The 131,170-nt window shown below is 42.8% G+C and overlaps 2 protein-coding genes across 4 annotated transcripts; one reads left to right on the top strand and one right to left on the bottom strand.

Annotated features, from left to right (window-relative positions):
- The first annotated feature begins 9,872 nt into the window (after window positions 1–9,872).
- Window positions 9,873–17,222, top strand: LOC128064523 (cytochrome c oxidase assembly protein COX11, mitochondrial). The gene is made up of 4 exons (XM_052657269.1): window positions 9,873–10,245; window positions 13,178–13,333; window positions 15,619–15,744; window positions 16,131–17,222. Exons 1-4 carry the CDS (start codon window positions 9,895–9,897, stop codon window positions 16,344–16,346), a joined length of 849 nt encoding a protein of 282 aa, XP_052513229.1. The 5' UTR covers window positions 9,873–9,894; the 3' UTR covers window positions 16,347–17,222.
- On the bottom strand, window positions 16,973–78,955 carry TOM1L1 (target of myb1 like 1 membrane trafficking protein). Of its 3 annotated transcripts, XM_052657267.1 has the most exons (17): window positions 78,839–78,955; window positions 76,353–76,437; window positions 72,541–72,619; window positions 65,994–66,218; window positions 64,125–64,274; window positions 63,236–63,361; window positions 62,153–62,245; window positions 60,916–61,032; window positions 37,860–37,993; window positions 33,543–33,603; window positions 33,061–33,178; window positions 31,504–31,600; window positions 24,341–24,392; window positions 22,602–22,707; window positions 21,897–21,978; window positions 18,233–18,297; window positions 16,973–17,652 (listed from the first exon to the last, which is right to left on the bottom strand). In XM_052657267.1, the coding sequence occupies exons 1-16, from the start codon at window positions 78,894–78,896 to the stop codon at window positions 18,234–18,236; spliced, it is 1,647 nt and encodes a 548-aa protein (XP_052513227.1). In that variant the 5' UTR covers window positions 78,897–78,955; the 3' UTR covers window positions 16,973–17,652; window position 18,233. The 3 variants fall into 3 exon arrangements, 2 of the variants coding, with proteins under 2 accessions (XP_052513227.1, XP_052513228.1); XM_052657268.1 differs by lacking the exon at window positions 65,994–66,218; XR_008201001.1 differs by lacking the exons at window positions 16,973–17,652; window positions 24,341–24,392 and having other exon boundaries at window positions 18,246–18,297.
- Window positions 78,956–131,170: the final 52,215 nt, after the last annotated feature.

Raw genomic sequence — 131,170 nt, 5'->3', positions numbered from 1 at the left:
CATTCCTCTAAAGAATAGGAACAAGACAAGGGTATCCACTCTCACCACTATTATTTAACATAGTTTTGGAAGTCCTAGCTAGGGCAATAAGAGAAGAAAAAAGGAATCCAGATCGCAACCTAGTGTCTATTAAACAGGTGAATAAGTCAGAGAGAGAAATATAAATATCACATACTGACACATATATATGGAATCTAAAGAGATGGCCAAAGAGATGGCCAAAGATGGAGAAGCTCTACAATTTCAGCAAAAACGTGACCGGGAGATGACTGTGCCTCAGATCATGAACTCCTTATTGTCAAATTCAGACTTATATTGAAGAAAGTGGAGAAAACCACTAGACCATTCAGTTATGACCTAAATCAAATCCCTTATGATTATGCAATGGAAGTGACAAATAGATTTAAGGGACTAGATCTGATAGACAGAGTGCCTGATGAACTATGGATGGAGGTTCCTGACATTGTACAGGAGGCAGGGATAAAGACAATCCCCAAGAAAAAGAAATGCAAAAGAGCAAAATGGCTGTCTGAGGAGGCTTTACAAATAGCTGTGAAAGGAAGAGAAGCAAAAAGCAAAGGAGAAAAGGAAAGATATACCCATTTGAATGCAGAGTTCCAAAGAATAGCAAGGAGAGATAAGAAAGCACTCCTCAGTGATCAGTGCAAAGAAATAGAGGAAAACAACAGAATGGGAAAGACTAGAGACGTCTTCAAGATGATTAGATGCCAAGTGAACATTTCATGCAAAGATGGGCACAATAAAGGACAGAAATGGTATGGACCTAACAGAAGCAGAAGATATTAAGAAGAGGTAGCAAGAATGCACAGAAGAATTGTACAAAAAAGATCTTTACCACCAAAGTAATCACGATGATGATGTGATCACTCGTGTAGAGCCAGACATCCTGGAATGTGAAGTCAAGTGGGCCTTAGGAAGCATCAGTACAAACAAAGCTAGTGGAGGTAATGAAATTCCAGTTGAGCTATTCCAAAACCTAAAAGATGATGCTGTGAAAGTGCTGCACTCAATATGCCAACAAATTTGGAAAACTGAACAGTGACCACAGGACTGGAAAAGGTCAGTTTTCATTTCAATCCCAAAGAAAAGCAATGCCAAAGAATGCTCACACTGCTGCACGACTGCACTAATCTCACAGGATAGTGAAAGTGAAAGTGAAGGTGAAGTCACTCAGTCCTGTCCCACTCTTTGCGACCTATGGACTGTAGCCCACCAGGCTCCTTTGTCCATGGGATTATCCAGGCAAGAATACTGGAGTGGGTTGCCATTTCCTTCTCCAGAGGATCTTCCCGACTCAGGGATCGAACGAAGGTCTCCCACGATGCAAGCAGACGCTTTAACCACTGAGCCACCAGGGAAGCCCCACGATAGAGAAGTAATGCTCAAAATTCTCCAAGCCAGGCTTCAACAATATGTGAATGGTGAACTTCCAGATGTTCAAGTTGGTTTTAGAAAAGGCAGAAGAACCAGAGAAGGGGACAACAGAGGATGAGATGGTTGGATGGCATCACCAACTGGAGGGACATGAGTGTGAGTAACCTCCGTGAGTTGGTGATGGACAAGGAGGCCTGGCGTGCTGTGGTCTACTGGGTTGCAACATGACTGAGTCGGACATGACTGAGAGAATGAACTGAACAAAAGAGATGGCACTGATGAATTTATTTTCAGGGCAGACAAGGAGAAACAGACATAGAGAACAGACCTATGGACATGGGGGGAAGAGAGGAGGGAGAAGGGGAAATGTATGGAGAGAGTAACATAGAAATTTACAATACCATATGTAAAATGGACAGCCAATGGGAATTTGGTGTATGACTCAGGAAACGCAAACTGGGGCTCTGTGACAGGCTGAAGGTTGGGATGGGGAAGAAGATGGGAGGGAGGGAACATGGGTGTACCTTTGGCTGATTCTTGTTGATGTATGACAGAAAAACAAAAAATTCTGTAAAGCAATTATCCTTCAATTAAAAAATAAAAAAAATGTGTGATTCATGACAATAGCATCATAATATAATAAAAATTAAACAATTATAACTTAAAAAAAAGATTGCCTGGAAAAATCAACAACCTCAGATATCCAGATGACACCACCCAAATGGCAAAAAGTGAAGAGGAACTAAAGAGCCTCTTGATGAATGTGAAAGAGAAGAGTGAAAAAGATGACTTAAAACTCAACATTCAAAAAATGAAGAACATGGCATCCAGTCTCATCACTCCATGGCAAATAGGTGGGGAAAAAAATGGAAATAGTGACAGACCTTACTTTCTTGGGCTCCAAAATCACTGTGGATGGTGACTGAAATTAGCTTGCTCCTTGGAAGGAAAGCTATGACAAACCTAGACAGCATGTTAAAAGCAGAGACATTATTTTGCTAACAAAAGTTCATCTAGTCAAAGCTACAATTTTTCAAGCAGTCATGTATGGATGTGAGAGTTGGATCAGGAAGAACTGATGCTTTTGTACTATGGAGTTGGAGAAGGTTCTTAAGAGTCCCTTGGACAGCATGGAGAGCAAAGCAATCAATCCTAAAGGAAATCAACCCTGAATATTCATTGGCAGGACTGATGCTGAAGCTCCAATCTTTGGCCACCTGATGTGAAGAGCCAACTCATTGGAAAAGACCCTGATGCAGGGAAAGATTGAGGGCAAGAAGAGAAAGCAGAGACAGAGAATGAGATAGTTGGATGGCATCACCAACTCAATTGACATGACACTCCGTGAGATGGTGAAGGGCAGAGAAGCCCGGCATGCTGCAGTTCATGCTGCGGTCACAAAGAGTTAGACACGACTTAGCCACTGCTTCCCTTGTGGCTCAGACGGTAAAGTGTCTGCCAACAATATGGGAGACCCAGGTTCGATCCCTCGGTCAGGAAGTTCCCCTGGAGAGGGAGATGGCTACCCACTCCAGAATTCTTGCCTGGAAAATCCCATGGATGGAGGAGCCCGGTAGGCTGCAGTCCATGGGGTCACAAAGAGTCAGACAAAACTGAGCCACTTCACTTCACTTCACTTAGCCACTGCACAATAACAAGGTTCTTTAAGAACAATGGTAGAGAGCAGGAACGACTCCCTTCCCTGGGGTAGACTAACTGATCTTTTTAAAATGGCAGAAAAGTTTCTGGAAATCAAGATACAAATGATTGATCAAAGGGTTATTTTACGATCTCCTTTATTTTCTACCCAAAGGCAATATTCGCCTAGGTGCTGCATTCTTTTCTTAGATTTTCAAGAATCCAAGCACCCACTTGAATGCAGAGTTCCAAAGATTAGTAAGGAGAGATAAGAAAGCCTTCCTCAGTGATCAATGCAGATACAGAGAAAAACAACAGAATGGGAAAGACTAGAGTTCTCTTCAAGAAAATTAGAGATACCAAGGGAACTTTTCATGTAAAGATGGGCACAATAAAGGACAGAAATAGTATGGACCTAACAGAAGCAGAAGATATTAAGAAGAGTCCCCAAGAATACACAGAACTATATACAAAAGAACTTCACATCTCAGATAATCACTATGCTGCGATCACTCACCTAGAGCCAGACATCCTGGAATGTGAAGTCAAGTGGGCCTTGGGAAGCATCACTAGAGCAAAACTAATGGAGATGATGGCATTCCAGTTGAGTTATTTCAAATCCTAAAAGATGATGCTGTGAAAGTGCTGCACTCAATATGCCAACAAATTTGGAAAACCCAGCAGTGGCCACAGGACTGGAAAAGGTCAGTTTTCATTCCAGTCCCAAAGAAAGGCAATGCCAAAGAATGTTCAAACTATCACACAATTGTACTCATCTCACATGCTAGTAAGGTAATGCTCAAAATTCTCCAAGCCAGGCTTCAACAGTACATGAACCGTGAACTTCCAGATGTTCAAGATGGATTCAGAAAAGGCAGAGGAACCAGAGATCAAATTGCAAACATCTGCTGGATCATCAAAAAAGCAAGAAAGTTCCAGAAAAACATCTACTTCAGTTTTACTGACTATGCCAAAGCCTTTGACTGCGTGGATCACAATAAACTATGGAAAATTCTTCAAGAGATGGGAATACCAGACCACCTGACCTGCCTCCCGAGAAATCTGTATGGAGGTCAAGAAGCAATAGTTAGAACTGGACGTGGAACAACAGACTGGTTCCAAATCGGGGAAGGAGTATGTCAAGGCCATATCAGAGAAGGCAGTGGCACCCCACTCCAGTACTCTTGCCCGGAAAATCCCATGGATGGAGGAGCCTGGTAGGCTGCAGTCCATGGGGTCGCTAAGTCAGACACAACTGAGCGACTTCACTTTCACTTTTCACTATCATGCATTGGAGAAGGAAATGGCAACCCACTCCAGTGTTCTTGCCTGGAGAATCCCAGGGACGGGGGAGCCTGGTGGGCTGCCGTCTATGAGGTCGCACAGAGTCAGACACGACTGAAGCGACTTAGCAGCAGCAGCAAGGCTGTATATTGTCACCCTGCTTATTTAACTCACATGCAGAGTACACCATGAGAATCACTGGGCTGGATGAAACACAAGCTGGAATCAAGATTGTTGGGAGAAATACCAATAACCTCAGATATGCAGATGACACCACCCTTATGTGGAAAGAGAAGAACTAAAGAGCCTCTTGATGAAAGTGAAAGAGAAGAGCGAAAAAGTTGGCTTAAAGCTCAACATTCAGAAAACGAAGATCATGGCATCTGGTCCCATCACTTCATGGCAAGTAGATGGGGAAACACAGAAACAGTGACAGACTTTATTTTGGGGGGCTCCAAAATCACTGCAGATGGTGACTGCAGCCATAAAATTAAAAGACACTTGCTTCTTGGTAGAAAAGTTATGAGCAACCTAGACCACTTATTTAAAAGCAGAGACATTACTTTGCTAACAAAGGTCCACCTAGTTAAACCTATGGTTTTCCCAGTAGTCATGTATGGATGTGAGAGTTGGACTATAAAGAAAGCTGAGCACTGCAGAATTGATGCTTTTGAACTGTGGTGTTGGAGAAGACTCTTCAGAGTCCCTTGGACTGCAAGGAGATCCAACCAGTCCATCCTAAAGGAAATCAGTCCTGAATATTCATTGGAAGGACTGATGCTGAAGTTGAAACTCCAATATTTTGGCCACCTGATGCTAAGAGCTGAAGACTCTGATGCTGGGAAAGACTGAAGGCGGCAGAAGAAGGGGATGACAGAGGATGAGATGGTTGGATGGCATCACTGATTCAATGGACATGAGTGTGAGTAAACTCCGAGAGCTGGTGATGGACAGGGAGGCCTGGCATGCTGCAGTCCATGGGATCGCAAAGAGTCGGACATGACTGAGCAACTGAACTAAACTGAAGCCCATCAGCAGTGAAACTCATTTGTCTTGGAGTTGCAAGGATAGCAACATGCAAGCCACAGCCCAAACCAGTGGGAAACAGCAGATAATTGGTTCAAAGAAGCAGTCCTAGGCTTCTTGAAAGGAGATCATTAGACTAACAGCTTACTGCTCACACAGGTTTCCTGAGACTGACTGCCCTCTGTTTGGTAAGCAATGCTATCCTATGTTCCCCTTTGTGCTAAATGCTTATTACAGTATGCCTAACAAGCCAAGGCCTCTGCTTTAATGGCATATACATGTTTCATTGGGAGATAATAAAAACGGGAAAAACATGAGCTAGTTTCAGATACCGAAAGGTAACAGATCATATGTGACTAGACAGAGGAGAGTTAATTTAAATTCCAGCTAAGATCCACATAATAGATGAGCCAGGAGCAAAAGAGGGACCCAGTATTTCAGGTGGAGAACAGGTATCAGGCAGTAAAAAGTTTGGAGTGTTTACAGAGCAAAGAGTGTGGCGGTATCATGGTGGATGGGGAGAGAAAAATGAAGTCAGAGAAGCAGGTAGGGTCTTAGAATCTTAGGGGTCATTGTAAGGAATATGAATTTTTGCTTGATCTTATTTCATACAATCTGACTATTCTGAGAAGATCTGCATTTGCTTTTGTCTTATCTCTTATCTTTAACTTTTGCTCACTCTAGGTAGGCTGACTGAACTCTAGCCTGAATTATGTCAAAATGTTGGTCAGGTCATCTGAGATACAATCAATCTGGGGGAAGGGGACAGCACAAAATGAAAATGTAAAGCTCCTTGTAAAAAAAAAAATTATTAACAACTTCAAGATAGTGCCAGCAGAGCATTAAACTAAGTACATGGTCCAACTAAGTAAGCGGCCTGTTTAAGAGCAAGGCCCTGTGTGACTGACTGCATAGTTCACAAACCCATGAGGCTGGTACTGATCTTGAAGACCATTACTTGAAAAAAAAAATGCCACTGCTGGGCATACACACAGAGGAAACCAGAATTGAAAGAGACATGTGTACCCCAATGTTCATTCCAGCACTGTTTATAACAGCAAGGACATGGAAGCAACCTAGATGTCCATCAGCAGATGAATGGATAAGAAAGCTGTGGTACATATACACAATGGAGTATTACTCAGCCATTAAAAAGAATACATTTGAATCAGTTCTAATGAGGTGGATGAAAATGGAGCCTATTATACAGAGTGAAGTAAGCCAGAAAGAAAAACACCAATACAGTATACTAACGCATATATATGGAATTTAAAAGATGGTAATGGTAACCCTGTATGTGAGACAGCAAAAGAGACACAGATGTATAGAACAGTCTTTTGGACTCTGTGGGAGAGGGAGAGGGTGGGATGATTGGGGAGAATGGCACTGAAACGTATAATATCATATAAGAAACAAATCGCCTGTCTAGGTTCGATGCATGATACAGGATGCCTAGGGCTGGTGCACTGGGATGACCCAGAGAGATGGTATGGGGATGGAGGTGGAAGGGGGGTTCATGATTGGGAACACATGTACACCCGTGGTGGATTCACGTTGATGAATGGCAAAACCAATACAATATTGTAAAGTAAAAATAATAATAAAATAAAATATGAAAAAAAAAAGCCTTTTACTGATAAATGACTTCTGTTTTCATTTCACCTTAACTGACAATCATATAAACTTATTCAAGACCTTTTAAATGGAGTAGCCTTTCAAACATGTTATTTAAAAGGAAGCTGCCAGGAAATAAGAAACTAGCATATTAAGACTTACTGAGAGAACTTCATGCCACTATTGTGCACTAAGCGGAAAACATAATAAACACAGTAAACATACTAAACACATGGTAAAGATACTAAAAAATGTAATTACAAACTGAATTTTAAAAACAATACATCTTTATAATCTTTGCATCTTCAGAAAGCCTAAAAAACCAATAATCAGATAAGAAAACATTATGACTATCAAACCATTTTTTTTCCATTTTTCCGTCTTTTCCTACCTTCACCTATTTCACTCAACTGTTACCTCTCCTAAATGGTTTGTATGAAAAATAACCTACTATTTTACCTACTATGTAAAATTGGACATGATCATAGGTAAGTAGAAAGGGTTCATAAGATTCAATTATTTATTGCTAAAAAATGATATTACAAATTAAAGGTGCCAAGTCTGAGATGTCAGTCCCGTCCTTGATGTTTTAAGTTTGAAATAAACATCTCTCCCTGCAGGAAAGGGCTACACTAGCCTTGCCTAAGGTGTCCCCATTTCATTCATGGTAGAAGCCATTACTTAGCATTAGTTATCAGAATGATTTATGCAATGTCACAAGCATATTCAGGCTCATTAAGAACTGCAGTCAATACTGTTCTACTGCTACCAAGATTACTGTACCTTAGAAAAGAGTAATTTCATTTGCAACTAATTATAAATAAAAATCCAAAACAAAGACATTATTATTGACAAATTTATGCTGCTACCTCTTGATACATTGAAGGTTGCCTGGAAAAAAAGAATGGTCAAAGGGAATGCTTTGTTGGTTTCAGTGACATTAACAGTTGCATGGGGTTTGAGTCTATGCTGTAAGGAATTTAAAATATGACAGGTTTTCAACCTAAAAGAGATGATAGTCTGGTGTAAGAACTAAGGTAGTTACAGATGAAAAAAAAAAAAAACTGGCAAATGTTCTCATAACACAAGAATAAATTTTCAGAATGAAAGAATCTTGAAATTTTTGTGCAAAGTAGAGGAGTCAGAAGATACTTTTTATTTATTTATTTTTTTGTTTGTAATTTTCTGGCCGTGTGACCACAAGTTAATCAATTACTCTTTCAAGGTGACCATCATCACTCACCTGGACTACTGCAACTGCCTCCTAACTGTTCTACTTTCTTTTTTGCTCCCTTCCCCTTAGTCCACTCTCCATTCCAAAACCAGTATCTTTTTAAAAATGTGAATCAGATTTCACTTGTAAGCTTCATATTATTTTTAGAATAAAATACAAACCCTGGATACTCCAGTTAAAAGTAAATTTTTAAAAATATAAACCTTGGACATGGCCTAAAAGGCACTATTACCTGGCCCATTTCTCCTGCTCACAATGGCCTCCTTTTTGTTTTTCAGTGGTAAGTAGCTCTTTCTTGCCTAATCGCCTTTGCATGACTTAGAATTGTCATTGGTAGGTTGCTCCTTATCAACACCCAGGACTAGGCTCAAATAGACCTTTCTTTAGTGCCCCTCCTCTTGACTTTCAATCACACTGTACTGATTGTTATCTGAAATTCTTGTGTATCTGTTACTTGCCTTTCTCCTGAGTCCCTTCAGTAAAAGGACACATTCTATAACTGATCTTCTTTGACTTTTTCTGTGCTGTAGCCCCAGTAGGTAGAACGATGTCTGGCCCACAATAGTACAATAAATGTTGAATGATTTGAAGTCATTTAACTTCTCAGGATTTCAGTTTTTTCATCCACAAAATGGGGATAATTATAATTACTCTGGACATTAGCAATAAAGACTAACGTTCACTAAATGTTTACACTGTGAAAATCACTTCACATGCATATCTTCATATATACTGTTACGATTTTTATTTTACAAGTAAGGCCGCTAAGTTTTAAAGAGGTCAAACAACTGGCCTAAGGACACAAGGCCACAGTGAGGACCCGGGTGAATCTAGACTTGTGTAACCTCGGAATCTGATCTCATAGTTCCTTGCAAGATGCTTCCTTTCATTACGGCAAAATCGGCTATGCCTTCCGCCCCAGTTTGGTCTGTAGGACAACTGAAAAAAGACTTCTGTAACCTCGGAATCTGATCTCATAGTTCCTTGCAAGATGCTTCCTTTCATTACGGCAAAATCGGCTATGCCTTCCGCCCCAGTTTGGTCTGTAGGACAACTGAAAAAAGCTATTACATCTCCCGTGCGTTTATTTTTCAAGATAAGCAGTCCATTCCCTTCAACCCCTCCTTAAATGATCCTCACAGCCCGGTCACCATCCTCTCAAAAACCAGTCTGACGACGTCTCTCTCGCCCCAGAACTGGTTAATTTTCACTGGACAAGTGGTTAAGGGACACGAGACCAACAGAAGCCGATTCCCAGGAGCTGAGAAAATAAAGGTGTGCGAGGGTCCAAGCGGGCTGTGGCTGACCCAGGAAGGCTTCCCTGTCCCAACCCAGGACACTGATAGCGGACCGGCCACCAAGGGCCCGCGCGGGACACGGCCGCGCCAGGGCGAGACAAAGCCTGCTGGGGGCTGGACATTTCAGGGACACAAGCCATGTGATGAGGGAGTGCAGGCGGAGGAGCGCGAGGCGTTTTCCTGAAAGTAAGTTAAACAAATACTGGAGGACAGCGAAGTGGGAGGAACAGTTATTAACAAAATCGCGAACTTACCCGGCCACCCGGCCTCCGTAGCCCGACCGCAAAAGCGGCTGCGACCCGTAGCCTAGGCAGCGGCGGGCTCAACCCAGAGCTCGCGAGACCGAGGAGGCCTCGCGAGATCCGGCCCCCTGCCCCAGACAGGCGGGCGCGCTTTCCGGGCGTCATGGGAGGGCTCTGGCGTCCGGCTTGGAGACGCGTCGTGTTCTGCGGGTGGCCTTGGAGCCACCTTGGGCGCCCAACCCGGGCTGCCGAGAGGGCAGAGCCGTGTCTCCGGCCGGGGAGGAGCGGGCCGGCGGGTACTGAGCAGGGGCTGAGGCGGCTTGGGACATGGAGGCGCCCGAGCCCGGCGGAGCAGCCGGCTCGGCGGCCGAAGAGCACGAACCCCTACACGCGCTCGCAGGAGGAGGACTGGCGGCGGCGGAACAAGACGGTCCTCACCTACGTGGCCGCGGCGGCGGTGGGCATGCTGGGCGCGTCCTACGCCGCCGTGCCCCTTTACCGGCTCTACTGCCAGGTAGGGCTGGCGCGGCCCGCCCGGCGGCCCTTCTGCAGGGGTGGAGGACCGGGGCGGCTCCCTAGACCGCGAGGCTCCGCGGGGCCCGGCGGAGGACTGTCCGAAATGACCTCCCCGAGGAAAACGGGCCTTGAAGTTCATCAAGAAAGCTAGTGACAGAGCTGCCGGTCCAACTCGAGCTCTTGTGTTCTTGCCCGTACCCCACTGCCGAGTGAAATTCCCTGCTCTCCAGAGCTACCACCCGAAAGGTCTGCAGTCTACACTCCTGTATCCAGCAATGTCCTGCTGCTCACACGCCTGCCTGCTTTTAACATGTAATTTATGTTCATACATTCCCTCTGTGAAACACATGCAGGTTCTGTGCAAAGGTTAAGCCTGGAAACGGGAGTTTGCTTGCTACTTCTGCTTAAACTGGGAGTAGCTTTTTATCTGTACAAACTACTGTGATTCAGGACTTTGTATAGATGATTTAGGACTTCAAGGCTTTTCCCCTTTGTTAATATGTAACTGTAATGTCCTTCCTCCGGGCTCCCTTTTAGATCAGAAACTCTAGTGCAATGGTTTTCAAAGGGCGGACCCTCCCACGAGCAGCAGCATCATTACCTGAGAGGGGAACTTGAGTAGAGATTGTTGGATCCAACTCCAGAACTGTGTAATCAGGAACTCTGGCGGGCAGGGCCCAGCAATGTGTATTTTAGTAAGTTCCCTAGCAGATTGTGATGCAGACTTAATGTTTGAGAACCGCAGGCACAGGGCTACTTCACCTGTTACATATACATGTTCTGCTAAGTTCTTAAGCAGTAGTTTGCTGCTTTGGGCATTAGGTCACCCATGGAGCTTCTTAAACATATCAGGGCTTCCCTACCCCAGAGATTCTGATTAGGAGACCTGGGTAGGGTCCAGGAATTTCTGTTTTAAAACCGTGCCATGAATGAGAGCTACACTTTGGGTTCATTCACTAAGTGAGTAATAGCGGGTTCCCAAACTTTGTTGTACATCAGAGTCACCAATAATATTGAAACTAGAATCTAAAGGACTTGTTAGTCTCTTAATATCAGCATTTATATGGGAAGGGGCAGTGGCTTGATTGCTGGAGGATGAGTGTAGAATGTGAGTTAGTGTTCATCACAAGCTAGCCTGGACCAAGCATGAATCCCCAGACGACCATTGATGAAATCATAAACAGAACTGAATCCAAAACATCTAGTGTAGATCTCCCCAAACCACGGGGCATGGACGGGGGGAGGTGGGTGGGTGATTTTATTTTCCAGGGAATATTTAACAATATCTGAAGACCTTTTAGTTGCCATAACCTGGGAGGTGCAGGGGGAGGGTGCTGCCTAGTGGGTAGAGGTTAAGGGATGCTGCTAAACATCCAGCACTGCAGAGAACAGACCCCTCCCCCACCCCCACCAAAAAAACAAAGAATTATCCTATCCAAAGTGTCCTTAGTGCCAAGATTGAGAAACCCTGCCCCAAACTAAAATGACACATTTCATTCACATGGATGAAAGTGCAGGGCAGGAAAGTAAAAATCTATTGTGGTTTGCAATCCTAAACTTACATCACAGTTGGATGTTCAGTAGTGACACTTCCAAAAGAACATCTTTTAATTTTTGGAATCACCGAACTTTAGAGCCAAAAATAAGGGGTTATGTAAACCACTTCATACACCGAGCTCATTTTATGAGTATAGAAAGTGTAGCCCAAAGAAAGTAAAATTGAGTTTTTGGAGTTACTTAGTGACAGAACTAGACTGGAGCACAGGACATTTTCTTTTCAGGGCCTTTTTCTATTCTTGTTTAATTTTGCAAATCATCACACTAATTTGAAGACTGTAGTCAAAGACTGTCAGAAAGAAAACGTTCAAGTGACTCAGGTTCTTCAGAAACAAGTTACATCTTAAAACGTAGCCTTCTTGCACAGAAGAATTGGCTTGCCCTCTGATTAAACAAGGGTAAATAAAGGCTTGCTCTCTGATGTGTTTTGTAGGGTTATAACGTAGCTTCATAATGCGTGGCAGTTTAGTGAAGCTCATTGACTTAACAAGCTGAGGTAGTAGTACTGTATTTTGCTGGGAGTCTTCCATAGCCTCAAATTTGGTATTTTTTTCCCAGTATAGTAACAGATTAATTATCCGGAGACCAGAATTCTGGCAACCTCAAGCATCACAAGAATGATGACCCTGGAAGTAAGGATTTTTTTTTAAGCATCTCTGATAAGGAAATAAGTAACAGCAATGAAGATAGGCAAGAAGTGTCAGATACAGATTATCCTGATGCCTTATGATTAGTCCATTGAGTGACCAAAGAGATCAGGTTCTCTGATTAACTGATGATACTGTGTAAAAGCTGTACAGCACCAAAAAATACCAAAAACATTTACAGAAACATTTTACCAACATGGCAAAATACTTAACGATGCTTGAGGAAAGCAGACTATAGAAGTGAATTTACAAACTAATCTTACACTAAAAGTTATGATACAGAAAAGGACCAGATAAGAATGTGGAAAATGGAATTAAATAGTTTTATTGGAATGACAGCATTGTGGGTATATTTTATTTCTATTCATAATAGTGGTTATAAAATACTAGCAATAAGGAGAAAGATGTTTAATGAAAAGTTCAGCTAAAAATTCAGAGCTCTGTTATCAGTGCAGAGTCCATTCTCTTTCAGATGATTCATTTTTGATCATTTTTACAACCAGGTGACTACAGAAAAATATGACTTTAACATACATAGACCCTTGACACCCAAAAAGTGGTCAAATCATTAGCACATTCACAGGAAATGGTCAGTGATAGTATGTAAACCTTGCTACTACTGGATTATTATCTTTAAAATTTTGTTTTCACCCAGTGAATAGGTCATCAGCACCTAAAACTATTGCACTTTTGTACAGCATACTATGCCTCGTTATCTTTTCCTAGACTACTGGACTTGGAGGGTCAGCAGTAGCAGGCCATGCATCAGACCAGATTGAAACCATGGTGCCTGTTAAGGACCGGATCATTAAAATCACCTTTAATGCAGATGTGCACGCAAGTCTCCAGTGGAGCTTTAGACCTCAGCAAACAGAAATATATGTAAGTGCTTAAAACAATGTGTAAAAGATTGCGTTTTCCAATTTAAAGATTGATTCTTTCATCACTTACTGTTTCACAGTTTAGGAAACACTCATCTAAACTTAATTTCAGAATACTGACTGATTCCATTACTGTAATTCTTCTATTCCCACAGACTACTTTTTGACAGGGCACTACATTTAATGCAACAAATATTCTTTTAAGTTATATGGCGTCATAATAAAAGTCACTTTGGAGCAATGGAAAATGTCCTATTTTTATTAGAATCGTATTAAGAGTTCACTAAAAAGTTCTCTGGTCACCAGTCTTGAGAGTAGGAACAGCTGTCCTGATGCGTCAGACAGTAAAAAATACGTCTGCAATGCAGGAGACCCGGGCTTGATCCCTGGGGCACGAAGATCCCCTGAATAAGGGAATGGCTATCCACTCCAGTATTCTTTCTTGCCTGGAGAATCCCATGAACAGAGGAGCCTGGCGGGCTAGTCGTTGGGGTTTCAAAGAGTCAGACACAACTGAGTGACTAACACTTAAACTTATTTACCCCAGGTAGAGATGATATCGGAGAAGGCAATGGCACCCCACTCCAGTACTCCGGCCTGGAAAATCCCATGGATGAAGGAGCCTAGAAGGCTGCGGTCTGTGGGGTCGCTGAGGGTCGGACATGACTGAGCGACTTCACTTTCACTTTTCACTTTCATGCATTGGAGAAGGAAATGGCAGCCCACTCCAGTGTTCTTGCCTGGAAAATCCCAGGGACAGGGGAGCCTGGTGGGCTGCTGTCTGTGGGGTCACACAGAGTCGGACACGACTGATGTGACTTAGCAGCAGCAGCAGCAGAGATGATATAGGAAACTGTTGGAAAACATTGGTTATACTGGAAGGTAGTTTACTGGTTTACATCAAAATATCCATATCTCTCGGAGAAGGCAATGGCACCCCACTCCAGTACTGTTGCCTGGAAAATCCCATGGACGGAGGAGCCTGGAAGGCTGCAGTCCATGGGGTTGCTGAGGGTCGGACACGACTGAGCAACTTCACTTTCACTTTTCATTTTCATGCATTGGAGAAGGAAATGGCAGCCCACTCCAGTGTTCTTGCCTGGAGAATCCCAGGGACGGGGGAGCCTGGTGGGCTGCCGTCTATGGGGTCGCAGAGTCAGACACGACTGAAGTGACATAGCAGCAGCAGCGCATCCATATCTCTTAAAATAAATTTAAGGATTTTTGAAGTAATCATGCTAAAAAGTTATATTCTAGCTCAGAAAGACTATGCACCTTAAAAGTTGCTTAACATCTTGCCTAGAGGATTTAGCTGAAATTACCTCATGAACTGAGGAATAAGCCAGAAAAATTTAATTGTAACTCTTACTGGAAAACTCTATGAATGATAGTGCTTTCCCAGGTTAGTAATCCTGACTGAATCTCTTCAGTGTTGGAGGGTGTTAAAGATTGTGGTTCTGAGTATCAATTCCAGTCACACAGTAGTACACAAGGTATTAGTGGCTAATCTGGTACATGTGACAGAGCATCCCTAGGACACTAGTCAGTGTCCAAGTACTTCAAAGCTTGCGATTTATTTTATCCATTATTTTCTCTCAAGAGAAAAGTATTAGTGCTTTTTGGCTAAATAAAATTTCTATCTAGTCAGTTTTACTTTGGTTATACATATAATTTACTCTGGTTGTAAACTAAGTTTAAGGTTGGTAATGTTCTCTAAAAAGTGAAGTGAAAGTCACTCAGTCATGTCCAACTCTTTGCAACCCCGTGGACTGTATGTAGCCCGCTACGCTCCTCTGTCCATGGAATTCTCCAAGCAAGAATACTAGAGTGGGTAGCCATTTCTTTCTCCAGGGTATCTTTCCAACCCAGAGATCGAATCCAGGTCTCCTGCACTGTAGGCAGATTCTTTACCGTCTGAGTCACCAGAGAAGGGAAGCCTTTTTCTAAACAGAATCTTTAGTCAGTTTATATAATATTCAGGGTAAGTGTTAAGAAGTTACATTTGGCTGTTCTTGGACACATTTTAAATAACTTCATCTGCAGATTATCACTTCAAGACTTCAGACATAGAAAAGAACAATCCGTAATGTATGCGTAATAGAGCAGTGGTTCTCCACTGACATGCAAGTAACATTTGAAGGTCAAACGTTCTTGGGTAGCATTCATTATTTATTTTGCTAACTCTTAAAATTAGATTAGGTATTATGGTCTGAAATGACTAATTTAGTATGGAGTGCAGATTTGTAAGATTTAAAGTGTTGATAATGTGTATTTTCCTTAAAACAGGTAGTGCCAGGAGAGACAGCACTGGCGTTTTATAAAGCTAAGAATCCTACTGACAAACCAGTAATCGGAATTTCTACATACAATGTTGTACCATTTGAAGCTGGACAGTACTTCAATAAAATACAGGTATAACTGAATGCAGATGTTACAGAATGTGATCAAAGTACCTGAGATTGTTTGGTAATAAATTTACTGCAGTGTTTTTTTAGAAGATACAAATTTTTGAAAGTTCATTTATTTTAAAATTCAAACTGTTTTTTCATTGCTTATAATAATTATGCAGAGGTTGAGAGCCAAACTATATGGATATCAGTTTTTTTAAGATTAGAAGAATTTGCTGATTCTCGATCTTTAAAAGCAAAAGTCAATCAGAGATGAAAGATGCTGTTATCCTATCATAGAATTTAAAGATTTAATTAACAGTATGCTTATTAAAGCCAATAAATGAAGCACAGTTTCTATTCTAGGTAGCAGAATAGAAATACTAATGAATACTTTTCTATAACTTTTAGTGCTTCTGCTTTGAAGAACAAAGGCTTAATCCACAAGAGGAAGTAGATATGCCAGTATTTTTCTACATTGATCCTGAATTTGCTGAAGATCCAAGAATGGTGAATGTTGATCTCATCACTCTTTCTTATACTTTTTTTGAAGCAAAGGAGGGGCATAAGTTGGCAGTCCCAGGCTATAATTCAAATCACCAACTAAGTCCTGCTTCAAATTTGTGATTTTTAAAAAATCATGCACCTTGTCTTCTCAGAGAAGTATTTAAACTAATATGAAGCCTTCTGTTTTAAATGTTATCTACTGATGGTTCTTTTCCAAATTCATTTATCCTACTTAGAATGTATGACAGTTCGAAACCATGTATGTTGGCAGAAACTTGATTCAGCTCCCCTTTCAGGTTATCAGCACTTCATACTTGTAGCAATAAACTTTTATTATTATTTCTCAAATAACTGGTTATTTTCATTACAAACAGTCAGTATTTTAAAAGCTCAAAAGAGTAATCACTGAGCCCTAACAGCTTACCCAAAGACTACATTTTTATTTCAAATCTGACTGTATTTTCCCCTTAAACTCTAGGGCTATCTTACATTCAGAGTACTAAATAAGTACTTTGAAAGTCTGGTACCATGAAATTTAAATAAAATGCATTAAGTATATCTAGTAGGCTTCCAGCATTTCTTGTGGTAATTCCAAGTCCCCAGATTTTAAATTGTAAGTGGGATTGTGAGGATTTACTAACATTAGAAGTTCTTCTGAAAAAAAAAAAAGAAAAAGTTCTTGAACTGTTTTAATAGTAATTCATTTGTCATTATAACTTGTGACAAAGGAAAATACAAGTTATCCTAAATGTTTTCCAATAGACTTTTCTTCCAAAAAGACAAAAACAACCATTTAGTGTTATAAAGAATTGTATTTAAAGGCAACCAATGTAGAATCCAGTGACCTCTTGAGGGTAAACCTGAAATACAGTTGAACTACAATCATCAAAGGTTTCACAACTTATAATTCTAAATAAGAGTGTTATTTATAAAGAAGTGCAAATTGACTTTTACATTCAACTTTAGGTAAATAAAGGCACTCAAGTATTCTTCCTGAATAACAGAGTTTTTCCATGTCATGCTTTGACTTATTAACAGTTATTTTGTACTGAAACAGTCTTCATCTACTCTTATCCCATCTCTTGTGATGATTCTAAATGTAGGAAGGCCTGTGAAAACATAAGGTGCTACACTTAACATGGTTGGCCTCAGTACCATGAATTTTTGTTCTGCCTAAGTTTTAAGGGAATGTATATTACAACCAAGTTCTTCTGAGATAAAGCTTAAGCTGCTGTCAGGAACCATATATGTTACTCTGGAACTGTGACTCTTCTGTTTAAACCTCATTAATGCAGAGGAAAAATATTCCACTGTGGTTTTGATGTTTTGGAAGGTTTTAACTTGTGGGTCTCAAAGCTGGACAGGGTCCACCGTTTGGAAAATTGGCACCCATAATGCTGCTAGTGAACTGGTCATCCATCTCCACCTGGAATAAAAAGAAGAGTCAATTATCTCCGTTCTTTCCTCTCTTTCCCCAGTCCTTGATAAACAGACACCCACAGTCAAGTAGAGGAAAGGTGGGAATGTACTACTTCCACGAGGGAAGTGTGAAGGGAAGAAATATGGTTAATAGGTTATTGGTGGCTGTGTGCATTTATTAGTAAGTGAATGGAATGATTAGTAAAGCAATAGAATCCAGACCAACCTAGAATAACAGTAAATGGGTTCTACCAGTCCCAGTCAGCAAGTATTAACTGTACATAGAATACAAATCTGATTCTATTGCTAAGAATTTTTTATTGATCAGCTGTTTTTGTTAGCATTAATATTTTTATACCATAAACCAATTTCTGCATTCCCAAGATTTATAATTTTTAGCTAACATGGTCACAAAGAATCTATCTCATTGATCATTACAATTTGAGTGACATAGGAACTTCGGTAACACTTCACTCATCAAATTGTCAGACTGAGATGGCCCTTACAAAGCGTAAATAATCAATGTAGAAAGTGACAGTTACACTAAAATCATGTGGAATGTAAGGTGTGGGAGTTGAAGTCTTTACCTCAACAATCACTGTGACTTTGAGCTCCTTTGTGGTGATGAACATCAATGTCTTCATAAATAGCTCTGAAACAAGTCATCATGGTAAATTGATAAATATGGTTATGGATCAATTTCAGTGTACTATTTTGGCTTTTAACTGCCATCATCTTACACCAAAAATCTGGTGCCATTTTAGGTGTTGAGGCTGTATCAATAAATAAAAACAAAGGTCTCTTCCCTGAAGCTTACATTATAAAAACTACTTTAGATCTTAATGCTACTATTCCCGTGCATCTTACAAATATGTATCTTATATAACCGTCTTATAATTTAATGAGAAATATGGCTCAAATTTAGACAGCTTGCTTTCTGCTTTAAAAAAAAAAAGCAAGAATTGTTCAGCTTTCCCTGGCTTAAACATTAGAAATTAATATTCTAGCTTATTTAACCACTGTCATCTTTGTATATAGTAATTCTTCTGTGATAATCTTTATTTGCCTTAACATATGTCTATAGATAGAAAATATCTATACCTACAAATATGGCATTAATATACACAGTATAGCAACACATGACTAAGAAAAAGAATCTTATAAAAATCAAAGCACTTTTAACACGTAATCGCTAACTTCAAGAAGTGCCAGCATGGTCCAGAAATTTTAATGTTTCTCTGTTTTGTCTTTCATTTTCCACGGAAGTATTTCAACCTCCTTCACGCTACTCAAATCTATGATGCCCCTCCTCTCAGTCGGAAAAACCTCCTATCTTAACAAATGTCTTTACATGGAAACCTGATGTTCCCATCACCAAATCTTCAAGTCTCTTTTCATCTGCACCGTCATCTACTTTTATGATCCTATCTAATGACCCCTGGCTTCTTAAACACTTCACTCAGACTCCCTCCCTGAATCTTCAACCTCTTCTTCTCTACTAAATTTTATCCCTCAGGATTCACAGATGTTCCAGCATTTCCCATTTTATAAAATAATACAGTCTTTTATCCCATGTCTACTTAATTGCCTCAGTAATACTCTAGCTGCCAGACCACTTTCCCCAAATCCTTCGTGTTTAAGTTTCTTTGTAAGCTGCCTGTGCACCGTCTACTTCATCCCTTTTTAATGCACTGAGATTTGCCCCTGTCCCTGTCAACTTCCACTGAATCACTCATGATGATTTGTTACTTAGTCCATTATCTAGTGTTGAGTCCTTGTCTGTCTTCAGCGACGTTCATCACATTTGTGCACTCCCTTCTTTTTGTTTCCAGACTGCGATTTCCACATCTGGTAATAGGTTCCTGTTGTTCTCTTTGCTCCTGACTTTCCCATTTCTCTCCCCCTGGGCCTGCAACAGTGATTCCCAAACTTGTCACTACACTAAAAACTGCAGGTCTTAATTTGAATGTCACTTCTCAGGCTTTTTCTAACCCCCAATTAAGTCAGTTCTTTCTGTTATATATTGTCAAGTCAATATCTTTCATACTATTAACACAAACTGCAAATGCATGTTTGCCTGCTGATTTAATTTCTGCCTCCTTATTAGATTTGCCCTCCATTAGGTTCAACATTATAAATTAGGCACCAATCCTTTCCCCTTGTACATAGTTAATTTTCAGTCATATGTCAAATGAGTGAATTGTGTATGTATATGTATATTCATAAGTACTCTATGTTCTGCTGGAGTAGAAATTCTTAACTTGGGGTTCATGGACAACCAGTGATGTGATAATCCCAGGACTTTCATGTAAGATTTTATGCTTTTCCTTAGGGAGAAGTTCCCTGGATCTCATGGAACGTTTAAAGAGATTGAGACACCCTACCACCCAGAAAGTAAGAACTGTAGTGCCGGTGGTGGTTCTTCAGTCCTTAAGTCATGTCCGACCCTTTGTCACCCCATGGACTGCAGCATGCCAGGCCTCCCTGTCCTCCGTATCTTCCAGTTTGCTCAAGTTCATATCCATTGAGTTGGTGATGCTATGTAACCATCTCATCTTCTCCTGCCTTCTTCTCCTCCTGTCCTCAGTCTTTCCCAGCATCAGGGTCTTTTCCAGTGAGTTGGCTCTTTGTATCAGGTGGCTAAAGTTCTGGAGCTTCAGCTTCAGCATCAGTCCTTCCAATGAATATTCAGGGTTGGTTTCCTTTAGAATTGACTGGCTTGATCTTGCAGTCCAAAGGACTCTCAAAAGTCTTCTCCAGCACCACAATCTGAAAGTGTCATGAGCTTTCAAAGTGGTAGGGAGTTCCAAAACTTCACCTCTCCAGCTTCTTGCTATTTCTTACCTTTAATATCTCCTATACCACCACATCGACTTAACAACTAACTCATAATTAACTAGATTATTATAATCTGCTTCCTATTTGCTTGGAGAAACTGATTAAAAAAACATGCGTTCTTGAGACAACATACCTAGTCTAACCAGTTTCTAATTCCTTAAAGCACTAACATATTCAGTGATACTTTATCAAGCAGAATGAAAGTTTCACAATCCTGTTAGGAAAAAATATTTAATGAACTCCTAAACTTATTGTAATAAGCCTGGGACTGCATAGTGGCTGCCTGTTTAAGATGAGACAGGTTCTGCAGGCCTGCTTTACTCACTTACAAATCATTCCAAAACATCACTACACTGAGGGTGTGAACCAGGGGGTCAGGGTCAAAAACACAAATGCCTACACATGTCAGGCAGATCAGATGAAGGTATGTGGGGGGCCTGGTGAACTGAGACAGCGCAGCCCCAAACTATTGCTAGCATGTAAAAATGCAGGCCTGGCATTGTTGTCATATCAAAAAGCATCCAGAGGTTCAGAAAGTTAGTGAAATATCCCATCTTTTAACTTGGCAAGTAATTTTTATGTGCATATTTAAAATTCACATAGGTCAAACAAAGCACAGTTGCAGGCAAGATACAGCCTGTAGGCTGCTAGTTTCTAAACAGTCATTTCTATGAAAATGCTTTAATCATTTTAAACAAGTTTGGAGGTAACTTTCAGTTAGTCAAAATACATTAAAACTAATGAGCCTGTGTGTGCATGCTCAGTTGTGTCTGACTCTGTGACTCCCCGGACTGTAACTCGCCAAGCACCTCTGTCCATGGAATTCTCCAGGCAAGAATACTGGAGTGCGTTGCTATTTCCTACTCCACTAATGAGGCTACCATCCCATAAATATTTATACGCACTTGACCAATATGAAATCACAAAATAATATTGCTTTAAGGATTCCAAGTTAAAAAGTAAATTTTACATTAATAAGCACACTTGTCATAGGTAGTGAAGATTAAAAACAAGTTCTTATGTAAGTCTTTTTCTGGCATTAGTCAAAGAACAACTAAAATACCCCATCATTGTGGTACTTAAGAGTCATCAATCAGTGAATAGTGCCCGTCTCGAGCTGGAGAGAATCTGACTTTCTTCCAAGGCATCTATAAGGAATACACTAATGCACATGATGGTTCTGCTTATTTCTTAGTGTGCAACCCCAGTGTTTTTATTTTTAAGTCACAAGGTCAAGAATGACAAGACCAACATTAAGAGCAATAACCACCACAAAATCTCATAAATCACTTTTATATAAGGTCATTGATTTCTGCTAAGGCCTGAACAAAGTTAAATGTATAACCAAACCCTGTGAGCTCTGCTACCAAAGGGAACCAAGACAAAAAAATAATCATTTTGTAAATGACTTACTCTGTGGTGACAGCAGGAGCTAAGGGATCAAACTCCATTACTTCACAGTAATTGGGTGGCTGGAGATCGTTCTTTGTCATCGCTATAGGCAACAAAAAGAAACACACATTGTGCTTTTTGAGGAGATGCACACAGTTAATACTCTCTCTGACTTTGACTTCAAACAGAAGATCCTAATGACCACTTGACAACCAGAAACAAGCACACTGGTGTCCCAGCGCTACTGCCCAGTACAAGTCTACAGGCGCCCAGACTCAGACTAAAGGTTCATTCACCTCAGCACTCAGAATACAGGATTAGTGCCACACAAGCACCTCCACAGCCTCCTGTCAGTCACGGGGCTTCCCGTGTGGCTCAGCGGTCAAGAGTCCCCTTGCCAATGCAGGAGATGTGCCTGGGTCAGAAAGACCCCCTGGAGAAGGGCACGGCAACCCACTCCAATATTCTTGGCTGGGAAATCCCCCGGACGGAGGAACCCAACGGGCTGCAGTCCACGGAGCTGCAGAGTCGGGCGTGACTTAGTGACAACGGCAACAGTCAGTCATAATGAAATCTGCCTTAAATTTACCTCATGTAGCTGAAAATGCAAATGCACTCTAATTTCTTCTGTCTGCATATCTGTTTTTAGTCACCAATAAATCTCTAGCAGACCCATCTATTCTCATAAGTTTCTTTATTTGGTGCAGATAATAAGGTCTTAAGTACCTGGATGATTGCTAGGCAGAGGTGGCAGTCTCTGGTTTGATGGTGTTGCTGGAACGGTCTGTAGGCTAACTGGCTGCAGTAATACTGCATTTGAATGTTCCAGAAACTGAAGAGAGCAGAGCACACGTTCAAATAAACATTCTAAGCTTTTATGATTTTGATTCCTAACCTTCCAAGTGGCACTATCCCAAGAATCATATATTCTCAATCAGATAAGAATTACTAATGGTTAACTATTATTTTAGTTTTTAAGGTAATATCCCCTTATAAAACCTACTGCTGTTCTGTCTGGTTTCATGCTCCCTGCACCTTAATTCCCACATAAAATGTAAACTTAAATATATTGCTTAAAAAAAAAACAAAAGCCAGAAATGTATGGCTCAGTCCAGAGTCTCCTGTTCCACACTGAATATAAAACCTTGGCCTCAAAGAGGCAAAACCATTAAGTACAAAAAAGCATATCTGTCAGACCTGGTCAAGAGAATGCCTCACCACTGGGGACATGGAGCAGGGCCCTGTGGGCCCTGTGATTATCTGAGGGAACACGGGTCATATGCTCTGGAGCAGGCAAAGCCAGTGCAGCTGAAGCAGAGTAAGCCAAGGGAGGGAGCCGGACGTACAGCTGGAGAGGCAACAGGAGAGGTCAGAGCGGCTTCTCAGGCTTTGATAAAGTGGAGTCAGAAAACCACAGGTGGCTTTAGAGTAAATGAGTAACATAAACTTTATTTTAAAAAAAGATTTGTTCTGGTTTCTGTCTGGAGAACAGATTGTATGATGGGGTGGGGGTGGAGAGGGAGGTGGAGGCTGGAAGAGCAGCCCTGCGGGAGGCCACTGCAGTACCCATCTGATGTAGCTTGCGCTGGGCTGTAAAAGGGAGGTGGGAAAAGGTGGCGGAATAACATATATTTTGAAGGCAAAGGTAAAACAGTAAAGGTCAAGCACAGTTTCCCAAGGTTTTTGACCTGAACAACAGAAACTGGTCATTTACAGAATGGGGAAGACGGCCGAAGGAGCACATCGGGAGCTGAGGCTGAAAGAAAGCAAGGGGAGATGTGAAGTGACAGGTGGAAATGGGAGTTCTGCACATGGGGAAGGGGTATGGACTGGAAACAACTTGTAAGTGCTCAGAGTCTGAATGGTACCTCTTGATACGAGACCAAAAGACCAGAGAGGAAATAATGTGGGCAGAGAAACCTGAGGCCTGCCTCCCAGGGTCTCCAACACTGAGAGGCCGGTAGAGGAGAAGAGGTCAGCAAAGGGATGCAGAAGAGAGCAGCAGGAGAGCCTGAAGGGAGTGGTGTCTGAAAGCACGTGTGCAGACGGGAGGAGGTGGCTGGCCTCAGCTGCTGCTGATCAGGTAGGATGAGCGCTGAGCACGGCAGGACTAGTCAGTCATCGGGAGGTCTCCAGTCACCTTGAGAAGAGCTCAGCCCGCGAGGCGGCTGAGATGAGAACTTGTCTGACTGAACTCCGTCAGAGGATGGGAGGAGAGAGAGCAAAGATAGCAAACAGAAACACTTTCAAGGGAATTCTGTTCCTTTACTATCTTTCTGATGGAAGTGAGACTACACTTATCTTAAATGATTAAAGAGGCAACAAGGAAAAGCCCTAACAAGGGCTTCATTAACACCTTAGGAAGAAATTTTGAGCAGAACTTGAGAACTAAGGATTGGGAGCTCCATTTTAGCATGATAATCTGCTCCCTGGGGGCACTGCCCGGGAAGGCCTTCATTACTTACACTCTCGTATGTATGACTTGAGGCGAGGTTTTGGCTGGTCCTTTGGGCAAACCTAGGACAGTGTGATAACACAGCATGATTACCCTACAGTGAGAACACACAGTGCGAAAAGATGACCTTTCTGGTCTAAAAGCAATACCCCACATGCACCTTCAGACTGCACAGAAGTATTAATTTTATAGAACAACTGCCAGTGGTGTTGGTGCCCACCAGGTCATAATGCCCAAACGCCAAAGAGAATGAAGACAAAGCACTGGGGCTGGGCAGCGGCAGCCCGAGACCCCGGAGCGCACTCCATCGGTCACAGCAGCGCCTTCAGTCTCCGCTCAGAGCAGCTGCCACCCCATCACTTCTAAAGGATGAAAGGCAAGGCAGAGTAGAGGTTAGGATGGGGCATAGTTTGTAGATGGAGTAAACACATTTGCCCTGTCTCTTTCACCAAATGCAACTATAAAATCTGGACAGAAGGCATGGGGCAAATATCTGAGAACTGCAAGGTAAATATTAATTACAAGCTAATTGGGAAAGAAGACTAGAATTGGAATATCAATGAATTGTTGGTGAACTTACCATGCTCTGCCCCTCTGGGTATTTCCGAACTGGCATGCAGTGCCGCCTAAAGCCCAACTGGACAGGGAGGACACACAGCTCCAGGAGGATGCTCGTTCTCACTCAAGGAGCAGGAAAGGGAAACCCTAGTGCCCAGAGTGTGCAGGGCAAGCCTTGGCCCTTTCTTCCTCTTCGTTCTCGCACTCTAATCCCCAGGCAATCCCCAGGTGGCCTCAGTGACAGCAGAGGCAATGGGGACCGAGAGGGGCTTAAACCTCTGAGAGGCAACTTCCACTCTAAGAGGGGAACTGTGATCATCAGGATGAGGCAAAACCTTGTTTCCTTTATCCTTTCTATCCTGCCGTCTGGTCCCCATGACAAGCATAGTCAAGGAAATGCATGACACAGTAAACCTGCAGCTTTTTGACTGGAGAGACCAAAAAGGGAATCCCAGGAAAGCAAAGAATCAGGGAAATCACAAAGACAGAGGAATTCAGGACAATGACCTCAAAGTTGTTTATGAAATCCTGGGCTTACACCCTGATCTATGCATCCATGGCTGATCCCAATCAATGCCAAGTGAAAGTGAAAGTGAAAGTGAAGTCACTCAGTCGTGTCCCACTCTGCGACCCCATGGACTGTAGCCTACCAGGCTCCTCCATCCATGGGGTCTTCCAGGCAAGAATACTGCAGTGGGTTAAAGATGCTGAGAAATGAACACACAGCCTGCTGTCCAGATCTTACAGTGACAAATGGGTGGCACACGTGTGGGACGCATCTCAGTAACACTCAACGGCTTTGAAAATTTAACTGACATCAGAACGAAAGCACATAGAAGGCAGGCTGAAACTGCAGCATAAACTTCACTAGGCTGTCTGCCTGCTAAAATCAAAGTACCAACATTCAACACAGGATTTAGATAAGACCAAGATGGTGACTGCAGCCATGAAATTAAAAGACGCTTACTCCTTGAAAGGGAAGTTATGACCAACCTAGACAGCATACTGAAAAGCAGAGATATTACTTTGCCGACTAAGGTCCTTCTAGTCAAGGCTATGGTTTTTCCAGTGGTCATGTATGGATGTGAGAGTTGGACTGTGAAGAAAGCTGAGCGCCGAAGAATTGATGCTTTTGAACTGTGGTGTTGGAGAAGACTCATGAGAGTCCCTTGGACTGCAAGGAGATCCAACCAGTCCATTCTGAAGATCAGCCCTGGGTATTCTTTGGAAAGAATGATGCTAAAGCTGAAACTCCAGTACTTTGGCCACTTCATGCAAAGAGTTGACTCATTGGAGAAGACTCTGATGCTGGGAGGGATTGGGGGCAGGAGGAGAAGGGGACGACAGAGGATGAGATGACTGGATGGCATCACCGACTCGATGGACGTGAGTTTGAGTGAACTCTGGGAGTTGGTGATGGACAGGGAGGCCTGGCATGCTGTGATTCATGGGGTCACAAAGAGTCGGACACGACTGAGCAACTGAACTGAACGGAACTGAACTAAGATGATGTTTGAGTGGGCACTAAATCCAAGAATATATGACCCTAAAATAGGAAAATGGGGATCTGGGGAAGGACTTGAGAAACAAGGGGGAGAAGGCAAAGTGAAGATGGAGAAAGAAAGCAAAGTGTGTGGCCACAAGACACAGAAGTAAAGGAGTGCCTACGCTCCCCAGAATGTGGAGGAGGGAAGAATGACTCCTCCACTCAGAGTCCTGGGAGGAGGCGCCTTGCTTCCTTTCAGACCTCTAGTCTCCGGAACTCTAAGAAGGTGAGTTCCATTACCCAGCTTGCGGTAATGTTTTTATGACAACCACAGGAAACAAATAACACTCAGCAAAACAAAGACAGCCACACTTAGACATATCCTAATCAAACTGTTTAAAATTAGAAAAAAGAAAAGTTCTTCAAAGCACAGACAGAAAGAAGTAACACGGAGTCAACACAGGAACAAGAACTGGAATGAATGTTAAGATTTCTCATTAGAAGCCATTTAGGCCAGAAGACACTGGAGCAATGTTTAAAAACTGCTAGAAGAAAAGAACCATCAGCCCAGAATCTTATATCCAATGAGAGTATCCTTCAGGAACAAAAATGAAAATGAAGTACATAAAATATACTAAGAAACTGTCACTGCCATCAGATCGTCTCTAAAATAATGCTAACGGAAATTCTTCACAAGAGAAACTGTGCCAAAGGAAAACGAAAGGAAAGCAACAGGAACGGTAAATATTAGGTGAATATGATGGACTATTCTGCTCTTCCTGAGTCTTTAAAATTTATTTAAGGGCTGCAAGTAAAACTGTACTATGAAAAAATTGTAAAATGATTTTTCATTGTCTTGTGTTTCTTTAACATATATATATAATATATACGATAAACTATCATATAAAGGGGAGAGCTATATGATAATAAAGTTTCTATATCTCACTTCAAGTGGGAAAATACTGGTTTTAAATACACTAAAAAAACTTCAGTTCCTAGAGCAACCAGTCCTCCCCTCCCCATATATAAACTGTACAAAAATATAGTATCATAATAAAATGGATATTAAAAACATCCAAAGAGCCCAAAGTATGAAGGAAAGAGGAAACAGATAAAACAAAACACAACAAAAAAAACAGCAAAGGAAACAAAGAGAAAAGCAAATCACGCAATGGTGATCCTAATCCAGACATATTAAATATAAACGGTCTAAGCATACCAATTAAAGACAGACATTATGAGAGTATATAAAAATGTAGACACTCACTTCAAATAGTTAAAAGGAAAAAGTTAGAAAAAGATATACCATGCAAATATAATCAAAAGAAAGCTAGAATGTCTTTGATTACAATCAAAGTAAACTTCAAGGTAAAGACAATTGCAAGGGATAAAGAGGGACATTACATAATCATAAAAAGAGTCAATTCTCCAAGAAGACAACAATCCTGAATGCAAATGCACTGAAAGAGCTTCAAAATACACGAAGCAAACAATTTTACATAACCTTTGCAGAAATATCACACACCAGATCAGAAATATCACACACCAGATGACTATTCAGACCCTACTGTCAGAAAGACCAACTGTAATGACAGAGAACAGACTGGTGGCTGCTGGGCTGGGGGTGGGGGTGACCATAAAGGCCTAGCATAAGCAAGCTTTTCTGGATAATGAACTCTTCTGTATTCAGACTGTGGGGATGGTCACATGCATCTATATATATGTTAGAAAAAACACAGAGCTCTGCAGCAAACAAAAAAAGGGTCAATTTTACCATATGGAAATAGTAAAAATAAAATTAGATGAAAAGAAAAAAAAAAGAGAGAGAGAGCAGGTACTGAAATCAGATTCACTTGAATTTGAATCCTCTTTCTGCACTAGTTGGACAACCTTTGTTTGGCAAGCTGGTATTTCTCAGCCTTGGTTTCCTCACCAGTACAGGGAGCACTGGGGGCACCGACCTCAGAGCACTGCAAGGAGCACCAGACTAAGGAACCAGGGAGCGTGTCTTACTCTTAGCCTGCTGCCCGATACTAAGTAGGCTGTAAATATGCCTTTATCCTATCATCATCACTGCTTTTCAGGAATCCTTTCCATTATGAGAAGTTCCATCACTCATTTGTTCTGTGATAAATTGTACTGCAAACAAAAGAGGGGCGGAAAAATCTTAAGACTGCCAGATATTTTGACAGCTGATCGTGCCTCTCATATGTAATCTTTGGGCTTCCCCAAGTGGCTCAGACGGTAAAGAATCTGCCTGTAATGCTGGAGAACCAGGTTCGATCCCTGGGTCAGGAAGACCCTCTGAAGAAGGGCATGGCAACCCACTCCAGTATTCTTGCCTAGAGAATTCCACGGACAGGGGAGCCTGGCGGGCTACAGTCCATGGGTTTGCAAAGAGTTGGTCACGACTGAGCAACTTTCACTTTTTTCTACAAGTAATCTTTCACACATGATTCAACTCAGATTGATGCCTTAGGTAACTTTAGTGCTTCAATTTCCAACACTATAAAAAACCGGACTAGTGACAGTTTCACTCAGGTAAGTTTTCAAAAATTAGAAAAAATATGTTCAAAAGACATTGTCTAGAAAACAAAACAGATGACACCCATTATCTTTCATTCCAGTGAATTCTAAGAACTATTATAATTATTTTGATATCTGGATCTTGGGTAGACAACCATAATAGAGTTTCTAATGATCAGCTGATCACTGTTTTATGGTTCCCCAGAGACTCTTTTTAAAACTAAAGATTCCTGCTATTGAATCAGAGTTTCTGGGGTCTAGCCATTCTACTTTTTAATAGTCACTCATGTGATTTTTATGCCCCTTGAAGTATGAGATCCATGAAACCAAGCAGCTATTAGCTAGGATTTGATCTTTGTGTGGTTTTATACATTTTTTTTTTGTAATGGGATTTCATTTATATGGTCAATCTTTCCCAACAAGATTTTCAGGATAAAGGAAAATAGAATCAGCTACTTCAGACCACATGATTTACTAAGCAACTTCACTGGAGTGCTGCCTACAACATTTCAACAATTACTTGCACCACAGAAGTCAATACCAGAAGGCGTCAAATTAAGGTACTGACCCAACCTGGAGGTTCAAACGACAGCACGTGAATTTTTTCTTTCTCTCTTCTACCCTTACACACTTTTCCCCCTCTTTTTCTCCCTAGTTTGATTCTCCTTTCTCTTCTCCTCCCTCTGCACCTCTTCTTTTTAACACAGAAAAGTGACTAAAAAATATCTAAGTCCAATGACATAAAAATACAGCCAAGATATGCTGTTGTATGAAAAACAAAAGAAAGTTTTGAAATAGTACATACAGTATGCTGCCCTTCATTTAATAAAGGAGAAAAATAACTCATATTCCTACTTACATAAAGATCCTTTGGAAGGATAAATAAGAAACTGACAGAGGGGTTCCCTGGGTGGAAGCAGGTATGACCCAAGGGAAGGCAACAGGCAGGATAGGAGTGGGGTAAGATCGAGTATTGTCCCTGTACATCTTTTTATACTGCTTTGATATCTGAAACATGGAGATGTATTGCCTATTACCTGAAATACATATATGTAAAAGGGAAAAAGAGAATATAGGCCCTGACGGAAGGCAAATCTAACTTCTGCTTATTTTTTTTGCTGTTTATCTACTCCATCCTGCCTCTTCTTAACGTTAGGTAACCATGCTTTGTTTAGGCTCTTCTGCATTTTTCTTATATTTCATTATGCAAAGAGAGGCAAATATTAGCACATATTATTTCCCACTTTCTTACACAAATGCAACAGAGTATGTACAAACTGCTTTGCATCTTTTCTCACTTAATAATAAATACACTGGTGACTGTCCCTCACGCTGAGGGCCTACTTTTTTTCCCCAGCAGTGTAATACAGTGTGTAGATGTTTATTTAATTATTCCCCAAACTGAAGGGTATTTGAGTTGTTTCCAATTATTATCTATTGCACAAATGTTGTCAAGAACAACTGACTTTATTTTGCATAAGTGAGCATAAATACCTAGAAGTGAGACTGCAAGTCCAAAGGTACATTTATAATTTTAAATACATTTATAATTTTAACAGAAATTGCCATGTGCCCCTAATAAGAACTGCACAATTTTGTTATAGTATTTGTCTCTCCACAGTCAACAAAGCACGTTAACAAACATGCAGACTAATGCCAATCTGTGAGGTTAAAAAATAGTCTTATTGCATTTTAACTTACACTTCTATAACTGTAAGTAAGGCTGAGCATCACTGAGCAAAAATATGTTTTTAGACCCATTTGTATTTCTTTTTTGGTAAACTATCAGTTCACCAGACCTGCTAGTTCGTTGGTATATGAACTTGGGTAAGTTCTATTCCCTAAATCTCAGGCTTTTTTCCTATAAAATGGGAATAATGATAACAGCACTGATTCAAGAACTATTGCAAAGATTAAATGAAATAAAAACAGCTCAGCAAAGTGTCTCCCACATAGCGAGTGCTCTGCAATCTGTGTGGCCATTTCTGTTCCTCTCACTGTCAATACATTTTTCCTACCTCCTGTTACCACTGAAAAAAAAACAAAGAGAAACAGGATTTACTGAATGCTTTTTATGTACAGAATGCTATCCTGGGAGGTACATAGAGCATTGCACAAGAAGCCTAGTAGAGGAAGCATTTGTAAGAAGCCTAGAGAGGATTCTTGGAAGAAAAATGAAGGCTCATGCTGGTCAAGTTTCTCGTTCAAGGCCACACAGCTACTAAGAAATAGTACTGAAAGTCCAAATCAGTTATGGCAGATCCCTAGCGAAAATGAACGCGTTAGTTGCTCAGTCCTGTCTGACTCTTTCCAACCCCATGGACTGTAGCCCGCCAGGCTCCTCTGTCCATGGACTTCTCCAGGCAAGAGTACTGGAGTGGGTTACCGTGCCCTCCTCCAGGGGGTCCTCCTCACCCAGGGATTGAACCTGGGTCTCCTGCATCTCAGGCGGCTTCTTTACCATCTGAGCAACCAGGAGTAGCACTGAAATTCTGAATCAGTTACGTCAGATTTCTAAGTCTCCACCTTTTCTATTATGTCATGTTTTCTTAATGATGAGGAATGAGATTGAATTAGTTCTGGAGTATTACGGACATACTTACAGGGGTGTTTCTGTATTTTCCAAGGCCAGCAGATCCACCTGTGTATTAATACTGGGTTTGAAGTTGTTTGGTACAACCGGACTCAGAGAGCTGAAATCTAGAACACAAAATGTACTTGTTAAGCTTTAAAACATTTTGTCCATCAATTCTGTTGGATTTTCCACCACCACCATCAAATGAAAGAGACTGAGATAGTTTTGTCACCATAAAATCATGTTATTTCCTCAAATAAAAATTAAAAAAACATTTATGGCAATTGGAAAGAGAGAAATTCCCTGTCATAAAAAGAGGATGCTGTGAAGGTAACAAACATTATTATATTGGGTTTTCTAAAATCCCAGGCTGACTCAGAATGGAAGGGATTTTATGTCTTTTCCTGTGAAGCACAAAAGTAAAAAGTTGTGGTATACACAGAGTTCTACTCTCACCTCTCCAAACTCTTAAGTTTCCATAATCATGAGATATCCCAAAGAGAATAATTATTTTCCCCCTTTGAAAACACTGATAAAAACTTTAAAACTCTTCAATATAATAGATTCCAAACATCCCACTGGTCTAAGAAAGCAGCCAACATTTTAGAAATGAGGGAAGTTTTAAGAAAACCACAAATTGAATAATATTGAATATTTTGATTCTAAAATCCTGCTAACATAAATGGCAAACAAACTCATTTTAACTTGGCAGAAAATTCTGGATTTCAGGATTTTTCATTATGTTTAGTGGTAGTTTAGTCACTAAGTCGTGTCCGACTCTTGTGAACACATGGACTGAAGCCCGCCAGGCTCCTCTGTCTGTGGGATTCTCCAGGCAAGAATACTGGAGTGGGTTGCCATTTCCTTCTCCAGGGGATATTTCCATTACAGGGATGGGACCCAGGTCTCCTGCATTGCAGGCAAATTCTTTACTAACTGAGCTTCGAGGGAAGCCCCCATTTTACTTTGTAATTTACCAAAACTCTTTGGGAAGGATAATAAGAGGTGACAAATAAATTAGACAAATAGGTAACCCTAAGCTTACAGTTTTTTACAAAAACCCATTAATGCAACTCACTTAGTAGGAAAGTCTCAAGAGTTGGGTGGCTAAGAAGTAACAGAACTGGACTGGTGGATTTCAACTTGGACTTCTCTGACTCAAAAACCTGTGATTTATCCTCTACATTTCACCTCATGAGGCCTCATATTTCCTGAATTTCTCTATCTGTATCAAATATTCCCTTACCTGATGCTGTAGTATGACAGAGAAACCCAAAAATAATAGTGAATGGGTTCAGAGTACGTCTAAATGTTGGCCATGGAGTTGAACAAGCTCTGTAAGTAGGCCAGGTGAACTCCAAGCCAGTGGGATGGGTTTCAAGGACCTCCTCCCCTCGACACATCCCATTCCTGTACTGCATATGACCTATCCACTGGCCAAGAAGTAATTACATCTCCTGATACAGTTCTCTGATACTCAGATTGACTTCAGTCCTTCTCAAGTTGCATTTAATCAAGAAACTAAGGAGAACTGTTTCACATCATGCTCTTCTGCTGGTCTGAAAAGACCCACGTGCTTATTTACTTAAGTCTGAAAGCTGAGTGTTCAGGGTGCTGACTTCTCCCAGGGTGGTCCTAGGCATCGGAAGGCTGGGACTCAGGTCAAGGAGATCTGAGGATGGGGCAGAAGGTTCACTGGTAGTCTGAAAACAAAGCAAACAAAACACAATTTAGAAAAAACTGCCTCAGGCAGTTGATCATGGCTTTCTCCCCAGAGACTGTCCTTTGGAAAAAGAAAGATCTTATTTTGGAGGTATCCTGGGAGAGAATTCTCCATCCCATTGGCAACACCAACATGGCTTCCCTGCTTAGTTAGAGAATCTTCTTCCGAGCTCTTATCAATAACTCAATGAGTCATTAAGGCAAATACTCTGCACTACTAAAACATCCCAAATCATTAATGCATATTTCTTCTTTTTTAAGACTTGTTTTAGGTAAGTTTTGCTCCTTACCATACAATTTATAACATTTTCAATTGTTTATTTTATAACATTTCTGTTTACTTACATTGGCATCTTCCCTCTGGCTCTTATTTTGCTCTAAAATCCTTTGTTGGTTTCGAGTAAACCTGTTTGAATTAACAAAATGCAAGTATTTAAAAGAAAACATATGAAAATGCTGTAATATTTAACAAATTATTAATATGCAAATATTCACCAATAATCAACTTCATCCATAATCAATTCCCAATAAAGTACTTTAATAACATTTCCCCAGTTCTATGAGAAAATGGACAAATATTATAAACATTAATAATTCAATCACCAAGTTTTATGGTCTTTATTAACATTATGTATTTCCTTGTACTATTTTTTTTCTGTAAGTTAATCTATTTTAAACTTTGTTGAAATTATATCTACATAATTCAGTATCATAATTCCATTATGTTGACATCATTTTTCTAGTTATTCAGAAATACAGCGTTTAGTTGTTGTATACTTTACCTTATGAATATATCAGAAAGTGAGAGTGAAGTTACTCAATCGTGTCCAACTCTTTGTGACCCCATAGACTGTAGCCTACCTTAGACTGTAGCCTACAGGCTTCTCCATCCATGGGATTTTCCAGGCAAAAGTACCAGAGTGGGTTGCCATTTCCTTCTCCAGGGGATCTTCCCGACCCAGGGATCGAACCTGGGTCTCCTGCCTTGCAGGCAGATGCTTTACCTTCTGAGCCACCAGGGAAGCCCATGAATGTATCACATACTTAAATATTCTCCTTATTTCCAAATATGCTTCCAGTTTTGCCAAAATTATCAAAAGTTACCATTCTACATAAAATTCACATACAGTTAACATATTTTCATTGTTTAATCTTCATTTTTATAAGATGCTTGGCACCCAAAAATATTGACCTTTTACAACTTTGTTTTAATTTTACACAGTTTCTACTTTACTGTGGGTAAAGAAGGAGCAGTGAAACAAATCAATAAGAGAATAGGTTTGAAAGAATAGTGAAGTTGAAGGCAGAAATCCAAAGTACAAGCGTTAGCTTTATTACTGAGTAGTTACAAGACCATACATATGGCCCTCAGTTGTCCAACTACTCACAGAGAATAGTAATGTTTGAGCCATTTCCTCAGAAAGCTATTTTAAACAGCAAGATACAGGAAGATAGGTAATATAGGTGGATGAATGTGGGTATGCTTTGCAAACTAAAAGCTGCCTTAGAAACACACAGTATTACTATTATGACACATCAATCCCATGAACCTAAACACTTTGAAGGCTAAAAGCTTACACTGAATTAGAATATGGCTTAGATTTAAGGATTTTCCCTATTCTAACACACAGGCTTTTATTCCATTTACTAATGGCACTGGCTTCTTACGTGCTACCAAGTTATGTGCAAGGTATGACCAAACCTCACAAATCAAGCCTTGAGTAACGAATTTCTGTTTCCTTATTTGCACAACTATTCCCTGGATGTAACGAGTGGAAACCTTTGGAGATTCTGGAACAGAATGAGTGTATTTTGCCTGTGGGATGGATGTGAATCTTTAAGGAACAGAGCGCAGACGTTGGTAAGCAGAATCATCCCCCCAACCAAGACAGCCACATAGTAAATCAATGGAACAGTGAGTATGTCAGGTTAGGGGGCACATGGCCTGAAGGTTGCTAGTGAGATTGTCCTGGACTGTAAGCCCAGTGTAATCAGGAAGGCCCTTAAATGTGGACAGGGAGACAGAAGAAGGAAGCAGGAGGGATAAAACGTGAGAAGGACCCAGCCAGACAATGCCAGCTTTGAAAACGGAGCAAAGAGCTCAGGAGCCAGGGTAAATGGCATCAACCACATGCTGCAGGGAAACGATGCTCCTCTAAAGCCTGCAAGAAGAAACAAAGCCCTGGTCCAAAAGTCAGTCAGAAAAAGCGGTTCACAGAAGTAACCCACTCTCCTAACATCAAGACCAAATAAACACACACTCCTCCTCAGAGGAAGCTTTTTGTAAGTGGTCTTATGGTTTGCAATAATAGAACTCTTCAAAATGAAAACCAAGAGTCGGCACCCAACTGAAAACCGTGTGGTTTTCCTCAGACATCTTCCTACTTAGAAAGATTTACACCAAAGCAAATGAAGGGTGAGGACCGTGAGAGGCTGCTGAGGGGAAGAGAACTCGGCCGCAGGGCTCACGTCTGCCTCTGGGCGCCCCACCACGTCTGCGCAGAACGGCTGTTCGCTCTCACGGTGAGACACAGGGGAAACTTGTTCCACAGCTGGGCGTCTACTTCTCTGATTTTCTTGGTTCATTACTGATCAGTGGGGGAAAGTCCAGACCATAATTCAGAAGACTCAGTGGGACAAGAAGAGGAGGAGGACAAGAAATTAACAAATTAACGAGCTAGCACCGGCTAGGTGCTTTCATCTACATTATCACATTTAATTCTCAAAAACAAACAAAGTAAACAAGCCCTTTCCAAACAGGTAGTAGTATTCCCTTTAATAAACAGGGGAAAACCCAAGTCTTAAAAAGCCAAGCAATCTGTCCAGAATGGACAGCAGAGTTTGAAGCTGGGCCTGTTGACCTCTTTCCCTTGGTCACACTGGTCTCCTTCTCCATCAGCTGGTGGGAGACAGGGCCACTAACCCCAGAAAGGCTCAGCAAAAACGGTTCCCCTCAGGGCGGCTTGAAATGTCACTTTGAGGAAGACCTCGGGAATTCAGTGAGTAGGGGCCACATAAGGGAAAACTGTCCTACCCAAATGCCAGTACAGTCCCTGTTCCAAACAAAGGTCCAGGAGCAGTTTGGGGATCTTCAGAGGCCCAGGAAGGCCTAGGGATAGGTTTGGGAAGAGCCCAGGAGACTTGCCTGAAGCTGTGTTTGTATTCAGCACTTTACACGAAGACTGAGGAGAAAGCCACCTCAGTCAAAGCAGCAGCTGCCCTGCCTGCCCCTCCCTGGGGACGGGTCCTGGAGCCCCCCTGCCCCAGGCCCGCTGTGCCCTGGCCTGCTCCTGATGCTGCCAGCGCGCCACCCCCCCCCCACCGCCCCCGCCTCAACCTCTACCATCCTCAGCTCAGACGGGACTTCCGCACAGAAGCTTCCCTGCCTTCTGACGTGCGCCAGGTCTGGCTGTTACTCTCAGCAAACAGACCTCTAATCAGTTCATCTATCCCACTTTCCAAGTGTGTGTGTGTGTAAATATATATATATATATTATTGAAGGTGTTTTCCTGACTATAGGCTTGACTATAGATTATAATAGATTATAACACTGTTACTTTGATGAATACATAAATGACTTGGAAACAACTTAAACACCTAACAAGTGAACTATGAGAGAAGAATGGACTATTAAAGAACTATTAAAAATAATGGTTTAGCCAAAGCATTTAAGAACATAGGGTACACAAATACAGTGAAGAAAATCAAGGGAGAAACAAAAGGATATGTTCTTTATATAATCATGACTATAAAACAAGTTTAGAAAAAAACTAAAATGTTAGAAACCTGTATCCACAGGTTCTTTATCTGTGGATTCCACATCCAAGGATTCAACCAACCTCAAACTGAAAATATTTGAAAAAGAAAAAAAAACAAATCCCAGAAAGTTCTAAAAATGAAACTTGAATTTGCCATGCACCAGCAACTACTTACATAGCATTTACATTGTATTTACAACTATTTACATAGCATTTACATTTATTAGGTATTATAGGTAATCCAGAGATGATTTAAAGTGTACAGGAGGATGTACATTAAAGTGTACATGTAACCTATGCATTGGTTACATTTAAAAACTACACCATTTTACATAAAGGACTAGAGAATCTGTAGATTTTGGTGTTGCTGGGGGCATAAGTTCCTGGAATCAATCCCCTACTGATATGGAGGGAAGACTGTATTTAAAATTTTTGCTGTCATTCTTTTCTGAATAGAATTTTTTTTTGAAGTTCATGTTCATATACAGATTACCCTCACTGCTCTGACTTTATCTAGACTATCTTCTCTTCTCGCTACCATTTCCATGTGATTCTCCACCTCAAACTTAGGGCAAACCTCACTTTCACGACAACGGTCAGCTTGTACCACTGGCCTGTCTGAGAGCCAATGACGTGCGCAGTGCAGACATCTGGTGATTCAGATCCAGGCTCTGTTCACAGGTCAGCGTGGCACTGCCCACAAATGCCTCTCGCACTGCCCAGGTCACGCTCATTCCTGCAAGCCGTATCACACACTCCTGGGAGAGCAGGACCAGAATTCCCTGCCTTGGAAGGCAAGCACCTGTGTCCAAACGTGTTCTTGATCTTTCTGAGCGCCCACCGCCAGGCACTCTGAGAATGCTGAGCCCTGGAGGACGGTCAGAGAGGGTGCCCACTGCTCACCTCTCACACCCAAGGATGGCATTATTCAAGTCCTCGTTCACTTGAATCAGCTCAGCAGTGACATCTTCATTCTCCACCACCACAAGCAGGTCCATGATCCTCTCCTGCATCTCCCGACCCGTCTTATACAGTTTCTGTCAAAGAAGCAGAGAGATTTCTTCTTCCATGCTAAAAACCAAACTCATTTGCCCTTCTGAACGACTGCAACCAAGGCTTCCCTGGTGGCTCAGACAGTAAAGAATCTGCCTGCAATACAGGAGACCCAGGTTCAATCCCTGGGTCAGGAAGATCCTCGGGAGAAGGGAATGGCTACCCACTCCAGTATTCTTATCTGGAGGATCCCAGGGACAGAGAAGCTACAGTCCATGAGGTTGCAAGGAGCTGGATATGACTGAGCGATTAGCCCTATCCCTTTCCCTTTCATACTGTTGTGACCACTTCCACATGAGTCACCTATGGGAGATTACCAACGTATTTAACTATGGACAGCTCATCCTTTCTCTGTCAGAAGGACATCAGAACAGTGTTTTCCTCTAAAAATCAAATAGGGATCATAGAGACAATAATGTATTACACAGCGCTCTAACACTGGACTAGAAATTAGAACTGGTGTATAGGAATTCTAGGTTGGTGGCTTGTTAACTATGCTATGGCAGGAAAAATAAGCACTTGCTTTCTAAATCTCAGTTTACTTACTTGATAAGTGAAAAATACACTACTTGCCACACACATCTACCTCAAGGGGTGACATAAAAATCAAATGAGATGTGTATAACGAGGAACTCTGTAACTGTAAAGCACAGCATAAAACATAAAGTGCTGTTGTTATTTGTGGTAATGGAAGAAAGAAGTAGTTAAAATGCATTTACAGTGTATAATTCTCCTGTTATGTTTTACTTAAAGATGTAAAGTTTACAGTTACAACATTACATTCTAAGGTAAACTGAACCTGGATTAAAAAACTAGTCATCAATCCCATCTTTATTTAGATGGCCTGGAATCACTATCATATAAGATTCCACTCCCCAAACCAGCTTTTTCTCAGAAGCACCAGAAGCACCTACAAGCAGACTTACTGATTCAGAACTGCCGAGACTGAGAGTTTGGGAATTCACATTTTTTAATAAGCATCTCAGTGTTTCTCATGTACACAGATATTTGAAAACTGCTATCTTAAAACTGGGGGCTTCCCAGGTGGCTCAGTGGTAAAGAATCTGCCTGTCAATAAAGGAGATGCAGGAGACACGGGTTCGATCCCTGGGTTGGGAAGATCCCCTGGAGAATGAAATGGCACTCCACTCAGTATTCTTGTCTGGAAAATCCCATGGACAGAGGAGTCTGGTAGGCTACAGGCCGTGGGGTCACAAAGAGTCAGATGGGAATGAGTAACTGAGCACACACACATCTTTCAACTTAATTTCTCTTAGGCAAACCCTCAATGAGCCTGAGGAGCATAAGACTGATACTAATATTCCTTAAAATCCACCGTGGCCAGAATTTGTCCACGTAATAGTACACTGCTGTCTGAGCCACCACAGAAGGCCAACAGTACATCAGCATCAGGCAAAAACACAGGGACATTCCCCTTTCGAAATGAAAGCAGCAGAGCTGGCTGAATGGTAGCACTATTTATTACATTATCCAATCTTTCCCCTCCTGAAAGACAGACCTGCTGAAAAGCTTACACTTTACAAAACCATTTAGCATCTCAGTCTATCACAAGATTTCCAACAGGATATCTCTAAATAAATCAAGCCACTACTAGCTGGCATTTAGACTCAGAGGTAAAGGCTATCCCATCTCCACAGAATCTTAACAAAAATGTTAAGACAGGAGAAAAGGGAAAGGGAAAAAAAAACCAGTGAAACAGAGAGATATCAGACTGGGTTTGCATACTCATATTGTACAACTAAAAAAACTGGCCACATTCCCAGTGATGTGGTAACTGGCAGCAGCAGTTGACAAACTTTTTCTTAAAGGTTCAGATACCAAATAGTGCTTGCTTTGTTGACCACATGGTCTGTGTGGCAACTACCCAACTCTGCCCTGGTGCAAGCAACCGCGGACAATATGTAAACACACGGCTGTGGCCATATCCTCGTGGAACAGAGTCAGGTGGCGGCTGAGCGTGACTCACACATGGTCCCGTGGGAAAGAGCAAACAAAAAGATTAGACTCGGCGGACCTAAGGCCTCTCCCGTCTGCATACCTGATACAGGGCGGGGTCTGGTTAACATTTAGCCTCAGTTTACTTTCTCATCTATAAAGCAAGGATAACAACCATCATGCTGGGTTGCTCTAAGGACAGAAAATGGTGTGGCTGAAACCCCGCTGTGGGACTTCCCTGGTGGCACAGTGGATAAGAATCTGCCTGCCAACACAGGGGACATGGGTGTGATTCCTCGTCCACGAAGGTCCCACGTGCCACGGAGCCTCTAAGCCCGTGTGCCACGACTACCAAAGCCCACACACCCAGAGCCTGCGGCCCACAGCAGGAGAAGGCACCTCCATGAGAAGCGCGTGCGCTGGGAGGAAGAGGAACACCCCCCACTGCTGCAGCTAGACACCCAACTCAGCCAGCTGAGCTGCTTCAAAGCAACGAAGACCCAGCTCAGCCAACAATAAATAAACAATTAAAAATTTAAAAAAAAAATACACCACCACTGTCTGCAATACAGAGCAGTCAATGAATGTATCATGAACACCCAAGGAGGTATCACTAGCAGCTTAACTAGCTAACTAATACGTTCCTGTAATACCTGTGCCACTACCCTGGACCTGGTATTAAACAAAGGAAAAAACTAAGAACAGCTTTTGCTGCAACGCCATGAGGAATGAGAACTTTTCCTCTTTCTGCATTAGCACGCAGAACAGTTCGTCTTCTTGCTCACTGGCAGCCTTGCTAGAACAATGTCATGATCAAGGAAATACAATGGCTGTTAGATGCCTGTGACAAAAATGTAGAAATTGATTTGAATGAATTTGCAGCCAACATCAATAGCCCCTCGTCATGGGAAGACCGTCCCTTTGCCCTCTCAAGAGACAGATGGAATGGAGACATGAAAGGAACACCACATTTCTCAGCAGGTTTGCAAAGCAGAATCCGAAAAACTTCTTCAAAAGCCGGCCCGCTCTGATCTTTGCAACTGATTTCTGTCTCGGAAAAAAGTCAAGCCACCTGGAAACGGTGCAGATCAAGCACCATGAACCAAAAGGACGGGTCAGAAGCCTCACCCCCAGCAGGCTCTCCCAGAGCTCTGGATGTGGGGAGCCGGGGGGGGGAGTCCAAACACAGAGGCACAGCTGCTGGCGCAAGAGCCCGTCACGGGGGCCCTGGGACTGCCTCACTTCGGGCCATATCAAAGCAAAGGCTGGCTGCTAAGCCAAAGGGGATGTAACAATCATCTCAAAAGTCCTGGGAGTGAAACAAAAAGGAGCTCCCCTAGAGCTGCCTCTTCTGACGTCCAGATGGCTCCCACTCTTCCACACAGCACTTGGGAGTTTAGGAAGAAGATTCTGTCACACTTTTCAACTCCAAACGCAACTGCCCCACATCTACCAACATAGGGCAACGCCATAAAAAAAAGTGAAGTATCTGAACATATCCTTTGAGAAAGTAATAGCGGGAAGAAAGGCATTTGCTTGCAAGCCTTCTCTGGGAATAGTATGTCCAGCCCTCCTGCCATCACACATCTCCGTTCTCCAGGCCCTCCCACCCAGACAGCGAGAGAACCCAAGACGATGCTGGCCGCCTGGGTCACAAGTCAGTCCAGGTTCACAGTGAGAAGGGAGCGCTACACGGGATAGAATGAAGCCTCAGGAGGACAAGGGCTGTACTCCAGCCCTGTCGCTGCTGCCACTGCCATGGACAGATCATCACCTTCCTAAATATGCAGCCTCTGTAAAGGAAAGGGAGATGGTCCCAAAGGTACTGAAAGGGCCTTCCACTCTTAACACCTTACAAGTCTCTGAATGGGAAAGACAGTAAGTCATTAGAGCAAATGACTTTTTACCAGTTATTCTCACAGGACCAAATTTCAGATTCATATGATTTTAAACTTCTCTAATAAGTTAGAGTAAGACTTATTCGAGTTGTGCTTTTAAAATCTGGGCTCACTTTATTCTACAGAAGACTAAAACATTCTCTTCTTTCACTGTCCTACCAGGTCAAGGCAAAAACCAAACTGGGAGCTCAGCCACTCACAGGTAAGAATAAGGTGATTCAGAGTTAATGCAAGAACAGAACATGCAATGTTGTTTCATTGCTGTGACCAGAACAGATATTTTAACTCATCACAACGCTCATTAGACTGGATGCACCCTCAGAATCTCAGCACACCATTTTGGCAAACTAAAAGAAATCCAGTCTCTGCCCCTTATGAAGTTTGAAGTCCTGCAGCAACAGAATGGCTGGGAAATGTCTTTCACCAAAATAGTGCTATTGCCTAAGACTCTAACAAAGAGAAAGGAGCTCTGAGCATTAGCAGGTCTTCAAGATCTAACTCTTCCGCATAGATTGGAAGAACAGATAGGGGGTTCCAAGTAAGTATATTGTTGGATTTCAGACAGAAGGAAACAGGCAGGGAACGCGTTTCAAATAAATAGAACAGCTGCGAGAATTTACGTGCCAACAGACAAACCAGGAAATGATTCCAAGTAGAGGCTGCTTTTTAACGGTAACAGATTGCATACACGACTGTGATGGCTGGTAAAGCATAAGAGCCAAGACATTTGTGAGCGGAGACTTTTCCTGTGGGCTGCACACCTTTTTGCCTTCCATCCACACACTGCTCTGCTGAGTGCCCCAAGGCACCAGCCCCCCTACCACCTTGCTTCTGATTGGCTCAGTGGACAGGACCCTTGGGGAGGAGACAGGAGAGCGCAGCGGGGAGTGGTCAGGCTCCTTGTCATCGCCGGTCCTTCGGCCACGGACACCACTGCCCTCACGGCTGCCTGCCGGTGCGACTCTTCCCACTGGTTCTGGAAAAAGTTCCCTCTTGCCTATTTACGCCTAGAGACAGCAGCTGACAGCCCAGGGTAACAAGCTAGCTCCTGTGGTTTCTCTGAACCCTGCGGTATCTTGCTAAATAAACAGTACCTTAATTTAATTCTTTTTAAATTACCCAAATGGAGCATGCCATCTGTTTGACCGATAAACCCTAGAAAGCACAAAAACAGAGCAATTTAAATATTATGGTAGCAACACAGGGTTAGACAAAGAGATCAAATCAAGAGAATAGCCTCTGGAAAGACATCCTTGCTCTGAAATATAGAATGTGATAAAGAGGTGTTTGTAATCAGTGGAGAAGGTATAAATTGTTAATAAAAGTCTTTCAGCCAGCCAGCTATAGAACTGAAAAAGATAAATGGAGGTAAAATCTCTAACTCAAACCAAGGATAAAAATTTTAATTTTAAACCACATAAAATTGAGGGGAAACCCATGGATGTATTAAAGATATCTTTGCTGAGTGATTGCATGGCTCAGCACTGCTTGGGAGCAGAACCTGAGTAGTAAACAAGGTGAGCCTGTGGAGCATCCCCTCCAGCAGGCAAAGGCGGCTGCACAAACGTGCAGGAAAAATCAGCAGGCTGGAGGGATGACACGCGGGCACCCCTGGGAAGTGGCTGACTTTACACTGGGGGCCAGGGAAGCCCCCCCCCGACGAGGTAATGTGCTAAGTCAGAAGGATGAGAAACAGCTGGCCGTTAGAAGACGCAGGAAGCATGAGAGTCAAGGGTGAAGCAGCTCCCCAGCAAGAACGAACTCTGCATGTCCAGGAACGGGAGGGTGGCCAGACTGAGGAGGGCACCTGTGCTATGGAAGGAAAGGCAGGAGGAGATGGGGAAAGGTTTTATGGCCACAGGAAGAAGGCTGGGTTTTATTCCCAGTGTAAAGGGAAGCCAGTGGAGGGTTTCCAGCAACATGATCTGGTTTACCTTCTAAAAAGTTACACAGAAATATTCGGTACCATCAGTCATTAGGGAAATGCAAATCAAAAGTAGATGATACCACTTCACATCTAAAGTGGCTAAAAAAAACTGAATACAACAAGTGTTGACCAAAAGTGGAGAAACTGCAACCCTCTGCATTGCTGGTGGGAATGTTCAATGGTGCAGCCACTGGGGAAAACAGTTTACCAGTTCCTCACAAAGTTAAACGAAGAGTTTCCATATGACCCAGTCATGCTACTCCTAGCTATATACTCCAAAGGGCACAGGTATTCAAACAAAGACTTACACACGGATGTCTGCAGCAGCACTAGTCACAATAGCCAAAAGACAGAACAAGTCAACCGCCCATCAACTAACAAATACATAAAATATATTCAAAGTATACACATACAATGGAATGTGGGCTATAAAAGATCCTACGACATGGGTGAACCTTGAAAACATTATAGTAAGTTAAAGGACCATATTCTATAATTCCATTTATATGAAATACTCCAAAAAGTCCATAGGAACAGAAAACAGGGAAGTGGCTGCCTGGGACTGGGCACAGACAAGAATCGGGAAAAACTACGCAATGGGTAGAGGATTTCCTTCCGGGATGGTGGAAATGTTTGGGACCTAAATAGAGGAAACTGGGGGGAAGGGATAGTTAGGGAGTTTGGGAGGGACAGGTACATACTCCTATATTTAAAATGGATAACCAACAAAGACCTCCTCTATCAGCACAGGTAACTCTGCTTAATCTCATGTGGCAGCCTGGATGGGAGGGGAGTCTGGGGGAGAATGGATGCATGTGTATGGATGCCTGAGTTCCTTTGCTATTACAACATTAATTGGCCATCAGTTCAGTTCAGTCGCTCAGTCGTGTCTGATTCTTTGCAACCCCATGAGTCGCAGCACGCCAGGCCTCCCTGTCCATCACCAACTCCCGGAGTTCACTCAGACTCACGTCCATCGAGTCGGTGATGCCATCCAGCCATCTCATCCTCTGTCGTCCCCTTCTACTCCTGCCCTCAATCCCTCCCAGCATCAGAGTCTTCTCCAATGAGTCAACTCTTCGCATGAGGTAGCCAAAGTACTGGAGCTTCAGCTTCAGCATCATTCCCTCCAAAGAACACCCAGGGCTGATCTCCTTTAGAATGGACTGGTTGGATCTCCTTGCAGTCCAAGGGACTCTCAAGAGTCTTCTCCAACACCACAGTTCAAAAGCATCAATTCTTCAGCGCTCAGTTTTCTTCACAGTCCAACTCTCACATCCATACATGACCACAGGAAAAAACCATAGCCTTGACTAGATGGACCTTTGTTGGCAAAGTAATGTCTCTGCTTTTGAATATGCTATCTAGGTTGGTCATAACTTTTCTTCCAAGGAGTAAGCATTTTTTAATTTCACGGCTGCAATCACCATCTGCAGTGATTTTGGAGCCCAGAAAAATAAAGTCTGACACCGTTTCCACTGTTTCCCCATCTATTTCCCATGAAGTGATGGGACCAGATGCTATGATCTTCGTTTTCTGAATGTCGCGCTTTAAGCCATACTCCAGTACAAAATAAAAAGTTAAAGATAATAAATAAGAGGAAATGATTGTGAATGTGAATGCCACTAAATTGGACATTTTTTATTTCTTGGCTATGCCACATGGCTTATAGGATCTTAGTTCCCTGACAGGAATCAAATCTGAGCCTTCAGCAGTGAAAGCATGGAGTCCTACTCACTGGATCTCCAGGGAATTCCCTAAATCGCATATTTAAATTGCAATCTTTAAAATGATTAATTTTATGTTATGTAAATTTTACTTCAATTTAAAGAAAAAAAAAGTCTATACAGTTCTTGGTTTCCTGCACAGCACTGTACTCTGTCCTGAAAATATCCCTGACAACAAAATACCTAAAAATATTGGATACAATATAAAAACATTTTAATGTACATGCCTAAACTTTGAAGAAAGCATGAGAAGTCCTCAAAGGCTAAATCCAAATCGGATCCAAAGATATGGAGGCAATAAAGGCACAAGGGTCTGAAAGGCATGTCTCTAATCACCTCAAGAGGCAGGAGACCAAGCCTGGGGCCTGAACAAGGTGCTGAGATGGATCAAAGACCCCCACATGCAGCTGGAACATCTGAATGGCTACAACCTATGTATGAAATAAATAAATATATAGATAGATAGATAGATCTGGGCCGCCCTCCTCCCCTACATCATTCCTGAAAGAACTCCTTAATCCCTTGGAACTTCCCAGGTGACAGGAGCAACTTTTGTTCTGACAAGCAAACTCTCGATGGGCTTCTGGATGGTGGCTGGTCACCAGAAAGACCAAACATGATTAGAAGGTTGGAACTTTTAGCCCTAACCTCTATCCTCAGGGTATGGAAGGGGCACTGGAGATGAGATGGAGATCATGCCTACTTAATGAAACCTCTATAAAAACCCATCAACTTCAGGATTCAGAGGGCTTCCAGGCTGGTGAACATACACATGTGCTGGGATGGGGGTGCACTCCAACTATGCAGGGATACAAGCTTCATGTTTAGAAATGCCCTAGACCTCACTCTTTGTATCTCTGAACCTGATTTTCCATCTGCATCATTTGTAATATCTGTTATAATAAATCAGTAAATATATGTACGTGTTTCCTAAAGTTCGGTGAGCTATTCACACAAATTATCTAACCTGAGGAGAGTCCTGTGGGAACCCCCGGTTTACAGCCTGATGGTCAGAAGTACAGGAGACTCAGACTTGCAAACGGCATCTGAAGTGTGATGGTCTCGTGGGACCAAGCCCTTAACCTGTGGGATCTGATGCCAACTCTGGGTATTTAGGGGATCCCAGGTGGCACTACTGGTAAAGAAGCCACCTGCCAGTGCAGGAGAGGTAAGAGGTGTGGGTTCAATCCCTGGGTCGGGAAGATCCCCTGGAGAAGGAAATGGCAAGCACTCCTGTATCCCTGCCTGGAGAATCCCCATGGACGGAGGAGCCTGGCAGGCTACAGTCCATAGGCTCCCAAAGAGCAGGACACGACTAAAGCAACTTAGCATGCATGCTGGGTACTTAGTGTCAGAACTGAATTTAGTTTTTTTAATATTTATTTTTATTTATTTGGCTGCTCTGGGCCTTAGCTGCACTGTGGCACGTGGCATCTTTTTTTTCTGTTACAGCATGCACACTCTGAGCTGTAGCATGGGGGATCAAGTCCCCCAAACAGGGACTGAGTCCCTTGCATTGGGAGCACAAAGTCTTAGCCAATGGACCACCAGAAAAGTCCCAACAACTGACTCTGATTTTAGGACACCCAGCTGGCAATGGAGAATCGGTCAGTGTGGGCCGAAAAAACCCCACACATTTGCTGTCAGAAGTGTTAAGTTAAAAAGTTAGAATAAGCAGCTACAGAGAAAAAGCTTCTCTTGGCAGGAACATGGCAAAGAGGAGACGCCCCGGCTTTGGAGGGTGAATTCTAGCAGCCTGGCTGCATTATCATCTCTCAGGCTCTCTCAGAATCCATGAGTCACTTGAAGTCCTTTCTCTCCGGCCTAATTAGTGACACTGGAAGCTCTCCACTCGTGGAGGGAGGTGCTGGTTACTGCAGAGCTCTTCTGAGGAAAGTCCCACTGGAAGGGTGTCTTCCTCCTGGGGTGGTGTGAACCTCAGGCGGCTGACCCCACCTTCAGCATTGGGCTGCGACTGTTCTCCCTCTTCTGGTCCTCTGGTGATCTGTCCAGGTTCTCCTGTAATCCTTGGAATTTAATTTTCAGACTGTCGACTTTAAAAAAAAAAGCACAGTGTGAGAGTTGTGAGTGAAGTTTTAGTTGCGGCAATGGACAGCTCTGAGAAACTGTTTCAGAGACGCAGGGTAAGGACAGTATGTATGTGATTTTGGTAAAGGAGCAAGTGAAAAGAAAGTGTGAGTCGCTCGGTCGTGTCTGACTCTCTGTGACTCCATACACTGTACCCCACCAGGCTCCTCTGTCCATGGGATTCTCCCGGCAAGAATACTGGAGTGGGGTGCCAGTCCCCTCTCAGGGGATCTTCCCGACTCAGCGACTGAACCCTGGTATCCTGCATCACAGGCAGACTCTTTTACCAAATGAGCCACAAGGAAGCAGCTGGTAAAGGGGAAGGACAGACATGCAATGAAGCACGTATTTTTTGTAAGGTTTCTGCTGGTCTCGTGAAGCTTCTGTGAGTCATGAGAAAGAGTCAGTCACCATGAAGGACTTTACTACTTTTCTAGATATGAGCAGATAAAAGAGCTGGGCTCATAAAATTAGCTCCTGAGAATATCTAACTATCTAAAGAACCGTCCTGCCGGTTTCCCGGGGCACAGGGTGCCTCATTTCTGCTTTCCACCCTGAACTCACTCCTTCAGCGGATACTGAAGGTCAGCAGCTATAGCAGCACATGAGTTAATCCTTGCAGAGGTGCATGGCAGGTGCCCATTGCAAGTGCCAATTTGTAGTTGACAATATTTTGTCTGTTGTTTCAAAGAGATTTGGGAAAGAGATGAATTATTTTAACAAGCTAAAGGAAAAAAAAAAAAAGATTGATTAGCTAGTCCGGGAGGAAGAAAAAAATAGTGTCTATTTCCCAACTCTCACAGTGGACTTCAGACCCTATAATACTCCTGGACAGATGTACTCTGTATGCCCTGCGTTGCTCTAGGGCCCTTGATGCCTCTCATCCAGCCCCCACCCCAACTCTGAGGAGCCCCCTCCCACAGGCTCCTGCGGAAGCCTCCCAGGGGCTTAACAGGGGAAGCCAGGCAGGGAGCCAGTGATGTCTGGGGTCCCTGCTTCACTAATCTGTACCGTTTACACAGTTGTGAGAAAACCTCTGAAAAAGTACAAATTAAAAAAATTATTTTGTTTCTCCACAGTTTATCTTTGCCAGTTTCATTTTGAGATTCCTGAACCAAGACAGGTTCCTTTGCTCTATTTCCATAAATTGCATCATATTATTTTAGATCAACCACAGTGAGGTAGGATATTAGGAAACAAGAAATATATACTTGGTCTCCATCCCCAGTTCCTAACACAGAGCTTCTAAAACCCTTGGGATTTCCTGAGTATTAAGTATGAGAGAAACAGCCTTTGTTATTCTTAGTAACTCCCTTTCAACCAAGCAGTAGTTTATGCTAATGAGGTGATTCTTGGCAGACAGGGGCAGCTGCCTGAGAAACCGACCTGGGATCAGACAGCTGAAACTTGCAAAGCAACCCCACAACCTCCAGGACGGGAGGGGATGGGGGCTGCCTTAATCACCAGTGGTCTGTGACTAAATAAATCCCGCCTCTGTAATGGGATCTCTATAAAACCCTGAACAACTGGGTTCAGAGAGCCTCTAGGTGGTGAATGTGTCCAGGTGCTCGGAGAAGAGTGAACCCCAACTCTGCAGGGATAGAGCCCCTCTGTCCAGGACCTTCCAGACCCTTCCCTGCACGTATTCTTGGTCAACGAGAAAAATGCTGCCTGCCCCACCGTAAACAAAGGGTGCTGCAGCTGTCGACTTAGAAAGTGGTCACAACCTGGAAGCTGAGAGTTATGTTTCCTCTGGTGGGAGTTTTGGGGACTTCATCTCCAGTGACGCGGAGAACTGTTCCAGGAGGCGGGGTGAGGGTGGGGGAGGAGTCAGGTTATACAGAAGCTTGCAGCAGGAGCAGACAGTCTCAACATCAAAAGATTACTATGAACTAAGGGAAACCAGGTATCTCAAGTTAAGGAATTTAGCACTTTTCTATAAATGGGAAGAAGCAAGAGTCTGGGCTTACTGAAATGGTTCCTTTCATTTGCAGCTCCCTATCTGGGGCCAGCATACTGTGATTTTATTATTCACATCCTTAATTCCTTGCTCACCACAGGGAGCAAGGGCAGTTAGCATCAGCAGGGCTGTTGGGCGGCAGGCAGTGTTCTTCCGGGGCTCAGAAATTCACATCTGGTGGGCCAGCAACCCAGACAGCTGTGACCTCCTTGTTCATTGATATGGCAGGAAATAGTCCCTTTCACAGAGCCAGTGAGCCATCACGTTACAGCCTCTGTGACGGTGAGCAGGATGCCTGCCATCTAGCAGTGGGCCTCTGGAGCCACCCCCCACCCCAGGGCAGGGCACGCTGGCCCCAGATAACCAGGAATGATTTCAGAGAGCCAGACTCCTACATCCTCCCATACATAGAAAAGCAGTACCTTTCTTAACCTGAGAAACTTGGTTTTCTCTTTTAGCTAATCAGTTACTTTATTGATGGCTATGCTGGGTCTTCGCTCTGCACGTGGCCTTTCTCTAGCTGTTGTGTGCGGGCTTTTTGCCGCAGTGTGTCTCTTACTGAGGAGCACGGCTCTATCATGCAGGCTCAGCCAGCAGCTGCAGCTTGCGGGCTCCATGCGGGCTCAGCAGCCGTGGAGCACAGGTTTAGCTGCTCTGCAGCACGTGGACTCTTTCCGGACCAGGACAGAACCTGTGTCCCCTGCATTGGCCAGTGAATTCTTAACCCCTGGACCACCAGGGAAGCCCTGGTCTTCTTTAACTAACAGTAACCTTTTGATGTTCTTGGAGAAGGAAATGGCAACCCACCCAGTATCCTTGCCTGGAAAATCTCACGGACAGAGGAGCCTGGTGGGCTGGAGTTCATGGGGTCACAAAGAGTTGGGCACGACTGAGCGACTAACACACTTTGATGTTCTGGCTACCTGGTCTTTGCTACAAAAACTCTCACATATGTCTCTTCCCGGCTTCTTCAGAGTAGTACCTTAGAGCACGTGACAAGCTGTGTCTTGGGCCTAGGCCCTCAGTTTTGTCCATCAAATAAAACACAATTCTAAACTTTTAGGTTGAACATTTTTCAGTTGACATCATCTGGGTGTTTGCCTGTAACTCTGTAATGAACCGATAATAGTAAGTAAAGTGTCTCCCTGGATGCTGTGAACATTCTAGCAAATTACTAAACCTGAGGAGGGGATCGCAGGGGCCCCCAATTTGATTTGTAGCCAAAACAGGGCAGAAGAGTGGGTAACGTGAGGACCCACAACTTGTGGTCAGCATCTGAAGTGGGGACAGCTTTGTGGGACTAAGCTCTTCACCTATGGAGTCTGTGCTCCTTCTGGGTAGCTAGTGCCAGAATTACTTTATGTGAGGGAAAAAAATTCAGACCTAGTATCCAAAGTGTTGTGAGTAGAGAAATAATTTCCTTTTACGATATTATTTAGATTTCTAGAAAAAGTTCAAATACTTGTCCAATTTCCTTTTACGATGTTATTTAGATTACTAGAAAAAGTTCAAATACTTGTCCAATTTCCTTTTATGATGTTATTTAGATTACTAGAAAAAGCTCAAATACTTGTCAAAAGAATTTAAGAACAGCACTCCCCACACAAGATCTCTATGTGCTACTATCAAAAAGCATAAGAGAGACAAATAAAGTTGCACATTCAATAGGTTCCATAAACAAACTGACCGAGGGCCAGAACCATTCAATTTGAATTGGCCATGAGTGTGTTCTAAGCTGGTTTACAGCCCAGTCTCTTTACGATTCAAGGCAACACAAAGCCCTAAGCTCTGGCATCAAAACAGCAACCAACAAATCAGCATTATCCTAGCAAAATTCAACCAAACATCTGGACCCAAAGACTTGGACACAAAAAGGCATTTAGTACACCCTAGGATAGCAGCAAATAAAACTGGATTCACACATTTGAATGGGGTATTTCAGCTGACATCTTATGAAAGGCCTGTTAGCCACAGATGGACGAAAGCATGACAGAAAAACCCTATCACTACATTTGAGGGCTCTGAACGGCTGGGGAGACTGTATGCGGCTAGGAATATTGCTGTGTCCCTTCTTAAAAAATATTATCTGCTACATACCCTTCTACTTGATACCAAGTTTTATAAAATTTAGTTTAACATGCTCAATACCATGAGTCACAAAATTTCTATCCGTAAACATCCTCAATTGTGGATTTTAAAAAATGGATTACTATATAGGAACTCTAATGATTAATTTTATTTTTAATCTACTCATCGTATCAGTTTAGTTGCTCAGTCGTGTCTGACTCTTTGCGACCCCATGGACTGCAGCGCGCCAGGCCTCCCTGTCTATCACCAACTTCTGGAGCTCACTCAAATTCATGCCCATCGAGTAGGTGATGCCATCCAGCCATCTCATCCTCTGCCATCCCGTTCTCCACCCGCCTTCAATCTTTCCCAGCATCTGGGTCTTTTCTAATGAGTCAGTTCTTCACATCAGGTGACCAGAGTATTGGAACTTCAGCTTCAGCATCAGTCCTTTCAATGAATATTCAGGACTGACTTCCTTTAGGATGGACTGTTTGGATCTCCCTGCAGCCCGAGGGACTCTCAAGAGTCTTCTCCAACAACACAGTTCAAAAGCATCAGTTCTCCGGCACTCAGCTTTCTTTATAGTCCAGCTCTCACATCCATACATGACTACTGGGAAAACCATAGCTTTGACCAGCCGGACCTTTGTCGGCAAAGTACTGTCTGCTCTTTAATATGCTGTCTAGGTTGGTCATACCTATTCTTCTAAGGAGTAAGCGTCTTTTAATTTCAGGGCTGCAGTCACATCTGCAGTGATTTTGGAGCCCAAGAAAATAAAGTCTGACACTGTTTCCATTGTTTCTCCATCTATTTGCCATGAAGTGATGGGACCAGATGCCATGATCTTAGTTTTCTAAATGTTGAGCTTTAAGCCAACTTTTTCACTCTTCTCTTTCACTTTCAACAAGAGGCTGTGTAGTTCTTCTTTGCTTTCTGCCATAAGGGTGGTATCATCTGCATATCTGAGGTTATTGATATTTCTCTTGGCAATCTTGATTCCAGCTTGTGCTTCATCCAGCCTGGCATTTTGCATGATATATTTTGCACATAAGTTAAATAAGCAGGGTGACAATATACAACCTTGATGTACTACTTTCCCGATTTGGAACTAGTCTGTTGTTCCATGTCCAGTTCTAACTGTTGCTTCTTGACCTGCATACAGATTTCTCAGGAGGCAGGTCAGGTGGTCTGGTATTCCCATCTCTTTCAGAATTTTCCCCAGTTTATTGTGATCCACACAGTCAAAGGCTTTGGCATAGTCAATAAAGCAGAAGTAGATGTTTTTCTCAAACTCTCTTGCTTTTTCAATGATCCAACAAACGTTGGCAATTTGATCCCTGGTTCCTTATGAATCTCCTCATACATAGGATTTACATAGACAGAAACTAAGTCCAATGATAAACGACTTGGCCATGACTAAGAACCCCCAAAATCATTACCAAAATGATGTAATATTATTAAGTAAAATATCTTAAAAATAATACACTTAAAGCCACTGATCCAAAACACTGATTGTTTTTCAATGTATATTATACTCTGTTGTTCTACAGGATATTGAGATACTTGGTAAACGGATAGTCTTTGGTCAACAAGTCTGTAAATCTCAGGTTAAACAAAGACTTTTTGCACAGATGAAAAAAAAAAAATACTCAACAGGGTATTCACCCTGGTAGTCCAGTGGTTAAGAATCCACCTTGCCATCCAGGTGACTTGGGTTCAACCCCAAGTGGTAGAACTAAGATCCCGCATTCCGCAAAGCAACTCAGCTATGTGCCACAATGACTGAAGCCCGCCTGCCCCGAGCCAGGGCAGCACGACCAGGGCCCGTGTGACGCCGGCACGGAGCTGGCGCTCCAGGGCCCGTGTGACGCCGGCACGGAGCTGGCGCTCCAGGGCCCGTGTGACGCCGGCACGGAGCTGGCGCTCCAGGGCCCGTGTGACGCCGGCATGGAGCTGGCACTCCAGAGCCCGTGGGCCACAACTGTGGAGTCCTCATACTGCAGTGAAGATCCTGCGGGCCACAACTAAGACCTGGCCTGGCCAAATAAACAAACATGGTAATTAATTCAAAACCACTCAACAAAACATTAGCCAAATCTAGCAACACAAAAAGAATCATACACCATGATCAAGTCAGATTCACACCAGCATCACAAGGATGGTTCAACAAATGCAAAATCAATGTGATACATCACATCAACATGAGATAAGACAAAAACCACATGATCGGCTCAGTAGATGCAGAAAAAGCATTTGATAAAATTCAACCTCCATTCATGATAAAAACTCTTATCAAAGTGTGTAGAGAAGCATTACAAAAGCCATTTATGACAAATCCATAGCCAACATGATACTAAATGGTGAAAAGTGGGAAGCCTTCCCAATAAATCCTGGAACAAGACAGGATGCTCACTCTCACCACTGCTTCAACACAATATTGGAAGTCAGAGTCAAAGCAATTAGACACACACAAAAAAGAAATAAAATGTGTCCAAATTGGAAGGGAAGAGGTAAAACTGCCAGTATATGTGCAGATGACATGATACTCCATATAGAAAACCCTGAAGACTCAAGAGATAAACTATTAAAACTGATGAATAAATTTAGCAAGGTGAGCTGCTGCTGCTGCTAAGTTGCTTCAGTCATGTCTGACTCTGTGTGACCCCACAGATGGCAGCCCACCAGGCTCCACCGTCCCTGGGATTCTCCAGGCAAGAACACTGGAGTGTGTTGCCATTTCCTTCTTCAGTGCATGAAAGTAAAAAGTGAAAGTGAAGTTGCTCAGTCGTGTCCGACTCAGCAACCCCCACGGACTGCAACCTACCCGGCTCCTCCATCCTTGGGATTTTCCAGGCAAGAGTACTAGAGTGGGTCACCAGTGCCTTCTCTGAGCAAGGTAAGCAGGATACATTATTAATACATGCAAATGTGTTGCATTTCTTTATACTAACAAATGAAATATCAGAAAGTAAAAACCAACAATGAAAAAAATTTTAAGTCTCATTAAAAAAAAAAATATTAGGAAGAAGCCTAACAAACATCATAAAACTGAAGATAAAACTGAAGATGATTCAAGGAAACAGAAACATATCCAATGCTCTTGGATTAGAAGAACTATTACAGTTAAAATGGCCATGATTCTCAATGCAATCCACAGATTTAAAACTATCCCTATCAAATCACCCATGACTTTTTACAAAATTAGAATAATCCTAAAATTTATATGGAACCACAAAAGACACAAAATTGCCAAAGCAATCCTGACGAAAAAGAATAAAGCTGGAGGCATACCCTGGGCAGACTTCTAACAATACTGCAGAGCTCCTAACCAAACCAGTGTGGCACTGGCACAAAAAACAGACTTCTAGATCGATGGAACAGAATAGAGTCCAGCAATCAACCACGGTCACACCTACAGCTATGTAGGTCACACTACGCCTAAGGTCGGGTTCTTTGACAAAGGCGGTAAGAAGAGACAGTCTCTTCGGCCAGTGGTGCTGGAAAAGTTGGACGGCCACATGTAAACCAATGAAGTTAGAATGCACCCTCATACCATAGACAAAAACAAGCTCAAAATGTCTTAGAAACTTAAGCATAAGACAGGACACCACAAAACTCCTAGAAGAGAACATAAGCAAAACGTTCTCTGGTGTAAACTGTAGCAGTGTATTCTTAGGTCAGTCTCCCAAGGCAATAGAAATAAAAGCAAAAATAAACAAACGGTATCTAATCAAACTTACTAGCTTTTGAGCAGACAAGGAAATCACAGTTCAGTCGCTCAGTTGTGTCTGACTCTTTGTGACCCCGTGGGCTGCAGCACGCCAGGCCTCCCTGTCCATCACCAACTCTCAAAGCCTGCACAAACTTATGTTCATCGAGTAGGTAATGCCATCCAACCATCTCATCCTCTGTCGTCCCCTACCACAAACAACACCAAAAGAAAACCTACAGACTGGGAGAAAATATTTGCAAATGATGTGATCCACAAGGGATTAATTTCAAAAACATATAATAATATACTGAGTTCATAAAACTCAGTAACAACAATGACAACAAATGAACATCTCAATCAAAAGACACACATCTGGCCAAGAGGCACACAAAAACGTGTTCAACATCACTAGTTATTAGAGAAACGCAAAGCAAAATGGCAATGAGGTCTCATCTCACACTGGTCAGAACGGCCATCACCAGAAGTCTACAAATAATAAATGCTGAAGAGGGTGTGAAGGGAATGTAAATTTGATGGGAATGTAAACTGGCACAGCCACCATGGAAAACAGTATGGAGGTTCCTTAAGAAACTAGAGTAACCATATGACCCAGCAATCCCTCTCCTGGGCATATAAAGAAACAGTGAGAGCTCTAATTCAAAAAGAAATGCAGACACAATATTCACAGCAGCACTATTTACAACACCCAAGATATGGATGCAACATAAGTGTCCATCAGCAGATGAATGGATAAAGAAGATGCTCCCAAGCTGTGGTTTTAAACCCTCTATGCATCAGAGGGATACCACAAACTCAAACCCATTGATGGTGGGTGTGGGCGGCAGGGGCTTCTTGAGGGGTCTATCTGACTCTCCTGTGCTCTTGGCAGGTAGGCTTGCATAGATATAGCTTGAGAAATGACCTGTTCTTTTTTCTTTACCCACTGGCCACAGCATGGTGACCCCTGGATTAAAATAAACAATCCAGGACACTCGAGGCTGCCCACAATGAGTATACCACAGAACAAAGAAGGAAATGAAAGATGCTCTGTGACTGCAGACCGGGGAAGCCACAGGAAGACGGAATTAGGTGCAGCTAACTAACAACTAAGGCACGACGACCCCTACCCACGCCTCTCTCCCCACAGGAGACCAGACAGAGAAGCAGGACTATCTGTGTCCAAGTGGGAGCAATGCTTGGGACAGAGACAACCAACACTGTTTGCGGTTGCTGGTAGCGTGCAGAAAAAATAGCAAGTATATATTGAGCAGCAAGGAGATCAAACTAGCCAGTCTTAAGGGAAATCAACCTTCAATACTCGTTGGAAGGATTGATGCTCAAGTTGAAAGTCCAGTATTTTGGCCATCTGATGCCAACAGCTGACTCACTAGCAAAGTGCCTGATGCTGGGAAAGATTGAGAGGAGAAGAGGGCATCAGAGGATGAAATGGCTGGATGGCATCACCAAGGCAATGGACATGAACATGGGCAAACTTCAGGAGATGGTGAGGGACAAAGAGGCCTTATGTGCTGCAGTCCATGGGATCGCAAAGACACAACTGGGTGACTGAACAACATATAACTCAGAAAACTACCTACCAATGCATCCCACCCAGAATCACCGCATGCTAATGATGCTCTTATTGTTGTTTAGTCATTAAGCCATGTCCGACTCTTTGTGATCTCACGGACTGTAGCCCACAAGGACCCTCAGTTTATGTGATTTCCCAGCCAAAAATACTGGAGTGAGCTGCCATTTCCTTCCCCAGGGGATCTTCCTCACCCAGGGATCAAACCCGAGTCTCCAACACTGGCAGGCATATTCTTTACCACTGAGCCACCAGGGAAGCACCATGTCGATGCTACATAGTCTGAAAACTGCAGCAAACACAGAAACATGCAGAAACAGCACCAAGCACAAGATGCAGCAATGGTGTCTTCCCCTCAGCATGAGCAAGCTGGGTCACAGAGAATGCAGACCAGCTGTCAGAGGCCTCACACATAAAATGAGCTGAACTGACTTCCCGGGCAGTCCAGTGGCTAAGGACCTGCCTGCCAGTGCAGGAGACATAGGCCTGATCACTGGTCCTGGAAGACCCCACATGCTGCGGGGCAACTAGGCCCATGCGCCACAACCACTGAGCACACACACCTAGAACCCGTGCGCCACATCAAGAGAAGCCGCCGTAGTGAGAAGCCCGTGTGCGGCAGTGAGGATCCGGTACAGCCAAAAACGAATTAATTACTCTTAAAAAATGAGCTGACTGTCACTAATCTATCCAGATATTTGAGGAATAAAATGAAAGAGGTGAGATGAGAAAGAGAACTTGCGCCCAAGGAAAGAGAATCCACAGAGCACATGGAAAAGCATCTTTACAAACAATTATCCTTAAAGATAAGAGGGGAAAGCTCATCCATGAAAGAGCTACTATAGTGAAATAAATTCTTAAAGTTAAAAATTGTTGAAATAACAAATGGTGCTGGGAAAACTGGATAGCCATATGTCAAAAATGAAATTAGATCATTCCTTAACTCCATATACAAAAACAAGCTCAAAATGAATTAAACACCTAAATGTTGGACTGATCACTTTACACCTCTTAGAGGAAAACAGGCTGAATACTCCCTGACATATATCACAGCAACACCTTTTTAAATCCATCTCCTAGAATAATGGAATAAAGGTAAAAATAAACAAATGGGACCTATTTATGCTCAAAATTTTTGCATGGCAAAAGAAACAATAAACAAAACAAAAAGACAACCTACAGATTGGAAGAAAGTATTTGCAAACGATGTGACTGATAAGGGATTAGTCTCCAAAATTTACAAACAGCTTTTGACACTTATAGCATCAAAACAAACAACCCACTCAAAAAAATGGGTAGAAGATCTGAATAGACGTTTCTCTAAAGAGTACGTACAGATGGCCAATAGACATATGAAAAGATATTCAACATCGCTAGTTATTAGAGAAATGCAAATCAAACCTACAATGAGCTATCACCTCACACCAACAGAATGGCTATCATCAAAAAACCAACAAACAAGAAATGCTGGAGAGGGTGTGGTGAGAAATGGAACCCTCCTGCACCAGAAAACAATCTATGACCAACCTAGACAGCATACTAAAAGGCAGAGACATTACTTTGCCGACAAAGGTCTGTATAGTCAAAGCTATAGTTTTTCGCGTAGTCATGTATGGATGTGAGAGTTGGACTATAAAGAAAGCTGAGCGCTGAAGAATTGATGCTTTTGAACTGTGGTGTTGGAGAAGACTCTTGAGAGTCCCTTGGACTGCAAGGAGATCCAACCAGTTCATCCTAAAGGAGATCAGTCCTGTGTGTTCATTGGAAGGACTGATGCTAAAGCCGAAACTCCAATACTTTGGCCATCTGATGCGAAGAGTTGACTCACTGGAAAAGACCCTGATGCTGGGAGGGATTGGGGGCAGGAGGAGAAGGGGACGACAGAGGATGAGATGACCTAGACAATGTTACACTGATTGAAGTCAGTCAGACAGAGAAGGAGAAATATCATATAACATCCGTTATATGTGCAATCAAAAAAGAAATGATACAAAACAGAAAGACACAAACATAGAAAACAAACTCACGGTTGACTTACAAAACAGAACAGACTCACAAACATAGAAAATGAACCCATGGTGGCCAGGGGGAAGGCTTAGATAAGTGCTTTGGGAAGGTCATGTACACACTGCTATATTTAAAATGGAGAACCGAAAAAGATCTACTGTGTAACACAGGGAACTCTGCTCAATGTTATGTGCCAGGCTGGATGGAGGGGCATTTGAGGGAGAATGAATACATACATATGTATGTCTGAGTCCCTTCACTGTTCACCTGAAATTATCATGACATTGTTAATTGGCGATACCCCAATACAAAATGTTTTTGGTGCTAAAAAAATAAAATTTAAAAAACTGTTGAAATAAAACTTTCATTAGCAGGGCTGAACAGACAAACCAATATTTAAGTTTAAAAGAAATAATACGTGAACTGGAGAAGCTTTGCTAGAACTACAGCACAAGAGAAGGAAGAATCAAAATGTATAAAAGAGATGGGATAAGAAAAATATAACTGAAAGTCTCATCATCTAAACAATGTTCCAAACAAAGCGAACAGAAAGAATACTAGAAAAGAAATATCTTAAGTAAGAGCTGAGAATTTCCCAAACTAAAATAAACATAAGTTGACAGTGCAAAAGGCCTATCAAGTGCTAAGGAGGTTACAGTTTAGGGAAATACACATATGCACACACACAGCCCTGTACACAGCACAGTGAAACTTCAGAAGCATTAGAGAGAAGTCACAAAACAACCAGAGAAAACAGACTATAACACAAAGGTGCAAGAATCCATAGTACCATACTTCTCAATAGCACCACTGGGGATAAGAATAATGAAGCAAGCAATATCCTTGAAGTACTTATGGAAAATAATGCTGTATCTAGAATTCTGTATTAACCCCTTTTATCTGTCGAAGAATAGTAACTGTTTTTAGAGAAAACTGCGAGACCTTAACACAGCCGCCAAAAGACATCTTTGGACATGTAAACCCTCAAGGTTTACCACTAGTAATGATGTAAGGAAACCACTTAAATATAAGTGGTAATGTTGAAAAAGGGCATTTTTACCATTTACTGTTTCTCCAGCAAGTGATAATCAAGAAAAATTTCACTTACTAACAACCAAAGGACTTGCAGGAAAAATAGCAACAACGTGAGATTTGGGGAGTGGGGATCGCAGAAAAGCAAAAATATGACAAGTTTCTTAACTTTGGGGGAAGAAAAAGATTTAGAAACTGATTTTTTTTCCTCCGCTTCTAAAATTATGTTAGAAGTGTGTGCTAAAATTTAAAATAGATAATTAGAACAAACCTATCAGAGGGAAGAAATGGTCTGGATGTAGAGACACAGAAAAGGGTCTGGGAGGGCCCCCACCACAGTCAGAATGAACAGCTGGTGGTCCTTCACATGCTCACGCAGGTCCAAATGCACCGTCCACTCACTTGGTCCCAGCCTCAGCCATGCCTCTCTCTCTGAACCTTTCCAGAAACCCTCCCCTTTCTCCGTGCCCCCTACTCCGGAACCTACAGTATGATAAATACATTTCTATTGGAGCAGCAATTCTATAACACTTGATTTTACAAAACACCCTTGCTTACTAGTCCCAAGTCCCTTAAGGACTAGCCTCCTCATTTCTATATCCTTTACCACATTGTAGTTACTCATTATGTTTGTTGAATAGATAAATACAGAGGCAACATTACACATTTAAAACAATTACAGACTAACCGAAATTGTATATGGCAAGACTATCAATGATTACCGTTGTTAAATTATTTATTGCAAGAAGGTAAACACCACATCTAACGTACTACTGCATTTCTGATAAAAGTCATCCATGCATCTTCCTGTTAAGTTTCAGAAATCAAGGAAAGACGTGGGGGGATGGACTAGTCAATGTGAGGGTGTCTTCCATCTCACAGGCTCAAAGTTTAAAGAATAAGAGACACTGTTACCAATTGTCCCTGAAATCATACTACACCTGCAGAAGCTCCATGTCTTCATGGTTCTCAGACCCAGGAATATTCTCCATCAGTATGGCAGACATTACTCTCACATTCATTTTCACCATATCCAATTCACTGTGTAGTTTTCCAATCTGTAGACGGCAACACAATCACCAGTAAGTGAGACATAGAGAACAGCTCTGCTTCCTGCTCGCAGAGAAAACACTTTTGTAAAATTGAGCACTTTCAAATTTATATAAATGTACATACAATTATTTTACAAGTGTATAATCTGTCACCTTCTAAAAGGTCTTGAGAGCTCTTGTATTGCATTTAAAAACATGCTCTAGGAAAGTTGATGAAGGGGAAAAGTCAGGTTAGAACCAAGATGGAGAAAAGAGAAGATGATCATATCAGGAACCTGGACAAAATTGCAAATGTGAGTCTGGATTTCCTGGAAACCAATGGGGGAGGAAAAAAGTGAATGTTTTATAGTTCCATTGTATTAAAGAAAGAAGAATCAAGAGATAAACAGTTTTTTTTTTTTCCCCTTCCTGGATTAAATTCCAAGAGTAATTAATCACATGGACTACTATATAATACCAAATAATAATAATACAAGGTCTTTTTTAAAAAACTTTGGCCACACTGGGGCTTTCTTGTGGTGTAGGGGCTTAGCTGCCCTGTGGCAGGTGTGATCTCAGTTCTCCAAGCAGGGATGGAACCTGCGTCCCCTGCATTGGAAGGCGGATTCTTAACCACTGGACCACCAGGGAAGTCCCTACAAAGTCTTAAATGATAGTTCCTTTATAGCAGGATAGAAATGAGCTTCGTTTAATAACTGCTTGTCTAAACCTTTGATAAACAGATAATAGACAAAGCAGTGAATGCAATTCGATTGGCACAATAAATATCAGTTGTAAGACTACCATTCACCGAGCTGTCTGAAATGGCATATGGGCAGTCTTATCAGGGGCAACAGGATCAGCTGCTTATAAACTCCACATACAGCCAAGCCTCCACAAAGCCACATAAGCCACTAGACAAGCACAACTGTTAAAGCTCAGGCTTTCAGAATCAGGCAGAATTCATGGGATTAATTCCACTTAGAGCTGAACCATCATCCACATACAGTTCAGTCCCCTTCTCTGTAAAATGAGGCTAAAAGACACCTCCACCTTACGGTAACATTGCTAAGAATAAACAAACTATATATAAAGTGCTTAGAACTTAGAAAAAGTCATCAGTAAATACAATCATTGCTATTGTTACCTGTTCTGGGACCAATGTAATAGTGGAGATCTTGGGAACTACAGAAGGAAGAGCCGGTGCAGAAGGAACAGATGGTGGTGGATTCAGTGACATCTATGAAACATGGAAATATTATTATTTGAATTAACTTGGCCACTGCAAGCCCATTTTTCCATTCAGATGACTCACTCACTAGGGAGAGTCAGCCCTCAGGACAAAGCCTTCACAAAGGTCAGACTTTGGTATACATATGAATTGCTTTTTCTACCAAGGCAGGACTCACCAATCCACAGAAGGGAAGAACTACCGATTTTACATTATGGAAAGAACTGCTGTGTTTACATTATGTTTCTACATTACATTACAGGAAGCCAAGAGTTGACTTATAATCAGTCTCTCAAAGTGTTGTAAGTTCAAAACCTGGGAAGTTATTTACAGACTTGAGAATGAAGACATGTGAACATAAAGAGACTCTTCTATGGGCACAGTATTAATAAACAAATTTATTACATGACTACTAACAGAGACCCTTGCCGGTCTAGCACCAATCTTTTCTTTTGAAAACTGCCCCTACTCAGCTCTACCTAAACGATTTCTATATGAAGCCATCACATTCTTCCAAGACCTCACTTAACTTGTGCAGAAATGGAAAACTGACCCATGTTGGTTCAATGAGTCCTTTCTCTGCAATTTTGAGCTTTGAATCTGAGAAAGCTAAGGCTGCAACATGAAAATGTGGGAGCTATGTTGTCTACCATTAGCGCCACCCAGGGAGCCCTGCGCAGAGTCAGACTGAAGTGACTTAGCAGGCACATGCATAGCAGGTCCCGCGTGTTGTCTACAACGTGAAGAAAACTGGTCCGCAAGGAGAGAATAAGCTGACTGTCAAAGGGGAGCAGACAAGTAACAAGGCATTTGAATCTTGGTTCTCTGTTGTTACAAAGATCCAGCTAACACCAGCCTTCTTGTGGCCTGGTTATTCTCTGAAATCACAGATTCATCTTTCGGCTTAAGCTAGGTGGAGCTAGAGTCGCTCCTTTCAATGAAGAAAGACCCAAGCCCTTCACTGTCTTTCTCTACACAGGTCAAAAAAGGGCCTCCTACCTCTTGTCTGGCTGTTTCAGTCTCTGCATCTGATGAAGGAAACTGAACCCCTTTCTTAAGAAGGTCCAGGTACACGTCTTTCACTTCACTGACATCCACACCTCCTGGGAAACCCTGCGACCATGTCTGAATTCAAGAGATGGAAAGTTTCAGAGATAAAAGAGCAGCAAAACAAAGCACAATTCTGAAAGTGACGAAAAAAATCAGAGACCGACAATTATGAAGCTTACTCAGAACGCCATACTTTTGAATGCCATACACAAAATGTACATTTTTTGCAGGTTTTTTTTGGGGGGGGGGGGTGGTGGCGGTTACTTGTTTTTGGCTGTGTCAAACAGCAGGTGGGATCCTAGCTCCCCAAGCAGGGACTGAAGCCGTGCCCTTGGCTGTGAAGGTGCTGGAAGCACGTTATCGTAACCATTGGACCACCAGGAAAGTCCAAAACGTCCATTTTTAGAGATTAGAATAATGTAAAATATTTTTAATTATCAGACTGCCATGCCTCAACAATTTAGTGAAACTCTAGAATAGATACTATTAATAGACTCTAAAACACCATCTGTAGATCTTTTGCCAAATAACTCTGCAGGCAGTGAGTTATCGACCCGAGAAGACAGTTTCCACATCTGCAAAATAAATGTATACATCACTATCTCTTCTATCTGACATAGATAAAACAGAAACTGAGAGACAAATATGGAAAAGACTATAAATTCTTCAGAAAAAGGCCAGTGTCCAATGCCAAGAAATTATTACATGGAAAACAGAATAAAACCACTTTGAAGCTCAATTCCAGGCTTATAAAGGATCACTGAACCAACTGGAAGTTAGGAAATTAAGCTTCTAATCTTAGACATTCACTAGCCCATAAGGTATATAACAGACTTACCTTAATGAAATTCAAAATTCTATTCTGAATGTCTATTGGCAATGTGTATCTGGGATTCAGCAGCTTAACTAGACTATCTTTAACAAACTCCTTCTTCACAATCAGAGACTGGAAACTCGGACCACAGTTCTGCATGCACATGTCAATAAGCTGAAGGGAAAAATCAAACATTTTATCTCTTGGGGCAAAACCACCTCCAAAATATAAGAGAAAAATTGCTAAGTGATGATTTCCACCAGCACTCTAATTAATAAACAAAATCTGGTTATCCACTAAAATACATGGCAAAATGTTCGGTTCTGGGAATGTGAGGAAATTTAAGGCATAATGTAACTGCTTAGCAGACAGAGAGTCTTGCTGGGGAGCCAGGACACAATTATAAGAGAACTGGTAACAATGTGAGGTAGTAATGTCAAGGGCCAGTGGGAGGTGCAAACAAAGCATGTTGGCTCTAGGCAAGGTGACATTTGTCCTAGTGTTTCCAGGAAAGTCCTGGTGAATTCCTATTGCCCCAGCTTTATTAATGACATCATCTCCTTTCACTTCCAAAAACATCCTTGCCTGGATGAAAACTTACATGGTTACTCCAGCTACAGACCTTTACAGGCAGATGTGACCATTTAGGGCCAGGTGTTTAAGAGTTTTGTTTTTTTTCTTTATTTAATAAAAAATTCTTCCGCACATCAACATGAATCTGCCATGGGTGTACGTAAGTTCAAAAAGGTGGTCCTAAGCTAGCCTTTGAAAAATGGTCAAGAAAAGGATAAATGCATATAAAGCAATAGTCTAGACAGGTAAATCATAAAACAGTTTATGCACAGGTGATGGACTGTATGAGCTGTGAGAAGGAAAGCAAGGTTTCTGCTTTGTAGAGGCTTCTTTATGTCGGCAATCTGGAGGCCCTGGGGGACTGAATGGGTAAAGTCTGGAGGGGCATCATCCAGGCTGCGGAAAGCTGGGCGGCAATGTAAAGAGTCTGGACGCTACTGAGAAGGCTTCAGGAAGCCACTGGAGGGCCCTCAGCTTGTCACCATCACACCTCCATTCTCAGCTTGAGCGAAGGCTGGTGCAGCACCCTACCAGAGCAACTGGAGGGCAAAGACCCTGAAATGATGGAGAGATCCAGCAATGACCCCCTAGTAGAGCCTGATGCAGACAGGCGTAAACTAGGACGGTGAGGGTGCAAGGAAGGGGAAGACATGAGAATTATGAAGGAAGGACTTCCAACAACTAGGTCATTTGTTGACAGGGAAAGGCTGAAAGTTAAATGACTGTTACTCTGCATGAGACTGATAGCACTTTGGATGGAAATCTGGAAGTGGATGGGATAGTATGACTGGCCTAAGGTCAAAATGATGGGTTGAAACTTACATATTTTGAGTTTATAAGTGCTGCAGACTGAATGTCTGTGCCCCTCCCAATTCCTATGGTGAACCTCCTAATCCCTAACATGATGGTATTTGGAGGAAATTAGGTCATGAGGCTGGAGTCTTCATGAACGAGATTGTTGTTGTTCAGTCACTGAGTCATGTCCGACTCTTTGTGACCCCGTGGAGGGCAGCACGCCAGGCCTCCCTGTCCTTCACAATCTCCCAGAGTTTGCTCAAACTCATGTCCATTGAGTCGGTGATGCCATCCAACCATTTCGTCCTCTGTCGTCCCTCTCTTCTCCCGCCTTTCTCAGAAGGGAGGGATAAGAGAGATCTCTCCTTGGCTACACAACGATACAACGAGAAGACAGCCATTGACAAGCCAGAGGGCGGGCCCTCCTCAGACAATGAGCCTGCCAGCACCCTGACCTTGGACTTCAGAGCCTCACAGACTGGAGAAATTGAAAAGTCATTGCTGAAGCCACCCAATCAACGGTACCTTGTTAGAGCAGCTCAAGATGACTAAGACAAAAGGACAGGGACAATCAAGTGGAGATTTCTGGCTGAGAGCTGTACGTGCGCAGATCCAGTTCAGGAGAGACTTCAGCCCACAGGGAGTACCTGGGGCTGCCTCGCATGAACAGAGAGCAGGAAGCACACTGGGATTCAACTGGGAGGCTGGAAGGAGGATCCAGAAAGGCAGCCCAAGAGCAACCAACGGAAACTGAGGCATAAAATAAACAGAACATGACGCTCATAAAGTCAAAAGTGGGCAGGATTTTCAGGACGATGGAGTGTCAAACAGCTAGGAATATGGAGTGAGAAAAACTCAGGTAGGTTTGTTGATTAGTGGAGTCATCAGTCATCTTGAAAAAAAGGTTTTCAATACAGCAACATGAACAGAAGACAGGCTAAGAAAGAATGAGCTGTACTGAAGGACTGCATGCAGAGAGCAGATTTCTGAAAGTGATCTAAACACACAATGAAATCTCTAGTGTCCATGCTTCCACCTTCCCAGAGGTCACAAAGACCATAATATGACCAGGATAGGTATAAGCTTTGTAGAAATGGAGTCCTGAAAACTGATTTTACACCACGCTCTGTATTGTGTCACTTTAATGGCAATACAAATAGAAGATACGAAAGCTATAGTTATAAGGGCATCACTGCTAAAAAAGCAACTATAAAATATGGAAGCTGAGCACACGCAGCATGTTAAACATAGGGAGAACCTTTAACCAAAGGAAAATAAAATCAGAATCCAAAACATATTAAGATGAATCTATTTTAATACAAGTTGTTTCGAGAAAGACAAGTTGCGTAACAAATGACTTTTTGCTTGATACGCTATTATGATGAGTTTTTATCAGGTGCCTCTAGTTCAATGGGAATTTATAGAAATACTTCATGTAACCAGTTGAGCAGTCTTAGGCAAAACACTTTGCCTCTAAGTCTCATTTTCGATAATAGTGAAAGAAATGCTAAATATTCCACAAACCACTTTTTACTGTTGGGAGTATCAGGATTTTATGTTAATGGGTAACATTCCCAGGAGGTTACCTATAAAAATCAGAGAGTCAATATGAAATGCTGAGAATGTTAACATCTGGAGATCATAAACCATGCCCTTTGTGTTTTCCCATTGGAATCTACAGTGTCAGGACCAATTACTTCTATGCTATCACCTCTTCCTTCATGTCACAGTACCTGTCACACCCCAGCCCACTTAGCTAAACAATAAAACTTAAGAGTGGTGAATTGGAAAAATCAAATACCTTGTCCCTACACATTTTAGAATTGGGCTTTGGTGTAATTTATGTGCTCATGTAACCTATGAACATGGAGCTACGCAGGTGGCACAGTGGTAAAGAATTCACCCGCCAGTGCAGAGATGCAACAGACGTGGGTTTGATTCCTGGGTTGGGAAGATTACCCTAGAGGAGGAAATGGCAACCCAGTCCAATATTCTTGCCTGGAAAACTCCATGGAGAGAGGAGCCTGGTGGGCTACAGTCCACGGGGCTGCAAAGAGCTGGACACGACTGAGCGAATGAGCATGCATAACCTATGAACCAAGAAACCATAATCTGAGGTGAAGGAGGGAACCCAGGAGGAGGCAACAACTGCGGAGTATGCTGATCTGAGGCTTCACAGTTGTCCCTTTGCATGTGGCTGGGCAAATCACTTATCCTGACTAAGCCTCAGCATCATCAACTGCAGAATGAGCCTACCTTCCTCCAGAGACCTGCTGTAAGGCTTAAGTGAAAAGTGATGTATATGAAGAGCCTGACACATAGCAGGACCTCAATAAATGGTAAGTACTGTGATTGTCTGCTCACACAGATAATTTCCCATCAAGAAAGAAAATACTGACAGGCCAAGATAAGTATTCCTTTCAAAAATGTTAGGAAAAAAAGCTCCGTGGTAGTTTTATTTCTCATGGTAAATTTCTAACTAAGCATAGTAACCCAGGCTTTGGGGTCATCCAGAGCTGAAAACCATACCAAGGTAAGGCCACCAAGGGGATGAGCTTACTTTGTAAGTTTCTAGAGGAATGAAGATGTTTTACACTAATTCTGAAGTCCCCGTAACTCATCACCTAGGGGGTGCTTCAACTAATTAACTGATTCCCAGGAACCTATTCAACCACTTTCCTCTTCGCAATAATAGTATCTGGCTGCGACTTATCATAACTGACTCATTCAAGTAAAGACTAGACTCTGGCTAAGAGTTATCAGTTCAGGTCAACCTAGATATCCATCGACAAAGGAATGGATAAAGAAGTTGTGATACATATACACAATGGAATAATACTCAGCCATAAAAAGGAACACATTTGAGTCTGCTCTAATGAGGTGGATGAACCTAAAACCTATTATACAGATTGAAGTGAGTCAGAAAGAGAAAGATAAATACCATATTCTAACACATATATACAGAATCTAGAAAAAATGGTACTGAAGAATTTATTTACAGGGCAGCAATGGAGAAACAGATATAGAGAATAGACTTATGGACATGGGGAGAGGGTGAGACGTATGGAAAGAGTAATATGGAAACTGACATTACCATATGCAAAACAGATAGCCAACGGGAATTTGCTGTATGGCTCAGGAAACTCAAACAGGGGCTCTGTATCAACCTAGAGGGATGGGATGGGGAGGGAGATGGGAGTGAGTTTCAAAAGGGAGGGGATATATGTATACAAAAAAAAAAGAGTTATCAGTTCAGTTTAGTTCAGTTGCTCAGTCATGTCCGACTCTTTGCGACCCCATGAACCACAGCACGCCAGGCCTCCCTGTCCATCACCAACTCCCAGAGTCCACCCAAACCCATGTCCATTGAGTCAGTGATGTCATCTAACCATCTCATCCTCTGTCGTCCCCTTCTCTTCCTGCCCTCAATCTTTCCCAGCATCAGGGTCTTTTCAAATGAGTCAGTTCTTTGCATCAGGTGGCCAAAATATTGGAGTTTCAGCTTCAGCCATTAGTCCATCCAATGAATATTCAGGACTGACCTCCTTCCAGATTGACTGGTAGGATCGCCTTGCAGTCCAAGGGACTCTCAAGAGTCTCCTCCAACACCACAGTTCAAAAGCATCAATTCTTCGGTGCTCAGCTTTCTTCACAGTCCAACTCTCACATCCATACATGACTACTGGAAAAACCATAGCCTTGACTAGATGGACATTTGCTGGCAAAGTAATGTCTCTGCTTTTTAATATGCTGTCTAGGTTGGTCACAGCTTTCCTTCCAAGAGCAAACATTTTTTCATTTCATGGCTGCAATCACCATCTGCAGTGATTTTGGAGCCCAAGAAAATAAAGTCTGTCACTGTTTCCACTGTTTCCCCATCTATTTGTCATGGAGTGATGGAACTGGATGCCATGATCTTCATTTTCTGAATGTTGAGTTTCAAGCCAGCTTTTTCACTCTCTTCTCTCACTTTCATCAAGAGGCTCTTTAGTTCCTCTTCGTTTTCTGCCATAAGGGTGATATCATCTACATATCTGAGGTTATTGATATTTCTCCCTGCAATCTTGATTCCAGCTTGTGCTTCATCCAGCCCAGTGTTTCTCATGATGTACTCTTCATATAAGTTGAATAAGCAGGGTGACAATATAGAGCCTTGATGTGCTCCTTTCCCAATTTGGAATCAGTCTATTGTTCCATGTCTAGTTCTAACTGTTGCTTCCTGACCTGTATACAGATTTCTCAAGAGGCAGGTAAGGTGGTCTGGTATTCCTATCTCTTGATAGGAAAGAGTTATAAAGCCTGATAACTAAATGGTTTTTAAAATAAGACAAAACAACAGGCTTCTTGATAAAACCGTACCACCAACTGATAGTAGGAAATCAGAGTCTAGTCAGATCCCAGCGAAGACCTAATCAAGGCTAACAAGTCCATGGAGAACCTAAATGACAGATAATACAAAGGACATTTATAATCAACTTTGACAGGCTCTCATCACTTCACCATGATAAAATGGAAATGTAATATATGAGGATCCACTGTTTAAGAGTTTATTGGTAAACAAATAATTGCCTTTGACAGACACTGGATATTTGTTCTGTGACTAATTTCTCTCATAATTAAGTCTGGCTTAAGTTTATATTAAAGTCTGTTCTAAAAAATTAAACACACCGCTCCAGTGCAGTGAGTAGTCTCAGGTGAGGTGCCTGGGCCATTAAATAAAGAACTCAGGGAAAGCTGCATGAAGCTATCAAGAATCAAAGGCCAATTCAAAGAAGTCCAAGAAGCAGGGACCTTAATGAACTCTACCCCTAACAATGAGGAGCTATTCTGGCTCCTAACCTGTGATTCTCACCTTTACTTTGGCACAGGTCTTAGACTCCTTGCTCTCACATGCTGGTATGGAAATCAGGAGGCGAGAATGAAACAGTTACCAGAGGTGGAACAGGGAACAGGCAGCAAGCTGTGAGGAAGGCCTGAGCGATCAGATGACCTGCAGAAGAGAAAGTGTGGGGCCTCATAGACAGATGGGGGTATAAGACACAACACTTGCAAACAGCTCAGCTTCCTCAGGGGAGAGTCCTGATTCGTCCCTGGAGGGAAGGAAGCTGGATGGAGGAAGTGATGGACCAGGGACAGAAAGCCACCACAGAAAGGTCAGGTAAGCTGGCTATAACACAGAGAGACAAAGGCATCATACAGAATCCACGGTGGTCAGAAGGTGAAACACCGCATGCTGAAATTCGGAAAGCGGCGTAAATTTATCTTCCACCCTTAGGTTCCTCAGTCAATTCTCCTAACCTTCGGCAGCCCTGGGACATCCTCCATTTCAGGGCACAGCTGTATACCTTTCTACCCCAAATCACAATCACTCCCTGAGTCCTTACTGGATGCTAGGGGAGGGGGATGGGGGCTGAAGGACAGTCAGTCAGTCAACACCTAATACCCTAAATCTTCCACCACAAAGAAGCTAAAGACACAAACGAAACACTGTGACTGTTCTTTCAAGGGGCATGATTTGTTCAGAGAAGCAAGGTGGCATGGGGCCAGGGCATGGAATTTAGAATCTGAGACCTGCACTGAAATCTTGCCTATGCTACTTAAAAGTTGGGGGTGGGGGGAGGGAACCATCACTTAACCTCACTAATTATCAGTTTCTTCATCTGAGAAGTGGAATCAATAATACAACTTCTTCACAGGGTTGTTGAGAGCATCAGCCAAAGTGCAAGTGAATGTCACTCAGTTGTGCCCAACTCTTTGTGACTCAGTGGACCACAGGCTGCCAGGCTGCTCAGTTCATGGAATTCTCCAGGCCAGAATCCTGGAGCAGGTAGCCTTTCCCCTCTCCAGGGGATCTTCCCAACAAAGGGATTGAACCCAGGTGTGCTGCATTTCAGGTGGATTCTTTACCAGCTGAGCCACCAGGGAAGCCCAAGAAGACTGGAGCGGGCAGCCTATCCATTCTCCAGCAGATCTTTCTGACCTGGAAGTCAAACCGGCATTTCCTGCCTTACAGGCAGATTCTTTACCAGCTGAGCTACCAGGTAAAGTACCAGGCCAAGGTGTATTTCCATCACCAACCCACTGTTCTCCTGTTTCCCCTGGAGCACCTTACTCCTCTCTCCAGTTCCCTCCACTCCGTGACCTCCCTGAGGAGGCAACCATGGTGAAGGAGAGGGGAGAGGTCCAAAAAGGTGGAGGAGACAAACTGTATTCTGACCCTAACTTGTAGGGTTTCTTCAGTAACAGTATCATTAAGACTTCATTTCTTTTCCAAGTAAGCAAGAGGAGCTAAGTTCTTTTCCCCCTGAAGCTAGAAAAGGGGGGCAAAGCTCAGCTCTGCTCCACAGCCCTCTAGATAACCATGCCCAGCCCTCCTAAGGGCAGTCTGATGCTGCTGGCAGAGGAGCCAGGATGAGGTCAGCAAAGGCACTCAGAAGACATCAGAAAGCACACAGCTCACTCTCAGGCAGCAGGCAGGGTCTGCAAAACGTACCGAAGTGAAACTGGCAACTCACCCAGCAACTGTAGGGGTCACACAGCCAAGGTTGGGGGAAAACGGAAACCCGTCAAATAAATGTCCACACCCATATCAAGAAACACGGTGCACAGGACTGTTTCTATCAACAAAGAACTTAATTCAAATTATATCAGGCAGCAGAACTTGGCTGGACCCTAGAGAGCTGCCAGCACCTCAGAATTCCAGAGGTGTGCAAGCAAGGCAGGGAGCTAACAGGGGGGCGTTTTTCAAGCTTCAGTTCTCCCCATGTGTAACACATACACAGACTTCTTGATCAGCTCAGTTCCTCCAAGTTTTTCATTATCAGTTCTCATCTCCTAACCAGGAAAATATGATTTTCCAGGAACACTCATTTTCCACCAGATTAAATACTCTTACAATCAACAAAATTCCCTTGATTCTGTAATTCTCAGTAAATGAATCATTTTAATCCATACTGTACATAACTTTTTGCTCACCTATTATCTCAGAGTATTTGTATCCTTTAGACCCAAAATGAGAAATATGACTATAACTTAGGCAATTTTAGTCTCAATTTAACATTAAAGTACTTACTGACAAGGTGAGTTGGATTTCTTTATGATTGTAGTTTTTGGAAATCCTTTTCTTCAAAGCTTTTACTGCATCTTTTGGCCTACGACAACAAACACAGTAAAATCATCAATGCAGGCCCTGCGGAAAGCAAGTCCGTCTCTGACTAGCACTGTGCGGCGTGGAAAGAGGAACGGCTGAGGAGACACCCAAGGTCTTAGTTCTGCTGTGTGACACTGGGCAGATGACTGAACTTGTTATACCCGTTTCCTCACACATCTAGGCAGACAATACCACCTACCTCCTTGTGAAAACCAAATAACGTATTCAGATGATCATTACCTAGAAAGCACTACATGTGAAATGTACTCACACCCACAGCCCTCTCTATGTCAATGCACAGAACCACCTTACATGAAATGAATTTCCAAAAATGTGACCTATGTTTATTATTAGCGTTTCCTACACACCCTATTGTTGTTTTTGTTGAGTTGCTAAGTTGTGTCCAACTCTTTGAGACCCCCTTGGACTGTAGCCTTCCAGGCTCCTCTGTCCATGGGATTATTTAGGCAAGAATACTGGAGTGGGATGCCATTTCCTCCTCTAGGGGATTTTCCTGACTCAGGGGTCAAACCCGCATCTCTTGCATCTCCTGCATTGGCAGGCAAATTCTTTACCACTAGCACCACCTGGAAAGCCCCAAGCACCCTACAGGCAGCAGGATACAGGAGGAGGAGTTACGACTAACTAGGACTGATTGATATCCTACAATTTTATGTTACAAAAGGAAGAACAACGTGTAAGTAGACAGTCCAAATTCACTTCAAGATGACCAGTGTTAAGTAAGTAATGCGGATGTGATGTACAACGTGACACAGTTAATTCTGCTATATGATATATCTGATAGCTATTAAGACAGTAGACACTAAAAGTTCTTATCACGAGGGAAAAAATTGTTTTTGTAATTTTATGAGGTGTAACTGTGACGCTAACTTATTGGGGAAATTGTTTTGTAATATATCTAAGTCATTTGCTGTACATTTTAAACTTACACAGTATTGTATGACACTTACACTTCAACACTTAAAAAAGATACAAATCCTTTTTGCATATTACCTTCTAATTTTGTTATGTTTGCATGGGTAGAATTTCTATTATATGATAATATAATTATATAACATTTAGTACACTTATAATTGTAACTCCTATAATAGATATATTTCTAAAAGATCATATATAAAATCTAAAATTAAACTCTTGGAAAAGCTTAAAAGAATAAAGATACTATTTTAAAAGAAAAAAATTGGGGGAATTCCCTGGTAGTCCAGTGGCTAAAACTGTGAGCTCCCAAACCAGGGGCCCAGGTTTGATCCCTGGTCAGAGGACTAGATCCCACATGCCCCAACTAAGACCTGATGTGGCTAAATAAATAAATATAAATAAAAAAAGAAAAAATAAATAAGTAAAATAATTTTACATTGAGATCCCTTTTTTCCATTATCAATGAAGAAGTCAGTATTATAAGTGAAGAAAAGGTTCAGAGGAACCAAATGCGGGAAATAAGACTATAGAGAAACCATTATAAATACTTTAAAGCTCTAGTTAGTACTTTAAGCACTTTCCATTGATAGAGTCAATAATTAATTATGTTTTCTTCATCAGCATCAGTTCTGTTCAGTCACTCAGTTGTGTCCGACTCTTTGCGACCCCATGGACTGCAGCATGCAAGCCTTCCCTATCCATCCCTAACTCCTGGAGTTTACTCAAATTCAGGTCCATATGCTGTCGAGGTTGGTCATAGCTTTTCTTCCAAGGAACAAGCGTCTTTTAATTTCATGGCTACAGTCACCATCTGCAGTGATTCTGGAGCCCCCAAAAATAAAGTCTGCCACTGTTTCCACTGTTTCCCCATCTATTTCCCATGAAGTGATGGGATCAGATGCCATGAATGTTAAGTTTTAGTTTTAGACAGAATGTTAGTTTTCTGAATGCTGAGTTTTAAGACAACTTTTTCACTCTCAGCTTTCACTTTCATCAAGAGGCTCGTCTTGCCTCTTGTCTTCTGTCATAAAGGTGGTGTCATCTGCATATCTGAGGTTATTGATATTTCTCCCGGCAATCTTGATTCCAGCTTGCGTTTCATCTAGCCTGGCATTTCACATGATGTACTCTACATATAAGTTAAATAAGCAGGGTGACAATATACAGCCTTGACGTACTCCTTTTCCTATTTGGAACCAGTCTGTTGTTCCATGTCCAGTTCTAACTGTTGCTTCCTGACCTGCATACAGGTTTCCCAAGAGGCGGGTCAGGTGGTCTGGTATTCCCATTTCTTTAAGAATTTTCCACAGTTTGTTGTGATCCACACAGTCAAAGGCTTTGGCATAGTCAATAAAGCAGAAGTAGATGTTTTTCTGGAACTCTCTTGCTTTTTCGATGATCCAGGGGATGTTGGTAATTTTATCTCTGGTTCCTATGCCTTTTCTAAATACAGCTTGAAAATCTGGAAGTTCACCGTCACGTACTGTTGAAGTCTGGCTTGGAGAATTTTGAGCATTACTTGGCTATCGTATGAGATGAGTGCAATCGTGCTATAGTTCGAACATTCTTTGGCATTGCCTTTGTTTGGGATTGGAATGAAAACTGACCTTTTCCAGTTCTGTGGCCATTGCTGAGTTTTCCAATCTGCTGGCATACTGAGTGCAGCACTTTCACAGCATCATGTTTTAGGATTTGAAATAGCTCAACTGGAATGCCATCCCCTCTACTAGTTTTGTTCATAGTGATGCCTCCTAAGGCCCACTTGACTTCACATTCCAGGATATCTGGCTCTAGGTGAATGATCATACCATTGTGATTATCTGGGTCATGAAGATTTTTTTGCATAGTTCTTCTGCGTATTCTTGCCACCTCTTCTGCTTCTGTTAAGTCCATACCATTTCTCTCCTTTATTGTACCCATCTTTGCATGAAAAGTTCCCTTTTTATCTCTAAGTTTCTTGAAGAGACCTCTAGTCTTTCCCATTCTATTATTTTCCTCTATTTCTTTGCACTGATCACTGAGGAAGTCTTTCTTTCTTAGGTCGCCTTGCTGTTATTTGGAACTCTGCATTCATCAACATAAACTAAGATCATCTCTTTAGCTATTCATGCTGACTTTAAATGTGTATGAAAATCAAGAGAACTGTATCCCTTACAACAAGTTATAATTCAGACTAAGTCACAAAATAGCCTTAATGATTTTGTTCTTTAAATTTCAACTTCTTAAAGTTTAAGAAGTGTAACAAAAGATACCATATTGTTTAAGAACTCAGCGTAAACATGGATGAGTTGGCATTCAGAAGAAAACAACTGTCTTGTGACAGGCAGAGGAAAACAACTTCTATATTATTTCCTGGTTGATAATGACAACTGCTCAGAGACAGTTCACCACCAGGAGTCCACTAGCTTCTTCATAATATTTTTCAGTTACAATAACATAAAATATTGGCAGTCAGAGCAAGAAGAATTCCTAATGAGGGAAACAATATCTCCCCCTCTCCTTAAAGATAAAGGGATTTGAGCCTCACAGAGACAAAATTTGAAATTATTACGAAAAAGGCAAAGAAAAAAATTATAAGGGATTCTCAGATATTCCACATGCTAAAAAAAACAGCTGTCCTAATATTTCAACCTGACATGTCTTCAAAAGGCAGTGAGTGCTTAAAAGGTGATGGAAACACTATTTCAACAAGAAAACCAAAGTCTGTAAGAGAAAACTCAAGTTTGCAGGAGAAAACACACTATAGTTCTGACGCTTCTTATGAGACAAACACACGAACCACACTCTGAACTCACCCATCGTGGGTGGTGTTAATTATGTCACAGATGTGCATGAACTGGCCCCAGTCTTCCGTCTGCACTCCAGCAAACGTAGCCTTTTCTGCAAAGAAAAAGTTAGGTTGAGTCTGAGCTACAACAGAATAAAACACGTCTCAAAAAAAAGTGAAAGTCAGTCACTTAGTGACGTCCGACTGTGACCCCATGGACTACAGCCTGCCAGGCTCCTCTGTTCGTGCAATTCTCCAGGCAAGAATACTGGAGTGGGCTGCCATTCCTTTCTCCAAGGGATCTTCCCAACCCAGGGATTGAACCTGGGTCTCCTGCATTGCAGGCAGATTCTTTACTGTCTAAAGCACCAGAGAAGCCCCAAACATGTCTGGTTTTCCAGAAACAATCTGCCTGGGGTTCCCTAGCAAGCACCATTAAGTTTACATCACCAAAAGGCAGACAGATTTTTTTTTTTTTGCACAATTCCCAGTAATTCAAGAATCAGTCAAGATCCAGGTTCAGAGTGCTGCTGTTGCCACAGTAATAAATGACCTATTAATAAAGGCTTCAGGGCTAGAACAGCCCACCTAAATCTCCATCTGCCTGCCTGTCTTTCAGAGAAGGACAGCTACCTACAAGGTGAAGTGCATACTGCTAAGTATTTTATCTTACGCAATTTCATTTAACCCACTGTCAGAGATGATGACACAGAAGTTCAAGAAGGTTAAGGAAATTACCCAAGGCTACACAGTCAGTACAAGGTAGAACTAGCATCAAATCTAGGTTGTTTTTGTTTGCTTTTTTAAAAGTCACGTATTCTCCTTGGCCGAGTGGTGTTGAGAAAAAGAGAGAGCTACTGAAACTGTCTGTGTACCTGCCAGCACCTGTATTAACCAGCGCTGCACCAGACATACTTGAAGCCTCCTGTACCTGGAACCCCATCATTAAACAAATAGTTTTTCCCTGTCCAGACAGCCTCCTTAAGAATACAGAATGCCACCTGCAAAGAGGATCACAGAACACTCAACCTGAGTGATCTTAACATGTTTCCTAAAAGGAAAGAATATTTCTGAGCGTGAAAACATGAGGACCAACAGGGAAAGGAGCAAAAATTAATTGAAAGGATTAAGAAGAGGATAAAGGTTTGGCTGGTGGAACTGCAAAGCCAAGCCTGCTCCCCACCAAGGAGAAGCACTATCTGCATTTGGCATTCAAAATGGACAAAGCTTACCAACCTTGTGTTTAGTCACAAGGTTCTTTCAGCCAGTTTCTTTGCTCCCCATTCCATGCTCCTTCCTCCCACCTTCCCATCTTCCTAGAAATCGTTCAAACTCATCCTTCAAAAGCCATGGCAGAGTTAAGTTCTCCCTTTTCATAAGTTTTGGGTGTTTTACATTTCTCTTCTATTGCAAAGGTACTGTACTATAATCACTTCCCTATATATGTGTGCATCTTCCCCATACCTTGATGGCTGAGACCAGGTCTTGCCTGTGCCTGCTTCAGGTCCAGGCATACAGTTGGCAGTCAGTAAATGTGCATACCACCAAAGAATAAATCAGATTATGAAGATGCAGTCCGACTCCATTTCTGGTCAGAGTTTATTTTAACACCCGACAGAGAAAAAGCCAGCAACAGTTTGGAAAGCATTTCCTCCTTAATGGAAGTTACACTCACTATCTCATAAAGTTGTGGGAACCAAGCTTCAGGTTGGGTGCCGTGTACTTTTTAAAGAGCAGTTAACTAAGCTGCAGGCTAAACTGTCCAAATCAGCCTCCTTGTTATAACTACCAGGCTCTCCTGATTTCTTCGTCCCACTAAATTCGCCGACATGCTCACGCTCTGCTTGGCACCTCCGGGCACGGGTGCCACACTCGCTTCCCGAGGAAGGCACGGAGCCGCGTCGGTGAGCCGCCCCGGGCCCGGGACAGGCTTCCGCGTACGTCGACGGGGGCGCGCCCACAGAAGAGCCAAAGGAGTCGGGGAGACACCTGCGTGGCCCTCGGTGGCCCGCAGAGGCCTCTGTTGTCCCCGAGAGAGAGCCTGGCTCCCCTCCCGTCGCTCCTGTGCTCAGCACGTCCCTTCTCTTTGTTCCTCCCGAAAAAGAAGCTCGGGCTGTAAAGGCCTGGAATCGCGAGCACGCGTCTGGACACCTGCCTGTGCCGGCGAGGTCACTGCACTCACCCTCCTGGAACCTTCCCCTCGCAGAGCGGGCACAACCCTTGGCTCGCTCTCGGAGAGGCTCGCCCGGCCCCAGAGGGCGGCACCCCTGCGGAGGGCCCGGCCAGCCGCCCCCGACCCCCGGGCCACCTGTCCGCTCCCACGCCCACCGCGCTGGAAGGCGCCGGGGAACAGTGCGGAGCCCGGCTTCGAGAGAGACGGAACGCGACAGGGGTATCGCCGCACCGGCGGGCGCGGGCCTGGGAAAGCTGCGGGGAAGCGGGGAGCTCCTCGAGCCGGGACCCACGCGGTCCCGTGCGGCGGGGAACGGAGTCGGGGCTCGGGGCCCCCCTTACCTATCAGCTGGCCCAGGGAGTTCGCGTACGGGTCCCGGTGACTCCTGCCGAACGCCATGGCCGTGCTGCGAGCCCGCCGGGCCTCCGCCGCCCGCGACTCCTCCCGCACGGCCCCGGCTCCTCCCTCGGCCGCTGCGGGGCGCCGGGCGGGGCGGGGTCCCCAGGGGGCGGGGTCCAGGGGGCGGGGCGCGGAGGGGGTGGGGCGGGGGTCTCGGGCGGGGCGGGGTCCTGGAGGGGGCGGGGCGGGGTCCTGGAGGGGGCGGGGCGGGGTCCTGGAGGGGGCGGGGCGGGGTCCTGGAGGGGGCGGGGCGGGTGGGGTCCCCCGAGGGGTCGGCCGCGCGCGCACGTGCCGCTCCGGGGGACAGGCCTCAGGGCCCGGGGGCCGCCGCTGGGGCCCGAGCGCGGATCCTGCTGCTCTCGGGGCGGGGCGCTGCACTTCTCGGCGCCTCTTGCGCCCCCTTGTAGAGAAGGAAACGCGGAGTTACACAGGCCACGGTGAACATTAGCCACGTAACCCGCCCAGGTCAGCGTCTGGCACTCACAGAACAAATGTTTAGCCACTGAGGGAATCGAGTGCCTGGAAATATTTACCCCGCCCCGCTTATTGACCCGGCCCCGAGATCCGGGAGCGAAGGCGTGTCCCTCGCCCTTAGGCTGCAAGTGAGGGTCAGGAGGGCGGACTGGCTTCAAACCAGGCGCTGGCCGTCGTCTTGCCCCCGTTTCCTGAGGGACCGCGTGGCGCCGCCAAGCGAGCTCCGGGCTCCTCCTGGGAACTGTCCTCCCGCGAAGCTGAGGAAAGGAAAGGGCTTTCCTTCTGCCCGTGCAGACTGTTCGGCCGTAGAACTGCTTTGGAATGTAAATCCGAGCTTGAGCTCTTCAACCGCTTCCCGGTTGCCCTTTCCCTCTTCTGGGGCATTCGATGAACATCTGATTGGCTACTGCGACAGTCTCCCGTGACGCCACGCTGCTGGAGGCTGGGTGTCTCCAAGGTGATGGCAGTTAGCACCGCATGGGCTCCCTGCACTTCCAGGTCTCACTTCCTGCGGTCCGCTTGGGCCCAGCTCTACGAACCCTTCTTTGGTCCTGGAAATGGTGAGGAGATCTGCCTTGTGTTCCTAGTCGTATATGTAAGCACATAAATCAAAACCAATCCCAGTGTGCACCAAGGGGCTAACTCACTTGGGTGTTTTGCTCTAATTTATTTCTGATTTTACTTGACCCTTGCGAGCTAATGCTTGGGATTCTAAGATCTAGAGTGAAACATCTTTGTTGTAAATGTCTCCTACCTGTGACTAATACTCTCCACATGCATATCCAGGGGAACTCCTTTATATGGTGCTACTTATCAGTTCCTTAGTCATCACTACAGCTTCTGCTGACACTGTTGAAAACCTCTTGTGACATCACCAACCTAATCTCTTTCATATTATACAGTGTACAAAGCATTTCACTCTCTGAACCCTACAATCAAGCAACCTTACAGAGAAAGTCAGTTTCAAGTTAGGCTGCTGTTGATGTCATGGCCTTCCATCAGGGCATGAGAACAAGGAAGGAATCAACAAGCAGATTTTTAACGTAACTGCTATTTCTCATGCAAGAGATTTTTTTTTTTTTTTTAATTTCCTTGTGCTATGGGATTGAGGCACCAGGGAGTACATTCAGGACATTATGGCTGGGTAAACAGAACCAGGCTGATGGTTACTACTGAGGCAGGAGATAGAAGGACGCCAGGCTAGGCATTTACTACTAGCCTCCTGTGAACATTTTCTGAGGAAGAAGGCATGTGGGATCAAGGCTAGATATTTACAACAGCCTTCTGTTTGCACTTCAAAATAGAAATAACAGGGCTTCTTTGGTGGCTTGATAAAGAATCCACAATCCCTGATCCCGGAAGATTCCCACGTGCTGCACAGCAACTAAGTCCATGCACCACAAGTATTGAGCCTGTGCTCCAGTGTCGGAGCTGCAACTACTAAGCCCACATGCCAGAACTACTGAAGCCCACGAGCCCTAGTGCCCATGCTTGGCAAAACAAGAAGCCCGCACATCTCAACTAGAGGGAAGCCCCTGCTGCTGCAGCTGCTGCTTATCGCTTCAGTCGTGTCTGGCTCTGTGCGACCCTATGGACTGTAGCCCGCCATGCTCCTCTGTGCATGGAATTCTTCAGGCGAGAGTACTGTAGTGGATTGCCATGCCCTCCTCCAGAGGCTCCTCCCAACCCAGGGATCGAACCTGGGTCTCCTGCGTTGCCAGCCAATTCTTTCTTTAGCCAATCACTAAGTCACCAGGGAGTAGCCCCAAAGAGAGAAAAGAACAAAGAGAGAAAAGCCTGCACAGCTACGAAGATATATATATATATAATCTATATTTGATTTGAAATATAAATATTATGTTTACTTGAAATATATCAAAATATGTATTTGATTTATATGCCTAACTATATATAACAACAGAAACAAGCTAAGTAGCTAGGCTTTGTGCCCTGTGGACACTTTAAGATAATGGCTATGGCAGGGACAAAGAGGGACTAAACCCTGTTGAGTAGAAGATCAAACGCTCCCATCCTTGGGGCAAGGGAGACACTGCACAAGTGCAGAAAGGCTCCTTAGGGATCAAAAGCAGGGGGCACTATCCCATAATATGTGATGCCAAGACCCATCCCCCCAAGTAGGCCTCTGGGCTGGAATTCATCTTGGAAAAATGTTGCACAGGCTTGTGGGAAGGGTCCTAGGGCAGGTCAGGTGTGGAAAAAGAAGCAAGATAAATGACCGAAGGTAAACAAAGATGCAGAAGAACTGCCTTCCACAAGTGACTTAACTGCCTCTTCATTGTGCTCCTCCTCATTAAGACATCCACACCCTTGCTCTCCAGGTGTGAATCTTTGCCTTGCTTCTGTCTTCATTAAACAAACTTTCTCTGTGTGCTCTCCCAATTGTGTGTGTCTCTAATAATAAACTTTGTACCTGTTTTTACAGTTTTTGTGTCCTTGAAAAATGCATTTTTCAATGGGGCAAGAGCCAGGGAAAATTTGCTTCTAGCCTTGATCATCTAGTGGGTAGGATTCCTGGTTTTCATCTGGGCTGCTGCTGCTGCTGCTGCTAAGTCACTTGAGTCGCGTCCGACTCTGTACGACCCCATAGAAGGCAGCCTACCAGGCTCCTCTGTCCATGGGATTTTCCAGACAAGAGTACTGGAGTGGGTTGCCATTGCCTTCTCCTCATCTGGGCTACCCAGGTTCAGTTCCTGGGCAGGGAACTAAGATCTCGCTTCAAGCCACCGTTCACTGCTGTCTCTCCAAGATCACTACCCGAAGCATTTACCTCCTCCGCTGCCCGGGGAGGGTGTTGTGATGGTTGCAGCCTTCTTTCTGTGTTCTGCCACTTTCTCGATGATCCCCCAAGTCCCCAGGGGTGAAAATCAACCCTGTCGATGTTAATATGGTCTGAGAGTAGGATAGAATTCACAGCTAAGTCAAGGTCAGAGAAGAGACAGACTCCCAGAAAGAAACAAGGATAAAATTTCTGGGTACCAGGAGCAAAATCTCACCGCAACTTCAATTTTAAGGAAACTTTCTAAACACAAGTCATAATGCTAGGTAGAAGCAAAGAAAATAATCTTTACTTTAAATACACTTAAATGCCTGGAACTGGCAATCTATTTTATTGTAGTCTTCCTAAGCCTGAAGGCAGGTATGCACTTCATTTTTACAAATATGTAATCTGAGACTAAAAAAATAAATAGATAGCTTGACCTTAGTTCGAGTCATGGCTGCTAAATTCTAAAGCCTGTATTTTTGTTACTACATGAATCTGCTCATTGAATATGTCTCATTTATTTTATTTTAAAGGATCTGTTTGGTTCAAAGGGAGACCTCGTAAAGAAGATAGGAATAGGAGTCGTCATATACTTGGCTGCCTCAGGGTCCTGCTGTTGTTTCTATACTTGTTCAAGCATGCTAATATTATCTGTGAAAAAGTGCAAGTCGCTCAGTCATGTCTGACTCTTTGCAACCCTATGGACTATACAGTCCATGGAATTCTCCAGGCCAGAATACTGGAGTTGGGTAGCCTTTCCCTTCTCCAGGGGATCTCCCCAACCCAGAGATCAAACCCACATTACAGGTGGATTCTTTACCAGCTAAGCCACAGGGAGAGCCCAAGAACACTGGAGTGGGTAACCTATCCCTTCTCCAGTGGATCTTCCCCACCCAGGAATTGAACCAAGGTCTCCTGCATTGCAGGTGGATTCTTTACCAACTGAGCTATATTATATGTACTAGAACAATATTCTAGGTGCCACCTGCCAATGCAGGAGATGCAGGTTTGTTCCCTGGGTCAGGAAGATCTCCTAGAGGAGGAAATGGCAACCCACTTCAGTATTCTTGCCTGGAAAATTCCATGGACAAAGGAGCCTGGTGGGCTGCAGTCCGAGGAGTCGCAAAGAATTGGACATGACTGAGCAACTGAGCACGCATGCATGCACTAAGTACATTACATACATTCTCTCATTTAATTCCATAGTAACTCTATGAAATCATTACTATTATTACTCTGTTTTACAGACTAGAAAAACCACAGTCACCTTGCTAGTAAAGGACTCTGATTCCAAAAGTGGAAACTTTATTTTATGTACTGTCATGGATAAAGCCTAGATGGTAGGTAGTACCATTTACTTTTTAAAAGATGGGCTCTAGGCAATGGTACCTGGAGAATGAGGTGACCGATCATGGCAAATACACGTCTGGAAACAACGCTGATCCATCATTAGGTTTTAGGCAGTTAAGAGTCTTTTTCACCCTCTCGATTGACTCTGTTCTTACCACTAGCATTTTTAGGTTGTCAGAGCTGGACATGGCCTTATAAATCGCATAATCCCTACCCCATCATCTTATAGATGAAAACATGGACAGCCAGAGAAGGGAAGTGACCAGCCCCAGGCCATTCTGCTCCAGCTAGGAGACTGTAACACAATAGCCTTCCCCTGAGTCCCAAACTCTTCTGCTACAGGCACCTCTTTTCTGTTTTAATATTTAAATTAAAAGTTGTGTTTCCCCAACCCTCCCCACAGTATTTTCTCTAGACTGCTTTTTATCCTTCTTTTTATCTAATCGGTTCAGTTCCAAACACCTCCTCCACTCTCCTCCCTAGCTGTCCCAGTATGGACTGCATTTGATGGTCATTTCCATAGCTATCTGAACATCAGATCTGAGCCAGTTAACAGTCACATCCTCTTTGCCCTCTCTGCTATGCAATGCCATCCCAGCCACCCTTCTTTCCCCCTCACCTTTCAGGGCACCTCCCTGTCATATCCTCCTTTTTCTGGCTGCTACTTCTCATGAGGTTCATCTGGTTCCATCTTCCTCCCTACCTGCTAAACCTGTTAGCATTCCCACAGTTCTGCCTCTTCCTCTTCCTCTGCCTGCCTCTTCCTCTTTATCCGTTTCCCTCAGGATTCCTTCTCCTTGTCCCTTCTCCATGAAACTTTTCCTGACCAAGAGAACTGAGTCCTCCTTTCCTGTCGTACAGATTCCTTTCTTGGAGCTCACAACTCTGTACTCTTTCTTTGATTAGAAGTATGGTATGTTCCCCACTCCTAGTCCCTCTGATTTGCTAGGTTTAGTATCCAGACATTTTAAAGGCCTTGCTGTTGTTGTTCAGCTGCTCTAACCAATTCAGTTCAGTTCAACTCAGTTCAGTCACTCAGTTGTGTCCAACCATTTGTGACCCTGTGAACCACAGCACCGAGCCTCTCTGTCCATCACCAACTCTCGGGAGTTTACTCATGTCCATTGAGTCAGTGATGCCATCCAACCATCTCATCCTCTGTCATCCCCTTCTCCTCTTGCTTTCAATCTTTCCCAGCATCAGGGTCTTTTCCAATGAGTCAGTTCTTCCCATCAGATGACGAAAGTATTGGAGTTTCAGCTTCAGCACCAGTCCTTCCAATGAATATTCAGAACTGATTTCCTTTAGGATGGACTGGTTGGATCTCCTTGCAGTCCAAGGAACTCTCAAGAGCCTCCTCCAACACCACAGTTCAAAAGCATCAATTCTTCGGTGCTCAGCTTTCTTTATAGTCCAACTCTCACATCCATACATGACTGGAAAAACCATAGCTTTGACTAGATATACCTTTGTCAGGAAAATAATGTCTCTGCTTTTTAATATGCTGTCTAGGTTGGTCATAGCTTGTCTTCTAAGGAGCAAGAGTCTTTTAATTTCATGGCTGCAGTCACCATCTGCAGTGATTTTGGAGCCCAAGAAAATAAAGTCTCTCACTGTTTCCATTGTTTCCTTATCTATTTGTCATGAAGTGATGGGACTGGATGCTGTGATCTTCGTTTTTTGAATGATGAGTTTTAAGCCAACTTTTTCACTCTCCTCTTTTACTTTCACAAAGAGGTTCTTTAGTTCCTCTTCACTTTCTGCCGTAAGGGTGGTGTCATCTGCATACCTGAGGTTATTATTTCTCCCTGCAATCTTGATTCCAGCTGTGCTTCATACAATCTGGCATTTCACATGATGTACTCTGCATACAAGTTAAATAAGCAGGGTGACAATATACAGCCTTGACGTACTCCTTTCCCGATTTGGAACCAGTCTGTTGTTCCATGTCCAGTTCCAACTGTTGCTTCTTGACCTGCATCCAGATTTCTCAGGAGGCACGTAATGTCGTCTGGTATTCCCATCTCTTTAAGAATTTTTCCATCCTGATTCCTTTCCTCCACCATCTCAATATTTTGCCTGACTTTCTTGTTTTGATGAAGGTAGTTATTAATATGTTGGAATCACCTGTGGTGGTGGCTTTTAGCTAAGTTGTGTCTGACTCCTGCGACCCTGTAGACTGTATCCTGCTGGGCTCCTCTGTTCATAGGGACTCTTCAGGCAAGAATACTGGAATGGGTTGCCATTTCTTTCTCCAGATCTTCCTGACCCAGAGATCAAACCTGCTTTTTCTGCATTGCAGGCAGAGTCTTTACCAACTGAGCTACAAGCTACTGTAAAGAATAATGATACCTGGGTCCCACCCTCAGAGATTCTGATTTAATGAACCTGGATGCATCAAGGGAATCAAGATTTTTAAAGGTCCCCAGATTGGCTTGTACCATACTTTGAGAACCAGATTGAAAATACTATGCCTTTCTAAATAAAAAATCTTGAAATTATCCTCAATTTTTTTTCCTTCAGTCAGTTTCTGATTCCTTTTGATCTTGGCAAGGCAGCAGCGAGCAGTGGCGTGAAGCGAAACCTTAATTCCCTGCCGGCCTGGAATAGCCTAGATATGCTGAACCTGAATAGCCTGGATGAAAACCAGGAGTCCTAGCGACCAGACCAGCAAAGGCTAGAGGCTAGAAGCTCTTTTTCCCTAGATCTTTGCCCTCAGTGAAAAATGCATTTATCGTGGAGGCAGAAACTAAATGCAGGTACAGAGTTTAAGAGCGCAACAAGTGGAAGAGCGCACAGAGAAACAGATTGTTAAGACAGAAGTAAGGCAGATATGCACATCTAGAAAGAAAGGGTGTGGGTGTCCTTCTTAGGAGGAGCACTGAATAGTGGTGATTAAGTCATTTAAATGGGGCAGTTCTTCCAGGTCTTTGTTTACCTTTAGTCAATTATCTGGTGTCTTTTCCCACACATAGTCTACCCTGGGTGTGCACGTACTTGTTGGCCAACATGGGCTTGAAGTGAAGGCTTTTGGGAGAAGCAAGACACATTATGGCCTGACATCATCCCCTGACTTTTGACCCACAAGGAGCCTCTCTGTGCGTAACTAGTGTCTTCCTTATCCCCAAAAGGGGGCGAGGGTGAGCGCAGAGTCCGTAATCCTTGACTCAAACACTGTTTTGCCGCCTCTTTGTCCTTGCCATGACTTTACCTTAAAGGTGTTTACAAGAGACAAACACTGGCTATTTACCCTGTTTCTGTTGTCGTTTCCATTGCAGAGGGCAAACAGGAAGCTGACTGTAAATGCCTTAACTGGGGCCCACCTTTCTCTTGTCTCAGGAAATGCTAACAGTTCTAAGCAGCTAGCCCGAAGCCCACTTCTCTGTGCCTCGTGACATGTAAAAGAGAAGGCAATGGCACCCCACTCCAGTACTCTTGCCTGGAAAATCCCGTGGACGGAGGAGCCTGGTAGGCTGCAGTCCATGGGGTCGCACAGAGTCAGACACGACTGAGCGACTTTACTTTCACTTTTCACTTTCATGCATTGGAGAAGGAAATGGCAACCCACTCCAGTATTCTTGCCTGGAGAATCCCAGGGACGGGGGAGCCTGGTGGGCTGCTGTCTATGGGGTCGCACAGAGGCGGACACGACTGAAGCGAATTAGCAGCAGCAGCAGCAGCATGACATGTAAACACTTGTAATGTAAGTTAGTTTTAAACAGAGGCCACTTGTAAATGTCTAACCTGGAGCCCATCTGTCTCCGGCCTCACTTTGCGTCCTTTTTCCATCTTCTTGCCCTTTCTTTCTCTATGAATATTGCTCAATCCAGCAGTTCTTAAGTACTATAAGACTTAATATTCTTTAGGGATGAAATTGGACTGAAGCTTGGGTTCTCTCAAACATAACCAAGACCTTCTGCCTCTAAAGACATATTACTACTAATTATCTTTAAAAATAAGTTTTTACCCAATAATTCTTGCCTATTATTTTCGAAAGCTATATGTACAAAGACATGTGTTAACTCTATTTCCACAGTTATTTTTAAATATCTAAATCTTAGCAACTTTTTATTCTGGAAATTAACTTCCAAGCTCAGTCTTTTCTCTCCTCTTGCTCTTGGGCTTTCGGCTGAGCTCAGATACCCAAGATAAGAGGGGGCAGGAAGAGACAGGGTGATGGCAGCTAGCATTGGTTGATTTGCTACTGAGCCAAACACTTGAGAACACGCTTCAGTATCTCCAATACTAAAAATAGTTATAAATTAAGAATCATTATTCCCATTTTAATAACTGACGTCTAAAGTCACTCAGAATTGGGAGATGGATTTGAGTTTGTCTCACTCCAAAGCTTAGGCTCTTTTCCTTTCGTCACGCTGCACCCAGAGCCAGGTTCCAATCAATCACTTCTTCATTGATTTTGGGAAGTACCTGTGAAACTGAGCAAGACTCTGCAGGGCCCTCCCAGGTACAAAAACCCTTGCATGTCCCCCATTCTTGTTTGTAGAAAAAGTTTCAGTCTCCTAGGCCTTCTCTGTGTTCCAAAGAGCAGGGATAAGAAGGTAACAATTAGAGAAGTGAAGGGATGTAGAAAGTGAAAAAGGAAAGCCAATCAATCAAGAAAAGTAATGACAGCTGAAACAACAATTCAGCAATAAAACAGAGTCTTAGTTCATCCTCAAGGGGGATATACACAACACTCTGAACTGTATCTTTGAGATGTTCCATAGAAACTAAGACCCACCCCCCACCACACACACACACAGATGGAAGGTGCTGACTACAGCTGACAACAGATAGACCCCAGACTGGTTTGAACCAGAAGGATGATGAAGAAACCTCCTGATGTTCTTGAAACATCACCCTGTTACCTCACCACCAGCCAATCAGAAGAAAGTTCACAAGCTAACGCTGCAACCTGCAACCTGCACCTCAAATGAGGTAAGTTGTTTTTAAAAAGACCTTCCCTGAAAGCCATTAAGGAAGGAGTTCAGGTCTTTTGAGCACTAGCTGCTCTTTTTTTCTTTGTTTGATGCCCTGCCAAAAACACTGTACTTTGCTTTTCCACAACCCAGTGTCAGTAGACTGGCCTTGCTGTGCATCTGGTGAGTGGGCTCAAGTTTGGTTTGGTAACACCTGCGGCATCTAGTCCAGCACTCCTCATCCAGCAGTGCTAGGCAGAAGTTTGTTGAATGATTTCAAACGCTGACTCTTCTTCCATAGTTGATCTTTAAGCCACAAAAATGCTTTCATTAGCTTCCTTTATACTTATAATTAAGAAGTGCCACTGACATTTGGCACTGTGTGCAGGTCAAGAAACAACAGTCAGAACTGGACATGGAACAACAGACTGGTTCCAAATAAGGAAAGGAGCATGTCAAGGCTGTGTATTGTCACCCTCCTTATTTAACTTATATGAGGAGTACATCATGAGAAACGCTGGGCTGGATGAAGCACAAGTGGAATCAAGATTGCCGGAAGAAATATCAATAACCTCACATATGCAGAAGACACCACCCTTATGGCAGAAAATGAAGAAGAACTAAAGCGCCTCTTGATGAAAGTGGAAGAGGAGAGTGAAAAAGTTGGCTTAAAGCTCAACATTCGGAAAACTAAGATCATGCCATCCTGTCCCATGGGTGGGCTCCAAAATCACTGCAGATGCTGACTGCAGCCGTGAAATTAAAAGAAACATGCTCCTTGGAAGAAAAGCTATGACCAACCTAGACAGCATATTAAAAAGCAGAGACATTACTTTACCAACAAAGGTCTGTCTAGTCAAAGTTATGGTTTTTCCTGTAGTCATGTATGGATGTGAGAGTTGGACCATAAAAAAAGCTGACCACTGAAGAATTGATGCTTTTAAGCTGTGGTATTAAAGAAGACTCTTGAGAGTTCCTTGTACTGCAAGGAGATCCAACCAGTCCATCCTAAAGGAAATCAGTCCTGAATATTCATTGGAAGGACTGATGTTGAAGCTGAAACTCCAATACTTTGATCACCTGATGCGAAGAACTGACTCATTTGAAAAGACCCTGATGCTGGGAAAGATTGAAGGCAGGAGGAGAAGGGGACGACAGAGAATGAGATGACTGGATGGCATCACCGACTAGATGGACATGAATTTGAGTGAGCTCTAGGAGTTGGTGATGGACAGGGAAGCCTGGCATGCTACAGTCCATGGGGTCGCAAACAGTTGGACACAACTGAGTGACTGAACTGAACTGAAATGATATCTGGGACTAAAGAGCAGTTGTTAGCTAAATTTTTTCATCTCAAAGAAAAGTTTTATCTGAAAAATTAACCAAGGGAATGGATATTTTCATAACCTAAGTCAACTTGCTTTTGGTGGCTTTCATGACCTCAATAGTTCATTCACACTTATTTGGAGTTTGCAATTTAATTCCTGTGTGTTGTGTTGGAAATCTAGCTCAGATTTGCAAGTCAGATCACCTAGTTTCAAATCACAGATCTCAAATGATAAAAATAATTCCAATTTTATAAGGTTGTTTTGAAAAATGAGATATGTATAGCACTTAGAATGGTGCTCAGAATATACTAAAGCTCACCAAATATTAGCTAGTTTATTAGTCTACTAGGTGAACTGAAATGTCCACTATTAGAAAAATGCCCTTGAGGTTTGGCAAGATCTCTCTAAAAGTCACTAGTTAAATATGCAAGTGTCACATATCTAAGAAAATAATGTCCTGTTAGCAACTGCCTGGTCGCTCAGCAGTAAAGAATCCACCTGCAGTGCAAGAAACACAGGAGATGTGGGTTCAGTCCCTGAGTTGGGAAGATCCCCTGGAGGAGGGCATGGCAGCTCACTCTACTTCTTGTCTGGAAAATCCCATGGACAGAGGAGCCTGGCAGGCTACGGCCCATGGGGTCCCACACAAAGAGTCGGACACGACTGAAGCAACTGAGCACAGTATTAAAGCAGTCACACATTTAGTTTCTATTGGCATGCTGTGACTTATGTATGATTTCTTGATCAATTTACTGAAAACGTCTTGTGGGAATGGGGATCAAAACGCCCAAGCAACTCAGAACTAGCATTCAGGCTGGAATGGGGAAAAGAGCTGGCTAGGAGGATGCTCTGGGGACATTTATTCTCCAGGAGAGCCTTGGGAGAGAAGGTGGGCTGCAAAGAAAACAGAGACATTAATTTAGATGGTAAACTTGGTTCAAATGCCAGTGCTGCCATTCACTAACTGTGACCTTTGACGGGCAAATCATTCTTTCAGAACATGTTTCCTTATCTATAACAGGGGAGCCAATTCCATATTTTCAATGTGTCTCACGGTTAAATGACACAACATTTGAACATTTGAAACAAATGCCTTGGCATATTGCTGGTGCTCAAAATTGTTAAAGCCCAAAGCCAAAAGCAAGCTTCTATTCCCTACTTTCTGCAACATCATTTTGGTTATGCCCTTTAGGATGCTGATTATAATCCGAAGTTGTTTTGTATGATTTCTTTTTTTCATTTATTGCCTGTTTGCTAAAGTTAATATGGCCCCTTTCAAACCATGAGACATGCCTTTTTATTATTCTACCTTGCATTGCAGGGAAGACCCACCACACAGTTTCTGATAGCATCTAAAAACACACCTAGCCAAACAAATTCATTTTTGCTCCCCCACATTATGAACTCAGGCCCAGCTGTTCTCTGCCTGAAAGGCAATACTCAAGAGACAAGTGCTGCTGGGAACAGAAAGTTTGCTTTATTCAGTGAGTCAGTTTAGTCCCTCAGTCATATCTGACTCTTTGCGACCCCATGAACTGCAGCAGGCCAGGCTTCCCTGTCCAGCACCGTCTCCTGGATCTTGCTCAAATTCGTGTCCATCAAGTTGGTGATGCCATCCAACCATCTCATCCTCTGTTGTCCCCTTCTCCTCCTGTCTTCAATCTTTCCCAGCATCAGGGTCTTTTCAGATGAGTCAGTTCTTCGCATCAGGTGGCCAAAGTATTGGAGTTTCAGTTTCAGCATCAGTCCTTCCAATGAATATTCAGGACTGAATTCCTGTTAAGATTGACTGGTTTGATCTCATTGCAGTCCAAGGGACTCTCAAGAGTCTCCTCCAACACCACAGTTTAAAAGCATCAATTCTTTGGCGCTCAGCTTTCTTTATGGTCCAACTCTCACATCTATGCCTGACTACTGAAAAACCATAACTTTGACTAGACAGACCTTTGTTGGCAAAGTAGTGTCTTTGCTTTTTAATATGCTGTCTAGGACGGTCATCTTTTCTTCCAAGGAGCATGTGTCTTTTAATTTCATGGCTGCAGTCATCATCTGCAGTGATTTTGGAACCCAAGAAAATAAAGTCTGTCACTGTTACCATTGTTTCTTCATCTATTTGCCATGAAGTGATGGAACTGGATGCCATGATCTTCATTTTTTGAATGTTGAGTTTTAAGCCAGCTTTTTCACTCTCCTCTTTCACTTTCATCAAGAGACTCTTCAGTTCCTCTTCGCTTGCTGCCATAAGGGTGATGTCATCTGTATATCTGAGGTTATTGCTTTATTCAGGAGACTGGCATTCTGGGGAGATGGTGGACTCATGTCCAAAACCCAATTTCAAAGACTCTGATTGAATGAAAGTTGAAAAAGGAGAACTATTAAGGGAGGAACTCAGAGTCTGTTACCTTCCATCATGTGCAGACTTTCTTCGGATTGGTTGGTGGTGAGGTAACAGGGTGGTGCTACAGGAGTCTGGTGTTCAGCCAGAAGCTGCGCTCTTCTGCCTGGGTGGGGGCCTTAATTCCTGCAGAAGAACTCAAAGATTGTTCTGTCCATTCCCTGAAGTGGAGTGAGGACCCTGACCAGAGGCTGCACCATTGTTTCTTGACTGCTCCTTCGTTGTTTCTGCGTTCTCTCCCTTCCATGATAAGCAACTGTTTGAAGCTGCCCTTCGGAACTCAGGGCTTCCCTGGTGGCTCAGAGGGTAAAGCGTCCACATGTAATGCAGGAGACCTGGGTTAGATCCCTGGGTCGGGAAGATCCCCTGGAGAAGGAAATGGCAATCTCTCTGGTACTCTTGCCTGGAAAAATCCCATGGATGGAGAGGCCTATAGGCTACAGTCTGTGGGGTTGCAAAGAGTCAGACACAACTGAGTGACTTCACTTCACTCACTTTGGAACTCAGGGAAGGCCGAGGAGGCTGCTGCTGCTGCTAAGTCGCTTCAGTCGTGTCCGACTCAGTGCGACCCCGCAGACGGCAGCCCACCAGGCTCCCCCGTCCCTGGGATTCTCCAGGCAAGAACACTGGAGTGGGTTGCCATTTCCTTCTCCAATGCAGGAAAGTGAAAAGTGAAAGGGAAGTCGCTCAGTTGTGTCTGACTCTTAGCGACCCCATGGGCTGTAGCTTACCAGGCTCCTCTGTCCATGGGATTTTCCAGGCGAGAGTATTGGAGTGGGGTGCCATTGCCTTCTCCAAAGGAGGCTGAATGAAACCCATTTCCTACAAACAAGACATGTAGCAGTAGCCTCTTAATGTCCTGCTGCATTTCACCCACCTCCTCACCTCTCCTTCATCCTTCAACCTACTTTAATCTAGCTGTAAGGTCCCTTTAATTTATGTTTATTTGTTTTTAATTTCATTTATTTATTTGTTATTCTTTGCCTTTTCTTACTGTTCATGAGGTTCTCCAGGCAAGAACACTAGAGCGGTTTGCCATTCCTTCCTCCTCCTCGTTATTTTTGCCTGTGCAGGGTCTTTATTGCTGCATGCGGGCCTTCTCTAGCTGCTGCAAGTGGGGCTTCTCTAATTGCAGCACGCAGGTTTCTCATTGCTGTGGCTTCACTCATTGCCGAGCACAGGCTTTCAGCGCGTTAGCTTCAGCAGTTGTGGCCTGTGGACTCAGTAGTTGTAGTGTGTGGGCTTGCTCGCCCCAGGGCATGGGAAATCTTCCCTAATCAGGGATCAAACTCATGCCTCCTGCACTGGCAGGTAGATTCTTAACCACTGGGCCCTCAGAAAGATCTGGTCTTGCCAATACTAAGATCCAACAGATTTTGTTTATTTGTTTATTTTTGCTTTTTCTGCTTCACCACAACGTGGGATCTTAGTTCCCAGACCAGGAATTGAACCCATGACTCTTGCATTGGAAGCATGGAGTCTTAACCACTAGACCACCAGGGAAGTCCCTGGTCTTGCCAGTACTAAGGACAGTCCTATCGATTCATCTTACTTTTCCTCCTAATGCCATCTGTCACAGTTGACCTCGGCCTGCTTATTGGACACATTTCTCCTCTCCTGTCTTGTGATGAGATGGTGCCCTCTCCTCTGCTTCATTATTTCCGTACGGTGCTGATCTAAGCCTCTCCCTGCCCCGGCCTCCCTTTATCCTATTACTTTGTCTTACTGTCTTCACAGCGTTTACCACTATTTGAAATGGTCTGATTTCATGATTCGTTTACGTGTTTATAGTTATCTCCCCCTCATCTGGCTCTGTGAGGGCAGAGGAAGGTCTGTTTGTTCATGCCACGTTGCTCAGTGATTGTGGCATTGCTGGTACGTACCATAGTTCATTGAAGGTTAGACTGTTGTAAGATGCCCTATTATTTTAGGAACTATTAATAAAATAAAAGGTATCCGATTAAACTATGACCTACTGTTTCCTGGTCACTTAGAATTTTTATTTTATATTTGTTTAAATAACCTTTTGGGATAGAATAGTCCTGGATTATTTTGCATATATGACTCCTGTCCATATAAGGAGCAGAAAAATGGAAGCAAACAGTATAACAAAAAAAATTTCCCATACATAATTCAACTTTTCTGGCTCATTCCTGACTCAGAGATGTCAGTGTGTCGATGTATTTTCCACACCATGCCATCCTTTGTGCTGTCAAAAGCACTGGTGATTCAGCATTCCTCAGACTGCTCCTGTTTCCTCCTAGTCTTTTGTCCTAGACTGTTGACAGCATTTTGCAAGATTTGCTGGTGGTACTTTCTTTATCTTACCAGAGAGTATCAATGAAACGTTTCTCAAGCAACAAGGAAGATTGTCTTTTTTCTTCCCAGATGGTCCTCAAATAGACTTGGGGAGGGATGCTGAAACCTGAAGTGGTTACTGTTGTCTCATGAGCCACAAACAATAGCAAGAAGACTGTACGTGTCCAGGGAGTGACAACTCTCGCCACATCTCTGCTGCTGCCTGGTGACAAATTATAACACACCACAGGTTGCCAAATGCATCAGAAATGATAAAACACGAAAAATGATATAATATCAAAAAAAGTATTTTAGATTTGTTGAAATCCTTAGTAAATACTTTATAGATATTCAGTGAGTGAATAAATGAATGGAACCCATGTTGCTGCTGTGTAAGGCAGCGAAAGTCTAAAATAAACCACCTAAAAAAGAAAAGTCACCTCTAAAAGAAATTCCATGTTTTTAAGGATTAGTTCATCAGCCTTTAAATTCTGAAACCAGCAAGGAATTCTTGATGAGGATTATAATTATATCTAGAGCAGGTTTTTCAATGGAGAATGCATTTTTTCACTTCCATTTTATATATCACTTATTTCATCTTATCTTAGAAGCCCGCTTTAGTGTACTTTAAATTATCCGCTTTTAAAAATGTGTATTACTCACATTTTCAGTAGGATGTCCTGGGTTTCTGCATATGGAGAATAGAAAACATTTCATTTTTTTGGTAACCATGAGAGGGCAGCCTTGTTTTACTTTTCTGATTCTCCTGCAGGCCTAGCTGCGTTGCCGCATTCTGGCAGAATGACTCCTGGCAGCCGGAGGAGGCAAGGGCAGGCGCTGTGTTTTCCAGGGTGCTTTTCTGCTAAAGGCTCGCTGCTCTGCGGGGAGTTACATGGATGCTGCTCTTGCTTTTCCTCCTGGCCTTCACACTGGCAGTAAAACCTGATATTCTTTAGTGGGGAGATGGTTGTTTGGGGATTGACATGTATCACTAATAAGGTGGCTGCAGAAAGGGATGGTTTCATAAAAGCCATGTCTGGGATTTGAAACTCTGGATGAAAGATATACAGCTAGAGTTGTGCAAGCTTCAAAATACAGTAGAGGCTGCCTGGAGAGGCTACAGTAGGAAAGATGTGAGGTTGAAGGTGGGTCTAGCAATTGGCATAGATGGTCAGGGATAATAGAAGATAAAGCCTTATGTTTTATATCCTTATTAGATCATTTGTTCATTAATTATTGAATTTTGTTATACAGTGGTACAATATGAACTTCCAAGTTATTGAGAGTGACTGTCTAGTAAAAGACAGTTGCAATTCTGTCTAAGTGGTGAGTAAAGAATGGGAACAAACTTTGTATGGAAGGTTGGGTTTTGGCATAGGTTAAAGGTCTGGCTCTAACCCTATCCTAGGCTGCCCAGACCTTTAATCCATGTCAGCACCCAACATTCCATACAAATATTGTTCCCATTCTGTACTCACCACAAATGCTGCAATGACCAGAAGGGCAACAAAACCTTGGTTAAGTCTGGAGCTTACAAAATCTGCACCTGATTTCTTTATAGGGAGAACTTCTACTTTAAGAGTTTTCTCATCTCTAGATGGGAGATAGCACTTAACAAAGGTGTGTCCAGATTCCTTTACAGTTAAACGTCTGTCAGCTTTGTTAACTGAGCCATGAGAGCTTATGGCAACATTCACTTATTTATTCTACAAACACATATTCAGTTCAGTTCAGTCATTCAGTTGTGTCCGGCTCTTTGCGACCCCATGAATTGAAGCACACCAGGCCTCCCTGTCCATCACCAACTCTTGGAGTCCACCCAAACCCATGTCCATCGAGTCGGTGATGCCATCCAGCCATCTCATCCTCTGTCGTCCCCTTCTCCTCCTGCCCTCAATCTTTCCCAGCATCGGGGTCTTTTCCAATGAGTCAGCTCTTTGCATCAGGTGGCCAAGATATTGGAGTTTCAGCTTGAACATCAGTCCTTCCAATGAACACCCAGGACTGATCTCCTTTAGGATGGACTGGTTGGATCTCCTTGCAGTCCAAGGGACTCTCAAGAGTCTTCTCCAACACCACAGTTCAAAAGCATCAATTCTTTGGCGCTCAGCTTTCTTCACAGTCCAACTCTCACATCCATACATGACCACTGGTAAAACCATAGCCTTGACTAGCTGGACCTTTGTTGACAAAGTAATGTCTCTGCTTTTGAATATGCTATGTAGGTTGGTCATAACTTTCCTTCTAAGGAGTAAGCGTCTTTTAATTTCACGGCTGCAATCACCATCCACAGTGATTCTGGAGTCCAGAAAAATAAAGTCAGCCACTGTTTCCACTGTTTCCCTATCTATTTGCCATGAAATGATGGGACTGGATGCCATGATCTTCGTTTTCTGAATGTTGAGCTTTAAGCCAACTTTTCCACTCTCCACTTTCACTTTCATCAAGAGGCTTTTTAGTTCCTCTTCCCTTTCTGCCATAAGGGTGGTATCATCTGCATATCTGAGGTTATTGATATTTCTCCCTGCAATCTTGATTCCAGCTTGTGTTTCTTCCAGCCCAGCGTTTCTCATGATGTACTCTGCATAGAAGTTAAATAAGCAGGGTGACAATATACAGCCTTGACGTACTCCTTTTCCTATTTGGAACCAGTCTGTTGTTCCATGTCCAGTTCTAACTGTTGCTTCCTGACCTGCATACAGATTTCTCAAGAGGCAGGTCAGGTGGTCTGGTATTCCCTTCTCTTGAAGAATTTTCCACAGTTTATTGTAATGATCCAGACAGTCAAAGGCTTTGGCATAGTCAATAAAGCAGAAATAGATGTTTTTCTGGAACTCTCTTGCTTTTTCGTTGATCCAGCAGATGTTGGCAATTTGATCTCTGGTTCCTCTGCCTTTTCTAAAACCAGCTTGAACATCTGGAAGTTCACAGTTCACGTATTCCTGAAGCCTGGCTTGGAGAATTAGGGCCCCTCTTTTGCCAGCACCCTAATAATTAGTGGTATATGAAGGAGACAAAATCCATTGTCTGTACCCGAAGTACTCACATCAAATAAAGAAGAACTCATAACTTAATGGGCAAAGTTAATTTTTTGTGCAAATTGACAGAAATTTCACTTTTCATCAAGTCTTTGAATCTAGGGATCACAGTTTTTCCTCACTGGCTTTTAAAAAGAATCAGACGAGCTCCAAAATGGTAGACATGATATTATTTCATTATTAGCCTTAACCTCATGTTATAAGGTGAATATCCTACTGCTGCTGCTAAGTCGCTTCAGTCGTGTCCGACTTTGTGTGACCCTGTAGACGGCAGCCTACCAGGCTCCCCTGTCCCTGGGATTCTCCAGGCAAGAACACTGGAGTGGGTTGCCATTCCTTCTCCAATGCATGAAAGTGAATAGTGAAAGTGAAGTCGCTCAGTCGTGTCTGATTCTTCACGACCCCACGGACTGCAGCCTACCAGGCTCTTCCGTCCACTAAGTTCCTTAAAAAACATAACAAAAACACCAAATTGCTTTCCAGAGTTAAACAGAAATACTTTCAGATCATGTACTGTTTTGATATTTCATATCAGAAGTTCTCAACTTGATTGAAAATCCACTCTATAGAGAAAAAAGTTATTAAAGAGATAGTGTGGAATCAATATCACTTTTAATGAATTTATTTATATTTCACCCTCAGAAAAGTCATCTATATAATGTGAATGTATGCATATTTATTTGATCAGTAATGTTCATACAGATCCAAATGCTTCTTAAGACAACTCTAACACTTTCTCCTGACGCTTTTAGCCTCAGAATACCTGCTCTACTCCTGAGCCCTTCCTAAGAAAACTGATATAAAACCCCTTTTCAGAGCACTTCTTTGCTTGGCTGTGTTCTAAATCAGGGATCAGCAGACACTTTCTGTAAAAGGCCAGATAGTAAACATCTCAGGCTTTGTGGGCAACTGCTAAACTCTGCCTGCCCTTGTAGTGCAAGAGCAGCCACAGATAATACATAAGCGATTCAAAGCACAAAAACAGCTGATAGGCCAGATTTGGGCTGTGGACCATGCTTTGAAGATTTCTGTTCTAAGTCATTTGACACCACCGTTTTAGCTGATTGCATCAGGAGAGGGAACTGAAGTGAGGATAGCAAATCTATTAGCCAGTCTCCAGGTAGTCAGCAGCCTTAGTAAGGACCTGGCATGAGACTTAGCAAGGACCTGGCATGAGACTTAGTGTCTCTTGTTAGACTGCTTGCTAGCTAGCTAGCTAGGGCAATCATTAGTAGGATCAGCTACAGCAGGAGCACAGAGTGGTCAGAAGCTATTAGTAAACTCAGGTGAGAAGATAGAAAAATGCTATCCAAATAGAGAGTGAAGTAGTAGGTTACTAGTATCAGCAGTAGAGAATCTGAGAGGATTACCATTGATAAGGTTTGTCAGACTTTTGATGCTGATGAAATTGTGAATTGTGTGTCTTGTGAATTATGTGTCCATATTCCAGCTTCAGTCCAGCCATTCCTGGGTTTCTGGGAGATTTCTGTTGTTCTTAATTCCACATGTAACCTCACAGTTGATTTCCCGTTGCTACAGGTAACCGCCAAGAATCTCTATTTCTGATAATTCTGAAGAGCCTAATACTCTCCTCTGCCTGCAGGTTGAGAGTCAGAGTTGTACATGAAATATTCATCAGTGAATATTGACTATGTGAGGAGATTTTCTTTGTTAATCATTCATCTTAGACTTTGTGCCTAGTCTTTGAATGGATTGCGTGTGTCTAAGTGAAGCTTCCCTTGAAAAGGCACAGACATTTTCTCTGGGGCCTTTGATGAGGAACAGCAAGGCCCTTCGGGGCTGTTCAGTGAGGCATTCAAGTTCCAGATGGTGAAAACTGTACTATGACAAGTCTAGTTTATCCCAGTTGTTGCTTCTATTGAGGATCTCGGGGAAACCTTTTCATATTCTTACCTGAGTGCAGTGAAGGATTTGGGGTTGCATGGGAACAGGTTTAAAGGAAGGTTACATTATTTATCAATATGCTTTCATGTCAGTTATCCCTGGCCAGAGATGAGTCCTTCACATCACTCTTAACAGCCCCTGGAATTTAATTCAAGCTTTGTCATTTTTGACAGTTTTTATGATCCCCTTCTCTGACTGCCAATCTTAAAATAACAGATTATGGAACAAATTTTTGTCCTTTTCTTCCACAGTATGGGAAAGAAGGTACAATTTTGCAACTATTCAGGGAAGAAAGATTTTTTTTTTTTGAAGGGCTGAGTTCTTGGATTTGTGAATGTATCTCCTTTCACAGCTATGCTGAAGGATATTTCTCTGATTTATTCTTATTTATTATAAAAAATTTTAGCCAATCACCAAACAGCATGTTGGCTCAGACGGTAAAATGTCTGCCCGCAATGCGGGAGACCCGGGTTCAATCCCTAGGTTGGAAAGATCCCCTGAAGAAGGAAATGGCAACCCACTCCAGTCTCTTGCCTAGAAATTTCATGGATGGAGGAGCCTGGTGGGCTACAGTCCCTGGGGTCGCAAAGAGTCAGACACGACTGAGTGACTTCACTTTCTTTCACTTTGTTTCTACTTTTGGAAACTATTTCTTATATATCTAGAATTACACTGAAGTTATTATGAATTTCTTAGCATTCCCTCCTCGGAGAAGGCAATGGTAACCACTCCGGTACTCTTGCCTGGAAAATCCCATGGACAGAGGAGCCTGGTAGGCTGCAGTCCATGGGGTTGCTAGGAGTCAGACACGACTGAGCGACTTCACTTTCACTTGCACTTTCATGCATTGGAGAAGGAAATGGCAACCCACTCCAGTGTTCTTGCCTGGAGAGTCCCAGGGACGGGGAGTCTGGTGGGCTGCCGTCTATGGGTCACACAGAGTCGGACACGACTGAAGTGACTTAGCAGCAATATTCCCTCTTAAGAGCAGTGAAAACAGATATTGCTGTCATTCTGGTAGGGACTCAGTTCAGTTCAGTTCAGTCGCTCAGTCGTCTCCGACTGCGACCCCATGAATCGCAGCACACCAGGCCTCCCTGTCCATTACCAACTCCCGGAGTTCACTCAGACTCACGTCCATCAAGTCACTGATGCCATCCAGCCATCTCATCCTCTGTCATCCCCTTCTCCTCCTGGCCCGAATCCCTCCCAGCATCAGAGTCTTTTCCAAGAGTCAACTCTTCGCATGAGGTGGCCAAAGTACTGGAGTTTCAGCTTTAGCATCATTCCTTCCAAAGAAATCCCTGGGCTGATCTCCTTCAGGATGGACTGGTTGGATCTCCTTGCAGTCCAAGGGACTCTCAAGAGTCTTCTCCAACACCACAGTTCAAAAGCATCAGTTCTTCAGCACTCAGCCTTCTTCACAGTCCAACTCTCACATCCATACATGACCACAGGAAAAACCATAGCCTTGACTAGACGGACCTTTTTTGGCAAAGTAATGTCTCTGCTTTTGAATATACTATCTAGGTTGGTCATAACTTTTCTTCCAAGGAGTAAGTGTCTTTTAATTTCATGGCTGCAATCACCATCTGCAGTGATTTGGGAGCCCCCCAAAATAAAGTCTGACACTGTTTCCACTCTTTCCCCATCTATTTCCCATGAAGTGATGGGACTGGATGCCATGATCTTTGTTTTCTGATTGTTGAGCTTTAGGCCAACTTTTTCACTCTCCACTTTCATCAAGAGGCTTTTTAGTTCCTCCTCACTTTCTGCCATAAGGGTGGTGTCATCTGCATATCTGAGGTTATTGATATTTCTCCCAGCAATCTTAATTCCAATTTGTGTTTCTTCCAGTCCAGCATTTCTCATGATGTACTCTGCATATAAGTTAAATAAGCAGGGTGACAATACACAGCCTTGACATACTCCTTTTCCTATTTGGAACCAGTCTGTTGTTCCATGTCCAGTTCTAACTGTTGCTTCCTGACCTGCATACAGATTTCTCAAGAGGCAGGTCAGGTGGTCTGGTATTTTCATCTCTTTCAGAATTTTCTATAGTTTGTTGTGCTCCACACAGTCAAAGGCTTTGGCATAGTCAATAAAGCAGAAATAGATGTTTTTCTGGAACTCTCTTGCTTTTTCGATGATCCAGCGGATGTTGGCAATTTGATCTCTGGTTCCTCTGCCTTTTCTAAAACCAGCTTGCACATCAGGAAATTCATGGTTCATGTATTGCTGAAGCCTGGCTTGGAGAATTTTGAGCATTACTTTAGCATGTGAGATGAGTGCAATTGTGCAGTAGTTTGAGCATTCTTTGGCATTGCCTTTCTTTGAAATTGGAATGAAAACTGACCTTTTCCAGTCCTGTGGCCACTGCTGAGTTTTCCAAATTTGCTGGCATATTGAGTACATCACTTTCATAGCATCATCTTTCAGGATTTGAAACAGCTCAACTGGAAATTCTTCACCTCCACTAGCTTTGTTTGTAGCGATGCTTTCCAAGGCCCACTTGACTTCACATTCCAGGATGTCTGGCTCTATATTAGTGATCACACCGTCATGATTATCTCGGTCGTGAAGATCTTTCTTGTACAGTTCTTCAGCATAGCTAAGATTTGAATATTTGCTATGTGCGATACACTGAGGCGCATAATATTGTTCACTTGCCCTAGGGCTCACAGTAGGCGGTAGGTACTTTTGATTCCAGTATGTAACCACTATTCTGTCCTGCTTCTACAGCTTTGTGCCGTGAGTGCAGCTTCCAGAAAACTGAACTCTCCATGCACAGGCCATGGATACCTGAGGAAGAAGACCCAGGTGTGAGCAACAAGCTCTTTGATCCTTCTAAATTTCCAGTTTTCTTTAAGCAAGAGAAATAGACTTTTCTGGGTTGGATTTTAAGTAGCAAGTTAGACAGTCAAGGCGATGTATTGATACCTTCTATCAGGCACTTTCACAATGAGGTTATAGGTCAGAAAAGGGCAGTTCAGGGACCAGAGGGTGTGGAGATGGACAGAGGCCTGTAATATACCCTTGTTTTACAAGAAGCTTGTCTTTTCTTTATAGAAAGCTATGTTTCATGCTGTTCACATAGCTGTTTCCTGTCCTAATTAATTTTTGAGCTCTCTGTTGGATTTTAATTACAGACCTATTAGTTCATGGAAGAGTCGACAGATGTTGTAGGTTGGTCATAGCAAACGAATAGACAGGTGCTGGATGGAAAGTCTTGAAGACTCTTCAGTGACTGAGTCACAGACAAGTTACTATTTGGAACTAAGAAGCACACCCAGGAAGATGTTTCATTACCTGGAACACATTTTGAAAAGGAAAGAAACTGAGGTTGAAAGCGCAGATCCCAGTGTAGACTTGCACGTTCCTTTGAAGTGAGGAGGGTGAGGTGAGGTTCCTATAAAGAGAAGGAATGGGTTTGATATTGGGCTGGGTCACCCATAAAGATTCCAGCAGAGTCCCTTGGGAAGAGAGAAATAAATGGAGACAAAAGAGGGTAAACTGATGCCTTATTTTTAGCAGTTTGCCCTCTGACCTCAATACAAAACTCTAGAGAGTGCAAAACGATAGAAAATTCCCTTTTTGCCTCAGTTAAGAGCTTAGAATCAAAGCATGGAAACTTGCCAAAATGTTTTCCCGTAAAGTCCACTTCCAATTTCAGAACTTTGTCCCATTGTCGAGAGAAAAAGCCATGCCAAGAGAGCCAGAGTGCAAAAAAGCCCCCTTGTCTTGCTGCAAAAGTGTCCCTCCCGCTGGCTTTGCCCCACCCAACCCTAGGAAAGTGGACGTCGGAGCAAGCTGGTCAGCCTCCTTCCATTTGGAAGCAGCCCTCACTCTGCCTGGCACCTGAGGAAAATCTAATAAACATTTTAACACTTTTTAAAGTTCTCCCCGTAAAAGTATAGCCTGCAGTCTAAGGATGCCATCCTCATCAGCACCCCTGCCCTCTGAATACTGAAATGTCTTCCCCTTTACCTTGCGTCATCCTTGGGAAGGTATAAAACGAGGGTGGGGGAGAAGCCAGGAGCCTTGATTTGCCTGCAAAGGTCAATACCTTAAACCATTCAAACGTGACATTCAAATCCTTAGGGCAGGATTTCTGTCAGTTGAAATTACATAGAAAGGATTAAGTGCATTCAAGAAGGACTTCTGATTAGTAGAGTGGTAGGATTGCGGAATAAACAAAGATAACTAAAAATCTCTTTAACTCCTAAACAAATGCAGTTAAGTAGTTTTTCTAATATGCCCCCTACCTTTCTAACATATAGCTCTTACCAATCTTTAAGACACACCCCCTCCCCCACCCTCTGAGGCAGAATTCGGTGTCTGTTCCTTGTGCTTATTTCTAGCATACATTTGCATATTTATTTTTATACCTATTCATGGCAGAGAATGTAGTTCATTCTGCTCTGAAGTATTAGTTGTATTATTTAAACATGATGTTATTTTAAAAAAATGTCAACCAGAACAACTGTTTCAATGGTATCAAACATCATTTTTCCTGAAAAATTTCTATAATGAGGCAGTTTCTATAGGCAAAATACATAACTGTGATTCCAAAGGTCACTGAGGAGATCCACACTTAATTGTCTCAAATGAAATGGCTTCTTTCCCTTTAACCTCCAGTATCCTCGTTAGCAGGGCTTACCTACCCATGGCTCAGTGGTAAAGAATCTGCCTGCAATGCAGGAGACGGTGGTTCAATCCCTGGGTCAGAAAGATCCCCTGGAGGATGAGATGGCAACCTACTCCAAGATTCTCGCCTTGAGAATCCCATGGACAGAGGAGCCTAGCAGCCTACAGTCCATGGGGTTGGGAGAGTCGAACACAACTCAAGCAACTGAGCACGCAGACATGCATCCTCATTAGCAGAGCATTTCTTACACCCTGTCTTTATGTCTCGTTATATCTATTTTTATTGCAGAATAAAACTCAGAGTCTCTGAAACATAGTAGCTGCAATAGGTCAGCAAAATCTGTTTTATTATATCAGGTGGATGACAGATCTTTTTTCCTTCCTACTGGCATTGTGAGTTCCTGGCAACCCTTTATAACCAACATTTGTCCTTGCAATGAAAATAATGTTTCTGAAATTTTCTGATAACCAAATTATGTTATGGAAACACACCATTCCTGTATCTTATGCTTTCTACAACTGGCTGCGCATTAAAATCACCTGGGCACGTTTTACACACTGCAGCTTCTTACCTGCACATTGGATCAACAGAATCAGAATCTCAAGGGAATGAGGTCTGGGAATCTACATTTTCAGAAAGCTTTCCCCAGGATTCAGAGGTACAGTTGGATTTGGAAACTACTTGTATGTGAATGCTTACTGCTTATAGTCTCTCAATGTTTAGAAATCCTTCAAGTGAAAAAATAATCATTTTTTCCCAGTTAAGATTATTGCAGGCAATAGTTTCCTAATTAATAACTGTGGAAAGAACATAATCTATTGTTAGTTCATATTCATAAAATGATCATACAAGGGTAAAATATTTCCCAATTCACCCTGAAATGAAGGTTGCCAAGGAAGGCTGGACAAAGATTTGATGACACGATGGATGTGCAAGTATCACAACAAAGGTTGGCATCAGTTCAGTTCAGTTCAGTTCAGTCGCTCAGTCGTGTCCGACTCTGCGACCCCATGGGCTCGATAAAGGACAGAAATGGTATGGACCTAACAGAAGCAGAAGATATTAAAAAGAGGTGGCAAGAATACATGGAAAAGGTTGGCATATCATAGCTTAATAGATGATCAGAGATATATTTCCTTCCTTTTATATTTCCAACCTTTTTATTTTCTATAAATACAGAGAACAAAAATTAAAGATATTTAAAAAGTGAAACATTACATAATATTAGTTATCTCTGGGATGTAATTGGACCCAAATATAATATTTTTCCTTTTACTTCTTCACTGACCATTTCCTTAGTATCTAGCAAACTAGCCTCTGTAATTAGACATCAGTTCTTTTCTGTCCTTCAATAAGACAGTCCCAGTTCTCTGTTTTTCTGGAAGACTAGCAACCATTTAGATAAAAATCCATCTTTTTTCTCTTTTATCCCAAAGCGCTTTGTACCTCTGCTGCAGAGTTATCACACACAGGCTTTTAATTACCTAACTGTGCATTAATTTTGCTATTTTGATTAGTCTTTATAAACGAATGGATATAAAATTTTAGATATAAACAACAATAGCAGTACAATTGGTTCTTGTCCCCAACTGCTTGTTTTAAGAATCGTTTGTCCTGAGAAATTGGAGAAGGAAGCACTGTCTAGGGAGTTAAGAACACTTGGTCCTAATAATGACTCTGTTGCCAATTGAGGTATGATTTGAAACAAGTTACTGGACTTCTCTGGACCTTGATATTCCCACTTGTACAAAGAAGAATTTGGATAAACTCTTCTTAAAATACCTTATGGCTCAATAAGTCGATAATCCTAATTGAGGAGGCAGGGTATGTCACATGAACAGACAGAAGAATGCTTACAAAGTAATTTAGTAGTATGTACACACAAGTGTAGAGGGTGTATATTAAGCATTTAGGTGGGTCAACCAAGAGAGTGGCCCCACTTGGTAGGCCTACTCGAGAGACATTGATATCTTGACTGATGAATTCTATGCCACTAAACTGTTTACAATAAAACATTTAAAAAGAAATGGTCATTATGTGAGGCCAAACTACATGTATTGAATTCTCCACAACAGGTAAACAGATCAAGCAAAATTGGACTTGCTGTCTGCTAGGGCCAAGCACTTCCATATTCATCACTTAATTACAGACTATTTCAGTAACTTGTTAAAGGTCACTTGTCAGCAAATGGCAGACTACAGATCCCAATGTAAATCTTCTAAGTCCACTGTTCTGCTCAATTCAGTTTAGTTCAGTTGCTCAGTATCTCCAGATCTTTGTGATCCTATGGACCGCAGCACACCAGGCTGTCCTGTCCATCATTAACTCCTGGAGCTTGTGCAAGCTCATGTCCATCAAGTTGGTGATGCCATTCAACCGTCTCATCCTCTGTCATCCCCTTCTCCTCTCGCCTTCAATCTTTCCCAGCATCAGGGTCTTTTCTAATGAGTCAGTTCTTCCCATCAGATGATGAAAGTATTGGAGTTTTAGCTTCAGCATCAGTCCTTCCAATGAATATTCAGGACTGATTTCCTTTAGGATGGACTGGTTGGATTGCCTTGCAGTCCAAGGGACTCTCAAGAGTCTCCTCCAACACCACAGTTCAAAAGCATCAATTCTTTGGCACTCAGCTTTCTTTATGGTCTAACTCTCACATCCATACGTGACTACAGGAAAAACCATAACTTTGACTAGATGGACCTTTGTTGACAAAGTAATGTCTCTGTTTTTTAATATGCTATCTAGGTTGGTTATAGCTGATCTTCCAAGGAGCAAGCATCTTTTAATTTCATGGCTGCGGTCACCATCTGCAGTGACTTTGGAGCCCAAGAAAAGAAAGTCTGTCACAGTTTCCATTGTTTGCCCATCAATTTACCATGAAGTGATGGGACCAGATGCCATGATCTTAGTTTTCTGAATGTTGAGTTTTAAGCCAGGTTTTTCATTCCTCTTTCACTTTCATCAAGAGGCTCTTTAGTTCTTCTTTGCTTTCTGCCATAAGGGTGGGGTCATCTGCATATCTGAGGTTATTGATACTTCTCCCAGCAATCTTAATTCCAGCTTGTGCTTCATCTAGCCCAGCATTTTGCATGATGAACCTGCATATAAGTTAAATAAGCAGTCCATTGTTCCATGTCCAGCTCTAACTGTTACTTCTTGACCTGCATACAGGTTTCTCAGGAGGCAGGTAAGGTGGTCTGCTATTCCTATCTCTGTAAGAATTTTCCACAGTTTGTTGTGATCCACATGGTCAAAAGTTTTAGCATAGTCAATAAAGCAGAAGTAGATGTTTTTTCTGGAATTCTCTTGCTTTTTCTATGATCCAATGGATGTTGGCAATTTGATCTCTGGTTCCTCTGCCTTTTCTAAATCCAGCTTGAACATCTGTAATTTCTCAGTTCAAGTATTGTTGAAGCCTAGCTTAGAGAATTTGGAGCATTAGGATGAGTGTATGAGATGAGCGTAATTGTGCAGTAGTTTGAACATTCTTTGGCATTGCCTTTTTTTGGGGATTGAAATGAAAACTGACCCTTTCCAGTCCTGTGGCCACTGCTGCGTTTTCCAGATTTGCTGTTCTGCTGCTGTATCACTATTGCCTACCTTCCGCTTAACCTCATCCATTGCATGTAACAAATAGGTTTGACTCTAGACCTCAAAGAAGCTAGTCAACTGGCTTTTATCTATCTCCTCTAAGCTTTGGCTTGCAATAATGCTTTTACATTTTTAAAGTTTTATTAAAAACAGGTTTTTTTTGGTTGCACCATGTGACATGTGGGATCTTAGTTCCCTGACCAGGATTGAACCCTCACTCCCCTGAGGGGAAGCATGGAATCTTAACCACTGGACTGCCAGAAGTCAATGAAGTAATATTTCTTATAATTCTCCATCCATTTTTTTTTTCTATTGATGACATTGTAGGAGCAGGCAGCTGCTGTTTCTACTGATTTCTGTGTATCAACATATCAGCAGGGACCAAAACCCTCTATGCGTATCTGTCTTGCTTGAGCCTCTCCTTCAGTTTCCACTATATCCAGCTGATTCTTCCAACAGCGGTTCCTTTACTTTGAAGCATTCTTCTCAATTTTGTGGTGGGAGAGAAAACATTATCATTATGTTTCTTTGTAATACTTTTCTCCAGTCCATCTTGTGAGCCTTTAGCACACACACACCCTGGCTGATGCCACTGGAGTATTTCCTTGAGTTGCTGCTAACAGATTAATGGATGGTGGTTTATTAAGATGTATGGATGTGTCACCTAGTGCCATGCTAAGCATCAGCTGCTCTGGAGGGCAGCTGCAGTTCTTCTCCTGAGCTCTCGGCCAAAAATTAAATGATCAGGCCATTCCACCAGTGCCCAGAGCAGCCTTCTGCATTTCCTTCTCCGGAGGCCTCCCTGGGAAATATTCCACACAATGAAATGAAAATAAACTGAGAAAGAAGTCTATCTATCACATGCCAGGCCAAATACCGTGTTTCAGAAAGCTCAGAAACGATAATGTGACGTTACACTCTTTCTCAGTCAGAGGCAATTGCTGGTTTCAGACTGCACGTGGCGAGCTGGAATCAGATGGCAGCCATCCTGAGCCTGCGATTGCAGCAGGTCTTCAACGAGTCCACCTCTGAAAGAGTGATTTTTCTTTCAATACTGCTCATTAGAGTGTGTGCTACAGACCAGAGGGAACATGTCATGCACTCAGGTTGAAATAATCCTTAAAAGTTACATAAAGGATGCCCCTACTAATTACTGTATTTTGTTCATTGTGGGAAAGCAGAAATGTAACCAGTGAAGTCCATTTTGACTCAGATATATTTTATAATCCTAGGAGAAATGTATAGCTTGAGGATTTTGAAAGAGGACAAAAGATTAGCTAAGAATGATTAACTTCTAAGTGTGTAATAGAAAATCCTATGTTCAGTTTAATATACATTCCTTTATAGATGAAGAATTTTTGAGGTTCAATAGTGCATGGTCATTTTTTAAAATAGAAAAGCTTGTATTAGTAAATTCAGGTAGCAATTTTGTTTTTACTGTTAAATAAATAGCTCAGTTGGTAAAGAATCTGCCTACAATGCAGGAGACCCCAGTTTGATTCCTGGGTTGGGAAGATCTGCTGGAGAAGGGAGAGGGTACCCACTCCAGTATTCTGGCCTGGAGAATTCCATGCATGGTATAGTCCATGGGGTCTCAAAGAGTGGAGCATGACTGAGTGACTTTCATTGTCACTTTCACTTTGCAAATGATAGTTTATGATTTCCTACATGTGACAATTCTACTTGGAATCCAGGTTGTATAAAAATTACTCCTCTATTGCTTAACTTTAAAGTAAGCATGATAAATATTTCATATTTTTTATTCAAGTTAGTATGAGATATAACATATATAATAAAATTTATCCTGTTTTGGTATAGAGCTCTATGAATTTTGACAGATGCATATATTGTTATGTAACCACCATCACCATTGGGCCTCCCTGGTGGCTCAGATGGTAAACAATCTGCCTTCAATGCAGGAGACCTGGGTTTGATCCCCGGGTTGGGAAGATCTCCTGGAGGGGGGCATGGCAACCCACTCTAGTATTGTTGCTTGGAGATTTTCCATGGGAAATCATGGAAATCATTTTCCATGGGAAATCATGGAAATCATTTTCCATGGGAAATCATGGAAATCATTTTCCATGGAATCAGAGGAGTCTAGGGGCTACAGTCCATGGGGTCACAAAGAGTTGAACAAGACTGAGTGACTAAGCACAACCACCATCACAGTCTAAATATACAATATTTCCATCACCCCCAAAATGTCCTTCTTGCCTGTTTGTAGTCAATATCCACCGACACCACCTCCCCCACCCCAAACCTTACCCAAGCCTTGGTAACTACTCTATGTGTTTCTTTCACTATATTTTTGTCTTTTCCAAAATGTCATATACAAGGAATCAACTACTTGTACCTTTTAATCTGACATTTTCATTCAGCATAAAGCTCTTGCTCTTCCTCCTTGTTGTTGCATGTATCAATAGTTGTTCCTTTTTATTGCTAAGTAATGTTCAAGTGTATGGATATACCACACATTGTTGATTCATTCACAAGGTAATGGGCATTCCCTCAATCCCCCCAGATTTTGGCTATTACAAATAAAGCTGCTATGAATATTCATGACAAGCCTTTCTGTGAACACATATGTTTATTTCTCTCGGGTAATCAACTAGTAGTGGAATGGGTGGGTTATATGGTAAGTATGTATTTAGCTTTTTTAGAAATTGCCAAGCTGTTTTTCAAGGTGGCGGACTATGTTACATCCTCATTAGCAGTATGTGAGAGTCCCCTTTGCTCTACATCCTGACTGAGCACTATGCTCGGATGTTTTAATTTAGTGCCTCTAACAGGTAAGAAGTAATATCTCATTGTGGTTTTAATTTCCATTTTCCTAACAACTAATAAAGTTATCAGTTATTAAGTACTCCACAAATCAAGATATTGAGTGTCTTTCCATGTGTTTAACTGCAGTTGGTATATCTTCTTTGATTAAGTGTCTATTTAGATCTTTTCCATTTTTAATTGTGTTGTTTGTTTTTTATTATTGAGTTACAACAGTTCTTTTTCAAAAAACTATTTATTTATTTGGCTCCACTGGGTCTTAGTTGAGGCACTGAGGATCTTAAATCTTTGTCGCAGCATACAGGATCCTTAGTTGTGGCATGCAGGGTCTTTTAATTGTAGCACGCAAGCTCTTTGTTGCGGCATGTGGGATCTAGTTCCCTGACCAGGGATTGCACCCAGACATTGGGACTGGGAGTGCTGAATCTTAACCCCACTGGACCACCAGGGAAGTCCCCGAGTTATGAGTTCTTTATATATTTTGGATATCAATTTATTATCTGATAAGCATTTTGGATAACTCACAAGCTGGCATTAAGATTGCCAGGAGAAATATCAGATATGCAGATGATACCACACTAATAGCATAAAGCAGAGAGGAACTAAAGAACCTCTTGATAAAGGTGAAAGCAGAGAGTGAAAAAACTGACTTAAAACTCAACAGTCAAAAAACAAAAATCATGGCATCTGGTCTCACCACTTCATGGCAAATAGAAGGGTAAAACGTGGAAACACTGACAGATTTTATTTTCTTAGGCTCCAAAATCACTGCAGACTGTGACTGCCACCACGAAATTAAAAGATTCTTGCTCCTTGGAAGAATGGAGAAGGAAATGGCACCTCACTCTAGTACTCTTACCTGGAAAATCCCATGGATGGAGGAGCCTGGTAGGCTACAGTTCATGGGGTTGCGAAGAGTCAGACACGACTGAAGTGACTTAGCAGCAGCAGCAGCCTTGGAAGAAAAGCTATAATCAACCTAGACAGCATATTAAAAAGCAAAAACAGCACTTTGCTGACAAAGGTCTGTATAGTCAAAGCTACGGTTTTTCCAGTAGTCATGAACAGATGTGAGAATTGGACCATAAAGAAGGCTGAGCCCCAAAGAATTGATGCTTTCTAACTGTGGTGCTAGAGAATACTCTTGTGAGTCCCTTGGACTGCAAGGAAATCAAACTTGTCCATCCTAAAGGAAATCAATCCTGAATATTCATTGGAAGGACCGATGTTGAAGCTGAAACTTTGGCCACCTGATGTGATGAGTCAACTCTTTGGAAAAGACCCCGATGCTGGGAAGGATTGAAGGCAAGAGGAGAGCCAGGGTGACAGAAGATGAGATGGTTGGATGGCATCATGGACTCAATGGACATGAGTTTGAGCAAACTTAATGAGATAGTGAAGGACAGGGAGGCCTGGCATACTGCAGTCCCTGGGGTCACAAAGAACTGGACAAGACTGCATGACTGAACAGCAACAATAATGCATTTTATTTATTTATTTATTTTTTATTTTTTTTATTATAGTTTTTTATTTTTTTAATTTTAAAATCTTTAATTCTTACATGTGTTCCCAAACATGGACCCCCCTCCCACCTCCCTCCCCATAACATCTCTGTGGGTCATCCCCATGCACCAGCCCCAAGCATGCTGTATCCTGTGTCAGACATAGACTGGCGATTCAATTCTTACATGATAGGATACATGATAGAATGCCGTTCTCCCAAATCATCCCACCCTACAATAATGCATTTTAAAAGGATTTTCTCCCATTTTGTAGATTTTCCTTTCATTTTCTTAGCAGTGCCTTCAAAGAGAAGTATTTAATTCTGATGAAATCAGATTTTTTAAATCAATTTTTTCTTTGATACTTTATGTTTTTTGTTCCTATCTAAGAAATCTTTACCTCACTTTCTTTGATAAGGACAGCAACTCTTCAAAACCAAGAGATAAGTTCTCCATGACCTCAAAACTTTCCTAAAATTTGCTGTGCAAATGTCTTCAAAATAAGACATTTTAAGTACAAATATATACAAAATATTTCTAGCTGTACTATTTTAGTTCACAGTGGTCTTTTCCTAATGAGAATTTCTCCACAGTGACATAGCCACCTTTAGGTTTTTTTTTTTTTTTTTTTTTTTCAATCATTTTGGCCATGGTTTGTGGCAGAGGTAGGGATAGAACTCATGCCTACTGTGGAAGCATGGAGTCTTAACCATTGGACTTCTGGAACCATTTGGTTCTGGGGGTAATTGGGGGGGGGGGGTTCCAAAGTGCTCCAATACCATAGTCCTAAATGTCTCCGTGCAGGTAGAATTCAGTGAAAGGCAAATCTGTGATAGATAAGAAGGGATTTATTACAATGCAGGAGATCCGAGTTCTATCCAAGAGTTGGGAAGATTCCCTAGAGAAGGGCTTGGCAATCCACTCCAGTATTCTTGCCTGGAGAATTCCATGGACAGAGGGGCCTGATGGGCTACATTCCCTGGGGTCGTAAAGAGTCAGACACAACTTTCGCTTTCATTGGAATAGGATACTTATAAGGTTTACAATGGGTGGCCAAGAGATGCCGTGCCCCAAAACTTACTGGGCTACAGATTTACAGTCAGAGTAGGGGGGGAGAACTTTGCCTTTCCTGCATAGATCTCATACTTCTATCATCGGCTCCTCCTTCCAGTTGAGCAGGCGAGTTTTCTTGTCCCTACATGTTCAAGATAGGTCCACAAATTATTGTCTTTATGTGGGCAAAGAGTATGTCCTAGGGATCATGAACTTACTGGGCTCACTGGACAATATGTGGGTCTCATGCCGCTGTAGTTTTTTTGTTTTCAGTATGTTTCATGCTTCGGTTGCGTGGTTTTGTTGCTAAGCAAGCCTGCTTGGTTTTGTGGTTAAGCAAGCCTGGTCTCTTGAATAATTGTAAACTTACAGGTATCTCCCATATTTTTTCTGCTTACAATCCCCAGTGAAGTTAATTGTTTAACCACCTGTGCATGTGTGCTTAGTTGCTTCAGTCATGTCCAACTCTGTGCAACCCAGCCTGCCAGGCTTCTCTGTCCATGGGATTCTCCAGGCAGGAATACTGGAGTGGGTTGCCTTGCCCTCCTCCAGGGGATCTTCCCAACCCAGGGATCAAACCCATGTCTCCTGCATTGGAGATGGATTCTTTACCACTGAGCCACTGAGGAATTTGTCCCTTACTCGGTCCCTATCACCACCAAGGAAGTCCCATACCTTTTGGTATTTTTATGCATGTGATTCATCATTAGGTACAAAGGTATCTTAGAGTTCTTTTATTTGCTTAATACCATGAGCTTCCAGGGTGTTTCAGATGGTAAAGAATCTGCCTGCAATGCAGGAGACCTGGACTTGATCCCTGGTTGGGAAGATCCTCTGAAGATGAGAATGGAAACCCACTCCAGTTTTCTTGCCTAGAGAATCCCATGGACAGAGGAGCCTGGCGTGCTACAGTCCTTGGGGTAGCAGAGTCGGACATGACTGAGCAACTAACACTTTCACTTTCATGAGCATATTATTTACTGTAATAAGTTATTTGATATTCTTTGATCTATATTTCTCTTTTTATTGCTCAACTATAAGAACATTAGCTTATCATTTAATGATATGTTGAAAAACCACAGCCATTTTCTTTTGAAATTTTGAATAAAGGCAGAATCAACTCACAATGGAGAAAGCTGTGTGTATGTGAAGTGCTGATTTATTTAAGTAAAAAGGGTGAAATTTCATTGTTAGTTAATAATTGTTATTGAAAATATTCTTGCTTTTCTGATTCAGTTTTGCAGGGAGTCTTTTCCTACAGCTTCATCTTTGACATGGAATATTTTATAAAATACTCCATAATTATATAGAGCTCTGCACAGAAACAAAGCACAATAACAGAATCAGAAACTTACCTCAGTGGGTATAACATACTGTGCTCACCTCAGTCTTACTGTAAAGCATCTGCCTGCAATGCGGGAGACCCAGGTTCAATCCCTAGGTTGGGACGATCCCCTGGAGAAGGCAATGGCAACCCACTCCAGTACTCTTGCCTAGAAAATCCCATTGACGGAAGAGCCTGGTGGGCTACAGTCCATGGGGTTGCACAGAGTCAGACATGACTGAGTGACATCACCTTCTTTCTTTCTTTCATTTACTTATTTATTTTTGGCCGCACTGGATCTTTGCTGCTGTGTGTGGGCTTTTTCCAGTTGTGGCAAGTGGGTGCTCCTCCCTAGTTGTGGCGTGTGGCCTTCTCTTTCTGCAAAGCACGGGCTCTAGGGCTTTTGGGCTTCAGTAGTTATAGTGCACAGGCTTGGTTGCCCCTTGGCACGTGGAATCTTCCCAGACCAGGGATTGAACTCACATCTGCTACATTGGCAGGTGGATTCTTAACCACTGGACCACCAGGGAATTCCTCAGTCCTTAATCTTATTGCTGATCATATCAGTTACGAAGATCCATAGTTATTCTACAAAAAAAAAAACATTTATTTTGATTTCTTCTCTACACAGTCAGTTACTTCCTCAGCCGTATCACTGTACAGCACTTGGACTTCTGGGTTATGCTTTGTTGCACCTGTGTCTATTTCTTATGCTCAATATAAGTTCTTAGAGGACAAGGACTATGCTTTACTCACCTACGCCTCCAGTACCTAGCAAAGGACCTTCAGCTACATGTCTCCAGTACCTAGCAGAGGACCTTCATATAGGCACATCAATACTGAATTCATGTCAGAATTAGTAAAAATTAACAAAATGCTAATTTTCTGTATTCATTTTTCTGGAAACAATGCAGTGGTTCTTGGAGATTAAAAGCTAGGTTTTGCGGTTAGACGGAACTGGGTTCAAGTCCCAACTCTGTCGCATCCTGACTATGCCACCCTGGAAAGAACTTTACCTCCTGCACATTGATTTGATGATGTGAATAATAACTCTCCACTTCAGGCTGTTCTAAGTGTTGAGAAATGAGTTACATAAAGTGCATAGCACAGGCTATTCAGTACATGATGGCTGCTATTAGTGGTAGCATCAAAATTTATTTCTATGTCTGTGTTCACATTATGACATTATTCTGTCTTAAAGAAGTTTACGATATTGAGTTTTACAGTTCAGTTCAGTCACTCAGTCGTGTCCAACTCTTTGCGATCCCATGAATCGCAGGCCTCCCTGTCCATCACCAACTCCCAGAGTTCACTCAAACTCAAGTCCATCGAGTTGGTGATGCCATCCAGCCATCTTATCCTCGGTCGTCGCCTTCTCCTCCTGCCCCCAATCCCTCCCAGCATCAGAGTCTTCTCCAATGAGTCAACTCTTTGCATGAGGTGGCCAAAGTACTGGAGTTTCAGCTTTAGCATCATTCCTTCCAAAGAACACCCAGGGCTGATCTCCTTCAGAATGGACTGGTTGGCTCTCCTTGCAGTCCAAGGAACTCTCAGGAGTCTTCTCCAACACCACAGTTCAAAAGCATCAATTCTTTGGGGCTCAGCTTCCTTCACAGGCTACCATCAAATTGTTAACTTTTTTTAAGAGTAAATTTGGCTTTTTGTATTCTCTGAACCATTCAGAATTTCCCCCACTTGTCTGGAATTTCACTTTGAGTGTCTCAGAGCATGTTCCATCTATTGATGTTTGCTTAGTTTGAATTTTCTTAATAGTGTGTTGTAGTTGAATCTTATGTCAACTCTAAGGGTTGTGACTTCCCAAATGAAAAGTGCACACAGTGGGTAACTATGTTTTCTTTATTCTCCTCACAAATATAAGGCTCTCATCTGGTTTCTGCTTTACTCAGAGAGGGTGGACTTACTACCAAGTACTGAAAAAAGGTCATAATCATATAAAATGTTTGTAAAAATGTTCTTATAATTTAAAAACATTTTAAAGTTATTATCTACTAATACCCACATGCATCCAGGATGCTCTAACTGAATGCATATGATACCTTTTATTCATTCACTCACTCATCTATTTTTCTATTTAAATGCTTCTTAAATTCCTACTACATCGAGTCCTGAACCCAGTCTTGGAATTCTTAGTGGTATATAAAGCTGCTTCTTACCAGTGTCTTAAATCATAAAATTCTAGATTAAGTTCACCTAGAAAATCTGCATTTTTTCTGAAAAATAATAGCATCCAATAGCATTTTTACATGAAAATAACTGAAAGGATATGGTGTATATCTCAAAAGTTTAAAAAATTAATCTCTGGAGAGAGATGGATTTAAACTATCTTCACAAGCACACAGTAAAGTTCAATCAGCCTGCAAGAGTACCCCCGAGCCCTTCGAATTTCACATCTTCTAAACCCCCACAGATTTTAAGACATTGTGTCTGTGCCAACAATTTTCAGATTTCTTGTGAACTGAAGAATTCAAACATGGCAGAGACAATCTTCCCTAAAACAGTCTGTTTTTATAATTTCTCTTGTGTGAGTTCATGCCGATTCTTAGCTTGACTCAATAGAGTTAAATATATATCCTGTTGCATCTGATAATATAACACAAGAAAACCATGATTCCTGGAATCATTTGGGCTTTGTCTTCCACGAAACTTTGTTTTTACAGTCAGACGTCCTCCGCATAGTATAGCCAGGTTATTTTGGCCTCAAGTGATAAAATTTTGCCCCTTATTTTCCCTCCGTTTTACTCTGTAACCCCTTTCTCTGCCTCCCACCTCTCTGAAAACTCCCCCACACACTGACAAAACACAAACACCTGGGTCTTCATTTCTCCAATTTTTCTAAAGACTTTCGCTAGTGTTTCCATTAGTTTGTCTTTGCTTCCCTGAAGCAGGATAATTGATTTGCCTATATCCAGATCTATACATTATGTATTAGTAGATGAGAAATCATGCACAAATGGCAGGACTTGGCAGGAGGCATCAACACAGATTACCTCTAGCTGATCAAATAATAACCACAAGCCAGCTCTGCTCTCTGCTCAGTGAGTCTCAAGAGGGAAATCACAGAAATCTTTCCTATTTTTCAGAATGGCTTTCCTTTTCTTGTACTTTTAATAAAAACGACTATTCCCTAGGCATCCTAGGGTAAAATTTAGTCCTAATCAGTAACAGTCATCATAGCATTAAACATTAAAGGGAAGAAATGTGATGGGGCTGTCAGAGTTCAGGGAATAATGGAGGGAGACCTAAGCTGGCATTAAAGCACCAATTAAGCACTTTCTGAGCAAAATGTGGAGTTCAGGAAAAATCTGAAAGAGCTAGGTAGCTGACAGGCTGATCCTGAAAAGAAAAGTAGTGGTGCATCCACTGAATCAACAAACAGAACCTGAGAAAAAGGAGTTGCCAGTATTTTTCAGGCAGAGAGAAAATGTTTTCTCAGTGATGGCCTGGAGGCCAGCGGTGTAAATTTCCACTCAAGCCTGAATATCAGTAAAGGGTCCATGCTCTTTTTAGAACAGAATAGACTCTATATGAGTGCTTGACAAGTCTGATTTATGGCTTCTTTGGGAACTTTGCACTCATCATCATTAGAGCTGGAATTTTTGCTTAGCCCACAGCTTTACTACTCTTTCAGGAAACTGTGACTTCCTGCCTAGGTGTTAACCCTACTTCAGGAGTGGGGTGGGAGGGATGGAACCGAGGACTGGCAAGTGAAAGGAAATCAGTGGAGTCAGAGGCTGGTCTGTGTGCTGAAGTTTCCAGCTAGTGTTGGTGGAGTGGATATATTTATAGGACCTGCCAGATACATTGAGACTGAGAGGCCTTGCAAGGTGGAGATTAACATTCTAGATAAGGAAATTTAGAAAGGTCCCTGGACCAATTCAGGGAGACAGGGTATAGGGATCAGCTTAAAGGGAGTGTGAAGCAGCATGTGAAAGCCAGTGCACTGGCAATCCGGAAGAAATGTCAGATCCTATCTTTTAACTTCCCTGGTGGCTCAGAGGGTAAAGCGGCTATCTACGATGCGGGAGACCCAGGTTCGATCCCTGGGTCGGGAAGATCCCTTGGAGAAGGAAATGGCAATCCACTCCAGTACTATTGCCTGGAAAATCCCACGGACAGAGGAGCCTGGTAGGCTACAGTCCATGGGGACTCGCAAAGAGTCGGACACGACTGAGCAACTTCACGTTCACATTCATCTTTTAACTTCCTGCCCTTGCGCAGAATAGCTAAAGGTCAACTGGCAGATGCATTACTTCTATATTTGACTTTGGCCTCACTGACCCTTCTGATGTCTTTAATTCCCTTGTCTCTGACCTTATGGGGGTCTAGGTTCTGTGGTAGTAAGTACTCAGGCTTAGGCACTGTACATGTGGAGTTCAAATCCCACCTCTGCCACTTAACAAGCTGTGTTACCTGAGTCAAGTTCATCCATTTCTTGGGGCCTCAACATTTTTGTTTACAAAGTAGAGAAAATTATTCCTATCTTGCAGAAGTGTGAGGATTAAATGGCATGAGGTGTGTTGTTCGGTTGCTCAGTTATGTCCAACTCTTGCAACCCCATGGATGGCAGCACGCCAGGCTTCCCTGTCCTTCACTGCCTCCCAGAGATTGCTCTGACTCATATCAGTTGAATCGATGATGCCATCCAACCGTCTCATCCTCTGTCACTCCCTTCTCCTTTCGTCCTCAGTCTTTCCCAGCATCAGGGTCTTTTCCAGTGAGTCAACTTTTCACATCAGTATGGCCAAAGTATTGGAGTTTCAGCTTCAGCATCGGTCCTTCCAATGAATATTCAGGGTCAATTTCCTTTAGGATTGACTGGTTTGACCTCTTTGCTGTCCAAGGGACTCTCAAGAGTCTTCTCCAATACCACAGCTTGAAAGCATCACTTCTTTGGTGCTCAGCCTTCTTTTATGGTCCAGCTCTCACATCCATACATGACTACTGGAAAAACCATAGCTTTGATTATATGGATCTTTGTCAGCAAAGTAATGTCTCTGCTTTTTAATACACTGTCTAGGTTTGTCGTAGCTTTCCTTCCAAGGAGCAAGGTAATTTCATAGCTGCAGTCACCATCCACAGTGATTTTGGAGCCCAAGAAAATAAATTCTGTCACTGTTTCCATTATTTCCCCATCTATTATTTGCCATGAAATGATAGGACTGGATGCCATGATCTTAGTTTTTTGAATGTTGAGTTTTAAGTCATTGTTTTCACTTTTCTCTTTCATCTTATCCAGAGGCTCTTTAGTTGCTCTTCACTTTCTGCCTTTAGGTGGTGTCATCTGCATATCTGAGGTTATTGATATTTCTCCTGGCAATCTTGATTCCAGCTTGTACTTCATCCAAGCCCGACATTTTGCATGATGTACTTTGCATATAAATTAAATAAGCAGGATGGCAATATACAGCTTGATGTATGGTGTATAAAACCCATATTACATAGTCTGACATGCTATAGTTATTAACATGTCTTCTTATCAAGAATCTGACAGGTCCTGACCTAGATTTGCATCTTGCTCATTAATTTGTTGACTTATTTTTAGGAACGGTCACCCCGAGCAGATGTCAGTTTCCTGTATGTTCCCTGCCCAGCATCTTGGCACTCTATAAGCGGAGAATTATTTGCCATTTCATGAGTATCACCATGGAGTGCCCTTTAGTTGAATAGTCATTCCAACTTTTGGGTTGTCCCTGTGATATTGTGATTTACAATAAGAAATACATGTTTGGTTTTCATCCCTCTTTCTGGCACAAAGCTCCTAAAATTCTTCAAATTTCATTAAGTGATGAGAGCTCCAAAAGTGTCTTCTGTCATGTTAATGACTTTTAGACCCCTCCTCAGCATGGGGACTAGTGACTAGCCCGGCACCTTGGCACTCCACCAGCTGGGGCTTGTTTGCCATTTTACAGGCTCTACCAGGGAGTGCCCTTCGGTTGTTTTAGACCTCCATCTTCTGGGTTGTTCCTGTGATATTGTATATTTGGTTTTCATCCCTCTGTCTGACACAGAGTTTCTAAAAATCTGGAAATTTCACTATGAGAAGGAGAACTACAAAGGTGTCTTCTGTTAATGACTTTTAGACCCACCCAAGCAAGGGGACTGGTTGCCAGGAGATCCAACCAAGTGATTAGTGTTGGAATTTTTAGTGTCCCCCACTTTCACACACCCTCTGGGGAGGGGAGAGGAGTTAGAGGTCAAATCAATTGCCAGTGGCCAGTGATTTAATCAGTTGTGCCTTGTAATGAAGCCCCCATAAAACCCTAAAAGCGCTGAGTTCAGAAAGCTTCCAGGTTGGTGCACAAGTGGAGAGGCAGGGAGAGTGCAGCCTGGGGAGGCATGGGAGCTCTAAGCCCTCCCCCATGCCTTACCCTGTGCATCACCCCCATCAGCCTATTCCTGAGTTATATTTTTGTATAGCAGACCAGTGATCTAGTAAGTAAAAGGCTGCTATGAGTCCTGTGAGTCATTCTAACGAATTAGTCAAACTCAAGGAAATGATGTTAGAACTTCTGTCTATAGCTGGTTGATCAGAATCACAGACGTCAACTTTATGTTGACAGGGGAAGCAGTCCTGTAGGACGGAGCCCTCAGTCTGAGGGATCTGACACTCTCTCTAGGTAGATGGTGTCTGGACTGAATTGTAGGACACCCAGCTGATGTCAGAGCATTGCTTGTTGGTATTAGGAAATGCCCTAACCCCTCCACAGTGGAGTTGGATACAGAATTCTTAGTCCCTCAGCTTTGAGTTTTTCTGTCAAACTATTAATCTTATTAAAAGATCCAAACTTCCTTCAGGATTCCACCTAAGCAGATTCCTAGTATTTCTTCTCCGCCATTCAATGGTTCCTCTACACTTCAGGAACATGTTAGGCCTTACAGTTGGTCTTCTGTATCCCTGGGTTCCATTTTCATGAATTCAACCACCCCTGGATCAAAAATATTTGAGAGGGGCTTCCCCGGTGGTCCAGTGGGTAAAACTTCACCTTCCAAAATGCAGAGGGTATGACTTTGATCCCTAATCAGGATGCTAAGATCCCAGATGCCTTGCAGCCAAAAGACCAAAACATTAAACATAAGCAATGTTGTAACAGATTCAATAAAGACTTTAAAAATGGTCCACATCAAAATAAAAAACTATTAAAAAAAATCGAGGACAAAAGTTCCAGAAAGTTCCAAAAAGTAAAACTTGAATTTTCTTCACACTGACAACTATTTATATAGCATTCCCTTGTGGCTCAGCTGGTAAAGAATCCACTTGCGATGCGGGAGACCTGGGTTTGATCCCTGGCTTGAGAAGATCCCCTGGAGAAGGAAATGGCTACCCCCTCCAGTATTCTGGCCTGGAGAATTCCATGGACTCTACAGTCCATGGGGTTGCAAAGAGTTAGACACAGCTGAGCAATTTTCACTTATATTTTCACTTATATCGAAAGCAATCTAGATATGTTCTAAAGTGTACAGGAGCATGTGCATAGATTATATGCAAATATTAATAATATACTATTTTATATAAGGAACTTGAAAATTCGCAGAATTTGTTATCCTTTAGGGATCTTGGAACCAGTCCCTTGTGGATACTAAGCACTGACTGTGTTCATATGGTGCTGGATGATCAAGAGTTAACTTAAGAGCTAGTTATGACATTATGACATTACCTATTTTTAAACCTTAGCTGGTAAGGTCCCAATATATATGCATTTTTTTCTGTGCATTAAGCACTTGGCTAAGTGTTTCAACATCAACCAAGATATAAGATAATGCACTTTGAATTCAGTATAAACAGCATATTTAAATAGCCAAGCACCATTTAATAGTCCCAGGCACAGGTCATAGGAAATGATGTTTCTGCTTTTTTTTTTTTTTCCCTTTAGTAGTCTCCCTACATGACAGAAACCAGGATCTATAATCACAAATACTAAGGGCTCACTTCAAAGCAAATAGCTGGTTGCAACAACTCTGATATGGGAGAAATACCTGACCTTTACTAGCATATAGTTTGCTTTGTCTGAGGAGATTTGATTTTTTCAAGCTGATCATCTTCTTCAGTAAATCTCCTTTTCGGAAAGCATATTTTTTTACCTGTGGCACTGTCACCTCCTGCCTTGTTCCTCCTACCCTTGTTTTTCTTCGATGACAAATTGAAAATGTCTTACTTAAAGCACATCATTTCTTACGTCATTCCAGCTCAATGTGGTGGAGGACAGACATGCTTTGAGAATGACTACAGTCCAAGCAGGAGCCTACCCTTTGAGCAGGGACTCCACTGACTAGGCTTTTGGATTTTTTGGCCACGGTAGGCAGATCAATGGCAACATTGCTGATTGTCCTCACTATGATGACTCTAATTTTTCCATTTTGTAAAATCCGAGAAGCTACACTTGATTCAATATCATCCTCCTTTTGAACAGAGATGTGTAAAGGTAAAAGGGAATTAAGATGAGATCAGAAATCTCAAAGATTTGATAATATGCTAATGTAAAAGGACAGTCATGTAAGGTAAAATGCCTTTTAAATTATTTCTTTCAACAATTCCTCTTTGTTTACAAACCAGGGAAGTATTGCCATGATTATGGGTATAGTCAGCACATTAAAGGGATATGATGTAGAGAAAAATACCTTTTGTGAAGCAGTTTTTAGGGCCTGGAACACAGCAATAGACAATGGCCAATGATTCTTTCAGGTTGGGTCCATGAGCAGACACCCATGGCTACCAGGTGATGGACATTGATTTATTTGAAGATAGACGATGGTACCAGATGCCTCTACTCTATAACGCTTTGATTCTATTTTTGTTGAACTTGAAAGGTTAGTTATAGGTGTTTGGGTTTAAACACTTCCTCTCAAGAAAACAGGCCAGATCCCTTACGAAAAATATTTGAGTAGGAGCAACTACGGAGAAGGCAATGGCAACCCACTCCAGTGTTCTTGCCTGGAAAATCCCATGGATGGAGGAGCCTGGTAAGCTGCAGTCCATGGGGTCTCTAGAAGTTGGACACGACTGAGCAACTTCCCTTTCACTTTTCACTTTCATGCATTGGAGAAGGAAATGGCAGCCCACTCCAGCGTTCTTGCCTGGAGAATCCCAGGGACGGGGGAGCCTAGTGGGCTGCCGTCTATGGGGTCACACAGAGTCGGACATGACTGAAGCGACTTAGCAGCAGCAGCAGCAAGTACAGAAGCTGTGTAGATAAAGTCATTCTTTACAGAATGGATGTGATGAAAGAATAAACTTGTCCTGTGTTATCACACATACCAGGAGCTCATTTGCTACTCAAGCAAACTTGGAAACATTAAGGGATTTTATCAGTGAGAAAACAGAATCTCAGAGAGGTTAACTGACTTTGCTTAAGATCCCCTTGGGAGTAATTGTCAGAGGTAAGATTTGAACTATGTCTGTCTACCTTTTCATACTGTTCATGGGGTTCTCAAGGCAAGAATGCTGAAGTGGTTTGCCATTCCCTTTTCCAGTGGACCACGTTTTATCAGAACTCTCCACCATGACCTGTTCATTTTGGGTGGCCCTACATGGCATGGCTCATAGTTTCCTTGAGTTAGACAAGGATGTGATCCAAGTGATCAGTCAGTCTGGTATAGTTGAAGCTATGGTTTTTCCAGTAGTCATGTATGGATGTGAGAATTGAACCATAAAGAAAGCTGAGCACTGAAGAATTGATGCTTTTGGACTGTGGTGTTGGAGAAGACTCTTGAGAGTCCCTTGGACTGCAAGGAGAACAAACTAGTCAATCCTAAAGGAAATCAGTCCTCAATATTCATTGGAAGGACTGATGATGATGCCGCAGTTCTAATACTTTGGCCACCTGATGTGAATAAATGACTCATTGGAAAAGACCCTGATGTGGGGGAAGATTGAAGGCAGGAGAAAGGGACGACAGAGAATGAGATGGTTGAATGGCATCACTGACTCTATGGACATGAGTTTGAGTAAGTCGGGAGTTGGTGATAGACAGGGAGGCCTGGCGTGCTGCAGTCCACGGGGTTGCAAAGAGTTGGACAAGACTGAGCAACTGAACTGAACTGACCTGTCTACCTAGAGCACATGCTCTGTTTGTTGAAATCTACTGTATGAGACATATGGTGCAACAGAAGAGGAAATCAACTGAAGTGCATGGCAGGACCTAGAAATGTGAATGCCAGCATGGGCACATGAGAAAACTTCCTGGAAGAAAGAGAGTTTTAGTAAAGGCTTGAAGGATGGGTGGGACTTGGAGTGAAAGAGATAAGGGCCAGGGAGAAGTGGGAGAGAGGTATGTTGCAGGCTTCAAAATGAGGGCATAAAAGATGTGGAGGAAAATGGATTGCTGAAAAATGGCAGAAAATTCAGTATAACTCAAATATGAGCTCTGAGGAATCAAAAGGAGTGTGCAATGAGTGATAAGACTAAAAATGTGGGTGGAGGCTTTAATATCCCAGCCCAGTGTGTGATTACCTTCCAAGTAGCTTACACTGTAAGTGATGTGACTTCAGAGGAGGAAAAAAGCAATGTGAGCGTAAGCTCCTTGAGTCATTTTTGTAGTGGAAATTCTATGCTGACAGTACCTCTCCTTGGCTCTGTCTTCCCAAGTGATCTTTGAAAAAACAAACCCTGGATCTGTGTGTAACAGAGAGCTTAGCAAGTCAGCTAGTGGATCAAGGAACATTCTGTCATTCCTCAAACCCAGAGTTATCTGTTCCCTCAGCCAGCACAGCTGCCAGAGATCCTGGAGAAGTCTGAAAGCGCTTACCCATTCACAGGCTTATCAGGAAGAGCAGCTCAGAGGCTGTTTGTGAGAAAAACAGGATAGCAGGTCTCCAAAGAGGAGGAGGAAAATAACAGAGCAAAGAAAATATATGTGTATGTATGTCAGTGTGTATCTGTATATATGTGTACATGTGCTTGTGTGTACCTGTGTGTGTCTGCCTACTATCCATCTTCATCTCTCTAATCTCTTTTTCACTGAGCCTTCGCATTTAGCTAGATACCTCTTTTCAGAAAAGGAATTCTTCACCAAAAGAAAATTGACATCAGATTTAGGTGGGGAATTTCCTGACTCAAGCAGGGCTGTTTTCCCAAAACAGTATATGTAGTCTCAAATAAATTTTCAGGATTAAAGTGTGAGCACGTAAGCAGATGTCTATGTCAGGGTTTTTAAGAAAGGCCGAGTAGGTAAGCAGCCTGTTTGGCAGACAGGTGTGACAGACAGGAGTGAAGCGGTCATAGCACACAACATACACAGGTTGTTGTTTTATTATCTGGTGAGAATTTAGAAGGTTCTAATTCAAGATATTCACGTGCCTGTGTGGCAGTGGGATAGTGTAGAAAGTAGATGGACTTAGTAGTCAGACCTAGGTTGAAATTAATTCATTTATATAGCACATATTTATTATGCACTTGTTATATGCTAAGCCCTATGATAGAAGCTGAAGATAGATTAGAATATACGAGAAAAACACCTCCCGCATGAAGCCTGTGTCACTGAGTCCAGTCTAATACTACTTGCCACACAACAGGCCGATGAATGGAGAGATAAGTTGTTGGGGCAAGGAACAGAGTATTTGGAAAGCCAGCAGCCTGAGAAGATGGTGGACTAGTGTCAGATTCAGGTTTTTTTAATACTAAAGTGGGAAGAGGGTACGGTTGGTAGGTATAAACTTTTTGGTGTTGGAGTCCTTTGTCCTTACAGCGTCCACACAGGTCAGGAAACAATGTTCCTGTAAACCTCCAACAAGACAAATGTTCTTTTATCTCCATATGAATGGAAAAGTATTCACCCTTAAAGGTCAGAGCCTTGAGCATGGGCTATCCTCTACAGTTCAAGCTATAGGCAGCATTCTTTTAGTGATTAACTTGTAGCCAAAGCAATAGAATCCAAAGGTAGGGTAAAAGAAACTAACATGGAGTCATATTTGTTCTTCAGTATTACTCTTGCATTCCCTTCTGATCTATAGATTCCCTGTCAGCTACTCAACACCATTCATAGAAAATCTCCTCCCAACATTAGTTTATCATAGGAATTGGCATACTATGGGTCTCCAGTCTAAATCTGCTCTGACAGCCATTGTTGTACAGCTCAAGAGCTAAGGATTTTTTGTTTGTAAATGGTTGGGAAAAAAATCACAAGAGAAATATTTTGTGACATGAAGATTATATGAAATTCAATATTCATCATCTATGAGCAAAGTTTTATTTGAATACAGCATCGCACACTTGCTCGTATCTGTGGCTACTGTCACCCTCCAATGGCAGAGTCGAGTAGCTGTGTCAGACTGTAAGATCCATCAGTTCAGTTCAGTTCAGTTCAGTTGCTCAGTCGTGTCCGACTCTTTGCAACTCCATGAACTGTAGCATGCCAGGCCTCCCTGTCCATCACCAACTCCCAGAGTTCACTCAAACTCATGTCCATCAACTTGGTGAGGCCATCCAGCCATCTCATCCTCTGTCGTCCCCTTCTCCTCCTGCCCCCAATCCCTCCCAGCATCAGAATCTTTCCAATGAGTCAACTCTTCACATGAGGTGGCCAAAGTATTGGAGTTTCAGCTTTAGCATCATTCCTTCCAAAGAACACCCAGGACTGATCTCCTTTAGAATGGACTGGTTGGATCTTCTTGCAGTCCAAGGGACTCTCAACAGTCTTCTCCAACACCACAGTTCAAAAGCATCAATTCTCCGGCACTCAGCTTTCTTCACAGTCCAACTCTCACATCCATACATGACTACTGGAAAAATCATAGCCTTGACTAGACGGACCTTTGTTGGCAAAGTAATGTCTCTGCTTTTGAATATACTATCTACGTTGGTCATAACTTTCCTTCCAAGGAGTAAGCATCTTTTAATTTCATGGCTGCAATCACCATGATTTTGGAGCCCCCCAAAATAAAGTCTGATGCTGTTGCCACTGTTTCCCCGTCTATTTGCCATGAAGTGATGGGACCAGATGCCATGATCTTCGTTTTCTAAATGTTGAGCTTTAAGCCAACTTTTTCACTCTCCACTTTCACTTTCATCAAGAGGCTTTTTAGTTCCTCTTCACTTTCTGCCATAAGGGTGGTGTCATCTGCATATCTGAGGTTATTGATATTTCTCCCAGCAATCTTGATTCCAGCTTGTGCTTCTTCCAGCCCAGCGTTTCTCATGATGTACTCTGCATATAAGTTAAATAAGCAGGGTGACCATATGCAGCCTTGACGTACTCCTTTTCCTATTTGGAACCAGTCTGGTGTTCCACATCCAGTTCTAAATGTTGTTTCCTGACCTGCTTATAGGTTTCTCAAGAGGCAGGTCAGGTGGTCTGATAGTCCCATCTCTTTCAGAATTTTCCACAGTTTATTGTGATCCACACAGTCAAAGGCTTTGGCATAGTCAATAAAGCAGAAATAGATGTTTTTCTGGAACTCTCTTGCTTTTTCGATGATCCAGCGGATGTTGGCAATTTGGTCTCTGGTTCCTCTGCCTTTTCCAAAACCAGCTTGAACATCTGGAAGTTCACGGTTCACATATTACTGAGAGTCTGAAAGATCGACCCTCTGGCCTTCTGCAGACCCCTGCTCTAAAGTCTCTGCCTTTCCTCACAACACATTCTCCTCCCAGTTCACTCTCCTCCAGCTCCTATCTTTGTCTGTCCCCTGTGACTGCCCTTGTCAAGGAAAACGATATTTTTCATGTTGCCAGATCCAGGGATTTCCTATAACTTACCTTTCAACCGCATTGCACACAGGTGGCCGCTGTCTTCTCATACCCCCTTTTCTTCGGCTTCCATGAGCTGTGTTCTCATTTCTCTTCACCTTACTGTCCACTGTGCCACCGCCCAGTCTAAGTAAAGGTGAAGGTCTGGAAGCACCCATTGTACATAGTCTGTGCTTGTCTCCCATAAGACATCCTCATGTTGTAAGCTCCCTCACGAGGTTATGACTCCATCTGCCCTCAGCCACCTTTGGGCTTACTCCCTACAAGCTCCGGCATTGCCTGGCTGTCAGTTACATGGAAAGAGAAACTGTGGTGCATCTGAGGCTCACTGGGTCCTGTGGTTGGGGACCACAACTGCATCTCCATTCCCTGTTCCCCGGGGGGCTCTATGGTCTAGAGAACGTAGAGCAGAAAGCCAGGAGGCCGTCCTGCAGCAACACAGCTTTCCATAATGTGCTTTACCCCGTGTCTGCTTGGCGAGAGAACGGCATTGCACAAGGAGGACCCTGTGTTAGGGCACATGTGACTTTTCCTAGACAGAGTAAACTAGGATAGTAGAAGCATTAAAACCTTCAGCAGAAAAGAAAAAGCCATTCAACTGTCTGAAGCACAGACAGAAGCTTTTTCAGCCCTATGTCAAGGAAATGAGGCATGAGCTTTTGCACAGGAGCAGCCCTCCCTGGGGGCTTCCCAGGGGCTGCTAGTGGTAAAGAACCTGCCTGCCGATGCAGCAGTTATTAGAGACGTGGGTTTGATCACTGGGTCAGTAAGATCCCCTGGAGGAGGACATGGTAACCCACTCCAGTACCCTTGCCTGGAAAATCCCATGGACAGAGGAGCCTGGTGGGCTACAGTCCATGACTGAAGCGACCTAGCATCCACGAATCCCTCCCCAGGCAGGGCTCCCTTGGCCTTGGGCAGATGGCACTTCCTCTGTTTAGTTCCACCTGTGAATCTTGGGCTTACAAGTAGCATTCCCACTTTGGGGATGAAGGATGTTTCAGTATCGCCTGGGGCATTCTCTATCCCTGCTGAGCTGCGGGCGTGGGTTCTTCAAGTTATCTCCTGAGATTCCAGCTGCCATTATCAACAGTGCTCAGCTTACAGTTAGGTAAGTCTTGAGTAGTTTGCCCTAAAACCACAGGCATGTTGAATTACTTACCACTTGAAATGGTTAGGGAGTTCTAGAACCTCTGAACCTGATGACCTTGGCTTGATGGAAAGGAGTGCTTTTATTGCAGAGCTGAGAAGACCCCAAATCCCTGTGTCCCACCAGCACCTCTGAGGTCGAGGATCAAGAGCTGATTTTTAATGGTAGCACACACCTCCCCTCACCCCGGCCCCGCTCCCAGATTCTCTCAGGTGAGCAGCAGCCTGACCTCTGTTTGCCTGCAGACATCTTGGCTTCTGTTCTCAAGCCAGAGCCCTGGGAATTGGCCAGCGGCTTTGTCCTTTATTCAGCTGCCTTCTGTGGGAACAATCAGGTCACTCTGAGCTTTACTGTTTTCTTGTTTGGTTCAGTTATTTCATTTAGGAGGATTTCCTGGGTTAAGAGCTGCTTCATCTCCTTCTCCCGTTTTTGGGAGCGGGTCCTCCTTCTCCCTGCGCTGCACCTGTGAAAGACGGATGCTGTCACAGCATCACCAAATATGGCAAAAGGGCTATGGCCTCTTGGAATCTGGCATATGATGACTGTTTCAACTTCCTATTCTCTTATGCATGGAATTGAAGATTCTCTGTGAAATCATCTTACTCTGGAAACAAGTCCAGTGGACGTCGGCCACCCACAGCACGTGTGGTAATAAAGTCGTGCAGTGTTGGGAGGACTAATACTTGGGGCTTGAGGGAGAAAGGCAAGAAGATAGTGGCGTCATTTGAAAGCCTAGAGGCTTATCTCAAGTTATGATTTCAAGTGAGCTGCTTATTCTAAAGAATCCTTAGAGGATCGTGTAAAAATTTTAATGTGTTTAAAAGTATATGTTGAGTTCTCCCCAAAGAGCAGTTTCATTAATTGCTGGTATTACTACAAGCTGGAATTGTAATCCTTTTCTTATATTACAGAACATGCTTCAACCAAAGTATCTTCCTTATATGCTCTCATATTAAAAACAATAAACCAGAAATGTCTTCAAGGATGATGTTGACGTAATTCTTTTCAGATATCATGGGGTTTCCAAATGAGACCTGTTTATAATAATGCCATCATTCAGTTTCCCAGAATTTTCACTTATTCTGTTTTGAAATAGTCAAATATTCATCAGTAATTCCTCACACTGGAGGGACAATGTTGTTCCAAATGGGGCTACCTGGAATAGTGAAATGACAATTGTCCTGATATAGTATCATCGAACTAAGACCATAGGGGTTGTCTCAGTTAGGAAGAAATATAGACACCATGCTACCCCATTATCACCTGTGTTCTCAAGTTGGGAGTATGTGGTTCGTGGTTTCTGTCTTTCTCTTATTCCTGATAACTTCCTCAACATTTTCAAAGAACCCCCAAAATCCATCTGTTGCTCCTGTTACTTCAAGAACAGTTAAAAGGTTTTAATATGATCTCAGGATCACACGTCACCTTCTCAGTGAAGGCTTTCCAACCCTCCCTGTCCATACTCTGCCTCCTTGCTTGAGGCTATTATATCCTTTTTCCCATCACCCCAACATTTTGTAAACACGACATAGTAATTAGCAAGTATTTACATGCTTGCCTTTCTTTTTTTCTAAGAAGGACTGGACAGTATGTTTCTTTAAAAAAAATTTATGTATGTATGGCTGGGTCATCCTTGCTACACTGGGGCTTTCTCTAGTTGCAGGGCACAGGCTTCTCATCACAGTGGCTTTCCTTGTTGCAGAGCACAGGCTCTAGAGCGCGTGTGCTCAGTAGCTGTGGCTCACAGCTCTAGAGCGTGTGGGCTCAGTGGCTGTGGCTCACAGGTCTAGAGCGCATGGGCTCAGTAGCTGTGGCTCACAGGTCTAGAGCGCGTGGGCTCAGTAGCTGTGGCTCACAGCTCTAGGGTGTGTGTGCTCAGTAGCTGTGGCTCACAGCTCTAGAGCATGTGGGCTCAGTAGCTGTGGCTCACAGGTCTAGAGCATGTGGGCTCAGTAGCTGTGGCTCACAGGTCTAGAGTGCGTGTGCTCAGTAGCTGTGGCTCACAGGTCTAGAGCGTGTGGGCTCAGTAGC

Source organism: Budorcas taxicolor, chromosome 19 (assembly GCF_023091745.1).
Source record: "Budorcas taxicolor isolate Tak-1 chromosome 19, Takin1.1, whole genome shotgun sequence".
In the NCBI taxonomy this organism is placed as follows: Eukaryota; Metazoa; Chordata; class Mammalia; order Artiodactyla; family Bovidae; genus Budorcas; species Budorcas taxicolor.
Note: the sequence above shows the minus strand (reverse complement) of the source record. Positions and strands in the feature narration are given on the sequence as shown.

Bases quoted from the DNA above. Each gene is read 5' to 3' on its own strand.
- LOC128064523 (XM_052657269.1), top strand. From the start codon at position 9,895: ATGGGAGGGCTCTGGCGTCCGGCTTGGAGACGCGTCGTGTTCTGCGGG. The intron at 10,246-13,177 runs GTAGGGCTGGCG...ATCTTTTCCTAG, and splicing joins TTTACCGGCTCTACTGCCAG to ACTACTGGACTTGGAGGGTC. The intron at 15,745-16,130 runs GTATAACTGAAT...TATAACTTTTAG, and splicing joins AGTACTTCAATAAAATACAG to TGCTTCTGCTTTGAAGAACA.
- TOM1L1 (XM_052657267.1), bottom strand. From the start codon at position 78,896: ATGGCGTTCGGCAGGAGTCACCGGGACCCGTACGCGAACTCCCTGGGC. The intron at 61,033-62,152 runs GTAACAATAGCA...TGCCGTCTACAG, and splicing joins TTACATTGGTCCCAGAACAG to ATTGGAAAACTACACAGTGA. The intron at 31,601-33,060 runs GTAAATAAGCAC...TTTGTGTTCTAG, and splicing joins CACTCAGCTTTCAGACTTAA to ATTTCAGCTCTCTGAGTCCG.